The 144,179-nt window shown below is 34.2% G+C and overlaps 1 protein-coding gene across 5 annotated transcripts; it reads left to right on the top strand.

Moving 5' to 3' along the window:
* The first annotated feature begins 24,876 nt into the window (after positions 1 to 24,876).
* Positions 24,877 to 131,305, top strand: LOC118682617 (GTPase-activating Rap/Ran-GAP domain-like protein 3). Of its 5 annotated transcripts, XM_070109549.1 has the most exons (17): positions 25,361 to 25,778; positions 26,455 to 27,135; positions 67,037 to 67,106; positions 99,255 to 99,341; positions 102,263 to 102,344; positions 104,966 to 105,084; positions 110,861 to 111,095; positions 113,699 to 113,797; positions 122,348 to 122,451; positions 122,539 to 122,707; positions 122,841 to 122,950; positions 124,424 to 124,576; positions 127,285 to 127,597; positions 127,908 to 128,391; positions 128,513 to 128,658; positions 128,937 to 129,968; positions 130,041 to 131,305. In XM_070109549.1, exons 2-17 carry the CDS (start codon positions 26,726 to 26,728, stop codon positions 130,319 to 130,321), a joined length of 3,894 nt encoding a protein of 1,297 aa, XP_069965650.1. In that variant the 5' UTR covers positions 25,361 to 25,778; positions 26,455 to 26,725; the 3' UTR covers positions 130,322 to 131,305. The 5 variants fall into 5 exon arrangements, with proteins under 5 accessions (XP_036227762.1, XP_069965648.1, XP_069965650.1 ...); XM_036371869.2 differs by lacking the exon at positions 25,361 to 25,778 and adding an exon at positions 24,877 to 24,963 and having other exon boundaries at positions 128,937 to 130,117; XM_070109547.1 differs by lacking the exons at positions 25,361 to 25,778; positions 113,699 to 113,797 and adding an exon at positions 24,877 to 24,963 and having other exon boundaries at positions 128,937 to 130,117.
* The last annotated feature ends 12,874 nt before the right edge of the window (positions 131,306 to 144,179 follow it).

Raw genomic sequence — 144,179 nt, 5'->3', positions numbered from 1 at the left:
ATCGATGGTTTACAATAAATTTTAACTTACTCTCATAAAAAAAATTGTACAGTAAGCTGAAATAATTAGATTTCAAATGTGATCTGTCATTACAACATAACAGCGCTTTAGAGTAAATCACGAAAAGAGTTTCCAATTTTTCCTTGAACTCAACTTAAGCTGTTCTTCCATACGACTACATGCACGCAAATGTGTATGCGTTAAACATACACACACTAAAAGGAAATCGGCTGTTGATATTCCCTTTACAAATTCAAATGCTATTAATATAGGAACGAGTCAAGCTAAGTGAGACCCTAGTACATCGAATAAATATATGTTACGCAATGCGATAGGCATTTAACAGTCATCTACGGTAGCCAATGGAACAAGTATGCTGCATAGTAAGGACATAAAGCAAATGACAGCGTGCTCGGCAGGAAAGCCAAAGAAATCTTGGGGAAGCAAGCACAATTTAGTCCAGACGAAATATTATGAATTTTAAATGAGTGTGCAGTTAATTGTAGGTGAAAGTGATATTATTGACTATAATCTATCTCGATATTTTTCTCCTATTCTGATCTTTTCAATACATACAGCTGCGAGCAAATAAATATTGTAGTATTAGGTAACAAAATTATAAATATTTTTAAATTGTTTTCAATTTTAAATAGTTTTATGTTTATAAATAAAAATAATTTAGAATACGTTTTATTACATAAAACTGTATTTTACATGGAAGTTTAGTGAAACGATAAAATAGTAGTACATAAAATAAGTAATATTAAATGAACTTTGAAAGATATTTTTATACTCTTGCAACATGTTGCTACAGAGTATGTATAATAGTTTAGTCCACCTAACAATTGTTTGTATGACTTAAAACTAATCGAGATAGATATAGGGTTATGTTTATATAAATGATCATGATGACGAGTCGATTTGAAATAAGGTGACTATCTGTCTGTCCGCCCGTGCAAGCGATTACTTGAGTAAAAATTAAGATATTTTGATGGAACTTCTTTCTTTTTCTGTTCTTTTGCACCCAAAGAAAGTATTGCAAATGGGGCGGTAGGTACGGGAGTGGGCGTGGTTTATTTATTACTATATTTTATTTCCTATCCTGAGCGCCGGACCGTAGGCGGCCGCACTTAGGCCATCATAAGACTCATTGTGTTCACGGGTGGTAACCATTTTAAGCCTTATTCCGGAACTCCGTGGATTTGGTAAAAATAAAACCTGATTCTTTTCCACTCCAGCTGTTATTTTATATTGGTGCAAACTTTTATTCTAAAAAAGTAAACTAAAAGAATCAGAGGGACTTTAAATTTTTGTTATATGGGAATAAGGCGTAGTTGTCATCCGATTTCGCCCATTTTTGCGGTGTCTAATAGTAGTGTTTGGGTAACTGCACATTCTAATACATAACACCAAATTTGAAATTGGTCGAGTAGTTCCTGAGATATAGGATTTTACCTAAAGGTGAAGGGTGTCAAGCTCCTTGTGCAATTTTCACACCAGATCCTAAAAAGCCCTTCTCTACCATCCTGTTTATGAAATCTAATGCTTGTGACTCATTTATTCTGTGAATTATAATACTTTTACTACTATTGCACCTTTTTTCACAGAGGTTTAAGAAGTGATAAAATCACTTCTACTCATCAAGTTAGGTTGATATATCTTAAGCAGTTTGGGGGCGGAGGTACGCCTATTTTTAAATAATTTTTAGCCCACAGGTGTCTTTGGCTACATCTTAATTTGCTTGAATATTAATTTGCGGCTTACTTATGGTACTTTAAAAGTTTGCCTTTACTGGCGCTTTTTGGACGTGGCAATGGTCCGATTCCATTTGCATTACCAACCTCCCTGGGTTGCTAAGGAATATGTGCACCAATCAATATATCTTAATTTTTACTCAAGTTATCGCTTGCACGGACAGACGGCCGGAAGGACAGATAATCACCCGGATTTTAACTCATCTCGTCATCCTGATAATTTATATATATAATATATAACCCTTTATCTACCTCGATTAGTTTTGGGTGATAAAAACAATCGTTAGGTGAATAAAACTAGAGTCTAGAGGACTAGCGAGAGTATAAAAATGTTGCGAAAGAAATAAACATCCATTATTCGATGAAATCGTGAATAATGTACAACTAAATTTGGCATCTTCTTGATTTATATTGAAGCTCATTACCTTAGACTTAGTTCTATTGTTATATTTTCGTTCGTGTCGTAACATTTTTACACTGTGCTTAAACTATTTCTTTTGAGCGAATTTGGTTATTTAAGTTTGAATGGTGATACATATGTACATTAAACTTTTTAGAGAGCGTCCTCGCCCATGTTTTAACCCACAGGTGTCCCTTTTGATCACGATATCTCAATTTTTACTCAAGTTACTGCTTGCACAGACAGACAGACATCCTAATTTCAACTCATTTCGTCATCCTGATCATTTATATATACATAACCATATACCTATCTACCTCGATTAGTTTTAGGTGATACAAACAACCGTTAGGTGAGCAAAATTACAATACTCTGTAGCAACATGTTGCAGAAGTATTAAAATGAAGCGCTATTTCGTTAAGTACTCGCAGAACGTCCGAACTACAGCACGGACTCACGTGAAAATTTACACAGTTATTCGTTTATTCCTGCAGAAGTTCCTAACGGAGGCCGTTCGATTTTGCAAAATATGTATTCAGTACATACATACATACATACATACATACATACATAATAGAAAGTTGTGCTATTAAGAACTCAAGAATGGTTTAACAGATTTTGCTGAAAACTTGAAGGTGGTAGCTTGGAACCAGGGTATGGACATAGGATAATTTTTATCTTTTTATGTTAAAAGTCAAAACATTTCATATATATAAAAAGTAAGGAAGGGCTAAGTTCGGATGTAACCAAACATTTTATACTCTCGCAAAGTCAAATGGTATACTCGCTTGTAGAAACTGTTGTCTCAGTTATTTACATTCACAGTGAAATGAATTAGAACAATTTGTAAACTAAATTTACTCAAGTTATGAGAAATCGTTCTTGTGTTTTGTTGTACAATATATGCTTATTGTTTAAATGACTATAAACTCCTCCTTCCAAGCACACCGCTCCATCAGGGTAAATAATGGCACGCCCTAATACAACACACCACATCTTGGAACACAACTCACACTCACAACATACACGACCACACTGCACAGGATGTCACCACACAAGTTACCACCTAACACGATGACACCCCATACAATCAAAAAACAAACAAAAAAGGACTTGGATCAGCATTCGCTTTCGTCAACAGGCCTCAGCGCCAAGTCAACGTTCGATTACGACTGATCTCGGGCGCTGCTACACTACGCCACGTCAATTCTTTTCGTCATCGATCATTCGCGCTATAATTAATCTATTTGGCTTGAATTCGGTTCCTGATTCCACTGGGCCCGGTATAGGTAAACAATTAGCGAATCGTTTTCCAAATATAATTTATAGTACAAACTTGGAAGAAAAGCATTCAACAATAAGTAATAAATTATATAAATAAATTAATCGCGCGTTTCAATTTTAAACACTCGTGCAAGTGGTGAGTGTGGTATTAAAGCTTAGGTACCGCGATATCCATTTAAGCTTCAATATCAGTGGTGTGCTACCCAATAAATTGCGCACCCTTATAATCACTTATAATTGATTTTATATAGAATGCATTATAACTAGAAGTATATTGAGGAGTATGAAAAGAAATCGTTTTTTGACAATGCATACAATTTTTTGTTTAATTTATCGATATTATTATAGATGTTTAGTTTAATAATGATAAATATTAACGACTTAAAAAATTATATTATTATATTAATTTGAATATGATATTTACAATAATAAAATATATAACATTTTTAAAGAGATTCTTATACATATATCCAAATAATATTTCTTTCCTTCTTATACAATTTAATTTCTATCGTATATCTATACAATAATGTCTTATATAATAACAAATTATACATGCCATTTTAATTCCTAATTAGATTATTTACAAATTTTTCTAAAAATTGCCTTAAAAACTATTGTCAAAATTTCTATTCCATTATAATTCCATTATATTTGCAAAAAAAAAATTAAGAACTATTGCACTAAGTCTGAAAACTTTAGTTCGAAATATAGACACAAATACTGTCATGATAGCTGTGTACTGTCTCAAAAGTAACTGCATTAACATGGGAAGGATCCATGTTTGAAAATGCCCAATCAATTTGTGTACCGGCAGGTGTAGTTGAATATTCTACACCAAGCAGGCAACTAACGTTTTTCTCTTGGAGCAGTTTTCCTATTGCATTCCCTGTAGACATTAAACAAATGTTGGAATCTCCAAAATTAGCACATTTTGATTGCATAACTCAGAAGTAAGGACTTCCTGAAGTTCTACAATTAAATATCTGACAGAGTAAGCTGATTTTCTGTAGAACAGAATACTAATATTGAAACATTTAAACAAAACCGCTTCTAAAACTTTGCGGCCTGAATAAATTTTCTTTAAAGCCTTTGGTTCTATAGAGTTAGCAATAAAGTTTATTTCTGTTGCTTGTTTCCGTGCTATCTTTCCTCAGCTCGTTAATTGGAGTAAATTCTGGTATATCAAAATTTTCGCAAGGATAACTTCAAGTTTCTACAAAACATAAAATATCAGAAGATAGCATCAAAAAGTCGCTTTTTATATCATTAATGTGAGCATGAAGACTCTGAACAATATGGAATAAAATTTGATGCCCAGATGTTCGGGAAATCATAAAATTGAAACTTGTTGTCAGAGCTTAAATACAGGTACCGATTCAGAAAATTTGTTAGGAGGAATAAAATTTCCTATGATGAATAGACTTTCTGCAGTAGTAGTAAAATTTGATGCCCAGATGTTCGGGAAATCATAAAATTGAAACTTGTTGTCAGAGCTTTATTTGTGTTCAATTCCCTCAGTTCCTTAAATACAGGTACCGATTCAGAAAATTTGTTAGGAGGAATAAAATTTCCTATGATGAATAGACTTTCTGCAGTAGTAGCTCGCCTGCAAGCGACATATATTGAAGCTCTAGGCATTCTGGGTCGAGTATGTACTACAACTTTATTATATGTGGCACCCTGACTTTTATGAATAGTTATTCCCTCAGCCGGAACAACTGGAAACTGATTTCTTCCAATTGAAATTTGTTTATTTCTTTTATATTGAAAAGATTTTAGAACATTTTCAATTGGTGTCCAAGAACTTTCTACAGGATGAGACTTTTTTGATCGTGCTATCAAACCAATAGAAGGTTCCAAAAATTTAACCCACAGAATTGTTTGAAAAGAACAATGGAAATTAATTTGCATAAGTTGTCCAGCTGCCCCATTAACCAAGCCATCACACGTGTTAATGTTCACTGTACTCATATATTTGGCCGAGGTTTTTAGTGCCAATTCATAGGACAGTCCCTGCGTTTCAGAAGTTTTGAAAAGTTTAACTCTTTCCAAAATATTATCATTTTCATTTATACCAATTCCTTTAACTGAGTCTTTTGCAGTTTAAAGGAAAGCTTAAGGGCATTGAAATTATGTGTCTCTTCATTGGACCAAAATAAATGTATGGCATCATCGGGAACTTCTTCGAAATTAACTACTCGAGTTTCAATGAGTGATATGTCCTCATTTGTCATAGTACCAGATGCCATATGGTTTAATGCAATTGCAAAGGCCTGATCCTCCCGTTGTCTCATTATTTCTGTTAATTCAAAGTATTTAAATAACTCCCACAAAGGGGAACCAACTAAAGTGCTGTATGCATCATTGGGATTAGGAGAGAATATCCACATATCTCCAACAGGTGAGAGTTGCTTCAAATCACCAAACAAGAAGATCGGTATACCACCGAAGGGGCTGTCTGTTTTGAAAATTTGTTTTACCATCGATATTTCATCAATTATGATTAATTTTAAATAGATAAGTCTGGAATACAATGAATTAACTGTGTCATATCTAAGTGGCCTCAACTCTCTATTCAACTGATTAACAGGTAAAGAGAATATTGAATGAAGGGTCATTCCACCTATTCCGAATGCTGCTTTACCCGTAGGTGCGCAAAGAAGAACTTTTAAGGAACTTCTATTGGATCCAGGTGTAGAATTGTAACGATGGTTAAGAGCTTGATATATTGCAGATATCAAACGACTCTTTCCTATACCTGCACCGCCGCCAATGAACTCATAAAATGGGAGATTTGTTTTTAGGTGGTGCGTCAAATGTGTCAAATAGGTTCTTTGCTTAGTATTTAGCCTTTGAACTAAAGAAAATAATTCCTCAACTAGAATTAAAGGGGATAGTTTAATAAGTCTAATATTGCAATCAGATTCAGTGCCATTATCTGTTGAATCTTCACCATGCAAGTCCAGCAAATTTATATTTGGGTTTATTTCTGGAAGTGCCAACACTCTGAACTCATTTTCCACGATAGGTAGTACATTTTAAGCACCTTCCTCTAAATCTATTTCATTATGAAGACTTTCTAGAACATTTTCAAATTCTTTTTGCTCAAGAACATTATATTTTCTTTGATTTTCCTCGATTAGAATACGATGTGTTATGCAAGTCTGCTCATTATCGTTTACAATGAGATCTTGCTGTTCATTCTGCCATGGATGGTAAAGCATTACCATTTCGCGGAAATACTCAACTCTCAATAATACAAGGTTTGGTACGTTTCTTAGCAAACTCGCTACCGTCTTTAAGAGGCATGACAACCCCGCTTTCTGGTAAATTATCATTTTCTCTCTCTTCTTCTTTATGATTACTGTCTTGTGCTCTTCTACTAGATTTAACATATTTATACATAGATGCAAAATCAGCTAAGCAAAGGTTTTCTGACTAATCGGATCTTTGAACATAACGGTCTAAAATACCGGATAGGAACATTTCAGTCGAACCTGAAGGAAGGTTTTGAAGTTTCGCTCCAGGTTTTACCATTCGAACACGTTCCTCAGGTCGAGAGGTATTTATAAATATTTCTGCATTACTTGCTTCCGAAAGATGGAGCCCAATGCAGCAATATACTGCTTATTGTGCAGATATTTCTGTGCCTGATATAAATTTATGACCTATATGTTTAAGTTTTTGCTTAACAGTATAATTTCCAGCATTTACCTCTGATATAGCTTCATTTAAGAGCCTAGAAACTCCCCTGTTAGACTTGTTAATATAATTAATTATATATGAACAGTAAGCATATGCATCCAGTATATATTGGATATCCATATTTGCTCTATGGAGTTCCAAAATCAGAGGATTATAAGCGTTTATAAAACGATCCTGTAATTTTCTTGTTAGAAAAATGTTGGGTTTTGTTAAACTTGATCTAAGGGCTAACAAATAGTCATCAAAAGACATATTTTTTTTCTACTATCAGACAGGAAATGTTCAAAATGTCTTAAACTAGAAATGTCTTTTGTAGTCATATTTGAATTTAAAAGGTTTTGAATTTTGAAAAAGTTTTCCTTGTGTCTTTCTGAGTTTTGACTTGTTTCTGTAAGCTTTTGTATAGTATTAAAATTCTGAAATCCAGTTCTCATTAATATGTATATTGTGCTCACGATACAGAGGGGTATTCACTAAGAATTGCAAAGCTACTATAATATTTTCGGGGCGTATGGTATCGATCATGTAATCGTGATTGTATTGCAAATGCTTTCTTAAGTGAATTTGTATCACATGAACTCATCAAAGGACCTTGGTAGAGATGTCACAATATTGTTAACAGAAATTGTTATATTAATAACAGCACCTATAATAATGACGGATTGTCAAAAAAGGCAATCTAGGCATGATGAGACGTTCTTCATTTGGGGTTAAATCTTTCAAACAATCAGGAATTTCAGGAAAGTCTAGACCGTTAGCTAAACATATTTTTGGATCGTTCTTTTTAACATTTTAACAAACGCATTTTTGCAACTAGCACAAAAAATGTAATTTCCATTTTCCGAAGTTAATTTTTGTATTAAAGAGAAGGCGGATGCAGCATTCGGATGATCTTGCGCAATAGTTTCGAAATTTAATTTGGTGTTCAAACCATAATCCTCCGCAGAAAATACATATTTCATACCCCTCCTACTAAGCTGTCGACGTTATGTTTCTCTATCACGCTCCTCTCTCCTTATTTCAGGATTTCTTCTTGCATGTTCTCTTTGCACTTGATAACGAATAAACTCTAAATTCCTATGCTCAGGATAATCCCTAGTGTTCCAAATTTGCTCATCATAACGTACCTCGGGATTTTCTCGACGAGATCTATGACCTCGAGTATCTCTTATTTGCTCTTCAGAGCGAATTTAGGGATGTAAACGTCTTGCCCTATGTTAAACAGTATTTACAACTTGCTAAACAGACCGTACCTCGGCGTCTTCGCACCGAGACCTATGACCTCGAGTATTTCTGCTTTGCTCCTCAGAGCGGATTTGGGGTTGTAGACGTCTTGCCCTATGTACATCGGAATCTAATCTACGACTAGCGTGACTGACAGTATCTCTATATAAAGAGTTTGCACGAATAACTCTTATATGTCTCCTATTCTGAAGACGTCTTAGTAATACAGACCTTCTACACTATATAAGTAATACACTGAAATTTGTTTGAAGAAAGCATTTTGCTGGTCAAGAAATCTAGTGTAACTGAAACTACAAACACAGTGTACTGATATTTATTATACTCTTTCAACATGTTGCTACAGAGTATAATAGTTTTATTATGGTATATTTTTGTACACACAGCTTACGTACTGTTGTATACCTATATATTTCATAGATATTCACTAACATAGTAATACATAATATTTAGTTATATTTATATTTTAGAAATTAGTAGTTTATTTCATTGTATTGAAATTAAGTGCTCGGAAAACCCCTCCGTACATTGCTTTTGTCTAACGATTTTTAAAACAGGGATCTATGGTACCTATTTTGAAAGGTCTGCTCATGAAGGCTAAATTAACAATAACTTACATATAGTTAAGTATAATACACACATATGTAGAGCAGGTATGTAGATTTTCTTCTTTCTGTCTTAATATCTAAACCTTTTATAAGCTGCCAACGGCGCTGGGTAAATCCCAAAAAGTACTTAAATGTAATTTTGTTGAGTTTACAGTTCAACTCATGACCTTCATATTAAATAAAATGTGTCGCAAAACTGAGATATTAGAGAGTAGCATTTAAGCCGATTTGGTCGCAGCTTATCTATTACCACATGAAAAGGATTTTTAGCCCTTTTGATACTACACTCTCTACAAAGTCCATATTATACATATATTATATTTTGTTATAAGTTCAATATGATGGCTGAGAAAATTTACCTATCCACTGATTATCAACAAATATTAGAAGAAATATATGTATATAGAAATCTATATCTATCTCGATTAGTTTTAGGTGATGAATAAAACTGTACTCTGTTGCAACATTTTGCGGAAGTATAAAAATGTTACGGAAGAATTGAACATTCATTATTCGATTATTATTTGGTATCTTATTAACTTATGTTATTGATCATAGATTTAGTGTCAATATTATTATTTTCTCCGAAATGTTAACTTTAATAAAAAGAAGCTATTTAACTCAAACATAATATATGTGATATAAACTAATTTCATTAAATTATAAAATTAACGAAATAAATTATACCATAAGATTATACCATAAGTAGTACATGTATGCTGGGGAAATTTCTGGATCGATTACACACATTTTCGGCATTAAACTGTTGTATATCTAATATTTTACGTTTATGTAAAGCCAAACGGAAGTTTGAATTTTTTACATAAAGTATGTTGGAGCTAGGGTCAATATATACCCGATAATGGGTTCTAGGGCGGAACCAAGAATTTTATACTCTTGTAATTCGCAAGAATCAAAGGCCAGGAAATTCCTTCCTTATATTAAAAAATGTTGAGAAGGAATTAAACATCCATTATTGAATGAAATCGTCATTAAATTACAATCAAATTTGGTATCTTCTTGACATGTATTAAAGGTCATAAACTTAGTCTCAGTTTTATTGCTATATTTTAATTCGCGTTAGCGAAAATTATATTAAAGAATAACAAAAAACATCTTGAAGTGAGATATACATAATTATGAATGTGTTATTAACTCGACCAAAGTGGCTAAATTTTATATTTTAATCTTATGTGGAAAACTTCAACCAGAAAATCGGAATTCATTATATGAAGGTGTAAGGTTTACATTAAAATATCACATATTTATAAGCCAGAACGGTTTAAAGTCAGGTGGAAAGACGGAAATAATATATATATTGGGGATAGAGAAGGATATTAATTTTGACATTGCTCAGCCATACTCGAGCATAGAGAACATATTTTGAATCAATTTTATATATAAGAAGTAAGTAAGGGCTAAGTTCGGATGTAACCGAACATTTTATAATCTCGCAAAATCAAATGGTATACTCGTTTAAGATTTCTTTGTGGTGTGACCAATATTTTCGGTAAAAGGTCAACTATGGGCAGTGGGGTCCACATATTCAGTACCAAGGGGTTTGAACTGTTTTGGTTCCATTTAGACTATTTTTGGTCAGCAGGTGGCATACTTTAAAATTATTATTCACGCAAAGTTTTACCCCGATATAATCATTGTTGCTTGATTTGCATAGTGGAGAATCAGATGGAATTTAAAATGTTATATGGAAAATAGGCGTGGTTGTAATCCGATTTCGCCATTTTTGCACTATAACATAAAAATATGAAAAGAATGAATAAATGAAATATGTAATAAAGTCATATTATACCATCCCAGAGATAAAATTTAATGTCTTTGGCTTGTTTAGTGCTTGATTTATCGCGCTTTTAGTAGTTTTTAACAGTACCGTTATATGGGGAGTGGCCGGGGTTGTCACCCGATTTTACCCATTTTCACACCGTCGATAGAGAAAAAATTTGTTCCCAGTGAATTTTGTTTTTATAGCTTCAGTGTTATAGGAGATATGCACATTAAACATGTTAGGCGGCGGGACCACGCCCATTTTTTAATAAAATTTTAAACTGCAGATGCCCCTCCCTAATGTGATCCTGTATACGAAATAAGAGTCTTGTATCTTATTGCGGAGCTTAGTTATGGCAATTTATTTGTTTTTGAATAATGGCAATTTGTGGGCGTGGCAGTGGTCCGATTACGCCCATCTGCAATACCAACCGTCTCACGGTACCAAAAAACATGTCTACCAAGTTTCATAAAGATATCTCAATTTTTACTCAAGTTAGAACTTGCACGGACGGACAGACAGTCACCCGGATTTCAACTCGTCTCTTCATCCTGATCATTTATATATATATAATCCTATATCTAACTCGATTAGTTTTAGGTGATACAAACAACCGTTAGGTGAACAAAACTATTATACTCTGTAGCAACAAGTTGCAAGAGTATACAAAAAAAAATAAATATACTCACTGACCGACATATTCGGCATAAAACTGGTTAGAATAACGAAAGTCATTATAAGTAGTATATGGAAGGGTAGTATTAACCCGTTTTGATCAATTTTTGCCAATACCACATACTACTAACATGCCACAGACTAATAAAATGCTCCCTGGATTTCATTAAAGTACCTTACATATCATCACCAATCATATGGAGTAAAGTCAGCCGGATGTTCGAAAATCTTTATATAATTATATTAGGTATATGGAGTCTACGGGAAGTATTGGTCGGATTCAACAGTAGCGAGGGACACCTGGGAGCCATTTTCTTTTTAAGTAGGCGTGCCCCAGCCCTTTAAATGGCAAAATGAAAATATCTTCCAAGCTACCTAAGCTAACTTAACCAACTCGCTGGGAGGAAGTCCTTTTAGCACTTCTTAATACGCTTTGAAAGTCGATAACGCCTATGTTGAAAACTACTAAAAGTGCGATAACTCAGTGAATAAATGCACCAGGAGCATTAAACTTCACAACTAGGTTGCTAAGGAAGGGTTTTTATCGGAGCAGGTATAAAAACTTGAATATTTTCAAGTTTTGGTGTGTGAGTTAACCAAGCATTCTTATCATAACATACACGGTGTAAATGAGTGAAATCGGATGACAACTACGCTTACTTTTTATATAATAATATTTTAAATTCCATATGATTCTTTCACTTTCCAGTATACAACTAAAACATCGGTGTAATTATCAGATTGCACAAATAGTAACTTTAAGGTATTTCATCTTACGCTCAAAAGTTGTCGAAATCGGACTACAACTTTTCAGGGACCGAGACACCAATTATGTGAACCCCAGTGCATATGGCTAATTTTTTACCGCACGTATCGGCCAAACTGTGAGATGGGGAAAAAGGATGAAAATGGGTTGAATCGGATCGGGATTTATTAATTTAGGACTCATATACATAATAAAAAGATATTCAAACTTCCGGCTGCCTTTATACCGCATATATCGGCAAAAATGTGAGTTATCTTATTAAAAATTTAAGAGTGTTTTTTTATAATAACAGTGCGACCTTTTGCCTTAAATTGACAAAATCGGATGAAACTTGCCCAAGGCCCCATACAACTAATATCAGGATTTGTAAACAAGTAGTTGACTTTACTCCTTATATATTGAAGAAGGTGAATCATATCTTATTGAAACTCAGAGAGCACCCTTTTCTGTTAATAACATACAGTAAGGCCAAAAATAGATAAAATAAGGTCAATACTACCCCTATCTTCCATACATGGTTGGCTACCGTATATATCAGTCGATATGTAAGATCTTTTAGCAAAATTAAGTGAACCATAGTTTAATGCCGAAAATATGTGAAATTGATCTACGTATTACCTAAACTCCCATATATTACATATAATAGGGGTTTTCACACGCAGCGTAGTTATCTGTTATTCGGTAAACTTTTACATTTTTTTGTTTTTGTGAAATTAGCAAAATGCAAGGTTAACAAATAACACTTTATCGTGCCAATTCTGACAAATTACTCGTTTTTATGGTGAAACAGCAATCAGGTGTTTTATGTATTGTGCTTTGTCAGTTGTGTTTGAAATAATTGATTGAAAGTAAGTATTGACTATAATTTGAGTTTTCTTTACTTCCTCTTAATTAATAAAAACTTCTGTTTTAAGTGGAGAACATTAAGAAGAAGCCGGTTGTCCCAAATAAGCATAAAAATAGACGATAGAAAATAATAACATTTAAATGATTTTTTTTTTGGATAACGTTGATATTGAGATATGTTGGTGATTGATTATTGTCAATTTATTTGTCTATCGTAATATAAATTTCGCTCAGCTGTAACTGAAGGAAGCCAACAAGTACAATTTACTACAACAAGCGTTTAAGAGAAACGAAACTAGAGCAAATGAAATGTTGAGATGCAAAGTACAGTATTGGAGGACAATTTTCTACAAAGCCGAAAAATGGCGGAAATCAACAGGCGCAGGACTCGACTTTGGCGAAACATGTTCCACAGTAAAAAGTAATTTAATAAGGTGAATTATAATTAAGCTAGTTGAAATAGTATATCATTAAAATTATTTTAGAAAGTTTACACAAACTGTGTCCACATTATCTGCCAATCGGTCACATTATCTGCCAATCGCTTTTCTTAATTCGAATATTGTCGCTGAATCTTCATTATTTAACGTGGATTCAGAAATTGTGCAATATATTCAACCTTACCTTCAAAAGAATTAACTCCACTTCCTATTATTAATTTTACCTCATCTGAGTCAGTGCAACCTCAGAGGCTTTCATCGAGTCATCTAAGGCAGCAAATTTTACCGGCTTCTTCTTAATGTTCTCTACTTAACACAGAAGTTTTTAATAATTAAGAGGAAGTAAAGAAAACACAAATTACAGTCAATACATACTTTCAATCAATTATTTAAAATACAACTGACAAAGCATAATACATAAAACACCTGATTGCTGTTTCCCCACTTGGACAAAAATTTTAAACTCGCACGCCAAGAAGCAGTCTAAGTGAATTTGCTGATATCCAAAAAAGAAAAGAGATTTTTATTATAAAGTGCGCCTTAGCATTGAACAAAAAAAAGTTGATAATGAGAAAAAACGTCTGTCACATGACCAACAAAAGTTAGATCTAGAAAACCAAAAGTTTTGCGCAGGACCCCGAAATAAAAACGCTTGAATTAGAGCAAAGAGAACGTCTTGCTGTCATAGCTTAAATATAAATATAACAAAGACTAAATTCAAATATATTATTTATTACAAGAATTCATGAGTAAATGTTAATTATTCTGAAGCATATGGTTGTACAGCATCTGCCTTTTCATTCGAATACTAGTTGTGCCTAATTCTTCAAATAAGCCTGCAGTTTCAGATATATTCAAAGGGGGTTCCACAAATTCCTCAATGTCCGTGCCATCAATTAAAATATTATGGAGAATACAACACACTAAATCCATTTATTACAGAATTTCTAGCTTTCTTCACTGTGGATATGCATTCTCAACTCCTTTAAGCTACTGTTAGGTGAACAAAACTATTATACTTTATGACAACATGTTGCAAGAGTATAGAAATTTAGGGTGTTTTGTACTAAAAATCTTGAAGGGGTACTAACCGTATTGCGTTTATACAGTTGATGAAATGTTTGCATACTCTACATATATATTTTTCTAGGTCTAATTATGTGTTCACATGCGTGGAACGCGCAACAAGTTTTTGCCATTATAATTGTAAACAAATTTGAGTAAATAAAAAATGGCTATGCAAATACGCGTACCAGTGCGTGCCAGCGTGTTTTAGTGTGGTCGCCTACTATAAAAGCCCTTGACTCTAAGTTGTTCCGCAGTAGACGTTCATTTCTACGAGTTGAATCGTTAAATTCTTGCAAAATGAAACATTACCTTATATTATTCCTTGCCTTAGCAGCATGCCTAGCATATGTACAGGCGCAGAACGCAACTGCTACAAATACCACTGCAACCGCTGCTCCTAGTAATGCAACCACGGTACCCGCAGCTGGTAACACCACCACTACAACAACAGCGGCGAGCACTTCAACTACAAGGAGCAGAACTACTAGAAGAAGAAGAAGAAGAACCACACGAAGAAGAAGAAGAACCACACGAAGGAGAAGAAGAACCACCCGAAGAATCAGAATACGTAGAACAACAAGACGTAGAAATGGCGGTAATGGAGTTAACGGCGGCAATGGCGGCGGACGTGTTGTCAGAAGACGTGTAGTTGTAGGCTAAATATATTATATTATGTAAACCACATCCTAAGCAAAGTACAATTTAAAATGCAAATATACCATAAATAATCGGGTAAAATATTAATTTAATTAAAATCTAGGGAGTCCCGTTATCGAAAGTTTTAGCAAATTATACTTTGTACAAATATGTATAGGTATATTAAGAATGAGATATGCACTGCGACCTTTGTATTGTGCCTTACCCTGTTATCACATCACTTTATCAAGCCCAGTGACGTTAAGGAAGCTTAACCACGCGCCTGGGTTGATGGAAGTGGCGTTAACTCCGCCGCAGCAAGATCATAGGACCGATAGTATTCTGAGGAATGATGATATGTTTGAACATTTTCAAAATTATTTACCTATTTCTGGACTATTCTCTCTAAGATAAAATCAGTTCTCTGTGATATTTTCTCTATTCACTTCCTGAGGGTGATCTTACTTCTTCTGCACCAATTCATCTTGGTGTTTTTGAGTCGTCGGTATTCGACTGAAAGGTGCAATTTCTCAGGTACTAGTTTAGAGCGAAGTCCTCCCAATTTCATTTAATGCCTATTCTGAAGTAGCCGTCCCCGTTAGTCCTCAGTTTCTGAGCATATACTTGTATTACCCTGTTACTTTCATGTCAGCAGAAAGTAACAACGAAGACGAGGACTATTTCTCGAAAGGGTCTTGACAACAGCTTGATGGAATTCAAAAGCTGTAGTCTACATCAGATTTCTGCAGAAAAGTCAAACGATCACAGGATTATACTATGCCGAGTAATAACTGGGGCGACTTGACCCCGGATTGCAGAGAAAACGGTCCCATTTAGTGAAGAAAAAAGTACTCTTCTATCATGACAATGCATTGGCTCACATCATTGTTATTGCCATTGCCAAACTGTTCTCGAGATCAGTCCTTGTGCGATGTTTTTTGTTTCCAAACTCATCATGCTAAAATTTGAATGCAATAAGGAGGTTATCTCCGCCACGCAGGTCGACTTTACATTCCAAAACACATAAAAAAATGATTTTTCTGATATATTGAGAAATATTCTTAAACTCAGCTGTTGAAGGGTTTTTTGTTTCTGTCGCTGTAGAGTAAGACGATTGCTCTATATTGTTGATTATTTTACACTTATTTCATTCCATATGTGTAATGTTTTTAACAACGGTGCTTCTGTGTGCCTAAAATGGATTAATTTGGGTATTAACTTGTCCTAGACTCCATATATTTATTACCAGAATTTTTAAATATCCGGTTGACTTTACTCCTTATATGTTGGTGATAGTATCTTAATAAAACGCAGAAAAAGTCTTTTTATGTATATAATAAGTATTAATGCAAAAAATATATAAAATCGAGTCAATACTACCCCTATCTCCAATGGCTTTATACCGTATATATTGGTCCATAAGTAAGATATCTTTGCAAAATTAACTGAACGTATAATATGGGATATATATATTACAGCTTAATGACGAAAATATGTGAAATTGGTCCACGAACTACCCAAACTCCCATATACTACATAAATACAAAGAAATCTTAAAGGAGTATACCATTTGGCTTTGCGAGAATATAAAATGTTCGGTTACATCCGAAGCCCTTCCTTACTTGTTCTAATAACAGTTTATCATTGTGGAAAAAATCAGGCGAAAATTTGCCATAGCCCCTATACAAGTATAACTGATATTCAGGATTTTGAAACATTGGCTGACTCTACTCCATATATATATTTATATTTATCCATATATGAAAAGGAGTCGTCGACTATTTATAACTCAAGAACGGGCATGTGTTCAAAATTCAAGTAAGAATCATTTGATTAGTTTATTACTTAAAAAAAAAATAATAACAACACATAGCAAGAGTATAATAATTTTTGTATACATACAATGTACATATAGGGATTAAGCTGATTGTTACTACTGAACAAGGCGGTGTTATTTTAGGCACATCATGTGGAACCGGTAAGAAATTTTTAATATTACAATAGAAAATCGCAATGATAGGCACTGCGGTACTTTGCTAGATTATGGCCGAACCACGCACAGGCATTCATAACAAACCAAACGCAACATCAAAGATAACAAGTACGGAAGGGCTAAGTTCGGATGTAACCGAACATTTTATACTCTCGCAAAGTCAAATGGTATACTCGTTTTAGATTTCTTTGTATATCTTGCCGCCTTGTTCTATGTTGACCGATATTTTCGGTAAAAAGTCAGCTTTAGGCACTGGGGTCCACATATTCATTATCTAGGCGCTTGAACAGTTTTGACTCGATTTAGACAATTTTTGCTCACAAGGTGGCATACTTCAAACGCATTATTCACGCAAAGTTTTACCCCCAAGTTACAGTACCGTTATATGGGTCCCTCCCTATTTTGATCCTGTAAACCGAATAACAGTCTTGTATCTTACTGTGGAGCTTAGTTATGGCAATTTATTTGGTTTTGATTAATGAAGTTTTGTGGCGTGGCAGTTATCCCATTACTCCCATCTGCAATACCAACCATCTTACGGCACCAAGAAACATGTGTACCAAGTTTCATAGAGATATCTCAATTGTTACTCAAGTTAGAGCATGCACGGACGGACGGACGGACGGACAGACAGTTACCCGGATTTCAACTCGACTCTTCATCCTGATCATTTATATATACATAACCCTATATCTAACTCGATTAGTTTTAGGTGATACAAACAACCGTTAGGTGAACAAAACTATTATACTCTGTAGCAACAGGTTGCGAGAGTATAAAAATAGCGGAATAGCGGCAGTATTGATAAAAACTTTAATTATAATTTGAGATAAGGGCATAATGGTTCACAAATATTCTCGAAGCATTGCACAGAACAATGTAAGATTTAAACGGCAACGATGAAGCTTTCAGTGAAACTGCCTTGCTGTTGCCTGGAATTGGAAGGCAATGAGATTAACGGTAGTTTAAGTAATCGCTCTTACGGTGAAATGTTGAAACTCTTCAATTGACCATAAATATGTGCGAGCAATTGTAAACTGATCCAATCACAGAAATTATACAATTTCTAGATATTGGGAATGGTAGAATAGAGCTGTAACCAAATACGCAGTGCATCACGAAAAACCTTGATTCATGGAGAATATATTCCTGAAAATAAAAATTTATTGTTTGGATCACAACTGGCTCAGTAAACGTGCTACATTAGCGTCCAAACAGTTGTCAGGTTATCAGATTAATTTTAAATCATTCGCTACTTTGTTGATGAAAATGAAAACGTATATTATCTATATAGATATACTCGGAATGACATCACATAATCTTCGCTTGAAAATTATTCAACTGTTATTATTCAGCGTAATTTCAATTCACCTCAACTATGCAACTGTTCACGTTTGGTAATCAAACAAATTAAAGGAAATTTTATTGTAGCAGCCATTTTGATTGAAAACTTAAATGAAGAAATGGTCCTCTTGCCAAAGTTTTAATTAAATTTAATTTGAAAATGTATATAACTAGAAACTATAAATATTATTGTTAAAAATTAAGAATGATCAACATCAACTAACAACCTTAAAAATTACTCATTTGTAATAAGTTTGAATATAAAATTCATAATAAAAAATAAATCAATACATTTAATATATTTTATGTTTATTTGTGCTTAACAACAAATCGAAAAAAATTAGTATCAATCGTTTTCAAATTTAGAAATGATCCGCGTTATAACGTTTTCGTTTTTATTCATATATACAATTTTGTTGCATTGAATAGTTTCTAATTATTGTATACCTTAGCCACAGCAACGCATGGACAGGGTAAGTTCTCAAGTATACTTGAATAATGTCAAAAATAATGCAACCATTTCTTGATCCTTAATATAACCTTTATAATGATTTCCGACTTTCTATCTGACTTTAAACTCTTTAGGTTGGTCAAAATGTGTGATATTTTGATGAAATTAAGTGGACACGTTTTCTGAAAACTTATAAAATTATAATAACGGCTTGGCGCTCAATATAAATGAAATTCGTTTTCGTCTAAATCTCATATCCCTCATATGACGTTCTTCACACCAAATCAATATATTAAATTTGGTCTCTTCGGTTGCGTTTATATCACGTATATCTCATTTGAGGCTGATAATTTTCACTGACGGGAAGTAAATTTGGTAATAATAATGTAAATATCAATCATCATCCAATATAGGTACATTTGTATCCTACACATAAATCTTTTGTCATCCTCATTAAATTTTTAAACGGTTACGCTGTATCATTTCGAGAATGAATAATTCATGATAGGAAATGCTCACGCAAGAACATTGCCAACCTCAAAGGTAATGTATTTGACGGACGGTTAGCAATGTAAATTGCCTGTGGAGATGTGGCGTTATCACCTGCAAACGGTAGCACAACATTTTACAGTATATTCACTCTTTTGATCTTTTCAGTCCAAAGCATGTTCCTTTATTTTTTTACTGGCCAGGTCAGATGTTTGTTTTTGCAAATTTAATACTATTTAAGAAGCTATACATTTTTGTTTAATAACATAAAGTAAGGTTAAGAGAGATGTGAGCATACAAGTTATATTCTCGTAAACTTCTTCTCGCAGTATGAACACAACATACTAAACTTATTCCGTCGCGGAACTCTGCTAATACTTCGTTCGTCAACCTTTGTAAGAATTCGGCTGCGATCTTTGTTTTCCTGTTGTTTTTTATAAGTTATTGCTTTGCTGATAATTATAGCTGAACACCTGAACAAATTTTTCCACTTCGTTGTAGGTTTGGCAGCTTTGTATAAGATTTCTATTCAATGCTCTCTTTTCCTCATTGCAATGTTTCGCGCGACAATGAGGGATAGAAACGAAAAAATTTTGTATTCTCCATATAAAAAATGGTAACTGCGAAAAGTACTATTCATGCGTATTAACAACTACCTTTTATCTTAACGTGAAATAAAATTTTTTACCAAGTTTATTGCTCACTACTATTGCACTGCTCGCTGAGAACTGCAAACGTTGCAATGTTATCTGTTCTACGGTATAACGGAATACACTTGACATTTTTGACATTGGCATGATTGCAAGTAATGGGTATTAATAGTGCCAAATATGTAGCAAAATTTATTTAATGAATACATACTACCATTTCATTGCACGCTACTGTATGATATTTATTCCTTTTACTAAAAATGTGTAACCGTGAAAAAAGGGTATTTTATTGATAAGCAAATAAGGTAAAACCAATAATGACAGGGCACAAAATATTTCAGGAATGTCCCACATAAGAAAAGTAGTAGTCGTCTTAGCTTTTCTCAAACATGTCTAGGGGAGAAAAGGCAAAGAGTACAACCTTTTTTAAAAGAGCTAAAGTTTGATAGTTTTTACTGGTAAAATGAAGTTTTAAATTTTTTTCAAACATTATAAAATATACTCTTCACATATGGCATGATTCACACACAATTTTAGACTATTTCCAAAGTAAAGTCCTGTTTATATTTTCCTGCGCATTATTTTATCATCAATACTGAAAATTCTTTAAATGTCATACAAGACACATTAGAATACAAATTATATGTACACACAAAATAATATAAAATTTTAAATGTGGGTATCGTTGGTATTATTGCGTCAGTTGACTCTATCGCAATTCCACAGGGGAATATGAATTTTTATTTTAATAAGATTTGGAATGATTTTAAACGGAAGTGTGTTTATATGGTCATGCAAACACGATACGTTTCTGTTGTAAATACCGCGAACATTTAGGCCACGTTTGTCGTTTTCGAGACTATCTTTTGTTGCCTCTAAGCAAAGCGTTTATTACTGACTTGGATATATATATATTTATACATATATTTACAAATATATATTATATACAACTGAATTTATCGTACTATTGAGTGTTTAGAAACACCAATTACCTTCAGGGAAATAAATGAGATGATTTTTCATTTATGAAAGGCTGAACATACTATTTAACGATATAAGTCCCTCAGTATTTAGATTTAAATATGTGTCATGGCTGGAGACAGCGCTGATGCACAAGAAATTTGCAGTGGGCACCTTTCTCGACATCGAGGGGGCCTTCAATAACGTGCGGCCAGAGGCAGTGGTTAAAGCCCTCGAAAAGTTTGAGGTGGAATCGAACCTCAAACACCTCATTTTCAGTCTTCTTTGCGACAGAACTGTGGTAGCGGAGTGGGGTAGTGCCGAAATGGTTTTATTCACTAGGAGGTATAAGATCCCAAATGTGCCTCTCCCTTCCTTCGGGGGTTCAGGTCTTCAACCTGTTGATAAGGTGAAATACCTAGGGCTCATCCTTGATAGAAAGCTTTCTTGGAGGCCGAACATCGAGGAGAGAGTCAAGAAGGCATCGGTCGCCTTATACTGCTGCAGGGGAGCTATAGGGAAAAGGTGGGACTCTCACCAAAGGTGGTGTTCTGGCTCTACGAAACCGGAGTCAAGCCAAAACTGTTCTATGGTGTGTTCGTCTGGTGGAAGGCGCTCGAAAAGACTACCCTGGCTAAAAAGCTTGAGCGAGTCCAAAGAGCGGCGCTCATCGGAATCTCCGGTGCACTGCGAACCACACCAACGATAGCTCTCAACGCTATATTAAATATAGCACCTGTGGACATTGCCGGTAGGTGCATTGCTGCGAGGTGTGCTATTAGGCTCAGAGAAGCTGGGCTTGGGGGGGGTACCCTTTCCCCGCTCACATCGGAATGGGATCGAGTTGGTTCTCCACTAACGTCTTGCATTCTGGCTCTGGACCAATGGACCGCGCATGCGCTCAGCAGACGCTGGTCGACGACCAGCTCCTGCGCGACTGCGCGATCCTTCTGGCCGAGAGTGAATCGCAGGAGGTCGAGGGATCTTCTCGCCTTGAACAAAGTTCACCTCGCCGCCATGGTAGGAGTTCTTACTGGGCACTGTCCAATGGGAACTCATGCGGTGCGGCTTAGAATACTACCCGATGGCAGTTGTCAAAGCTGTATGGAGGAGGGTGAAGTGGAACACTTTTGGCGGACCAGAAGATCTGGCCGAAACAGATATTGGCCGTCTCAACAAGTTTGTCATAGGCACAAAGCGCTTTGTCGACATGTAAGGGTCTATTGATCCGGCTCATAGGAGTTTTGGGTACCACAACGGACCGGCGTTTAAGCTGTCCAAGTGTGATCCTTCTTAGGATCGACCCTCTAACCTAACCTAACCTAACCTAGATTTAAATATTGGAAAGAGATTTTAAATTACACTGTCTTATAAACTATACAGTTCCTCCTTACTCCCCAACGAGTCGATATCGTAAAGATGAATGCCGGTCCGAATTTATTCGGGCAAAATGTTTAATTTGTAAAAAGAATATCCTGCACTGTGCTTTTTGGATTGTTTCTTGCATACTTTGGCTCTAATAAAGAGCAAAAAATAACGATGTTTATTTTAAGCGCCTTTCCAGTTTGTTTGTTGTGATTCGCTTAAGTCAAAAGATGTATTGTAAAAATATATGCCTTATGTACATTTGATGTATGTATTTGAACAGCAAATACGAAAATCAAATAGAGCTGAAACATTCACTTTGGCATACACGATGGTTTCGCGTTGCATTTTACAAAAGTCCTAAAACACACACGTGTCTTTAATTACTTACCACGTCGTCTTAACTATTCATCACACTCCTGAAGATAATAATAAAGTCAGCCGAAACCAACTGAATAACCCCAAGCCAGCAGCAGGACAGAGGCAGAGTGGTACACTATTTCTTGTCAGTAAGAGCACCATACGCTGTTTACTTCGCGTTTTCTTTAGGAACAAAATATACTTTAAATAAAGGTTTTATGATCGCTACTTTTAAGCAGCTATGCCCGCTTTTTGATCTCGCGAGCGAAGCTAACTCGCCTCTTTCAGCTGTCGTTCATCAGATATATATAATATAATTAATTATTTTTAAAACCAAGAAAAAACGTTAACTTCGATTGCACCGAAGCTATAATACCCTTCACAAATACATTGTTGCCTTAGACAATAATCCATGTCAAATCCTGAATATACCTCGTCAAATGAAAGAGTATTCCATACAAGTACTTGATTCCGCTTGTCAGTTTGTGCAGCTATATGCTATAGTGGTCCGATATCGGACAAATGAGCAGCTTTTTAAGCTCGATATCTTAAAAACGACGGGACTAGTTCGCGTATATATTTATAATTATGGAAATTACCTCCATTCAAGCTACGTATATACTACACCTAATTAGTCAGGTCTGGTCAGGTCAGGTGACCTTGGGACCAGCGGAAAGTGGACTTTCTTGATATTAATTTGTTTTAAAATTTTCATTGGAGCTTCGCAATAACCGGTCTGGCTAAGAGTGCAGTTGCTCCATCTTGCTGGAACCAAACGATATTGAAAGATATACGTCTTCGACGCAGTTCTAGGTAAAAAAGCTCATTCAATATCTTTAAATAACATTATCCATTGATAGTTACTGTTACATCGTTTTCTTAAAAGAAGTCTTGCCCGACAATACACCTTGATGAAACTGCGCACCACACACTGACTTGCTCTGGGTGAGGTTCCGTCTCGTGGATTATTTCTGGATTCGATTCACTCCATATACGACAATTTTGCTTGTTTACATTTCCGTTTAACCGTGCTAACTCCAAGTTGCGGCGATTAGTTGCGAGTCGAAACTTTTGGATTTGCCTGAATTGACGATGCAACAGCCGCTATTGTTTCTTGAACGCGAACATACGGATCTCGATGCTACGGTCTTCTTGCGAAACTTCCAGATTCGGCAAATATGTTTACCAACCTCATAATAGTTCATCTACTTGGGGGAGTGCCGCCCAAGTCCCTTCTGAATTCCCTTTAGATGAAAATGACGAACTGAAAGCATACCGCTACACTATAAAAACCTTTTCGGTATCCCAAGTAATTTAAAAAACTTAAATAACAATCTGCCAAATATATAAAAGGTGGTCGATAACTCACACAGAAAAAAATTATTTCGGTTGTTTTTGTTGCTGTATACGCTTAAAATTTTACCAGTGATGGAAAAGTACGCACAATTTTGCATTTTGCCGCCCTTTCTACTCTAGTAGCACTTTACGCTCAATCGACTACTTTTTTTGTACTATTTGACGGAACACGAAAATATATACATACATATACGGTACTCGTATCTGAAATCTCTTCGTAGTAAAAAGGGCTAAAGCAATTAATTAGGAATATAGAGCATGATTTACGAGTACATATCCAGAGACAAAAGAATTTTAACAATAATAAATTGAACGAATATTTATTTGCAAATGTTTTTCGTATCTTCGGCTTGTATTGAGCGAATACTTTCTATATAAAATTTAATCAAAACAAAATATAGAACCAACTAGCTATCAAGACATGTGGCACTGTGATTCAGACTAAAAACTTTATTCGCTTCTGTTAATAAATAGTTAAAAAAAAAATTCTCTTTGTATAGAAAATTTATTCGAATTTGATTAATTTCGGCACTCTCCACCACATTTTCGAAAGTTTTGTGCAATAGATTCAGTACAATTGAACTTATCGAATACCATCCCTGCCTTTTACTCAAAATATGCTCTTTATCGAAAAAATATTTCTTTTTGAACCACCACATAGTCAGATAAGCGATTTAGAGACCTTAAGTGGAGAGTAATTAATATGTTCGCAAAAATCCAGAACCAGTAACACTTTAGTTTTGAGACTGCACGCTGTAAAAAAACATATTGAAACTCATATTTACGTAAGCATATCTTTTCCACTTATTTGTAGACTGCAGATATACAATTGTATCTATATACCGTGTATTGTTGTATTGAAACTAAAATTTAATAAATATCACGAAAGGTTTTTACTAAATATTAGTAAGCACATCCAGGCAACACAATAAAAAAGAAAAAACTTATATGTATTCGAAGTTCGCTCTTTCTCTATTTACATTATACGAGCTTTTTCGAAATTCGAGCATATCACGTTACTCAAATGCCAGAGAACACGCCACTATACATACAGTGCGTATACGCGGTAAATAGTATACTTGTACTTTAACTTAATATATAATATTAAACGCGCTTACACAGTGTAGTTAAAATAATAGCAGGGATTTAAGTGTATGACCAAACTTTTTGAAAGTGGCTTTATGAAATTGTTTAATATCAGTTACAATCAACAACGTTGTATAATATTATATATGTATATTCATTAACCGGCGAAATTGTGAGTCGATCACCATCCTATTTGTATTTTGTTGATTAGTATAAGTTAGTAGGATATTCATCATATTAGTGCATGAATTACATGAACATTTTTACTACCCGATGATTCTTCACTTCAAGATCAACCAAAGCTTTGTAGGTATGAGCATTAAAGGAGTCAATGAGAGTTTGAAGATGTTTCCAGGCGCTATAGAGTATTACATGTAATTTTGGAAATTAAATTCGGTAACTGTGCTGTTAAAAAGAGTACATACCCAACCTTACTATAATGTGGCTCTTTACAATAACAAAAGGGATTTATATACCGCAAATAATGTCACATAAGTAAGATTTGACAATGTAGGTAAGTCAATAAGCCCGGCAATTATAAGTCAATAAATTGAATACTTCGTTAGAATACCATACTTGTATATTATTTTATTATTAACAGTTTAACAAATGCGAATTTTGTGAAAACTTAGCTTTAAGGATTCGTTTGTATTAACAATAATATTTGCACACCATTCTGTTACTTATTTAACTGTATATATTTAGAAAGTTTAGAACCTTTACTCGTTAATCACAAAATTTATTTGTTGCTGAAACCATTAACAAAGTAAGAAACTAAAGGCTTCTGGAAGTTTGCAAACATTTTGCGCGTGTCAAACTAAGAACATAAAAAATATGAAAATAATGAAATTTCCTTAACTGCATTAACAGGGCACAAAAAAAGTTTTCCTGAACTTTGATTGATGAAAAGGCAAAAAGTTTGCGCAACGGTATTTTTGGGGGGTCATTTGCCTTGGCATATGTAGAAATTTTGCTGGAAGTACTGGCAGGCCTTGCTATGGACTTTTAGATAATAACAAATTGTTTGGGTGAAATCCAGTGAGGTTCACTGAGTCACATTAGTGTTTACTTACATATGGTACATACAAGTTTTCTGACTACTACTAATTGGCTTTCAACATATGTACATACATATTTTCCTACTGCTTCATTGGTTTTGTTTGAACGCTCGTTTCTGTTTTCCCTTTCAGCACATTAAGTACCTGCACCAATACAAAGCTTCATATTTGAAGCTATAGCCCTAATAGCGCGAAGGATATAAGACTTTACCCATTAGTCGTACAGTTTGCAATTGGCGAAAGTCACTTTTATAGCCAGCTTGGACAACTGTACACGTATATAAAATAAATACAAATCGCAAATGTATGTCTAAACTAAGTACTTTCTAAATAATTAGAAAAATGTAATTTATAAAGCAATAAAGAAGTGGATAAGTACAGGGAACAAAAAAGATTAAGAATAATGGAACGTGACGAAAAAATATCACCCTCAATAACTGCAGTGTTGGATATTAGCACGATGCTTCCCGTTCAAGCAGCTACACACAGCAAACATAGGGCAACAAGTCCACATACTCCATCGCCATTACAAACGCTAGCACCAGCGCCACCTTTGCAGCCATTGGTGCAAACATTTGTCACACCGTTGCATCGAAAAAAAGGTCGCTTAGAACGCTCCGAGCGCTTGCAAACTGTTGACAACAGTACTTCTAACAGCGGGGCCAGTTTGAATAACACAGCGACAACGCCAACGCCAACATCCTATTCAGCTTGGGAGGCTTTGGTTAAAGAAAGTTTCGGACAAATATCATGGCCCATTAAAATCACTTCATGGGAACTGGTTGACGACCGCGTGAAAATTGTGCCAAACAGGTGAGTGTTAGCAAGTAAACGACGGAAGAATAACAAAATCGAAAAGATATTTTTCATACATGTTTTCACATGTTTTTTCGCTTTAAAGTGTTTTTCAAATAGGCATGCAAGTTGACGTTCCTTAGAACAAAGCGATGAAATTACAACCTAATCTATAATCAAAGGATCCTATTATAATTTTTAGATAAAGTGTGTTAAAGAAACGAGTTAATTTTTCGGTTATTCAATAAAATGCTAATCAGACGGACGAAAATCACTTGACAAATAAATTATAAAACCCTAATGAAAAACGAGCCTTTGATTGATAGATGCGTATGTATAACTACCGTACGTACAGCTTGGATTGGCTGAACTACACAGTGAGCTCTTAAGGCGTGATATATTTAATGGCGCTTGAATGTTCTTAGATCTGGATATGAGTAGTCTCACGGGTAAATTGATTTGCCACCGGTGGGCTTTTTTTCTTTTTACAGGTAGTCAGATTTTATAAAATCTCTGGTTAATATTTTTCTTTATCAGTTTTTTTCTTTAACGTATTTTGACATATCGTTTACACCTGAAAAAAATATTTTTTTCCTAATTCAATGAATTACAATTTTCCAACATATGGCATTATAAAAGGCCTAAAAATCTCACGGGCCTAAGGCTTCTATAGTGTAATATTTTGATTAATATCATTACTAGGTGCCAACCATTTCCAAAAAAAAATTTCCACCTAAAAAATTTCAAAAATCTTTCTAGGTATAGCATTTTTTCATATGCAATTATTTGTTATACTATTGCAACATGTTGCTACAGAGTATAATATTTTTGTTCACCTGACGGTTGTTTGTATCACCTTAAACTAATCGAGAGAGATATGGAGTTATGTATATATATAAATGATCTGTCAGTCCGTCTATCGGTGCAAGCTGTAACTTGAGGACGATTTTGTAGACGGGCGTGATCGGACCACTGCCACGCCTCAAAGCGCCATTAACCGAAAACATATAAATTGCCATAACTAAGCTGCAAGTTAAGATACAAAACTGTACCTTGGTACAACGAATAGCAATAATAAGGGACACCTCGCCCCTAATAGGGTATATTCCAAACCAATAAAGCTATATCATCCAAATTTGCACCGGACAAGTATTTTCGATATTAATTGCGCCAGCGTGAAAATGATGAAATCGGATGATAATCCCGCCCACTCCCAATATACCGGTTTTATTGAAAACTACTAAATATGCGATAAATCAATAACTAAATACTTCAGATACATAAAATTTTACAATCGAGTTGGTATGAGAGGGCTTGATAGGAGCCGGTGTCAAATTTGGGCGACGGGCGTTGCACCGACCAATTATAATATGCCATCTCAGGTTTAAAAATTGTCAAAATCGGGCCAAAACTATTCAAGCTCCCTGTATGTCAAAATTTGGTTGAATCGAGTTAATATTTCCCTTAGCCCCCCTATACCTAATAGAAAGATTTTCGAACTTCCGGCTTACTTTATATGTCATAGGTATATCGGCTAATATGTGAGTTATCTGAATTAAATAGAGTCAGCGTGTTTTTCTTCTAACAGTGCATTTCTGTACCTAAAACGAATAAAAACGGGTGAAAACTTGCCCTAGACCCCATTATTTTATATCATGATGTACCTTAATAAAACTCAGGAAGCATTATATTCTGTTAATAATAAAAATTAACTGAATGTATAATATTGGATTTACATTATTTTAATACCAAAAATAAGTGAAAATATATTATTCTACATATAATAATATTCATTATTCTTACAAACCACTGAACATTAATAGAGTTGTGCTAGACTTTAGTCTCAATCTCATATCCCTAATATAATATAATCCCTAATATCGATATTCTGGTTAACGTTTTGCACATCAACTCATTATATAACATCTCATTTGAGGATGCTTTTAATATAATTTTCGATGACTGCAAGAAAAATTCTGTTTTTGGTTGGAAATATATTTTTTTATTCAATATAATCTCCCTTAACTTCAATACACTTATTCTAATGATCCTGCAATAATTTTATGTCATCCCCATAATGACTATCCGGAAGCTCTGCAAAATACCCGTCTTCGGCTGTAATAGCTTCTTTATTCGACGAAAAACGCATTCCACGAAAGAATTATTGTATTTCAGGTTTCTGAAGAGGTAGTAGTCGCTGGAAGGTAAATCTGATGAATACGGTGGATGCTCAAGCAATTCGTAATTTAAGTCGTTGACTTTTGTCATTATTAACACACCTTTGAGAGCAGATGCATTGTCTTTATGAAAAATAATTTTTTTTTTTCTCTCACGAATTTTTTCATCCAGCTCCAAAAGGCTGCAATAATATTCAGAGTTGATTGTTTTACCTTTCTGCAGATAATCAATTAACGAAATTCCATTTGCATCCCAAAAAACTGATGCCATAACCTTCTTTGGTGATCGTTGTGATTTCACCCGCTTCAGTCCACTTTAAACGTTCTTGTTTCAATTTAGGATTATGGTGGTAGATCCAAGTCTCATTCATAGTTATAAAACGACGCAAGAAATCGGTTTTATTCTGCTGAAAAGGCACCAAATTATACTGAGAAATTTGTGTTGATCCAGTTTTTGATGAATTTTAAACGTCTGCGGCACTAAGTTTTCAAACAGCTTTTTCATATGTAATTCTCCATGTACAATATGAAGTACTCGTTCGTCTGAGATGCCTATGGCATAGCAGTTTTACGCTTAGTCAAACTTGGATCTTCATTAATAATATAATGAACTTGGTCAATAATTTCTGGTGTGGTTGCGGCTTTTGATCTTCCTTCGCGTAGATACTATTCAAGCTTAGTACGACCACGTTTATATTCCCAGCCCAAAATTCAACGATGCGTTTTGAAGGTGAGTACACTTCTAACAATTGTTTATAAATTTCATTTGCTTTTAAACCTTTTAAAACAAAGAATCTTATTACTGCGCGATATTTTCCATATAAAAAAATACTTTGACACGTCAACTTCAAAAGAAAATAATTAAAGAAAAATAAACTTCAGATCGATAGCTTAAAAACTTAAGGACTAGTTTGTATAGCGATATATTGCGAGAGTTTAACAAAGCTATTATAATCTGTGACACTCTGTAAATGCAATATTGTGGTAGTATAATTAACAGCGTTGGGCTCATTTACTAAACAACAGTTTTTATGAATTTTTCTGAACAATTCGTAGCCTGTATATTTTGATTTGCGTTGAGTGAACCGACTACATTTTTGTTAACTAATTTGATACCCCCATTTGTAATATAATAAACTCAGGAACACAATAACTACAAGTATTCATTATATCTGTCTATTTGGGTTTAAAATACTTAGTTGCACATCTAGCACTTCATATTATATATGAGTCATAATTCGAGATTGGTGTGAGTGTGTTAGAAATATCCCCAGGCTAAGCTTATTACAAAAAATCTCTCATTCAAAAACAATCAACTCATTCTATAGATCTTCTGAACTTAAAGTTAAATTTTTTTTGAAAATGTGGTACAATACTAAATTATATACCCATTTAAAACGCTACCGGTAAGTTTATTGGATGAAATTCAAGCGCTAACGGAGTAATTACCTCACTTAATATGCTAATTGGAGTGAATGGTTACAAAATAATTTGCATTAATGCAATTTTCATTCGTTCAAGCAATAACAGCTCTGTAACAAATGGGGATGTGAGGCTGAGGGTGAAGAAAGAAAATCGCTACTTGCACGTTAATACATATACATAAGTTGCTTTTTTAATGACGTGAAGAGAGTGACATGCAGAGAAAAAGGCATTGCTGCAGGACTGACCATTGATGGTTGTTCAGCTATGTTGCAGGGTTTACGGCAAATATTTTGTTAGTATGTTTTTTATCTATGTGATACCGAGTAAAAAGACGATATGGCAATGTATGCAAATTGGTTGCAATAGTGACCAGAAGGGAGTGTGATTAAATATAGTTGATTAAGTTTGTTATGGTTGGGCGATGGTTGAGTGAGTGTTCCATTTGTGAAGAAGTGACATTTAAAAATAAATCTCATACATTGGGAGAAATGTGTAGGGAAATGCTGTTTTGATATATTGTAAACAGGTCATTAGTTGATAACAAATAGTAAAGGCACAATAAGAATGCACTTCAAAACGTGATGGGTTTCTTACTAATCTGCTGGATAATATTATGCTAAAGTACAATATGTTGTCGAAAAATTACATCTGAGAATAAGGTAAATAGAAAAAAAAGAATAAAATACTAAATAATGTAATATACTAAATAATGTAATAGCTCTAATAGTAGTTAATGATATTAAAACAAAAAAATTTGAATGTACATTTATATTCATATCTTAAGATTTATGATAAAAAGTTTTCAAACATAAAATCTTGCAACTGGTTTTAAGGTATTGATGTGAGTATACATCTCAAAATATATTTTCTTTTGCGTTGCATTTGGATATACAACAATATTAAAATTTTTATTGCCACTGATTCCATAATTATCTAAGAAACTATCTATGCAAACAACCTCGACTTTATTGAAACTTAGTGCGAGTCTAGAATTTTTGAGTTCTCATAAAAGATTTTTTACACATATGTAAAAATATAAAAGATACGTTTAATGTAAATACATATTAAACTTTAAGTCATAAATTATTTATTTTGCAAATTTTATTAAGTAAATTATAAGGTTTGTAAATTTTTGAAGTGTACGTCTACCTTTCCCACGCGTATAATATTTTTTATATCTTAATGAACTCGTATATATTATAAGTATGTAAGTGTGTAGAGTGCATAGTGATTGTGGTCCCTTTTGTGGACTGTTTTCTACTGCGGCTTTTGCAAAAATATGCAAATCAGTTCTCTATTGGTGGTCTAACTGACGTTATCAAATAAAATACTTGTATTTTATTCAAAGGAACAAATTGATTTTGATTAGAATTCGAAAATTCTTTGCTGAGTTGTTACAGTGCGTGTACTCCTGCAAATTAAATCAAATTATTTATTTATGGAATGGTGAGATATAATTCTGCAGAAAGAAAAGAAAGTGGAAAACATACACGTTATTTAAATAAAAATTATAACCAATACTTCAGTTTTTATAAGTTCCAACATGGGGTCATAGCTCAGTGTACAAGTTCTTTGGGATTTGCACGGGACAGCACTGCATGTTGCCAAATTATTTGACGAATTTATTAGTCTCATTAAATTTATAATCAACAACGTGAAAATTTATTTTCTCCGCGTGCGTACTCACAAAACGAGTCGAAACATGTCAAAGTGGTCATTAATGCGCAGCGAACTTTTTTCGGGAAAAAAATCAAGCAACCATTTTTGTAACAGTACATCTGCTCCCGAAGGAAAAACGTCGCATACTACACACTCACTACCGTCATCCCCACTGTGTTCACAACTGCGTCCGAAACAAAGTCATAGGCAATCACCAAAAGCAGTCAAGAAAGAATATAACAATTTAAATCAATGCAGTCACAAAAGCACATGCGCCCATTGCCGGGTTTCTTGCTCCAAACCCAATGCTAAAATATTTATTCACAATAAAACACAAGTGACAGGTGTCGAAATTGCGGCTGCAGCTGCTCATGCGACCGTAACGCAAGCTACACATACTGCTGCAGTTATAGCAGTTACATCGGCAGACAACAGTAATAGTGCCGTTACGATTGGCCGCAAATTTATGAAAAATGTTCACGACCAAAACTCGCCCTCCCCTAGTGGCTTTAGTCGCCCACGTATGCATTCCTCGACTAGCAGCACTGTGTCACAGAAAATTTACGAGGAAGACGAAGAGGCAAAGGCTGAGTTGGAGTCCAGCTCCAGAGACCAACCCATAACGACAGCGAATTACTTACAGTACCGTCGTCGCCGCTTCAGTTCACAGCCGAAGATATTTCAACAATGCATTAAGGCAGAACAATATTTTCAGGAGAGAAGGTAATATTATTATGAACTTTTCCACATTAAGCAAACGTTTTTATTATCGTATAAAAATGTTTAAATTTTACTACACCCTGGTAACACAGAGTATAATAGGTTCGTTCACCAAGCCGTCGTCTGTTACCCGAATATATTTCCAGCAAGCTACCTGCTTGCGTGTGCCATAACATAATCGTCAATTCAGCAAAACAATTGGGTCACAATAAGGATGTTTTTGAATTTTTTTTGTTAAACAAACTCGATTTCCTTTACGTAGGCAGGTACCAAGTTCCCCTCAATCTACTGGCTTCTCTCTAAAGCACCCCGTACTTCTGATGAACTACGTCAGTAAAAAAATAAGGTTTATCCGTGAAACCTCCGAGACGTCGTAAGGAAACCGTCGACAAATTGCTGAAATTATTTCATGCTGAAAATTGCAAATATTTAAACATGGTTTATGATTACGAAGGTTTTTCATATAGGGCTCTTTACGCAACAACACTCTAGATTCGGCTAGAAAGGTAACACTTAAATTTATATGAAAATCAGTTTAACAAGTAAGGAAGGGCTAAGTTCGGATGTAACCGAACATTTTATACTCTCGCATAGTCAAATGGTATACTCGTTTGAGATTTCCTTTATATATTTTAATAATTAGATCAATCGTTCTTGTGTTTTGTTGTATACGCTTATAATTTATTTTAAATCGTTTTTTGACAATCAATAATATTTTTTTTTTATTATTATACATGTTTAGTTTAAAAATAATAAATATTAACAACTTTAAAAATTATATTATTTTATTAATTTGTATATAATATTTATTAAACATACATTTTTATATAGATTCTTATACATACCTATATCCAAATTATATTTCTTTTCTCATGATAGCTGAGAACTGTCTCAAAAGTAACTGCATTAACATGGGAAGGATCCATGTTTGAAAATGCCCAATCAATTTGTGTACCGGCAGGTGTAGTTGAATATTCTACACCAAGCAGGCAACTAACGTTTTTTTCTTGGAGCAGTTTTCCTATTGCATTCCCTGTAGACATTAAACAAATGTTGGAATCTCCAAAATTAGCACATTTTGATAGCATAACTCAGAAGTAAGGACTTCCTGAAGTTCTACAATTAAATATCTGACAGAGTAAGCTGATTTTCTGTAGAACAGAATACTAATATTGAAACATTTAAACAAAACCGCTTCTAAAACTTTGCGGCCTGAATAAATTTCCTTTAAAGCCTTTGGTTCTATAGAGTTAGCAATACTATGCTTTGCATATATTATAATGCCCCGTTTATTTCTGTTGCTTGTTTCCGTGCTATCTTTCCTCAGCTCGTTAATTGGAGTAAATTCTGGTATATCAAAATTTTCGCAAGGATAACTTCAAGTTTCTACAAAACATAAAATATCTGAAGATAGCATCAAAAAGTCGCTTTTTATATCATTAATGTGAGCATGAAGACTCTGAACAATATGGAATAAAATTTGATGTCCAGATGTTCGGGAAATCATAAAATTGAAACTTGTTGTCAGAGCTTTATTTGTGTTCAATTCCCTCAGTTCCTTAAATACAGGTACCGATTCAGAAAATTTGTTAGGAGGAATAAAATTTCCTATAATGAATAGACCTTCTGCAGAAGTAGCTCGACTACAAGCGACATATATTGAAGCTCTAGGCATTCTGGGTCGAGTATGAACTACAACTTTATTATATGTGGCACCCTGACTTTTATGAATAGTTATTCCCTCAGCCGGAACAACTGGAAACTGATTTCTTCCAATTGAAATTTGTTTATTTCTTTTATATTGAAAAGATTTTAGAACATTTTCAATTGGTGTCCAAGAACTTTCTAGAGGATGAGACTTTTTTGATCGTGCTATCAAACCAATAGAAGGTTCCAAAAATTTAACCCACAGAATTGTTTGAAAAGAACAATGGAAATTAATTTGCATAAGTTGTCCAGCTGCCCCATTAACCAAGCCATCACACGTGTTAATGTTCACTGTACTCATATATTTGGCCGAGGTTTTTAGTGCCAATTCATAGGGCAGTCCCTGCGTTTCAGAAGTTTTGAAAAGTTTAACTCTTTCCAAAATATTGTCATTTTCATTTATACCAATTCCTTTAACTGAGTCTTTTGCAGTTGAAAGGAAAGCTTAAGGGCATTGAAATTATGTGTCTCTTCATTGGACCAAAATAAATGTATGGCATCATCGGGAACTTCTTCGAAATTAACTACTCGAGTTTCAATGAGTGATATGTCCTCATTTGTCATAGTACCAGATGCCATATGGTTTAATGCAATTGCAAAGGCCTGATCCTCCCGTTGTCTCATTATTTCTGTTAATTCAAAGTATTTAAATAACTCCCACAAAGGGTAACCAACTAAAGTGCTGTATGCATCATTGGGATTAGGAGGGAATATCCACATATCTCCAACAGGTGAGAGTTGCTTCAAATCACCAAACAAGAAGATCGGTATACCACCGAAGGGGCTGTCTGTTTTGAAAATTTGTTTTACCATCGATATTTCATCAATTATGATTAATTTTAAATAGATAAGTCTGGAATACAATGAATTAACTGTGTCATTGCTAAGCGGCCTCAACTCTCTATTCAACTGATTAACAGGTAAAAAGAATATTGAATGAAGGGTCATTCCATCTATTCCGAATGCTGCTTTACCCGTAGGTGCGCAAAGAAGAACTTTTAAGGAACTTCTATTGGATCCAGGTGTAGAATTGTAACGATGGTTAAGAGCTTGATATATTGCAGATATCAAACGACTCTTTCCTACATCTGCACCGCCTCCAATGAACTCATAAAATGGGAAATTTGTTTTTAGGTAGTGCATCAAATGTGTCAAATAGGTTCTTTGCTTAGGATGTAGACTTTGAACTAAAGAAAATAATTCCTCAACTGGAATTAAAGGGGGTAGTTTAATAAGTCTAATATTGCAATCAGATTCAGTGCCATTATCTGTTGAATCTTCGCCATGCAAGTCCAGCAAACTTATATTTGGGTTTATTTCTGGAAGTGCCAACACTCTGAACTCATTTTCCACAATAGTCTGCTCATTATCGTTAACAATGAGATCTTGCTGTTCATTCTGCCATGGATGGTAAAGCATTACCATTTCGCGGAAATACTCAACTCTGGCCAAATCTGGGTAAAACCTTCTATACCGAATAATACAAGGTTTGGTACGTTTCTTAACTTTCTGGTAAATTATCCTTTTCTCTCTCTTCTTCTTTATGATTACTGTCTTGTGCTCTTCTACTAGATTTAACATATTTATACATAGATGCAAAATCAGCTAAGCAAAGGTTTTCTGACTAATCGGATCTTTGAACATAACGGTCTAAAATACCGGATAGGAACATTTCAGTCGAACCTGAAGGAAGGTTTTGAAGTTCCGCTCCAGGTTTTACCATTCGAACACGTTCCTCAGGTCGAGAGGTATTTATAAATATTTCTGCATTACTTGCTTCCGAAAGATGGAGCCCAATGCAGCAATATACTGCTTATTGTGCAGATATTTCTGTGCCTGATATAAATTTATGACCTATATGTTTAAGTTTTTGCTTAACAGTATAATTTCCAGCATTTACCTCTGATATAGCTTCATTTAAGAGCCTAGAAACTCCCCTGTTAGACTTGTTAATATAATTAATTACATATGAACAGTAAGCATATGCATCCAGTATATATTGGATATCCATATTTGCTCTATGGAGTTCCAAAATCAGAGGATTATAAGCGTTTATAAAACGATCCTGTAATTTTCTTGTTAGAAAAATGTTGGGTTTTGTTAAACTTGATCTAAGGGCTAACAAATAGTCATCAAAAGACATATTTTTTTTCTACTATCAGACAGGAAATGTTCAAAATGTCTTAAACTAAAAATGTCTTTTGTAGTCATATTTGAATTTAAAAGGTTTTGAATTTTGAAAAAGTTTTCCTTGTGTCTTTCTGAGTTTTAACTTGTTTCTGTAAGATTTTGTATAGTATTTGCGTTGAACTCTTAAACTTACCATTGGTTATAAAATTCTGAAATCCAGTTCTCATTAATATGTATATTGTGCTCACGATACAGAGGGGTATTCACTAAGAATTGCAAAGCTACTATAATATTTTCGGGGCGTATGGTATCGATCATGTAATCGCGATTGTATTGCAAATGCTTTCTTAAGTGAATTTGTATCACATGAACTCATCAAAGGACCTTGGTAGAGATGTCACAATATTGTTAACAGAAATTATTATATTAATAACAGCACCTATAATAATGACGGATTGTCAAAAAAGGCAATCTAGGCATGATGAGACGTTCTTCATTTGGGGTTAAATCTTTCAAACAATCAGGAATTTCAGGAAAGTCTAGACCGTTAGCTAAACATATTTTTGGATCGTTCTTTTTAACATTTTAACAAACGCATTTTTGCAACTAGCACAAAAAATGTAATTTCCATTTTCCGAAGTTAATTTTTGTATTAAAGAGAAGGCGGATGCAGCATTCGGATGATCTTGCGCAATAGTTTCGAAATTTAATTTGGTGTTCAAACCATAATCCTCCGCAGAAAATACATATTTCATACCCCTCCTACTAAGCTGTCGACGTTGTGTTTCTCTATCACGCTCCTCTCTCCTTATTTCAGGATTTCTTCTTGCATGTTCTCTTTGCACTTGATAACGAATAAACTCTAAATTCCTATGCTCAGGATAATCCCTAGTGTTCCAAATTTGCTCATCATAACGTACCTCGGGATTTCACCGCCTGGTTCCATGTTGCTTTGTACTGATAATTTGTCCGGACAGACGTACATCGGAATCTAATCTACGACTAGCGTGACTGACAGTATCTGTATATAAAGAGTTTGCACGAATAACTCTTATATGTCTCCTATTCTGAAGACGTCTTAGTAATACAGACCTTCTACACTATATAAGTAATACACTGAAATTTGTTTGAAGAAAGCATTTTGCTGGTCAAGAAATCTAGTGTAACTGAAACTACAAACACAGTGTACTAATATTTATTATACTCTTGCAACATGTTGCTACAGAGTAATAATAATAGTTTTATTATGGTATATTTTTGTACACACAGCTTACGTACTGTTGTATACCTATATATTTCATAGATATTCACTAACATAATAATACATAATATTTAGTTATATTTATATTTTAGAAATTAGTAGTTTATTTCATTGTATTGAAATTAAGTGCTCGGAAAACCCCTCCGTACATTGCTTTTGTCTAACGATTTTTAAAACAGGGATCTATGGTACCTATTTTGAAAGGTCTGCTCATGAAGGCTAAATTAACAATAACTTACATATAATTAAGTATGGTACACACATATGTAGAGCAGGTATGTAGATTTTCTTCTTTCTGTCTTAATATCTAAACCTTTTATAAGCTGCCAACGGCGCTGGGTAAATCCCAAAAAGTACTTAAATGTAATTTTCTTGAGTTTACAGTTCAACTCATGACCTTCATATTAAATAAAATGTGTTGCAAAACTGAGATATTAGAGAGTAGCATTTAAGCCGATTTGGTCGCAGCTTATCTATTACCACATGAAAAGGATTTTTAGCCCTTTTGATACTACACTCTCTACAAAGTCCATATTATACATATATTATATTTTGTTATAAGTTCAATATGATGGCTGAGAAAATTTACCTATCCACTGATTATCAACAAATATTAGAAGAAATATATGTATATAGAAATCTATATCTATCTCGATTAGTTTTAGGTGATGAATAAAACTGAACTCTGTTGCAACATTTTGCGGAAGTATAAAAATGTTACGGAAGAATTGAACATTCATTATTCGATTATTATTTGGTATCTTATTAACTTATGTTATTGATCATAGATTTATTTAGTGTCAATATTATTATTTTCTCCGAAATGTTAACTTTAATAAAAAGAAGCTATTTAACTCAAACATAATATATGTGATATAAACTGAACCAAAGGGGTTAAATTTAATATGGGGGGTATACGAGGTTGCTGTTGTACGAAAGGAGCGGAAATCAGTATATTAGAGTTATAAAGTTTAAACAAAGGGCTAGACAAATTTCGTTTATATGCAGCTATGAACTACATTATTTTTAAGAAAAACTGTCCATTTAATTTCATTAAATTATAAAATTAACGAAATAAATTATACCATAAGTAGTACATGTATGCTGGGGAAATTTCTGGATCGATTACACACATTTTCGGCATTAAACTGTTGTATATCTAATATTTTACGTTTATGTAAAGCCAAACGGAAGTTTGAATTTTTTACGGAAAGTATGTTGGAGCTAGGGTCAATATATACCCGATAATGGGTTCTAGGGCGGAACCAAGAATTTTATACTCTTGTAATTCGCAAGAATCAAAGGCCAGGAAATTCCTTCAGGTGTGGCAAAACCTTATATTAAAAAATGTTGAGAAGGAATTAAACATCCATTATTGAATGAAATCGTGATTAAATTACAATCAAATTTGGTATCTTCTTGACATATATTAAAGGTCATAAACTTAGTCTCAGTTTTATTGCTATATTTTAATTCGCGTTAGCGAAAATTATATTAAAGAATAACAAAAAACATCTTGAAGTGAGATATACATAATTATGAATGTGTTATTAACTCGACCAAAGTGGCTAAATTTTATATTATAAGCTTGTGTGGAAAACGTCAACCAGAGAATCGGAATTCATTATATGAAGGTGTGAGGTTTAGATCAAGGTATATACTATTTTCATTCTAATTCAGCGTCAAACCACATAATTTTTAAGAAAACTTATTCACTTAAGTACATTAAAATATTACATTTTGATCAATCAGAACGGTTTAAAGCCAAGAGGAAAGACGGAAATCATATATATGTATATACATTGGGGATAGAGAAAGTTATTAATTTTTACATTGTTTAGCTATACTCGAGCATAGAGAAGATATTTTGAAGCAATTTTATATATAAAAAAAATTTTATTACTCACTGACCGACATACGAGAAGTATTATAAGTAGTATATAAAAATAGAAGGTAGCATTAACTCGATTTTATTAACTTTTGCCGATACTACATACTACTTACATGCCACAGACTAATAAAATACTCCCACTGTTTCATTAAGGTACCTCACATACCATCACCAATCGTATGGAGTAAAGCCAGACGAATGTTTAAAAATCCTGATATTAGTTACATGGGGGCCAGGTAAAATTTTCACTCGATTTCATACATTTTCGGCACAGAAATACCTTGTTATAAGTAAAATACGCTCTCTCATTTTCATTGAGATAACTCACATATTGGCCGATATATGCGGTATAAAGTCACCCGGAAGTTCAAAAATCTTTATATTAGGTATATGAGGGTTATAGGAAGTATTGATTCGATCGAACCCATTTTTGGACACAAACATACTATTATTGAGAGTTTTATTTATTTAATTTATTACATGAATTTCAATTAAATGTCTTACACATTGACCGATATTTTCGGTAAAAAGGCAAGTATAGGCACTGGGGTCTACAAATTCAGTACTCGAATATTTTTGGTTCGATTTAGACAATTTTTGGTCACAAGGTGGCATACTTCAAACGCATTATTCACCCAAAGTTTTACCTCGATACAATCATTTTTGTTTGATTTGCATATTGGAAAGTGAAAAAATTAGATGGAATTTAAAATGGTGTTATATGGGAAATAGGCGTGGTTGTAATCCGATTTCGCCCATTTTCGTACTATAATATAGAAATATGAGAATAATATTATGTACCGAATTTGGTTGAAATCGGTTAAGCAGATCCTAAGATATGGGTTTTCACCTAAAAGTGGGCGGTGCCATGCCATTTTGAACATGGTTTCTAAAATTATCTCATACTATCCCAGAGATAAAAATTTAATGTCTCTGGCTTGTTTAGTGCTTGATTTATCGCGCTTTTAGTAGTTTTTAACATTACCGTTATATGGGAGTGAGCGGGGTTGCCACCCGATTACACCCATTTTCACACCGTCAATAGAAATGCTAAAAACATTTGTTCTCAGTGAATTTTGGTTTAGCAGTTTAGGAGATATGCACATTAAACCAATTAGGGGCGGAGCCATGCCCACTTTAAAAAAAAAATTTAACCACAGATGCCCCTCCCTAATGTGATCCTGTGTGCCAAATACCAGCCTTTTATCTTATTGTGGGGCTTAGTTATGACAATTTACTTGTTTTTGATTAATTCCGTTTTGTGGGCGTGGCAGTGATCCGATTACAACCGTCTTACGGTATCAAAAAACATGTGTACCAAGTTTCATAAGATATCTCAATTTTTACTCAAGTTACAGCTGGCAAAGACGGTCGGACGGACGGACGGACGGACAGACAGTCACCCGGATTTCAACTCGTCTCTTCATCCTGATCATTTATATATATCTAACCCTATATCTAACTCAATTATTGTAGTTTTACCCGTTAGTTGAATGAAACTATTATACTCCGTAGCAACATGTTGCGAGAGTATAAAAATGGATGATAAACGTAGCGCAGCGTCTTAAGCCCTGCCATGAGATGGAAAAGTATGGTCAGTATGGATATGGTAGTATAGAAATCTCGATATCACACGATTTTAAATAACTGTTGATCGTTCGCGGTATTTGCCGAAACTAATGCGCATTGGTGCATCATAACCACCTCAATACGTCCCTACCGGACTTTGGTTAGGATTGTACTACTTTACCTCCGTTCCATACAAAACTGTTTGTGGGCTACGAATATCCAAAAAATGGTCTAACAATGTCTAATTTATGAATTTAGTTTCCTTTTTTTCATAAAATGACACTGATTTTCAATAAATACTTTTAGCAGTGTGATATACCTATTTGTTCTAAAATGAGCATTAAGTAATTTCGCGATTTTTGTCCGACATTTTCGACCGATGTATGAAAAAGGTGCAACATAACATGGCACTAAATGTTATATATCTTTCTAACAATATAAGGACTTTAGCAGTATTTCTAATTTCAGTTAATTATATCTCACTCAAATGTTTTCTAAAATAAGAAAATATCTCGATAAGTGCCAAAAAGTAACAGTTATTAAATATGAAAGCAAAACTCAGCACAACCGTTATAACAAGAAAGGAAGACCTGCGTTCAAGTGTAACCGAACATTTTATAGTCTTGCAACTTCCAAGAATCAAAGCCTGTTAATTCCTACAGCTCCTGGCAAATTTCGTATTAAAAAATGTTGCAAAAGAATTAAACATCCATTGCGCGATGAAATAGTGAATAAATTACAATCAAATTTGGTATATTTTTGACCTTTATTGAAGGCCATAAAGTAAGAATTAATTTTACTGGTATATTTGAGTTCGATTCAGCTAAAATTATATTAAAAACACCTTCAAATGAGATATATTTATTTAATTTATATTGAGTTGATGTGGAAAACGTTAACCAGAGGATCAGGATTCCTTATATTAGGGAATAATGGTTTTATCACCTTACACAATATGTACATATCATTACCACATAAAGTATAATTTATATACTTTCATGCACTTCCAAGATACCACACGAGAAATGGAAAATTTTTAAGATAGATTCTACTTTGTTTTTAAACTGTTTAAATTATAGATAGTAACTTCACAAATGAATGGAGGAAATTAAAATTATACTTGATTTATTTTCTTGCATTTGGATAGCTTTTGAAATCGGAAAACAAAACTAATTTTTATTTTTAAGTACGCCTTATCATTTTTCCACACCAGAGCTTTGTATATTATTATCTATAATTATCCAAGTTATTCAATCACCTTATCATTTTTCCACACCAGAGCTTTGAATTTACTGAGCTTTTCCTTTAGCCACGAAGCTTTAAGCCCTTTCAACTTTTTGAAGAATAAATTAACTTAAATATTTTCCCGCCATTTAGCTGGTTTATGCATACTCACCAATATATATTTTATCTAATAAAGACTGTACATGCGCAATATGGGATACAATCCACCATGCGACAGTTTCGTATATGTATACATAGGTACACCATACTTAGGTAAACACGAATTTGTGTCAAAAGGCAATTGTTATATACTTCATAACTATGACGTCACAATACAGTCCAAACATTCTGTGGATTGTTGACTAAGGTATTACGACGACGCCACTTTAACACTCACATGACCAGACGAACGCGAGCAGTTGACAAGATTATATGTTGGTGAATGGTGAGGAGTACGCTTTTAGGCGCTAAGGCATTCGACTGTACAGAAAGTACAATAAATAAAAAAATGTTGACAGCGGATGCAAAAAAATATTTGCCAAGCGTTATTAATCATGTTGAAAGAGCCCAAATGTGCCAGCTCCTAAACGGTTAACTTAAGCGCAGTGTAACAAAATGCCTAACAATGGGTAACGCGTAGCAGAATTAAGTAAACAAATGTTGAAGTGAATATATGCAAATGTGATAAGCGATTGCTTTGCAACAAAATTAAAAAGAAACAATATACACACTTATTCGTTCGAATATGAACGTTTTGTGTAGAAATGTATATGCAAATGCTTGAAGTGCTACAGTTAGAGCGATTTTGAAAGCTGCTATTATTTCGAAATACGACCAATGAAAATAATCGAGTAATCAACATATTGTTGTTTATGGTCAATTACAAAGTTGAATTGATATCCTCATACTTATGTGTTTGTTTTAGTTTAAATTGAGCTATTGGTGAAACTACAATACTCGTACGAAGGTCCTTGGTATATGTATATAGGTATTGCTATACCTGCCAACCACCACTTAACGGGTGTACACACAAATCATCTAGAAATATTATTAATAATTAGTGTAAACTCTCTCCAAGCAACTGAATCAAGAATGTAGTAAACTGATGGCTAACAATTTCTCTTCAAAACTGTGTAGTGTTGTCTGTAAATTCATATAAATAGTGTGGAACGAGCCACAAGTCTCAGGTTTAGACAAAGTTAAAAAGTCAAAAGTGTTTCCATAAAAGGTTTTAAGGTTTTCTCACACAAAATCATAACTGCTGTCAGTTATTATAGTATTTAACGAGTATATAATACTTAAACGTCCGTTCTCTTCACATAAACTCTCATCTAAGTATTTTGCATATCTTGCGAAGAAATTAATTTAAATTTCACTAAATATACTTATATATGATAATAAACATACGAGTATATGGGTATATATTAATATTTGCTGTATACTAGTTTAATAAAAGTAATCAAATATTAGTTTCTTATCCCTTATTGAAGGAAATTCAAATTTATGAACTTTAAGAAATTACTTAACAAGAAAAAACTATAACTTCGGTTGCACCGAAGCTCTAATAATACCTTTCACAAATAGAAAAGTTTCCATACCAATTTCATGAAAATTTTTTCGAACGAAAAACTTTTTTTACAAGAACTTGATTCTGATCGTTTAGTTTGTACGGCAGATATATGCTATGGTCGCCCGTACAAGAACTTGATTCCTTGACAGCTTTATGCTATACTGGTCTGATATCGGGGGTTCAGACAAATGAGCAGCTTCTTGGAGAGAGTGGGATGTGTGCGAAATTTCCGAGCGATGTCTTAAAACTGAGGGACTACTTCGCGTATGTACAGATAGACGGACAGAGCTACAGACCGATAAATATGGCTAAATCGACTCAGCTCTTCAGGGGTCTCCGACGATACTGTCTGGGTGTTACAAACTTCGGTACAAACTTAGTATACTTAAGGGTATAAAAATTTATGTAGAAAATGCCATTACTTATCATATAAAATGTATCATACATTTAAAATGTCGCCAATTCAGTAGACCATGATTCGCTCACTTTATTGCCACTACTCTGTCTGTCTGTCTTGTCGGCTATATTAAAAACCAATAACCAAATTGAAGATAAAATAATTTTGCTTTGGGTGTGTACTCAATTAAATTGAATTATGCTGCCTAAATATCAGTAAAGTGCCTGCCAACAAATCAACCTACGGGTATGTTTTATAGCATTTATATGTAAATACAGGCGGACAAAGAACCAACACAAAAAAGTGAAAGCGAATAAATTGAAAAATACACAAAAGCTTCAATAACTTTGCTGCAAAAGCTGTCTAAACCAAATTTGAATTGTATTCATACAAATCTTCATTAAAAAAAATAACACACCAATAAATTGCCTTCTATTTATACTCGCGCAACATGTTGCACAGTGTATAATACTTTTGTTCACCTAACTATTGTTTGCAACACCGGAAACTAATCAAGATGGATATATAATATAATTATCTACTCGTGTATATATAATTAATTGGGATGTCAAGACCAGTTGAATACCGGTTGACTGCATGTCCATCTGTCCATGCAAGGGATGACTTGAGGTAGCTTTGATAAATTTGATACACCTTGATATTCCTTGGTACTCTAACGTGGTTGGAATTGCAGATGGGTGGAATTGAATTTTTGCCACGCCCACAAAATGTCGTTTAGCGAAAAATTATAAAATACTAAGCCACAGAATAAATCACAAAACTGTAATTTGGCACATTTTTTTAAACATAGGTGGTCCCACCGCCTAATATCTAAGTTTAATTTACAAAACAACTAGAGCTATATCAATCAAACATTTTGAGGACAAGTAATTCTAGCACGTCCGCATACAGTGTGATTGTGTAAATCTTACAGTAAAGACGAAACAAAGCGTTGCACAGGAATTCGTGTATTACCCACTTGTAGATGAAATCATATACTTGTAGTACCTCAGGAACTATGTAGTCCACCAATTTCAAGTTTGGTACATCATATAATCAGGATATTTTTATGTCGTAGTGTGAAAATGAGCGAAATCGGATTTCAAATACATATAGTTCTTGATCCTTTCGCTTTACAGTAAATAAATCCAGAACCAATCAAGAAATCGTAACAATACGCTGCACGAATAGTGTCTAAGCCATATCGTTCATATATAGTTGACAACCGTCTATTTCAAGGCTACTGATACTAACTATGGAAACCTTAGAGTCTATGGCTGATTTTTTTCTCGAAAATAGCTGTTACTCTGGGAGTCTGTCCGTCATTTTCTCTCCTGGAAGGTTCTCATATAACCGCCATACAAACTGCACGATCAAAATCATGTCCTTGTATGGAAAACTTTTTTATTTAACAAGATATCTTCACGAAATTTGGTATAGATTATTGTCGAAAGCAACGGTACAATAGTTCTTGTATGGAAACCATTGTATTTGTGAAGAGTAATATATGTTTGCTTGTTTAAGTAATATAAAGTTTTGCCAACACCCAGTTTTGATTCTTTCAAATTGTGAGAGTATAAAATGTTAAGTTACAACCGAACTTAGCCCTTCCTTACTTATTTTTATTGTAATAGGCAAATACCAGTACATATGTTATACTTTCGCACACATTTGTGCACACGGACATGTGCACTAAACTAGATCGACCATGCTATTCAAGTATAAACAAAGTGCCAAACACGCTGTGCGAGTAATATAGTGCAAGAAAAATACAATAGAAATTCTCCAATGAATGGCACCGAAATTGATAAGGGAAACCTACACGCACAACGCGCACACATGTGTACTAGTTGCCTACGTATGTAAACGTGGGTACTTGTTCTGACACACTTTTAAGTTCATCAAGTCAGTATGCAAACACTGCAAAGCACACTTGTATTATCGCACTCCTCAAGTATGCTGTCGACATTCAGTTCTAAGATAGTTTAGGCATTGCAACGAAAGTCATGAGAAGCAATATACATGTTTAAAAGTGGTTTCCTATATTACTTCACATATTGCAATATAAAAATGTGCATATAATAATTAATTTCATACATTTTCGCAAGCTGCCCACTTATATCTTACTAAGTTTACATTATTGCGTCCAAGATAAATATATAGTTTTGAATCAGTCAAAAATTAACAGCAACAGTTGAGTCAAATAGTTTAAGATATCATCTGTTCTTCATTGAATAGCTTGCTAAACTTCTTTGCTTCCCCTGTTTCTTAGATGTGTGTTTTTAGCCGTCGTTGCTTTTCGGATCCCCTCATTGGATCACGTTAGAGGTGAATTTATGTAATTCATAAATTACTCATCTAGTGCGAATAATTTCCATTCTTTTGGCACCAGAAAATTTTTTAGATAATTTGCTTATTTTAATCGGTTGATACTACAGAATATTTATTTAACTAGAGCGCGTCAGCGTTTTGGGGTCAAAAAGTCAATAGTTTAAGGTCGCCGTGTGAGTTGGTGACACAGTTAAGAAGTCAATAAATATTAAACTACAAAAGAAATTTAAATGGAGCAATAAAATTAAAGAAATTTACTCTTCTTCCAGCGAAAATAACGGCTTTCTTAAGGATTAGGGTAATTAAGCATTTTGGAAAATTTTTAAATCATATTATTGGGTAGAATGGGTAATACTTAAGTATTTTTTAAAAACATATTTGTACATAATTTAATAATAGTAAGTCAATTTAAACAACGAACTCTACAACTCACATCTTATATCAGTAAAAAAAAAACACAAAAGAAGAAGCATAAAAGCAACTATCGCATATTGTTCATATGTTTCTTTATAAAAATCAAACAGCAGAGCAAGATTCCGATATCAAAAAAGGACCGTACAACGTCCTGTAACTATTAGAAGATACTTGAATAACAAAACAATAAACTAGGCTTCTCTGCAGGCAATCATGTTGTGCTTCAATTTGAAACTAGCCACCATCTTTCAATCATATCGCCAGGAGAACGTACGTGACCGCAGTCAAAGTTTATGTGCGCCACCGACCTCACATCGAGTCCCTCCACACAGGGACATCGGAGCTTTACGTGTGCTTCAGCGGCGGGCATCGAGCGTTATGTAAGTGCTTTGCATAAGTATGTATGTAGCATATATAAGCGTCATATGTAAGTTTATTTAAAATATGTGTTCGTTCGTCCTCTTAAGTGAAGCTGGTTAAAGTGCACTTCTCTCTCAACTACAACCGCAATATTGAAAACATTGAACTATAAAGCAAAGTAATTTACCAGTTGCCACTTGGTCGTTTTGACATCAGTTACCAACATATCATAACAGCATAGTATTTGTGTGTACATAGTATATTAGTTTTAATGAAAATGCAATGGGCGCACGAATCCACATCAATCCAAAATGCATTTTTCTTGAACATTTCTACAAATTGTACATAAATCAATGATATATAGTTAAATATATGTATTTAATAATAATATATTAAAATAATAGTTAAATATCAGCAATGTCAACTGAATATAGCATAATATAGCTAATGCTTTAATTAGCAGATGAATGGAAGAGTCTGGAACTATCATACAACGAATAACTGAAACTTTATAGCCCAGTTTATTGATTTCAACTAAGTTGATCCCAAACAAATAAGAAAGAACTAAGTTCGGGTCTAACCGAACATTTTAAGCTCTAGCAAGGTTCAAAGCCTGTTAAATACCTTCAGTTGGTGGCAATATTAGAAAAGGGAGGGGACTGAGTTTGGGTGTAACCGAACATTTCATTATATTAGGTACATGAGGCTTAGACCAAGGTATAGACCAATTCCATTCTAATTCAGCGCTAAACCACATAATTTTGTAGAATACTTTTCCATTTAATTTCATAAAAATACCATATTTTGACTGACCTGAACGACGAAAGAAAATGGATTGGGTATTTTAAAAATAACTTTTGGGTATTTTGCATTTCGATATTATTTTTACGTGCTCGGTTCCTGAGCATATACATCCCTAAATAAGTGTATTCACATTATAAAATTTTTAAAACATCATATGCAAGTAACATAAAAAAATATCTGATTAAATTAACAAAAAAAAACTTTTGTTGCACGTTATTCAAAAGTTTTTGCGTCGTTCCTTGAAATTGTGTTTCGCACTGCTTTTGTTAGCTATTTCTAGCGGGTTTATTTCTGGCATCCCGCCTTTTTTATATCAGCTGTTCAAAATTCCCTAATATTAATGATCAGGGAAAGAGAATGACACAAAAATTTTCGAAAATGAGAGAGTATGTCATCCTTGGCCTCGACTCAACTGTTCGTCTTTCGTTTTTTGTGTTCGTCCGTCTTTTCAATCTGTGTCCTCGTTAAGTTTGGTCAAAGATCTAATAAAAAGGCATAGCCGCAACGTGAGAATCTTTTACCCAAACGTTCCACTTGCACTTGTATACTGGAATATAAAAGAATCAGATGGAATAAAAAATTGTGTTATATGAAACTAGGCGTGGTTGTAGTCCGATATCCTATATTTTCACACTTTAATATAGGAATAATTAAACAATGTTATATACCGAATTTGGTTAAAATCGGTCGAGCAGGTCCCGAGATATATGTTTTAACCCAAAATTGGGTGGTGCCACGCCCATTGTCACATTTTGATACCAGCTCCTATAAAGCTCTATTGTGCCATTCTGGATGCAAAATTTTATGTCTCTCACGCATTTAGTTATTGATTTAAAGCACTTTTAGTAGTTTTTAACAAAACTGCTATATAGGAAGTAGGCGGGGTTATCATCCAATTTCACCTATTTTTACACTATCGTAAGAAGGTATTTGTCCTGTGCTAATTTGGGTGATATAGCTATATACATTAACATGTTGCTGCAGAGTATAATAGTTTTGCATCACCTCAAACGAATCTAAATATAGGGTTATCTATACATAAATAATCAGGATGACTAGACGAGTTGAATTCCGAGTGACTGTATGTCTGTCCAGGAACTTTCTAGAGGATGAGGCTTTTTCGAACGTGCTATTAAACCAACAGAAGGTTCTAAGAGTTTAATCCATCTAGTTAATGGAAAAGAACAATGGAAATCAATTTCATAAGTTGTTCAGTTGACCCATTGACCAAGCCATCACACGTGTTTATATTATATTTACTGTAATCATATATTTGGCGGTGGATTTCAGTGTTAATTCATAGGGTAGTCCTTGCCTTTCAGAGGTTTTGAAATTTTTAACTCTTTCCAAAATATTCTCATTATCACCTATACTAATTCCTCTCACTGAGTCTTTAGCAGTTGAATGGATAACCCCGGTTGGGATTCGACTGAATCTTCGTGAACTTCTTCGTTAGTAACAACGCGAGTTTAAATTACTGATATATCATCGTTTGTCATAGTACCGGAAGCCATACAGTTTTATGCTATAGCAAAAATCTAAAAATATTTGAATACCTCCCACAAAGGGGAACCAACTAAAATGCTGTAGGAATCTTTGGGATTAGAAGAAAATATCCACCTACCTAATCGGTATGCCACCGAAGGGGTGTCTATTTTGAACATTTATTTTAATCTGGCATCAACAGAGCCTGATAAACGGCCTCATAAAGTCCAAAATTAATTTCTGAAAAATTTGCCATATAATTGGAAGTTGTTTACATTATGTTTGCTAAATAAAATCCTGAAAGAAGAGACTCCACCGGCTGACTGGTTCTCCACTCTACTAGCATTAATTCACAAGAAAGGAGACAAACTTGATCATCAGAACTATCTCTGTTGCTCTCGTGTACCACCTGTCAAAATTACTCTCTGGCCTGATCAATAACCGCCTTACTAAAAGGATAGAAGATAACAAGATCCTGAGTCTCAATCGGAATTCAGAGCATTTCGGGGATGTCTGCATAATTTATTTACGTTACAAGCTGCTCTTAACTGTCGTAACGCTTTAGTATCTGCTTTTCGTGGACTTTAGGAGAGCGTTTGAATCAATGAATCATCGGCTACTCTGGGAAAAATTATTCATGGCTGGAAGCAGCGCTAAACTTATCCGGCTTCAGAGGAATATTTACAACTCTGCATATTTTAAACTAAGAATAAATTCAAACTTATCAGAATTTTAATATCAACGAAGGAGTGCTTCAGGGAGAACTAATCAGCCCATTACTATTCCTGATCTTCATTGCCGTCTTGGAGCCGTTCCTGACAGAAAATAAGTGTGAAGGTACGAACATCGACGGGTTGATGGATATTCCTCTGCTGTTATACGCCGATGATTTTGCTGGCCTCGTCAGCTGTTGACCAAATTGAGGATCTTAAACAGTATTGTGCCAAAAATCAGTTACAAGTCAACATCACAAAAGCCAAGGTTCTCGTCTGTAGACGTGGTGGTAAACTACCTGGTAACTCGCACTTTTTTTCGGTGGAAAGGAACTGGAAATCCCTAATACATATGATTACCTAGGTCTTAAAATTTCCTCGGCACGATTCAGTCGGACGACACGGACTGACCCGGCAATACAAAAAACAAAAATGGCAATTAATGCTGCTCAATTCACTCTTATAAGGTCAAAATCTGATTCATTCGAATGTATCGCTAAGCTATTCGACAGCACTATTGCAGCCATTTTACTTTATGCTGCTCCAATCGAGGCATTGAAATACTTGGAGCTGGTAGAGCAAGTCTAGACTGACTTTTTTAAGAGGATATTTGGACTACCAAGAAACACAGAAGGTGTTCTAATCAGGATTGAACTCGGTAAATTACCATTCGCGCTGCAAATTGTTAAGGCAACTTGGCAGTGGATTATAAATATTCTAGAAATGGATAATAGTCGATATCCGTTAATTGCGCTCAAAAGAGCTGATCACCCCAGAACTCATCACAGCACTGGAAAGTCCCGACCTGGAAATATGGAAAACCTTTATGCACTATTTCTTGAAGAAATACGAAGAGATGCAACAAGACCTGGATAGAGTTTCAAACGCTTATTGCATTCAACTAAGAGTCCAAAGACCTCTATAAGGATCAAGATCTAAGTTTCTGATTAGAAGAATTCATTTCATGTGGTCGTGCTGGTAATTAATCCTCAAACGGAAATATCAAATAGATATGACATTCATTCAATTAAATACTTTTTTTATTTTATACGATACTGCTGCCGACTCAGAGCCTTTTGCCTGTGCGAATAATTGTATATTTGATTTTACTGTCTCACTATTTATTATTTATTTTAAATTTTAAAATTAAAATTGTTTTATACTTTTTCTAACCTATTGTACGAACATTATATATTTATATATTCTAGAAAAATAAATAAATTATTATTATTAAAAAACCGAGCATTTACCATCGATATTTCATCAATTATGATTAATTTTGAATCGATAAATCTGAAAAAACCTATGTCATTGCTAAGTGGCCTCAATTCTCTATTCAACTGATTAACAGGTAAAGAAAATATTGAGTGAAGTGTCAGTCTACCTACTCCGAATGCTGCCTTACCTGTAGGAGCGCAATGAAGAACTTTCAAGGAACTTAAATTCAATCCAGGTGTATAATTTAAATGATGGTTAAGTGCTTGATATATTACAGATAGCAAACGACCCCGAAAAGACTTTCTAGAACATTTTTAAGGTCTCTTTGCTAAAAAACACATATTTGATTTGATTTTCCTCAATTAGAATACGATGTGTTATGCAAGTCTGCTCAATATCGTTTTCAATGATATCTTGCTGTTTATTCCGCCATGGATAGTAAAGCATTACCATTTCACCAAATCTGAGTTAAACCTTCAATATCAAATTATACAAGGTTTTGTACGATTTTTAACAAAACCGCGTTCTTTAAGAGGCATGACAACCCCGCTTTCTGGTGAATTATCGTCTTCCCCCTCTTCTTCTCCATAATCACTGTCTTGTGTTCTTCTACTTGATTTATAATATTTATACTTAGATGCAAAATCAGCTAAACAAAAAATTTGTAACTAATCGGATCGCTGGACATAACGGCCTAAAATACCGGCTACAAACATTTCAATCGAATCTGAAGGAAAGTTCTAAAGTTCCGCTCTAGGTTTTACCATTCGAACACGTTCCTCAGGTCGAGAGGTATTTATAAATATATCTGCGTTACCTGCTTCTGAAAGATGTAGCCCAATGTAGCAATATGCTTCTTATGCAGATATTTCTGTTTCAGATATAAATTTTAGAACTATAAGTTTTAGTTTTTGTTTAGCCAGCCAAGAAATTTCTGTGTTTTTGTTTGATAATCTAATTAATACATAGACATCCAGTTTATATTGGATATCCATATATGCTCTATGGAGTTCCAAAATCGCAGGGTTATAAGCATTTATAAAACGATCGTGTAATTTTCTTTTTAGAAAAATTTTGAGTTGAAGTTTTGATAAGCTTGATCTAAGAGCTAAATTATTTTATTATTATACAGGAATTATTTAAAATCATTTAAATTCAAAATGTCTTCTGTAGTAAGATATTAATTTAAAACGTTTGAATTTAGGAATATGTTTTCCTTAAGTCTTTCTAAATTTTGAATTGTTTCTGTAAGAGATAACAGTATTTGCGTTGAAAGCATTGGTGAATATGGTGTACCTAAACGACAAAACTGTTATCCTCTTATTTCCCTTAGTACAAGACCGACTGTGGTTATGCTTTTGGTAACCTTAATAATAACCTTAGCGGCTGACCGAACCATATGTAGAAATGTAATTGTCAATAAAATTAATGGAATCATTCAATGTCTGAGGGTACAGAAAGTTGATCTTGATCTTAAGGATTTGTCGATAGCGGTAGTCAAACCATCTTACACAAATAACCGCTTCTGACGGAATTAGGCGATACATTACGAATTAGGTTGTTAAACTGTTGACTTCTTCTTTCGATATATATTTAGAATTAACAGTTTTAGAGAGAATGATCAAAAGCTCAACCCACTGAGGTTAAGCAGTCGATAAAGTAAGTTAGCCCAAATTAGCGAATCATTTCGATTGCCCTTTTCTTCTCAGTTTCCCAGTGCGCAGGAAAGGAGTTAACGCCTTTCAAAACCTTGTAACCATCATCGTGTTGAATCCAGTTTTGAACAAAGTTTTCGTTTAATAGATTTTGGGCCGTAACACGGTTGCGACCTGAAAACTTTCTAAGGCAAATGGATGTACTAGTCTTAATTTGTAGCAGTTCTAATTTTTTGTAATCATAGAAAAACTTTGGAATGGTACACGCTCTTCTGTCAAAACGGCGAATTTCAGAACGTATTATCTTGCTATATGTTTCAGAGCATGTACGTTTCTGCCCAACGTATATTGTTCCAAATGACAATTCTTCTGAATTATTATCTTGAATTATGTCAATTGGTCTTTGCCCTTTATCTGACACTATAACTAAACGAAGAAGTCGCTCTTGACCTCTAGTCGCTCTTTAGCTCTGCAGGTACAGGTGCTATGGGAATACGATTACCTGAAAGATAAATGTCGAAGTCTGTTCCGTATGAAGGGATTGAACCAATCTGTTATCCTAGGCAGAAGCAACAAAAGGAACTAATTATTGGTTATTGAATTCTGAAATCCAGTTCTCGTTAATATGTATGCATATGGTACAACTTTCGTTGTTGATTTACGTGAGTACCTGCCGGCGACGGCCTTATCTCACGGTGTTCCAAAACACAGCGTATCAATACAATGCGTTGATAAGCGCCCCAAACAATACGAGCTATTTGCAAGTATTTATTTGGATACCAGTGGCAGTGTGTCTGGGTCCACACTACCATCTTGGTATGATTCGAGGCCGACCTAAAACCTCTTCCCTTTTCGGGTACGGAACCCAGTTGCTTTTTGCAACTTTATTTTAGAACTGAAAAAACAGTTATGCTGAATTTTCAGTTCTTCCTGCATTTAGGTTTCAACCACAGCCACCAGGAATCTTCCCAAAGGGGCCATAATCCAATGATCAGATTGGATCGAAGTCCAAGGGCTTTCTGCTCCCCGTGGTACCAGAAAGTCTCCGGTAAGACTGTGCAGCCGACACTACTGCCAGTTGAGCAACCCATTACTCAATGACTGGTGACATTTGTCGCTTGAACTTCAAATTTCTTTTTATTTGCTTTTTCATTAAAAGTCTATAATATCAGTTCAAGCTGAGTATTATAGCACTATTTCTGACATACTGTGCTGATATTACTGAGCAAGGTACGTAATAACAGTCATAGTGCATATTGGCTTTTAGTCGCCTCTTACGACAGGCATGCCTTACCGCGGATAAATTCTTACCCCTACCCGCAGGGAGATGTATATGGTACAGAGGGGCATTCACTAAGAACTGCAAAGCTACCATAATCTTTGCGGGACGTATGGTGTCAGTCATATCATGATTGTATTCCAAACGCCTTCTAAAGCACATGAGCCTCATCAAAGGAGCTCAGTAGATATCTCACAATATCGTTAACAGGAGTATGTGTATTAACAACAGCACCTTTCAGAAAACTCTTACCTTGATATCCTAAAGGACGGATTGTCATAAAAGGAAATCTAGGCAATATTAGCCGTTCTTCGAGCAATCGTTTCGAAATTTAACTTCAGTGGGACCCTTTTTTCTATTTTGAAAATAAATGCTTTTCAAACCTGTTGAATTGTTAGTATAATCTATTTCTATAACATTATTTTCTCTCGTTATTCTTATTCGTTGAGAGTGCCTTTCGTTTTCAATTTGCCTATTGCCCGGGTTATCTCTACGAAAGTGAACTTGACTTTCTCTAAGATGTCTCTGAATTAAAATTTCTTCTCTTACACGCCTCCTGCTAAGCTGTCGGCGTTGTGTTTTTCTGTAACGTCTTTTTCTTCTTATTTTATAATTTCTTTTTGCATGTTCTTTTTTTAATTGATCACGCGCGCTTAGTATTTTAATACTCAGGATGTCTTGCGCAAAGTTCTCTACTTGTATGTCTTCGAGTATCTTTACTTTGATCTTCTGAGCAAATTCCTGGGGTTTGACGCCTAGTCCTATGCTGAACAGTATTCATAGTTTGTTCAGCAGACCGCACGTCGATGTTTTGTTACCGAGACCTATGTAACAGCGTTTCCCTATTTTGCTCTTCCGAGCGAATTTCTGTATTTTGACGCAGCATTTACATGCGTCTTCTTTTTTCTAGACGGCTTAGTGCAATAGATCTTATATTCAGTCAATGCATAATTATTTAATAATAAACGGCTTACCAAATTGAAAAATTAGTTATTTTTCCGATTTATAATTTTAAGGATTCATTCTTCTCGAAAGTATGCTCCTAAGTTCTACTCCACTTTCTGATTAATTTAATCCTTCTTATGGTTATTTTCCTGTCCGGTGTACAGCTGGTATATGTATGTATTTGTGATGATATATTAAACACAATATGTCTTATAGTACTTAGATATATGAAATTCTAAGAAAATAAATTAAATTTGATTCAATAAAATTCCTTCACTCCTCAAGTTATCTAGCAGAGATTATCCCTTATATCTAGTGAAACTGGAGTTGAATACTGTGCTCATATTACTGTTAGCATAATATTACACAATATTATATTTCTCAGATGTATTATGTACATACAGTGCATCACAAAAATAAGTATGCAGTGTGTTTATCTGTTTTGTCATGCGAAAAAAAAGCCTTAAAACTAATATTTTTAACCAATTTTTTTATATTTTCAATTATTTCATATTTGTATTAATCCAATAACGAAAAACCCAAACCTAAAGTAATAATTTTTAAACTATAGATTATTCCAATACCTTAAAATTAAGTCACTAAATTATATATGCACTAAAAATAAATTGCGAAAAAAAAGTTCTAACGAGTTTATTTTTGAGCTTTGATGGACGGTTAATATTCCATTGGATAGCCTTTGGATTTTTTATATATATTTAGGTAGAAAATTGGTGTCAATGAATTTATGGTTACCTACCTTTGTTTTAAGAAGCATTCACTTAAATTCGTAAAGCGGATTTTTCGGGTGAATACTTTGAAGGCAATTTAACAAATTACTAGTTTCTATTAATATAATATATATGTCAATGTTTATGAATATTTTATAATGTAAATAGGTTTTATAATCTAAATCGATTTTTCATGAAAATCGAAAAACAACTTAACAACAACCGTTAACTTACTAACTAACTACTTGTATTTACATGTATTGACACGTACGTATTGTATCTGTTTTTGTTAAAGAAGTTGCCGTTTATTTCACTACCTTCAGCTTAAAACCTGTTGGAAAACTGGGGGGGGAAAACATATTATATTATTCGAAGAAACAGAATGGTTTACAATCATATTTGGCATCTTATTAACTTTGTATATTATGAGTCGTAGACGAACTTAGTTTTATTACCATATTTTGCATATCCAAAATATTAATACTAAGATCAACTTAATTAATTGAAATGAGATATGTTATAGGTATAAACTCAATCAAGGGGCTACATTTAGTACATGAGGTATTTGAGGAAAACATTAACCAACAAAGGATGGGAAATCTAAAATTCATATTGGACTAATGAAAATCATTATACTTGTATGTAGTAAGTGAGAGATGGGGTAATTCGTTAATCAAAATTTTTGACATTAAAATATAGTATCATACTTATTGACCGATAAAGACAGTATAAAACAAACAGGAAGTTTGAAATTCTTATATAAGTATTTTTGTTATATAAGATACGTAAGTAAGAGCCATGGAATATTTTGTTCCGATTTTATACAGACCTCACAAATTGACCAATCTGTTCGGTAGAAAAAAGCCATATGCACTAGGGTCCATAAAAAGTTTCAGTCCGATTTCGACAATTTTTGGGCCTCAGATGAAATAACAAATAGTGCCTTTACTATTTGTGAAATGTTTTAATCTCATAACTTAACATCATAATTGATGTTTAATTTATACACTGTAAAGAGAAAAAATCTGATTCAGTTTAAAAGTTTGTTAAATGGAAAGATGCGTGGTTGTTGTCCGATGTGTTTGGATAACCTCTTATATCAAATTTGGTTGAAATTGATTAAGTAGTGCCTCAGGTCTCTTCAAATCTGATTATTTATGTATATGTATATATAACTCCATATCTATCTCGATTAGTTTTAAGAGATACAAACAACCGTTAACTGAACAAAATTACTATACTCACTGTTGCAACATGTTGCGAAGGTATAAAAACACTATTTTTCCAATAGATGTCTTTAGTAATATGTATATCCCGTTTAATGAGTGCGAATGGGCTAACTTTCATAAAAACACTAAAACGATTTCTTGGACAGTTTTGTGATTGCTTTTCATGTCATTGCTTAAGCACGCGTCAAAGAAAATACGAAATATTTAATTTTTTATTTTCGATAAAGACGAAAACACAAGGCAGTGGACTAAAAAGTGCTTATGGACCTATTACTGTAACAGGCATTCCTGCGCAGTTTTGATTTTGTCGATTCGGTTATGGTAATTTTGATGTCAAATATGCACTGCTCTTTTAAAGAATTGTCAAAAATATTAACAAAATAATGGTTATCGTCGAGTCCGACTTTTGCCTCGATTGTGTGTGAAGAAACCTCATGGACCAAACTTTCAATTGCGAATCGTTTACGACAAAGTCAAGCGAAAACGGTCTTGGTCGAATTGCGGCGAAACAGTGCAAACAGTGGGTAAGTCTGGATTGGTCAGGAAGGTTTCACCACGTGTTTGGGGGGATATGCAGGGAATCATCTACTATGAGCTGCTGCCCTTTGGCCAAACTCTTGATTCGGACCTGTGCTGTCACCAACTAGAACGTCTGAAGTATGAAACCGCCCAAAAGCGGACAGTTCTGTCCAATAAGAGAGGAATTGCAGATTTCGTTTTACTATACCTTGTATAATTATTCGATCATTCTGGTAAAATCTAATGAAATTTACAATAGTGTCATATAGTAAATAGGCATTTTTTTAGTTCACTTTCGAGAATTTTCAAACTGTTATACTATGTTCGCAACGACACAAAATTCGTGTTTTCATAGACAAAAGAGGTTTTTACGCGAAAACTTGTGTTTTCATCCATACAAAATCTGTCAAACGAAAACACAGTTTTCGCTGAAAACCCCTTGAAAACTTATATTCCACTCATTATAATCGGTGCCTGCTCTAGTTTAATCGATATTATTAGAAGACATATTTTGCCAGCCCTAAAAGTCAGTTGACAATTTGTTTACATTCCATACGCCTAAACGTACCTTACAAGAAACTGCTGACTACATTTGCATTTTTAAATTCAGAACTATTCACTGATTGGAGAAAGACGTAGACACATTTTGATAAAAATTTTGAATTTTATTAAAGAAATAAAAATTATATAATCTACTCCGCAAAATAATTTTTCACTTCTGATAGCGTTTCAGTCATAACTGACAATTTTCAGCTATGACGAATTGCGGACCATGACTCAGAAAAAACAAAACAAACAAACAACAAGTAAGGAAAGACTAAGTTCGGATGTAACCGAACATTTTATACTCTCGCAAAGTTAAATGGTATATTCGTTTGAGACTTCTTTATATATTTTAATAATGAGAAGTAGGAACTGTTGCCTTAGTTATTTAATTTTCACTCACAGTGAAAATAATTAGAGCAATTTTTAAACTAAATTTACTCAAATTATGAGCAATCGTTCTTGTGCTTTTTGTATATGCTTATAATTGATTTTATATAGAATGCATTACAACTGTACCGAAAAGTATGAAAAGAAATCGTTTTTGGACAATGAATAACATTTTTTATTTATTATATCGATATTATTATACATGTTTAGCTTAAAAATAATACATATTAACAACTTTAAAAATTATATAATATTATTATATTAATTTGTATATAATATTTACAATATTAAACATAAATTTTTGTAGAGATTCTTATACATATATCCAAATTATATTTCTTTTTTCCTTATACTATTTAATTTCTATCATATATTTATACAATAATGTCATATATAATAACAAATTATATATATAATTTAAATTTTTTTAATTAGATTATTTACATATTCATATATAGGGACTTCCTGAAGTTCTACAATTAAATGTCTGACAGAGTAAGCTGATTTTCTGTAGAACAGAATACTAATATTGAAACATTTAAACAAAACCGCTTCTAAAACTTTGCGGCCTGAATAAATTTTCTTTACAGCCTTTGATTCTATAGAGCAAGCAATACTATGCTTTGCATATATTATAATGCCCCGTTTATTTCTGTTGCTTGTTTCCGTGCTATCTATCCTCAGCTCGTTAATTGGAGTAAATCCTGGTATATCAAAACTTTCGCAAGGATAACTCCAAGTTTCTACAAAACATAAAATATCTGAAGATAGAAACAGTGGCTTTATATCATTAATGTGAGCGTGAAGACTTTGAACATTATGGAATAAAATTTGATGTCCTGATGTTCGGGAAATCATAAAACTGAAACTTGTTGTCAAATCTTTATTTGTGTTCAATTCCCTCAGTTCCCTAAATACGGGATCCGATTCAGAAAATTTTTTAGGAGGAATAAAATTTCCTATAATGAATAGACCTTCTGCAGAAGTAGCTCGACTACAAGCGACATATATTGAAGCTCTAGGCATTTTGGGTCGAGTATGAACTACAACTTTATTATATGTGGCACCCTGACTTTTATGAATAGTTATTCCCTCAGCCGGAACAACTGGAAACTGATTTTTTCCAATTGAAATTTGTTCATTTCTTTTATATTGAAAATGAACTCATAAAATGGGAGATTTGTTTTTAGGTGGTGCATCAAATGTGTCAAATAGGTTCTTTGCTTAGGATGTAGACTTTGAACTAAAGAAAATAATTCCTCAACTGGAATTAAAGGGGGTAGTTTAATAAGTCTAATATTGCAATCAGATTCAGTGCCATTATCTGTTGAATCTTCGCCATGCAAGTCCAGCAAATTTATATTTGGGTTTATTTCTGGAAGTGCCAACACTCTGAACTCATTTTCCACAATAGTCTGCTCATTATGGCTTACAATGAGATCTTGCTGTTCATTCCGCCAAGGATAGTAAAGCATTAACATTTCGCGGAAATACTGAACTCTGGCCAAATCTGGGTAAAACCTTCTATACCGAATAATACAAGGTTTGGTACGTTTTTTCACAAAGCCCCTACCGTCTTTAAGAGGCATGACAACCCCGCTTTCTGGTAAATTATCGTCTTCCCTCTCTTCTTCTTCATGATCACTATCTTGTGCTCTTCTACTAGATTTAAAATATTTATACCTAGATGCAAAATCAGCTAATCAAAAAGTTTCTAACTGATCGGATCTTTGAACATAACGGTCTAAAATACCGGCTAGGTACTATCTTTACGATTAAATTAATTGTCTCTGGGCTGAGCTCGTAAGAGCGTAATTGCACTTTTAGTAGTTTTGAAGAGGATCTTTGGAAAGCTTAACTAGTTTGCAAAATACAATAGGTATGTGCTTCAAACTCTTTAGGGGGTGTGGCCTACATTTACAAACATTTTTAAACCATTCCTTACTATGATCCTCTATACCTAGGTTAAATTATCCTAACCTAATACCTTATCATCTGATATCAAAATATATGTATATAAATATATATTTATTATATTTATTATATAGTATATATATTATAAATATTTATCTCAATCGAACAATCGCTAGGTGCACAATACTATTATTCACAGTGCAACGTGTTGCGAATTTTATAAAAATACGGCCACGCAATACAAATCTATGTTCATCACTTGCATATTTAAAGCTCTTCATAGCACCCCAATAAAGCACAAAAATTAAAAGAAATATCAACAAATTGGAAAGACTCAAGTATAAGTTGAGGTAGAGGTGCGGGAAAATTGAAACAATGCCAAGTTGTAGTGAGAAATACATTTCCATAGAGAAGGAAGCAAAGTCAAGGTTGAGAAATTCACTTCAAATATCCACTTGCAGCAGCATGGTGAATAAAATATGTATTTCCGCTTTTTAAATCATTTTCCATTGGGGAAATGAGACCAAAAATGAAAGCCTCAAACTAGCTGATTGTTGAGGCAAATGCAACTGGGCTTATGGTGCATTCGTATAACTGGTATCTTTTGTACGAAGAAAATTGTTTAAATTTGCCTGCTTCAAACATAGAGAACCTCAAATATTTTCAACAGCAAATTAATTTACGGGAATTATGTTTGTATTAGTATCTATTTGGAGTATCTATGTTAAATTTTTTAAGATTTATATTCACTAATCCAATAATTGGCAGAGATAGTTGGGCAATTTCTTAACTTTCACAGTAAATCAAATTATCCTAAGTGAAACATTCTCAAAACTTTTGAAATTTCAAATTTTGTGTACACTAGATCCCAAGTGGAAGTTACAATATATAATAATTTTTATTACTGAGATAATTAGTATATATAATAATATATAATATAAATATAATAATTACCACATAAAATTATGTCTATCTTGACTTAAGCTGTCCCAAGAAAGTGTGGGGTTAACTAAACTTTAATATTTGTACAACATGCTGCTCAGATGAAGCGTATTCATTTATACTATAATAAAGTTTGTCTAATTTAAAAAAGATTTTTTCATGGTTTTAACAAAACCATAAACCATATGCGGTACTATCCACAAATGGTGGTATCGATTCGTTTTCACCAAATAGAGCTGCAAACATCATGACGAAAAATTCTAATTTGTACAATACCAACTTCGAAATATAGGATTTCCTCAAAATATAAAAGTTTCAACTTGAAAATGGGCGAAATGGAACTTCAACTTCAACTACACCTACTTCACGTGTAATACAATACTGACATACTAATAAATATATAAAGCACCAAAAAATATCGGTATACAATTTTTTAAAGATATGACATCTCTCATCTATATCGTCGAAATCACACAATAACCAACCGCTATTAATGTATGAAAACCTCAGTGTCTGTAGCAAACATTATATAGAAAATATCGGTCAATGGGAATACTTTCCTGATACTAATGTAGCCTGGCGCTAAGGATAGACGAAATCGATTCAGTACTATTTTTATTCCCTATATACATAATATAATGATTTTAAAACTTCATATTATATAAGATATATCAACAAAATTAAGGGAACATGTTTTCTTAAGTAGGTATAATGGTCACGAAATGTTTTGAAATCCTTAGATGAGTTACAGAGCCCCCATATAAAACACAAAAACGCTTTCGTAATTATACTCTGTCTACAAGTTTTTACAGAGTAAACTAGTTTGTTGTTTGTATCACGAATCGCATAAGGGAAGGTCAACTGTAATTTTGATTAATTTTAAAGGTGGGTTTGGTCCCGCCTATTATAGGTTTAATGGACATATCCCACAAACAATTAAAGCTATATCAATCAAATTTGCTCGAGACAAATCTTTTCGAAACCTCCTCCGACAGTGTGAAAACCGATGCTAACTTCGTCCTTCCACAATATAACGGTTACGCTGAAAACTACTAAAAGTGCGATAAATCACTAACCAAATATCTATTCTCGAATATGATTGTAATGAATTTTATAATCGTTTAACTCTAATGTGAGTACTAAAGTGATAAAAATTGTGGAAAGATAATTTTAGATGGAAAGAGGATAGGAATATATAAAAAAATATTCCTATTGAAACTTATCTAATAATAAACTGTTATAAAAAATGTTCTGTTGGAAACCTGGTTCATAGGCTCAGAACTAATACTAAATCGATTGCGCTTAGGTACTATTTTCATACAGTCCTCTGCACTTTATTGCACACAAAGGCGATTTGGCAATAAAACACACTAAACGAGCGTACCTTAAAAACTTTTCCATGATGTTACGTTATCCTCTATTCACTTAAATATACATATATTTTATGATCTTATGTCATACAATAACTCTCAAAGTATTCCATAAATAGATTTTATATTAATGCATTCATCATATAAGTAATTAGAGTTGAAGGAAATTTTGTTATAGCTAACCATTCTGATTTCTGCGTTGACGTCTTTGCCTCCTTCGTTGTCTTCTTCTACGCGCACGTCGGAGGGCTTGACGCTGCCTTCTTCTTGCCACACGTCTTCTTCTAGCAGCTTGTCTTCTTCGTCTTCTCCTTCTCGCAGCAGCATTATTGCTACTAGGACTTGTTGGTGAAGAAGCTGTTGCTGGGGCGGTGACAGATGGTGTTGTTGGGGCTGTTGGGGCTGTAACCGGTGTATTAGATCCTAACGTTCCTGTGGGGGATGTTGCGGGTTGAGCGTTACCCGAAAATCTGGTAGTGATGGTTACAACAAATACACCCACCAATAGGGATGGTAACACTTTCATATTTTATTCGCCTTTGGTTCAGCAGGTTGCGTTTTTGTTAGGCAGATTTCGACTGTGCCGTTAGTAACGTTTAGTATACCTTAAATAGTTAAGCTGATCTTACTTTCTTAAATTGCCTTAATATTTATTTTAAATGTTGGAAACATTGTAGCTAGAACTCATTTTTTTTTTAGTTTTAGCTTATTATGATTAGTGGTTCTTCCTAAAACTTGGCAAATATTTGAGCAATAACATTCCATGTTATGCAAACAAATGAGTTAAACTACTAAATAAACGAATGTTTTTAGTAATATATTATATTACACATATGAAAAAAGTACCAATTGTTTAAATACGCACTTACTTGATCTTCAAAACATACGATTCACATAAAATACAGACTGGGTAGTTATATAACATGTACAATAGTACTTTGTTCTAATGGGATGTAGTTACTATATACTAATTGAGTGAGAATATTTACCCGTCTATTGCCATATATTTCAATGTAATCAAATTTTATATCCGACTATGAAGTTTTAAGTCCCAGATATCGCATGTGTTAATCTCGGTGCTTATGACTGACTTTATACCGAAAATATCCAGTTATTATAATTAATATGAAAAAAAAAATGTATCTACTAAGAAAGAATTATAACACTATTGCGCATGCATCAGAAGATATGTTAGCGCAGGGTTGCATCACAAGTGCCACCCGTTTGTTTGAGCATCTAGTATGGTTTGTTCGATTCGCTGGAGGGTAACGCTTGGAGATCTTAAAAAAAGTAAGGTCAATATTGAATATACTATAGTTTAACACAAAAATGTGTAAAATTTGTTCACAAAAGTGTGTGGAAACATGTTCTCGAGTACAACCGAGTAATATCAAACGTGGATGTAAACACTCCAGTTCCTCTAGCCTTAATATGCCTGATACCGTGGTTTCAGACTTTCCACCTTATTTTTATCCATTTATATCGGGGAATATGAATAATAGCGCAGCGAAATTAAGTCGACAAGGTGTCTTAAACATAATGCGGTTAAGCGCTAAATATGTATGAAATTGGTCTAGACTCTGGTAGGTTGATTTTATATATGCTAAATATCTCGCAAATGCTGCAAAACCTAGTAAGGAAACTAAGTGAGTCTATGGCCTATAATATAAGTTAGTAATATACACCAAAGCTGTATGTAACCGAACATTTTATACTCTCGCAACTTACAAAGATCAAAGCCGGGAAAAATTGTTTTCGAAATTCAATAATATATCTGATAGGTTATCAGAAATTTTCAGTATAAAGTTCGCAATAGGAACAGGCGTCCACATATACGGTATCTGTGAGCTTGAATAGTTTTGTCCTACTTGTACAATTTTTGGTCAAAATGTGGCATACAAATACATTGATTGGTTCGTGATTTGTTCACTGGAAAGAACAAGATGAAATTGAAAATTCTGTTGTATGGAAAGTAGGCGTGGTTCTTGTATGATTTAATATAGGAATATCAAGAAAATATTATCAAATTTTATGTCTCAGGCGTATTTATGTATTAATTTATCGCAGTAGTAGTTTTTAACAAAGCTGTTAAATGGGAATGCCAAAAGAAATTGCCTTGTGCGAATTTGATAATTATAGCTTGAGTGGTTCTGGAGATATGTTTATTGAGCTTATTAGGGAGCAGGGCCACATCCACTTTTTAAAGGGTTTTATCCCAGACATGCCCCTGGTTTCATTAAGATATATCAATTTTTAATCAAGCTAGCGCTTGTACAGACGGTGACTTGGAATACAACTCGCCTCGTCATCCTGATCATTTTTGTATACACTCGCCAGAAAAATTATCCGTACACCTCGACATGAAAACAATAAACTGAGAAATTTGTGATCAAATAACTTATAATGTATAAAAATAGTATCCAAAAGTTGTATTCATTATTTTTACTACACTTTCCATAAGTTTGTTTTTTAGACATACACTTTAAAAAAAATTCGCAGAAATAAAACTAAACAAATTTACTTAAATTCAATAAATAACTCAATATCTATCTCGATTAGGTTAAGGTGATACAAACAACCATTAAGTGAACAAAACTATTATAAGCATTCCGAAAAAAAATATAAGAGTATAACAAGGGTTTTATAAGAGCAAGTATTAATGTCTGTTTTATTAAATCAGATATGTATGGTATATAATGTTGCAGTTTTCGACATTTTCTTTTAAGGATACATAAAATATTTAAAATAATATAAATAACTGAATATTCATTCAGTTTATATTTTTAGTATTAGGTGTGATGAGCATGATTTTAATCCATTAACTGTTTCGTCAAATAACAAATATTGAATTCTTGTAAACATAAAATATTTTCCACTCCTCTCTTTACTTACACATAAATAAAACTAAAGATTTTTTTATAATGTTTTGATTTTATGCCGCATATATCAATCATCCTGATATTACTATTATCTCGCCTATTTCACATACAACACAATTTTAAATAACATCAGCTTATTTTTCTTTATAAAAAATAAATCAAGCACCAATAGTGACACCCCTCGTGTAATAACGATCGAAATCGGACTATAACTTTTCAAGTCCACATGTAAGGAACTAGAAACTCAGTATCTACTTCTGACCTTGTATCGACAATATCAGTCAACCATAATTAAATTAAGTGGGTCTCTTCTAATAATAATAAAGTGCCCGAGTGTTAAAACTTGATAACATGGCTTCAGTACTCCTAACTCCCATATACCTAATCATGATGATTCTAGTATATTGCGGTTATTAGCAGCATTACACTTAAACGTGAAGTATTCTCATTGTAATATTTCTTTCATTTCAGCTCTTCGGCTACGGAATTAATATCAAGACGTGGGGTTTTTTCACGCCACCATTACGGTTCAGTTGACCAAGTAAGTTCTTATATTATACTTACGTATTTTTAAAAGTGTTATATATTACTCAGGGTGCTATTTATTAAAATCAATAAATAGGTAGCTACATATAGTTTTAATTTACCTTTGATTATAGGACTTAAAATTTTGTGCCATAAGAATATTACAATTAAGTTCTTAAGTCAAATTCAACCTTCGGTTCGAGCTTTAGGCGTTTCGAAATTTGATAAAGCTGAAAACTACGGGTAAGGCTTGAAATCCCCAATTTCAAAATCTCCAAAATCAAAATCCACACATAGCAGTAATAATATCCAATAGAGAAAATTTATGTTAAAGAGGCAGTTATACCCCCTATGACAATATTAGTTTTTCGCTTCGACTTCCTTTTAATTTTATATTGGAGATTTTTTGTTTGAGGATTGAATTTTTGGGAGTCCCTAAAAAAATTATGAACAAAAATGCTTAATAGGTGCTTAGTATTAGCGAACAAAACTACGAAAACATTAACTAATTGAAACATCTGTTCCCTCTGGATTATATACACGTATATTGAAGATGTCATTGTACACTAGTTGTGTATATGTGGTTTTAAATGTGTATACAAATCGATTTATATACCATATACATATATTGAGTCGATAACAACACTTTTATCCTTCTGTTTTGAAGAAATAACACATAAATAAAAACTTTATTACGTTAGGTTGAGGTTCTGAGATCTTTTAGAGTCAAAATCGTGCACTCTTTAATTATTTAGTAAACTTTTTCCGACTACGTTAAAAAAGAAAAGAAAAATAATAAACAACGTTTACTTCGGTTGCACTGAAGCTAACACTCACAAATACAAAGGATTTCTTACAAGAACTTGATTTCGATAGGTCAGTTTGAATAACAGTTATATGTTATGGTGCTCCGGTCTGAACTATGGCCTGAGTTATCCAAACAAGCACTTGATTCTGATCGTTCAGTTTGTATGCCAGCTATTTACCATAGTGGTCCGATACAGGTGGTCCCGACAAATGAGCAAGAGAGAAAAAGACGTGCGCAAAATTTCAGATCGATATCACAAAATCTGAAGGACTAGTTCGCGTATTTACAGACAGACGGACATGGCTGAATCGACTCAGCTTGTCTTGCTGATCATTTATATAAATATTTTATAAGATCTCCAATGTTTCCTTCTGGGTGTTAAAAACTTCGTGGCAAACTAAATATGCCCTGTTCAGGTTATAACAACAAATGTAGGTTTGATGCGCCTTTATTACAGTCAATTCGATATTAAAATTAATAAAATAAAAAATGTTAGTGTAATTTAGAACCTCAAGCGATTTAAATTTTCAACCGATGATCCTTCTAGCTATATTCCCCCTATTGTTTCTTCGATTTCCTCGGGATCCATTCCTACGATTTAGGTTGTTTCCTCTATTTACACTTCCACCCGCGATACTGGCTGCGATAGCGCCTGCGATGCCACCGATATTGCCTCCGCCATTACCTCCGCCATTGCCTCCGATATTGCCTCCGTTATTGCCATTATTTCTTCTTCTAATAACACGAACTCTACGACCATTGTTGGTGTTGTTATTACCTCCGTTAGCGCCCCGTCGTATAATTATTCTCCTTGGGCCGCGATTAGGACGTACAGGAGCGGCAATTGGATTCGTTAGGGTTGGGCTAGTAAGACTTATCGATTGAGAATCAACCACTATTAGTACAGCGGCTAGCAATACGGCTAATCGTAGAAGGAATTTCGCCATTATACGTCTTAACTAGTGGGCTTAACTTTTTGTAACAATGTTACTATACTTAATATAAAAGCAACAGTGCTATATATATCCGAATCACTTTAGTTGACCTTGAATTTGTTATTTACATGCAAATGGATTGTTACTGTGAAACAATTTTTATTTTTATTTCCACAACTGTTTTATATATAGTATACTAAATTCGCATATGTATGTCTAATTATCTTTTTTGGTGATTTAAATTAAGATAAATAATCCATTTAAAGTTAAGCAATTGTTTAAGTTAAATAATGTCTAAATTAGAGGTGCGAGACTTATTTATTACATACATGGTAGCACTTTGAAGCATTACAGTGTGTTTAAAAAAATAACAGTTTTTCTTTGCGCGATCAATTCGCGGGAAACTATTTTATCATTTCATACTCTTACAACTTGCAAGAATCAAAGCTGGGGAAATATTTTCAGATGTTGGCAAAACTTAATATTAAGAAAGCGAAAATTATGTTAAAATCATCGTCAAATAAGATATAGTTGACATAAACTAAATTAAAGGGGCTAAATTCAACATATTGAGTTGATGTGGAAAACGTCCAACAGAAGATCGCAATTGATGATATTAAGGTTATGAGATTAAACCCAAGGTGTAAACCAACTCCAATTATTTTCAGCGGTTTGTTAAGATATATAACGTAGTGTAATATTATTTCACATTTTATTTATTATATAAAGTATATTCAATATTATACTATCAGTTAATTTTGCTAGGATATCTTACATATTGGAACTGGAAGACTAAAATTCTTTTATAATTCTTATAGAATTAATTATATAAGGTACATGTGGGTTAAGGAATATTTTGACCAGATTTTATTCAGTTTTGGTTTTACGACATATCATAACCAGAAATACAGGCTCTCAGAATTTAATTAAGAGGCTTCACAGATTGACCAATATATAAGGTACAAAGTCAAGCGGATGTTTAAAAATCCGTATATTTAGTACCATATATGGGGACTAGAGGAAGTATTGCCCTGATTTTATAAATTTTAGGCAAGAGTATACATTGTTATTAGAAAAATATTTTTTCCGAGTTTCTTTAAGATTTCTTATGTATTGATGTATCGAATTCACCTATTTCCACTCAAGGGCATACTGTCATTACAAAAATGTTCTCTCCGAATTCCAATACTATCATATGAAATTTAAAAAAATGTTATGTGGGAAGTAATTGTAGTTGCCATCCGATTTTACGCATTTTCGCAGCATTTAATAAGCAAAAAAGTTTGGCCAATAGTTGCCCTGGCTACTACAATCTGCTGCACCAAATTACTGTTTTGTCTCTTACTTTAGTCCTAGTTATGGCACTTTATATGTTTTCAGTGAATAGCGTATTTTTGTGAGCGTGACAATGTTACAATTCCGCCCATCCGCAATACCAACTTCCCTTGCGCATCAGCAAACATGTGGATTGGTTTGTGCCATATTTTTAGTATATCGAGCATGTCGCATTTTTCTCGAAATAATACAAGTGTTTTCTAGTCAATATTACTGTCATTTTATATTAAGAATTATTTATCACTTTTTAGTTTGAAATGCTCTAAAAGCCCGTTTTTTAGTTTTTTAACTGTATTTATTTAAATTGACAAAATTTCGGCGTTGTGAAGAAACAAAGTTGAATTTTACTCATAGTTTGTTAAATGTAAAATTATATACAGAACAGGCAGAAAATAATTTTATGATGATCGAATCATTTGTCTTCGAGTTATCACTTCAGCTAATGCGAAAAATGTTGTGCTGATGAACACACTGAGGATAAACTAAAAGGAAATGGAGAACATTGAAAGTGGAATTGTTAGACTACCGTTTTAAAATTTAGAGAATTTGGTGCAATGTACACATAAATATCTTGTAATGAACAACTTAGTTCAGGTGCAGCGACGGGCTTAGGCTTGCTGCCGCCCTAGGACCCATTCGATGCGCCGCCCTTTTAGATACATGAATTTCATTAATTTCGATCCAATATTTTTATATTAAAATATCTTTATTTATCGAAATATAATTTTTTAAATTAAACTTATAAACGTGACTGATAAATAAATTATAAACTTTAAACAGATAAATAATAAATATTTTTTTTTAAATTTTTCAATTTGAAAATTTCCGTTTTCGATAACATCGTCATAATTAATTTCTTGGACTAGTTGAACTTCAATAGATAGTAATGCCAGAGCATTAAGTCTATCTTGGATCATGCTGGCTCGTCAAGAGGTTTTTACCCTTTTTAGAGTGGAGAAAGATCTTTCTCCTGAACAATTTGTCGTCGGAACACTTAAATAAATACGGAAAGCAATGTCCACATTTGGATAAACATCTCGAAGACTCCGTGAATGCAGTACATTGCATATTTTTTGTGCATAGCGTACATCTTCCGTATTTGCTAAGGAATCTTTGTTGGAATTCAAGTTTATTGGAAAAATTTTTCAATTTGTTTAAATCCTTTCTAAGATAAATCATCAAAAAAAACAAAAAAATTTCGTATGCACTTTTATGCCCGGCCAATTGTAAACTCGAAGTTCCTAGAATAGGGTAATAAACATTTGTGCGAACATTTTATTGTCCAGAAAAAGGTGTTCTTTCAACACCAAACAATGACACATTATGGATGCATGTGCTACATTGCTTAAGATGATTTTGGCCAAAAAATCAGCATCCATTTGTTGATGCTCAATAATCCATTCAACAAACTTTCTTTGCTGTGCATTGTCATTAGGCTTCATTTGTTATGATAATTGAATTTTGTAAACATGGAGACGCAGATCTTTAGTAAGTATATGCTGTAGAGAGAATCGAGGTTCCTGGATTGCCACTGACACTCTCACGCACTGTGTGTTTGGCGTCTCCAAGTTATCCTGTCTCCCTAAATTTTGCAATTAATCTCTTCACAGTTGACAAAGTTAAGCTTTCATTATTTTTGATACATTCTTTAATAATAGGTGGTAACACTTCAAGCTCTAAAGCTGTAATTTTTTGACTGCACACTTTTGTGTTTTTATTTTACAAAATTCTTCAAGTTTAATTGATTTTTTTTACTGATTTAGTTGCAATATAAGTATTAAATGTTCTTAGGTTTTGTGCATTATTAAAAAGTTGAAACTTTCGAATTTTTGGTGCCGAGTCTGCTTTTAGTTTCATTTTGTTTTGTTTTATTCTATTTTCTTTCTTTATTTATCTCATTTACTTATTTATTCACAGCTGTGTTGCGTGTAGCTTTTTATTTGTTACAGTGCTTCTAAAACTGCTCGCTATATTCCTTTTTCAAACTGTCTTGGTTTTAAACTTTAATAAAAAAAAATTGCTATTATTTTTGCGTTTGTTCTTAATTGAATTTATTATTATTAATATTTTATTAACACACTAATTTATTATATATCTATTAAATTTTGTTCTACTTACTCTTTTATTTGATTTTCATTCTTGTTGTTTATTATGTCTTGTAACTTCCCCAATTGTAACATTATAGGCGAGTCAGATCGCTACGTTTCATGCTGGCTTTGTGATGGGCTTGTCCATATTAAATGTGCTCGACTGACAGGTCGAATCTTAGATTCTATTCTCGACTGTAAGGGATTGCGTTGGTCCTGTTTAATTGTAGATCTATTAAAATCGATCTATTTAAAGTTTAGAGGGAGACACGCAATGGCTTTAACGAAATCGGTCGAGATCTTGTAACCCTCACTGAAAAATTTAGGCACTATGAAAAATTGTTCAAATCTTTTAAGTGCCTGAATGATTCTCACTCTAAACCTGCTCCTAAGCGTAAACGTCCTTGCGATGAACTAACACTTAGTTCTTCTGTACAGAAAAGAACGTCTCCTCCCAATGACCTAATAAATCTCTCTTCTCCTTGCCCTCAAGGTGATAAGCCGTGCTCCGGTCTGAACTATGGCCTGAGTTATCCATACAAGCACTTGATTCTGTTCGTTCAGTTTGTATGCCAGCTATTTACCATAGTGGTCCGATACAGGTGGTCCCGACAAATGAGCAAGAGAGAAAAAGACGTGCGCAAAATTTCAGATCGATATCACAAAATCTGAAGGACTAGTTCACGTATTTACAGACAGACGGACATGGCTGAATCGACTCAGCTTGTCTTGCTGATCATTTATATAAATATTTTATAAGATCTCCAATGTTTCCTTCTGGGTGTTAAAAACTTCGTGGCAAACTAAATATGCCCTGTTCAGGTTATAACAACAAATGTAGGTTTGATGCGCCTTTATTACAGTCAATTCGATATTAAAATTAATAAAATAAAAAATGTTAGTGTAATTTAGAACCTCAAGCGATTTAAATTTTCAACCGATGATCCTTCTAGCTATATTCCCCCTATTGTTTCTTCGATTTCCTCGGGATCCATTCCTACGATTTAGGTTGTTTCCTCTATTTACACTTCCACCCGCGATACTGGCTGCGATAGCGCCTGCGATGCCACCGATATTGCCTCCGCCATTACCTCCGCCATTGCCTCCGATATTGCCTCCGTTATTGCCATTATTTCTTCTTCTAATAACACGAACTCTACGACCATTGTTGGTGTTGTTATTACCTCCGTTAGCGCCCCGTCGTATAATTATTCTCCTTGGGCCGCGATTAGGACGTACAGGAGCGGCAATTGGATTCGTTAGGGTTGGGCTAGTAAGACTTATCGATTGAGAATCAACCACTATTAGTACAGCGGCTAGCAATACGGCTAATCGTAGAAGGAATTTCGCCATTATACGTCTTAACTAGTGGGCTTAACTTTTTGTAACAATGTTACTATACTTAATATAAAAGCAACAGTGCTATATATATCCGAATCACTTTAGTTGACCTTGAATTTGTTATTTACATGCAAATGGATTGTTACTGTGAAACAATTTTTATTTTTATTTCCACAACTGTTTTATATATAGTATACTAAATTCGCATATGTATGTCTAATTATCTTTTTTGGTGATTTAAATTAAGATAAATAATCCATTTAAAGTTAAGCAATTGTTTAAGTTAAATAATGTCTAAATTAGAGGTGCGAGACTTATTTATTACATACATGGTAGCACTTTGAAGCATTACAGTGTGTTTAAAAAAATAACAGTTTTTCTTTGCGCGATCAATTCGCGGGAAACTATTTTATCATTTCATACTCTTACAACTTGCAAGAATCAAAGCTGGGGAAATATTTTCAGATGTTGGCAAAACTTAATATTAAGAAAGCGAAAATTATGTTAAAATCATCGTCAAATAAGATATAGTTGACATAAACTAAATTAAAGGGGCTAAATTCAACATATTGAGTTGATGTGGAAAACGTCCAACAGAAGATCGCAATTGATGATATTAAGGTTATGAGATTAAACCCAAGGTGTAAACCAACTCCAATTATTTTCAGCGGTTTGTTAAGATATATAACGTAGTGTAATATTATTTCACATTTTATTTATTATATAAAGTATATTCAATATTATACTATCAGTTAATTTTGCTAGGATATCTTACATATTGGAACTGGAAGACTAAAATTCTTTTATAATTCTTATAGAATTAATTATATAAGGTACATGTGGGTTAAGGAATATTTTGACCCGATTTTATTCAGTTTTGGTTTTACGACATATCATAACCAGAAATACAGGCTCTCAGAATTTAATTAAGAGGCTTCACAGATTGACCAATATATAAGGTACAAAGTCAAGCGGATGTTTAAAAATCCGTATATTTAGTACCATATATGGGGACTAGAGGAAGTATTGCCCTGATTTTATAAATTTTAGGCAAGAGTATACATTGTTATTAGAAAAATATTTTTTCCGAGTTTCTTTAAGATTTCTTATGTATTGATGTATCGAATTCACCTATTTCCACTCAAGGGCATACTGTCATTACAAAAATGTTCTCTCCGAATTCCAATACTATCATATGAAATTTAAAAAAATGTTATGTGGGAAGTAATTGTAGTTGCCATCCGATTTTACGCATTTTCGCAGCATTTAATAAGCAAAAAAGTTTGGCCAATAGTTGCCCTGGCTACTACAATCTGCTGCACCAAATTACTGTTTTGTCTCTTACTTTAGTCCTAGTTATGGCACTTTATATGTTTTCAGTGAATAGCGTATTTTTGTGAGCGTGACAATGTTACAATTCCGCCCATCCGCAATACCAACTTCCCTTGCGCATCAGCAAACATGTGGATTGGTTTGTGCCATATTTTTAGTATATCGAGCATGTCGCATTTTTCTCGAAATAATACAAGTGTTTTCTAGTCAATATTACTGTCATTTTATATTAAGAATTATTTATCACTTTTTAGTTTGAAATGCTCTAAAAGCCCGTTTTTTAGTTTTTTAACTGTATTTATTTAAATTGACAAAATGTCGGCGTTGTGAAGAAACAAAGTTGAATTTTACTCATAGTTTGTTAAATGTAAAATTATATACAGAACAGGCAGAAAATAATTTTATGATGATCGAATCATTTGTCTTCGAGTTATCACTGCAGCTAATGCGAAAAATGTTGTGCTGATGAACACACTGAGGATAAACTAAAAGGAAATGGAGAACATTGAAAGTGGAATTGTTAGACTACCGTTTTAAAATTTAGAGAATTTGGTGCAATGTACACATAAATATCTTGTAATGAACAACTTAGTTCAGGTGCAGCCAGCGACGGGCTTAGGCTTGCTGCCGCCCTAGGACCCATTCGATGCGCCGCCCTTTTAGATACATGAATTTCATTAATTTCGATCCAATATTTTTATATTAAAATATCTTTATTTATCGAAATATAATTTTTTAAATTAAACTTATAAACGTGACTGATAAATAAATTATAAACTTTAAACAGATAAATAATAAATATTTTTTTTTAAATTATTCAATTTGAAAATTTCCGTTTTCGATAACATCGTCATAATTAATTTCTTGGACTAGTTGAACTTCAATAGATAGTAATGCCAGAGCATTAAGTCTATCTTGGATCATGCTGGCTCGTCAAGAGGTTTTTACCCTTTTTAGAGTGGAGAAAGATCTTTCTCCTGAACAATTTGTCGTCGGAACACTTAAATAAATACGGAAAGCAATGTCCACATTTGGATAAACATCTCGAAGACTCCGTGAATGCAGTACATTGCATATTTTTTGTGCATAGCGTACATCTTCCGTATTTGCTAAGGAATCTTTGTTGGAATTCAAGTTTATTGGAAAAATTTTTCAATTTGTTTAAATCCTTTCTAAGATAAATCATCAAAAAAAACAAAAAAATTTCGTATGCACTTTTATGCCCGGCCAATTGTAAACTCGAAGTTCCTAGAATAGGGTAATAAACATTTGTGCGAACATTTTATTGTCCAGAAAAAGGTGTTCTTTCAACACCAAACAATGACACATTATGGATGCATGTGCTACATTGCTTAAGATGATTTTGGCCAAAAAATCAGCATCCATTTGTTGATGCTCAATAATCCATTCAACAAACTTTCTTTGCTGTGCATTGTCATTAGGCTTCATTTGTTATGATAATTGAATTTTGTAAACATGGAGACGCAGATCTTTAGTAAGTATATGCTGTAGAGAGAATCGAGGTTCCTGGATTGCCACTGACACTCTCACGCACTGTGTGTTTGGCGTCTCCAAGTTATCCTGTCTCCCTAAATTTTGCAATTAATCTCTTCACAGTTGACAAAGTTAAGCTTTCATTATTTTTGATACATTCTTTAATAATAGGTGGTAACACTTCAAGCTCTAAAGCTGTAATTTTTTGACTGCACACTTTTGTGTTTTTATTTTACAAAATTCTTCAAGTTTAATTGATTTTTTTTACTGATTTAGTTGCAATATAAGTATTAAATGTTCTTAGGTTTTGTGCATTATTAAAAAGTTGAAACTTTCGAATTTTTGGTGCCGAGTCTGCTTTTAGTTTCATTTTGTTTTGTTTTATTCTATTTTCTTTCTTTATTTATCTCATTTACTTATTTATTCACAGCTGTGTTGCGTGTAGCTTTTTATTTGTTACAGTGCTTCTAAAACTGTTCGCTATATTCCTTTTTCAAACTGTCTTGGTTTTAAACTTTGATAAAAAAATTGCTATTATTTTTGCGTTTGTTCTTAATTGAATTTATTATTATTAATATTTTATTAACACACTAATTTATTATATATCTATTAAATTTTGTTCTACTTACTCTTTTATTTGATTTTCATTCTTGTTGTTTATTATGTCTTGTAACTTCCCCAATTGTAACATTATAGGCGAGTCAGATCGCTACGTTTCATGCTGGCTTTGTGATGGGCTTGTCCATATTAAATGTGCTGGACTGACAGGTCGAATCTTAGATTCTATTCTCGACTGTAAGGGATTGCGTTGGTCCTGTTTAAATCTATTTAAAGTTTATTGGGAGACTCGGAATGGCTTTAACGAAATCGGTCGCGATCTTGTAACCCTCACTGAAAAATTTAGGCACTATGAAAAATTGTTCAAATCTTTTAAGTGCCTGAATGATTCTCACTCTAAACCTGCTCCTAAGCGTAAACGTCCTTGCGATGAACTAACACTTAGTTCTTCTGTACAGAAAAGAACGTCTCCTCCCAATGACCTAATAAATCTCTCTTCTCCTTGCCCTCAAGGTGATAAGCCGTCAACTTCCAAAAAGCTCAATTCCCCAAAATCTCTATCTAATAGTAATAAGTGTCTCTCAATTCTAAAGGCTCTCGGTAATAACTTAGTAGCATCAGTTAATAATTTGATAGTTATTCCACCTAAAAGTCTTTATTTATTTCTAGACTTGCCAAAGATACCTTGGTGGAGGACATTAAGTCTTACATTTCGTCACGTTTAAAAATCGATGATATCAATATCCGTAAATTTAACTTCAATTATGATAGAAGTATATCATCGCTTAAAATGGACGTATCTCTTGAAGTCATACGGAAAATATTGTTAAATTACCAAAAGCAACCACCGATATAAAAAAACTGATTGGTAGAAATTCGCTAAGCATTTATTATCAAAATGTTAGAGGTCTTAATACAATATTAACCGACTTGTATTTAAACAGTTCCAATTTTAATTTCCATATAATTGGATTTACAGAAACATGGTTTACACCTCTTATTTTTGATAATGAGATTTTAAACAGCGAATTTCAAATATTTAGATGTGATCGACTTAACAGAATCGGTGGAGGTGTTCTATTTGCCGTGCATTCCTCTATCCCATCTGAAAATGTTCTTGATTCAGGGACCGACTCATTTGAATTTAAATGTATTAGAGTATACGTTAATAGTTGCTTTATTTATTTAACCCTATCTTATATACCACCCCATTCGGACTTATCTGTATATATGCAGCATGTTTCTTTAATAAATAGTGCTAGCTCGATGGCAAATAATGCAGATTCAATAATCGTTTTAGGAGATTTCAATTTACCGTGTGCTTCGTGGAAAGCTTTCGATGACTATATCGTGTCGATTTGCAATCAGTCATGTTTTAATGAGTTTTTCGAAAAAAATTCCGAGTTAGGTCTGAACCAAATTAATTTGATTCCGAATAAATTTGGTAAATGCTTAGATTTAGTATACGTTGATACCTCTTCACAATGTTCCATTATTCAGAGTAATCCTCTTGTTCTACCAGAGGATTCATATCATCCTGCGTTGGAAATACCTGTCGAAATCTCAGGCAATGTACGGGATAATAATCATCAAACTTCGTGCTTTTGTACTCGGTTTAACTTTGAAAAAGCTAATTTTAAAAAGCTAAATACAGAACTTTCTACAATAACATGGCCTAATTATAATGGTGACATTGAATTGAGTGTGTCTCATTTTAATAACATTATTACGAAATGATTTGAAAAATATGTTCCTATAGTAATTGTTGATAAAAGTAAAAGTATAAGTCCGTGGTTTTCGAAAGAGTTATATAAATTGAAAAGAAGAACTCGAGCCTTTAAACATTTTAAAAAAACCGGTTCACTTGTCGACTATTCTAAATATTCTCTATTGCGCCGACAATATTTTGACCTAAACAAAAAATGTTATAATAATTATTTAAATAAAGTAAAAAAGAATATTGTACCTAAACTTTTTGAAGCTATTATCACTGACCATATAACCTTTTCGATTTATCCGTTAATTTCCTTATCTCAGCATGGATTCCGTAAAGGGAATATACTATACTATAACAAACTTACTTGAATTTGTAAACCATGTATCATTGGGTTTTAGGAAACATAAGCATACGGATGTTATATACACAGACTTTAGAAAAAATTTCGATAAAGTAAATCTCTCGATTCTCATACATAAACTTGATCTGCTGGGCTTTTAGCCACGATTCCTTCAATGGGTATCTTCCTATCTTTATAATAGAACACAACGAGTGATATTTGAGGATACACCTTCAGATGCAATTAATGTTTCTTCAGGTGTTCCGCAAGGTAGTCATCTTGGCCCGATTCTGTTCTTGTTGTTTATTAACGATATCTCTTCAGTAATAGAATTCTCAAAAATTTTATTATACGCTGACGACGTAAAGCTTTTTAAATCATACACTTCAACTGAAGAAACGTGTCTGTTGCAAACAGACTTAAACAATTTGGTTGCATGGTGTGATAGAAATGATTTGCCATTGAATCTCAATATATGTAAGATGATGTGCTTTTCCCGTAGATCTGTGCACCCCTCTTCTTATGTAATAAAACACCATATTCTAGAGCAAGTTTTTACCTATGTTGATTTGGGAGTTAACATTCTGACAAGTTAGAGTTGGTTCAAAAACAATTTTTACTTTTCGCCTTAGCGCATTTCCGATGGGATTCTGTGGAAAGTCTACCTCCATACACTAGTCGTTTAAAACTTATTAATCTACCTACACTTTCTAGTCGTAGGGAAATGCTTGGCATAATATTCTTAGTGAAAATCTTGAATGGAACAGTTATGCGGATTGCGCCCCTTGCGTCGGTTGGGCGGGAAGAGGGTAATCGTTGGGTTATTATTATAGTGAAGACACGTTGTTATATACAAATATTTTCTCAATATGTGTAAACTAATCGTTAAAAAAATTTTCGGGCTCGTGATATTCCCCCATAAAAAGGTTATGTTAAAAAATATTAGAAGTGCTATAACTGTTTAACGTAACACATGTAACAGTAAGGATAACAGAGCAATCTTGCATTTGAATCTTTTCAAACACTTAATAAAAGGCGTAGCACGGATATGAGTATGGGGACTTTCGGCTTACGGCTGAGTTTATGCCGAAAATATCAGACGACGAATTAGAATTATCTAACAAACTAAGTGGACTTTGTTTTCTGAAAGCGATGTGGTCAGGTCTAACAATAGCTAAAGATATTCAGTAATTCCTCCAGTTGTCACAAAATGCTGTAGAATGTAATATCTTTAAACACCGATCACTTATTTACACAGTAATATAACTAAACCAGGTAGATATAGAGTTATATATACATATCAAAATTTCAGATGTCATTGTGTCCACCCGCATGCTCCGAGAAGTTGTTTTGCAGACTTGCGAGCTTCTATACGCTCACAGAATGCCGTTAATCGAAAATTTATAAAGGCTATAACTAAGTCAGAATTCATTTACTTAAAGCGGGCGTTAATTTCAGTTTAATGGTAGAAGTAAATGCAATCAATTCAAGCTCGGTATTTTATTCAAACTAAATGCAATGATTTCTGCCCCCCGGTTAATGTTCTCAAAATATACCCTATATAAAAAAATGTTGTACCTTTAGTAGAAATTATAATGAATATATCTTAATAAAAGATATCTCACTAAAATGAATCAAGAATATTGCGATTCGGTTGCGCCTAATTTTTGATATATAATATTATTCTACTCAAAGGCCATTGGCGAAAAATGAGATTAAACGAGCGTATTTATAAAACTTTTTTAGGACGGTTTGTTACCTCAAAGATATTCAAATATATCCTTTTATTACCTTTCTTATGTCATGCAATAGGACTTTCAATGAATTTCAAAGTATTGTAATAAAATTGTAATATTTATTTATTCATAATATATATAAGTAATTACAATTCATGAACATTTTGTTATAGTTAGCCACCCTGATTTGTTTGCTGTCTTCTGCGTTGACGTCTTTGCATACTTTGTGTACGCTGGGAGACCAATAGGGATGGTAGCACTTTCATATTTTATTCGCCTTTGGTAAAAGCTCGGCAGGTTGCCTTGTTGTTGAGCAGATTTCAACTGTGTTGTTAGTAAGGTTCAGTGCTTCAGCCTTAAATAGTTAAGCTGATCATACTTTCCTAAATGATTTTAATATTTGTTTCAATTCTTGTAAAATATTTTAGTTAGGATTATTGTGTTTATTTATTGTAAATTATTATAATGTAAATTATTAAGAACCTCTACTTCCTAAAACTTGACAAATATTTGAAAAATATCATTTTATTTTATGCAAGCAATTGAAGTAAATAGACTAAGTAAAAGCATGGTTTTAGTAATTTTTTACACATATAAAAAAAGGAACCAATTGTTTAAACACGCACTTACTTAGTATTCATGTGATTCACAATAAATGCAGACTGGGTTGTTATATAACATGTTCTAATGGAATGTATTTATACAGATGCAAATTACCTCAGTATATTTACACCTCTATATTTGTTAAATGTAAATAGTTTTATATCAGACTATGATTTTTTAATCCCCAAATATCGAATATAGCTGACTTCTGACAAAAAATTTCGGCATCAGAGACTTCTGCTTTTGATAATTGGTGGGCATCTGAATAGTTTCCAGAGAACATCCTTCAGTTCCTTTGTAGTACGATTCAGTAGTGTAAATCACGTAAATATCAACCTTAGCTCCCATATACCTAATATTAGACCTAACATAAAAATATTAAACTTTCGGTTAGCTTTATACCATATATGTATGAACTATTTATCGGTCAATGTGTAAGATATATGTATTACCAGAATTAAGTTTAATATTGGATATGATATAGTCTATCACACAAACTGAGTAAAATCGGTCCGAAAATTACTCCCACTCCCAAACACATATATAGCTTACTAATTCTATACTGAATATGCCTATCAATGTGCGAGTTATCTTCAGAAAATTGCGTGCAAATATCAGGATTTCCCATAGGGATGATATGATTTCTAAGTGTCGTTTCGGCCATTTTTAATATGTCATCATTTTCAATTTTTGTTCATTGTATTCAGTATTGTTCACGATTTCATCAAGAAAAGATATACGCAAGAACAACGTTTACAAATTATTCAATTTTACAATATTATCAAAATAATCGATCTCCAATTGCAACTTTTCGTGTGCTTTTGTCATTTTATGGTCGTAATAATCGTCCACCTGTGCTCACTATTCGTCGAATTGTTGATAATGTTAAAGTAGGACTATTTCAAACCACAACCTGGATCCTTTTGAGAAAGGATTTGACACCATTAGACTACCTCTTTCGGGGTAATTTAAAGTTATTGATCTTTAGCAAGACTCTCTTCAAGCTTTAGAATTCAATATTGAACGTTCATGACATATGACTTGATTTAGTGGAAAAAGGACTCGAATATTGGGATAATAGAATTCGTTCCTGCAAAAGAAGTCGTGAAGGCTATTTGAATGATGTATTTAAAATAATCGCGCCTGGAGTAGTGAAATGTGAGGACAATGCTGATTTGTTTTTATGATTCCAAGGGTATTGTCCACAAAGAATTTGCTCCACCCGGCCAAAACGTTAATGAGGTATTCTACTTGTACCTTGGAGTTTTGAAGCGTTTGGTGCGCCATATTCGACGTGTTCGTCCCGAATATCGCGAAGAAAGAAGTTGACGTTTGTTACACGATAATGCGCCGTCTCATCGATCGACGCTTGTGGCCGATTATTTGACCAAAAATCACATTTTAACAATCAACCACTCCCCGTGTTCACCTGATATGGCACCATGCGACTTCTACCTTTTCGGAAAAATGCATTTGCCGATAAAAGGAAACTGTTATGCAGACGTGGAGGCCATTCAAAAGACTTGCACCGTCATACTGGCGGACTATTTTGAATAAAATTAATTGATTTTGCCGATAAAACGATTTGTTCTGTCTTTCTTTTTTTAAGGTCCTGTTTACTTTGGAATCGTATGCTTTGAAGAGCAAGTAAATGTGGGTTTAAAAAATTTGTAATTTTTTTCATATGTGTAATATTTGGCCAAATATTTGTAACATGTTGCTAATATAATATGTGTAAAATAAGAGTTTTGTTCACCTAACGTTTGTTTGTATCACCTAAAAATAATCAAGATAGATAAAGCGTTATGTATATATAAATTATCAGAGTGACGAGACGAGTTGAAATCCTGGTGACTACCTGTCTGTCCGTCCGACCGTGCGAGCTGTAACATGAGCACAAATTAAGATATAATATATTGATGAAGTTTGGTACATACATATGTCCCTTGGTACCATAAGAAGTTTGGTACGGTAAATGGGCGTCATCGGACTGGCGAAACACCCACCAAACGCCATTAATTGAAAACCTATAAAATGCTATAACTATTATAATCACTAAATTAAGATATAAACCTGTAAATTGGTACAAACAAATGAATTGGGGAGAGCATCTATGGTTGAAATTTATTTTAAAAAGTGGGCGTGGCCTCGCCTCCTAAAAAGTTTAATGTATATTCTCCTAAGCCAATTAACCTATATGACCCAAATTTGCACAGAATAAATACTTCTTCTTCCCATATATAATATAACCCATATAACGGTTTTGTTAAAAACTATTTAAAGTGCGATAAATCTATAACTAAAAGCTACAAAGACATTCGATTTTACACCCGAGATGGTATGAGAGTGCTTTATAGGAATCGGTGTCATACTTTGCATGGCACCGCCCATATGGAGTTGAACCCCCATATATCGGTACTTACTCTACCGATTTTAACCAAATGTAGTATGTAATATTATTTTGATATTTCTACATTACAGTACCATAATGGGCGAAATCAGCCAAAGCCACGCCTACTTTTGTTATACACAATTTTAAATTCCATCTGATTCTTTAACAATCAATGAATACAGATAAAACTTGGCACGAATAGTGCCTTTGAAATGTGCCACCTTATGAACAACAAGAAAAAGCGTTAACTTCGGTGCACCAAAGCTATAATACCCCTCACAAATACAAAGGTTCCTTACAAGAACATGATTCCGTTAGCAGCACTTGACAAGGCAACTAATTTTCCATCTTGTAATGAATTTCATCGCATTACGAAATGCCAAAGGTTTCGTAATCTTCAACTTGATGAACGCTGGAATCTAGTGAAGCAGGCATCATTATGTTTCAATTGCCTCAAGGCGGACGGTTAAGGTATCGGCATCGCAACCGTACGCGTACGTGGGTCAGTGATATTTTGGAAGTTATCGCTGACGTCTTCTGGGCAGCCGCAGAATGGGACAGCATCCTTCATAGCTTTTATGTTGGTGATTATTTAGAAAGTGTGCACACGACAGAACTGGCCACATACCATGCACGTGACGTTGACATCATTTTTTAACAAGATAAAGTTTAGTTAGATCAGTGAAACTCCAACTGCATCCAGACCCTGGAAGAAATCAGTGTAATAAGGCGTCTACATTGGAGATAAATTTTAGCGTTCCAGCACAACGGTACTGATACCTTATTTTTAAAGTTAAGGTATGTAACTTTGACACAAATCCTACTAAACGGATTATTTTGAGTCACTAGGGATGTTGGCACCAGTTGTCGTGACGGCAAAGATGATTGTTCAAAATCTATGGTTGGCAAAACTGAGTTGAGATACGCCTCTACTATCTAATCTTCGCGAGACAGGAATGAAATACTGGAACAGTCTAAAAGCTTACGCAGCAGCTAGTTACTTGCGGATCCCATACATCCTTAAAACAAGAGTTCCCCATGGAAGAAAATTACGATCCCTCACCTAGAGCTTTCTGAGCGACTCAACAATTCATCTCCATTGGATTCGGAGGCAACATTCAAATTCGGATATAAACGCGTGGCGACACATTCGCTCAGAATACAAGTACAACCCCACCGACTGCGCGAGCTGCGAAACTACACCAGTCGCTATCCAAGGGAGCGAACTTTGGTGAAAGCGACCTCCTCTCATCCACACGGTTAATAAATCATCATTACCTTTACCAAGTCTCACAACTAAAGAAATTCGATTTGAAGAGGCCGGCGGTTAAGGGTGCATCTTGACGTTGGGAAGGGTTTACTGATGACATCCTTTCGAACAGAGCAAATACCTTTGTTAGCCGTTTGAATGCCTTACTGAATATAACAGCGCGAATTCGTCGTATCATGACGACACTCAGGAGTCAGAGATCAAATGAGCTGATTACTGCTGAAGGGAAAGAGTGGGCCCTGATCACTCATATTTGTCAAAGTCAAGGTAAAATGTATGCGATCCACTACATTCTGAAATCTCGTTCCAGCACTCGACTCGACAAGTAAATTGCTTCCAGTGAAGTCGATTTCGGATGAAGAAGGCATACTTCGCGTAGGAGGTCGGTTGACAAATTCGAAATTACCATATGTGCAAAAACATCCAATCATTCTTGCTAATACCTGTCCATTGTCCAAATTTCTCGTAGTTCATGCTCATAAGTGCTGTCTTCATGGTGGATACAGAAAATGTTGAAGTACTTACGCATGCGATTTTGGTTTCTGCATGCACGTCGGATTGTAAAATCATATATTCATCAGTGTGTATTTACCCATACCGGCCTTTTTTTTTACTATTGTGGCCCTTTTACCATTCGTCATGGAAGATAACGATCCACTACAACGACTAGAACTTACGGCGCCATTTTCATTTGTACGGCTACAAAGACCGTACACATCGAACATGCAGAAAATGTGTCAGCTCAGGAGTTTATCGGTGTATTTGATCGCTTCATAAGTCAACGCGACATATGTTCGGCTCTTTATAGCGGCAACGGAACGCAACTTGTAGGTGCTAGTCGAGTTATGAATTAACACCTACAGGTAACTGGCAACTTTCTCATTGGCCGACCGCCCAATTTGAGAACAGAACCATCTATTGTCGATATTCCAGGAAATCGTCTGTTATCTCCTCATAAATTCCCGAAAATATTCGAGCATTTTAAAAGCGTTGTAAAACTGTTGAATATAATACTGGCAAATATAATTTTCGTAAAGTTCACAGACTTGTTGTAAAACATCCTTTCCAACGCCCAGTGTAAAATATTTGCTGTTTTATTGATCCAAACCAATAAGTTCAGCACCCAGAAGGTTCAGCCGGCGAGGACTGTCAACGATTAATAATAAGTTTACTTAACTTGATGGATTTATGATGTGTTATTGGGCAGCACCATTTTCCAGGTACACACTGCCAAATCTGGCATCATCATTATCAGGTGACGCAATTTAGCTTCGTCATTTCTATCGTTGTGCAGTACACAAGAACAACAAGAATCACCATTATCAGGTGATGCGTTTTAGTTTTAGCATATCATACCATTCTATTGTTGTTTCGTCAGGCCATTGTGCCATATGCAATAAAAACTTTGCGACTTTCATCGGTTCGCTTAAATACTATTTTTCTATATAAGGTTAGGTTAAGCATAAGTTTATGGTTAGTTGGCTGTCAAGAGAATTGGATGGTAATTGGAGCGGACCAATGATACAGTAAAAACAAAAACTAATAATTTAAATCGTGGTGTTATTGTAGTGCAGTACGTCATTTATAGCAGGCTTATTTTGTGTGTTTGTACTAAACCATATTCTAAACGTAAACATATATATTTATTATAATTTCTACTAAAGGTACGACATTTTTATATAGGGTATATTACGAAAACGGCAACCGAGGGGTAATTAAAAAGATAATAAATACGCTTAATCAACCGATAGGGGCTATTTGTGAATTTAAAAAATATTAAATAATTTAATAATTTTAGTTTGACATAATTATATTATTTTTTAACTTTTTTTCATTACAAGTAAGTGCTAATTTACTATAAGATGGTTTAAGAGACCAATACTTGCTTTCAGTCATTGATTAAACTACCGAGCATGAATTGATTGCTTTTACTTCTACCATTAAACTAAAAAAAGATTGAGGATATGTCGCCAATCAAGTTCATTAAGATATCTCAGCTATTGATCATTATATTCAGAAGAATTATATTAAAACAGGACATGTTGTATCTTCAAGATTTTGGTATACATACATATATTAGAGTGGACCAAAAAATACGAATGTTTTCTTTTCGCGCGGTACTCCAAAAAATTGGTTGGTAGACACTAACCGGGAAGGTTCTCCGCTTCACCGTTATCTATTTTTTTCTTATGATCGGATAAAAAGATTCATATATATATTTCGTTTTATGGGTTTTGCAGGAAGTTTAATGCAAAACAAAATGATCTCTTACCTTTTATCGACTATTTGAAAGCAAATTTCTTTGTTTGTTTTGAATGAAAAAAAAAAACATTTTAAATTGTAAAGCTCATAGTCTTGTAGAAAATTTTCTGCTCTACAAAAATTTTTGATTAAGTTATGTGTTTACGAGATATTCATCTTCAAGCATCATTGCCTAATAAAGGGAAACACAATAAAACAAGAAAAAAGATGCGCGTTGCACTCGGGGACCGCCGCGGTAAAGCTATTGCATAGTATTTTTTATAAACTTTTGCAATTATAATTATTGATTTATTTCTAATGCAGTATTTTTTTTTCTTTGATATTAATTCAAGTTACACTTTTTGAGCGTGGTGACCGATAAAAACATACATTTTTTTCGTTTATTGAATAAATGCGATTTTATATTGTTTAAAATATTTTCATTATCTTACAATACATGTAGTCAGGAATTTTTAACATTGAAACTATTGGTTTATGGTAACTGAAATAAGAAACACAGGTTTGAGACTTGATATCCTCTAAATATCTGGAAAATGATGTACTCATACTTTATTGTGGATTCTTGTGGATCATTATTCATTTTCAAATGAAATTTTTCCGAAAGAAAAGTTGTCAAACGCTCTGATATTTTATCAAGGAAGTTGATATTGAAATCTCCAGCCAAGATAAGTGGAAATTTATTACCATTGATAAACCGATTGAAATACCTAATTTCAATTGTATTGTTCAGGTCAAACGAGAAACTATTCCAAAAGGTGGGGTAGATATTTCTCAAAATAATAATAATGTTGCTAATATTAAAGCTCCGAATATTGAATAATTTATTTGTTATTAATTAAATTTTTAGTAAAATCCAAATTTTTATTTGCCATTAAAAAAGTTTTAATTGTGTATTATTTTCTAATCACCCTGCTCTTTAATTTGTAAAACCGAAAATATGCCTAAAAGTATACAAACATTTTGCTAATACTTTGTGATCGTGTTAGGTTTATATCCGCCGCGCTCAAAGCCCGCGATAGAAGCTATGCAATAGCTTAAAAGCGTTAAACGTTCGGCTGCACCGAAGCTATTTAGTTACCCTTCACAAATACCAAAACTTCCTCAAAGGAATTTGATTCCGATCGCCCAGCTTGTATAACAGCAATATGCAATAGCGATCCGATCATAGCAATTTCTACGGAGATTCCATTATTGCTTTAGATAATGGTCCGTTCCGAATTTCGTAAAGATATCTCGTCAAATGAAAAAGTTTTCCATACAAGCACTTGAATTCCATTGTTCAATTTGTATGGCAGGTATATACTTTAGTGGTCCAATATCGGCCATTCCAACAAATGAACAGCTTCATGGCATGATCAAAGCTGGGGAAATACCTTATGCACAACGATACATTGTTATTAGGATACACGTTATTTGAATTTCATTAAGGTAACTAACATATTGAACGATATATGCGATATAAAGTCAATCGGAAGTTCGAAAATCCTTCTATTAGGTATATGGGGGTAAAAAATTATTGATCCGATTCAAACTATTCTTACCGTACATATATACTATTATCAGAAAAGGATTCTTTCCGAATTTCAATTATATCTTACAGATTGATCGATATTTTCAATAAAAAGTTCGTAAAAAGAATTGGATTCCATATATTTGGTATCTGGGGGCTTAAACGGTTTTACTCCGAGTGTGCAATTTTTGTTCGTAAGGCGGTACACTTCAAAAGCATTATTCGTGCAAAGTTTTATCTGGAGCCATTGATTGGTTCTTGATTTGTATACTGGAAAGTGAAAGAACCAGATTTTATCACTGTAATAGAGAAATATCAAATCAATATTAAATCGGTAAAGTAGGTAAATATGTATAGGCAGTGCCACGTCCATCGTCCAAATTTGATACCAGCTCCTACAAAGCTCTCTCATACCATCGGGTGTATATTATGGCACTTTTAGTAGCTTTAAACAAAACCGTTATATAGGGAATGTGATTCGTTGTGCCTCATTCGAGTTCTGTAGCTTAATTTACGGCTTAGTTATGGGACTTTATACGTTTTAGATTAATGCGGTGCGATTACGCATCTAAGAACTCGTGCTTCCTTTTTTACCAAGGAACATGTGTACAAAGTTTCATTAAGATATCTTAATTTTTACTAAAGTTACAGCTTACACGGACTGACGGACTGACAAACGAACGGGCGGACAGACAGTCACCCGGATTTCAACTCGTCTTGTCATCCTTATCATATATATATGTATACATAACTCTATATCTATCTCGATTACTTATGTGAAAAAACTATTATACTCTGTAGTAACATATTGCAAGAGTTGTAAAATTCAAAAGAAACAAGAACAAGTAAGGAAGGGCTAAGTTCGGATGTAACCGAACATTTTATACTCTCGCAAAGTCAAATGGTATACTCGTTTGAGATTTCTTTGTGGATCGACTGATATTTTCGGTAGAAGGTCAACTATAGGCACTGGGGTCCACATATTTAGTACTTAGGGGTTTGAACAGTTTTAGTTCGATTTAGACAATTTTTGGCCGCAAGGTGGCATACTTTAATTGCATTATTCACGCAAAGTTTTACCCCGATATAATCATTGTTACCTGATTCGCATAGTGGAAAGCGAAACAATCAGATGGAATTGAAAATGGTGTTACATGGGAAGTAAGCGTGGTTGTAGTCCTATTTCGCCCATTTTCGCACTATGACATAGAAACATGAATAGAACGTTATGCACCGAATTTGGTTGAAATCGGTTGAGCAGATCTCAAGATATGGGTTTTCACCTAAAAGTGGGCTGTGCCACGCCCACTGTCAAATTTTGAACGCGGTTCCTATAAAGTCATCTTATACCATCTCAGAGATAAAATTTAATCTCTGGCGTGTTTAGTGCTTGATTTATCGCGCTTTTAGTTGTTTTTAACAGTACCGTTATATGGGAAGTGGGCGGAGTTGCCATCCGATTTCAATAGAAGTGCTAAAAACATTTGCTTCTAGTGAATTTTGTTATTATAGCATTAGCGGTTTAGGAGATATGCACATTAAACCTATTAGAGGCGGGACCACGCCCACTTTTAAAAAAAAAGTTTTAACTGCAGATGCCCCTCCCTAATGTGATCCTGTGTACCAAACAACAGTCTTGTATCTTATTGCGGAGCTTAGTTATGGCAAGTTATTTGTTTTTGATTAATGGCGTTTTGTGGGCGTGGCAGTGGTCCGATTACGCCCATCTGCAATACCAACCGTCTCACGATACCAAGAAACATGTCTACCAAGTTTCATAAAGATATCTCAATTTTTACTCAAGTTAGAGCTTGCACGGGCGGACGGACGGACGGACAGACAGTCACCCGGATTTCAACTCGTCTCTTCATTCTGATCATTTATATATATATAACCCTATATCTAACTCGATTAGTTTTAGGTGATACAAACAACCGTTAGGTGAACAAAACTATTATACTCTGTAGCAACAGGTTGCGAGAGTATAAAAATTGTTAACTTCGGGTGCACCGAAGCTTTAATACCCACATACAAAGACTCTTAAACTTGATTCCCATCGTTCAATTTGTATGGCAACTATATGCTATAGTGATCTGATCTGAACAATTTCTGCGATGAATACATTGTTGCCTTAAATAATAACTCGTGCCTAATTTCATGAAGATACCTCGTCAAATAAAAAAGTTTTCCATCCAAATATTACTTTATTCCGATTGTTCAGTTCGTATGGCAGCTATATGCTATAGTCGTCCAATATCGGCCGTGCCATCAAATGGGCAGGTTCTTAGTGAGAAAAAGCCAGGTGCAAAATTTCAGATCGATAGACCGACAGACGGACAGACAGACGGACATGGCTAAATCAGCTCAGCTCATAATGCTGATCAATTATGTATATATTCGGTAAAGTAAAAAGTTCGTTCGGTTTTTATCTAAGAGATGGCGTTATTGTCCATAGTACTAGTGTTACGTGTCGCACCATGTCATACTATATGGCGCTGAAAACGTGTTTATTCCCGCTAAAAGTTTGTCTTTGACAGTTTTTCGATTAATTGACTCAGTACGTTGTGAGCGCTCGTCAAAGATGGACACCAGCAAAGAGAAAAGTCGCTATATTTTACAATTTTTCCTCGATCAGGGCGAAAAAGCAGCCAAAGCGGCTGAAAAAATTAATTTAATTTATGAGCCCGATACTGTAAACGAACGTGTAGCACAAAAGTGGCTTGCTAGGTTCCGTTCCAGTAATTTCGATGTCAAAGATGCACCACACGTGGGGAGGCCTGTTGTCGAAAATTGCGATAAAATCATGAAAATAGTGGAAATAGACCGTCACGTGAGCACTTATTTAATTGCTGAGGAACTACAGATAAGACAGAAAACCGTTTGAAACCATTTGCATAACCTTGGATTCAAAAAGAAGCTCGATGTTTAGTTCGTGTGGCACTAACGCAAAAAACATGATGGATCGAATTTCCACCCTGCGAATCGCTGCTGAATCGCAACAAAATCGAACCGTTTCTGAAGCGGATTTTGACTGGCGATGAAAAATGGGTCACTTACGACAACATCGAGCGAAAACGGTCGTGGTTAAAGCTCGGGGAAGCGGCCCAGACCGGATTGACGACCAGGGAGATTTTGCTGTGTGTTTGGTGGGATTGACAAGGAATCATCTACTACGATCTGCTCCCCTATGGCCAAACGCTCAATTCGGCCTTCTACTGCCAACAACTAGACCGCTTGAATACAGCACTCATCCAGAAGAGGCCATCTTTGATCAACAGAGGCAGAATTGTGTTCCATCAGGACAACGCCAGGACACACACGTCTTCGGTGACGCGCCAGAAGCTTCGGGAGCTCGGATGGTAGGTCCTAATGCACCCACCTTATAGTCCGGACCTGGCACCAAGTGATTACCATCTTTTCCTGTCCATGGCGAACGCGCTTAATGGTGAGAAGTTAGCCTCAAGAGAGGCCTGTGAAAATTGGCTTTTCGAGTTTTTTGCCAATAGGGACGCAGCCTTCTACGAGAGGAGTATAATGAAGTTGGCATCTCGTTGGCAACAAATTTAGCGAATAAAACGGCGCATATTTGACTTAAATCGGACAAATATACACAAAGTTATCACTTTTTGAAAAATCAATAAAAAACTGAACGAACTTTTTACTTTACCTAATATTTTATAGGGTCTCAGACGTTTTCCTATTATATATTATATGTTTGTATTGTATACTGTCAAGCATCAAAATGTGATGGAACGGACGCGTTGAGTAATTTTGTGTAATTTTATTTCTGGGTGGACGCGCACATTACTTAGGTAGCACTCGATCTGATCTTTCGTCGTTCGTAACGTTTTACTATTACCTGTAAGAAAAGAAACATTGTAAATACAATATAACTTTATAAAATAATAAAATTTTATTTGCCTTCGTTCGCCATTATGGATGAATACCAAAATGATACGTCCTGACTAACAGAGTCACTAATTCACAAATGTGTGAATTAGATACATGAGACATTCGTGACAAGCTGAATACCGGCATTAAATATATGGTGGTTGTATGGTGGTGAGTAACCGACTTTCACACTATATAAAAATTAACGGAAGGAAATGCTTCCACATAGTTTAGTTAATAAATATTAAGTAGTTTTGAGATACATATCACATTAAACATATTAGAGAACATGAAAATGTCCCCTTAAAAAAGTTCGAGTGTTGTAGATGATTTCTAACCTAGTTATAGCACTTTATAATTTTTCGGTTAACGGCGTTTTGTAGGCGTAATAAAAGTTCGCAAGTCTGCACAACAACTTTTCGGAGCATGCGGGTGGACACAATGACATTAAGAATTATGATATGTATATATAGGGTGATCCCTTTTGAGACTTTCTACTTTTTTATAAAAAAAAAACATAAAATGAAAATTTAATGGGGAATGTTTAATATCATTCGAAAGAACATTCTTTGTTATTTATTTTTTGAAGATTACCTCTTTCAAATGGTGGCCGCGGCTACATCTCAGATGGTGAATCCATTGAGTCCAATTTTCGATAACTCCTTCAAACATTTCCACCTGAATGGCCGGTATGATATCACATGATCTTGGCCACCAAGACCGTCCCAAAACGTGAAATTATCCACTCACCGAAGTGTCTTCTCAATAAATCCATTGATTGATGCGATGTGTGGGAAGTGGCGCCGTCTTGTTGAAATCGAATGTCGCCGAGATCCCGAGTTTTAAGCATCAAATGGTCGGTTTTCATGGCGCGATAACAGTCGCCATTGTCAGTCACTTTCTCACCGGCATCATTGTTTATTCCGATGAAATGACAGCTCTTGAATTTCTTCAGGTTGCTCTTTGTCTTAAATGCGGCTAATTTGCTTGTTTACATAAGTATGTTGGCTCGAAAACGTCGGATCTTCTTGGAAGAGCGAAGCGATGTCGCTTGGGAAGGTCGAGCGGCTTCAGTTCTTGCACAAGCTGTATTTTATACGCTTTCAATTTAAGATCTTGACGTAAAATGCACCAAGTCGTTCCATACGTCAGTCCGAGTTGCTGCAAACGGCCCCGAATCGACTCTCCACTTCGTGTCTTCGTGTACACTCTCAGCTACGGCCGCTATATTTTTTTCACTGCGTGCTGGACGTGTTCTATTCGGTCGATTATTATTCAATAATGAATGCTGGGTCTCAAGATGAGTGATGAAGTTGCGAATATTACGCTCAGTAGGCCGATTATATAAACGTGCGAAACACATTCTTTACAGAACATTTGTAATAAAGCTGAACGATTCATAAATTTTGTTCAGGCATAAATCTTTCCAAGATGACCTGGATAAGTTATATTACTGTGTAAACAGAGAACGTAAAGGAACGAGAAGGTGCAAATCGAATTTTGTATGATGCTCGATTGGGCGGCTAACAGAGCTGAAAAACACCAAGTAAGGAATTCACAATTTTCTTACTATTCGCTACTATTTGGCAGAAACATGTAAAATACGCTGTTCGCCAACAAAATAAATGAAAATTTTGCATTTTACATAAATATGATTTTTATTGCATTCATATTTTACATGATAAATATTAATGTCAAATATTTTTTTAAATTATGTCATTTAAAAATAATTTTTAAGCAACAAGTAAAGAAGGTCTAAGTTCGGGCGTAATCATAACATTTTATACTCTCCCAAGGTAAAGTGATATACGGAATTTTCATATATATTTTAATTAAAAATAGGAAGTAATATAATCACACACAAGAATATACACTATTATTAGAAAGAAATTTTTTCGGAATTTCATAAAGATTTCAAACATATTGACCATAAGATGTGGTATAAAGTCAACCGGAAGTTCGAAAACATTTGTATTAGGTATTTGGGTTGAGGGAAGTATTGTCCCGATTTTATCCATTTTTGGCACAAAAATATTTTCTCCGAATTTCAGTACTAGAAGTCAATGTGTCCGGGTCCTTGCAGTTATAGTCCGCTTTCGACACTAGATGTGCAAAGTTGCATTGATGTTTGATTTGTATACTGTAAAGTGAAAGAATCAGATAGAATTTTAATGTTTGTTATATGGGAAGGAGGCGAGCTTGTCAAACGACTGCGCCCATTCACAGCGTATGTATGCCCATTCACGTGGCAAATGATTAGGTAACCTTACACAGTATATTTTGCTGAAAATTATCTAGAAGTTCCTGAGATTTAGGCGGTGCCACGCCCATTGCCCGAGTTTTACACCGGCTCCCTTCCCTGTTATACTGGCTGCGAAATTTAATGTTTGAGGCTCTTTTATTCAGTGAGTTATCGCACTTTTAGCAATTTTCACATAACCGTTAAATGGGGAGTGGGTGTGATTGTTATTTGATTTTCCCTATTTTCACAGTGTATAAAGAAATTATTGCTATTTATAACAGTTAAAAATTTTCGTTTAATGGCGTTTTGTGGGCGTGGCAGTGGTTCGATTAGTGGCTATCTACGAACTCGTCCTCACCTTTTTGCCAAGGAGCACGTGTACTAAGTTTCATTAAGATATCACAATTTTTACTCAAGTTATTGCTTGCACGGACAGACAGTCACTCAGATTTCAACACGTCTCATCACCCTGATCATTTATATGTATATGTATACGATTAGTTTTAGATGATGCAAACAACCGTTAGGTGAACAAAACTATTATACTCTGTGCAACATGCTAACATTCTCTGCTCCTACAACGGGTATAGCAGCTGACTCAACAACAACTCCATCCGCCACCTAGCCAAAAACAGCTTCTTCATCAACAAATTCAAGTAATAGTAATGCTGCTGCGAGAAAGAGAAGACGAAGAAGACATGCTGCTAGAAGAAGACGTACGGCAAGCCGGCAAATGAGCGGCTAGCTGTTAGAAATTTCAGTTAGTCAATTCAGGGGCAACTTTGAAATTCACTGAAAATCTTATTGCATGGCATAATGAAGATCGTAAATAGATATATAATATTTAAATGAACAACATGGAAATTTAGAAAGGGTTATTGTTAGTTAAGTTTCAACAGAAATACTTTTTTCTAGATTTCAATCCTATTGCCATCTCTGATCATTTTTCTATAATTTTTACCACTTGAATACTTAGAGTGAAACGATAAAAAAATGGATTACAATCATATTTGGCATTTTATTAACATACTATATGTATGCAGTCAATCCCGGTTAAGTATCTCAACCGACGATGCAGATGTTTTGTTATACTTAAGAGGGAATAGCACAAGAATCCCGCTAAAGTACCATATGGTACTTACGTTCCATTTGTTAAAAATATCCATTAGAAATATAAAGATGTAACTTTTTTATACTCTCGCAACCTGTTCCTACAGAGTATTATAGTTTTGTTCACCTAACTGATGTTTATATCACCTAAAACTAATCGGGTTGGATATAGGGTTATATATATATACAAGGTGCAATTCAAAAGTTTCAGGACTTTTATTAAAAAATGAATATTATTATTATTTTTTTTTTTTTTGAAAAATGTATTGGTCGCCTTCAAAATAGTCTCTTTTCGCCTGAATACAACGTTTTGCACGTTCAAGACGGTTATCGAATGACTTTTTTAGGTCATTTGTCGGTATAGCTTGTAAATGATCAGGATGAAGAGACGAGTTCAAATCCGGGTGACTGTCAGTCCGTCTGTCCGTCTGTGCAAGCTGTAACTTGAGTAAAAATTGAGATGTCTTTATGAAACTTGCTACACATGTTTCTTGGTACCGTAAGACGGTTGGTATTACAGATGGGCGCAATCGGACCATTAATCAAAGACAAATAAATTGCCATAACTAAGCTCCACAATAAGATACAAGACTTTTATATGGTATACAGGATCATAATAAGGACGGGCGTCTGCAGTTTAAAATTTTTTTAAAAAGTGGACGTGGTCTAGCCCCCAATAGGTTTAATGTGCATATCTCCTAAGCCGCTAAAGCTACAATAACAAAATTTCCCTACAAACAAATATTTTTAGTACCTATATCGATAGTGTAAAAATGGGTGAAATTAGGTGACAACCCCGAACTCCCAAGTACTTAACACGCCAGAGACATTACATTTTATTTCTGGGATGGTATGAGATGACTTTATAGGAACCGACTTCAAAATTAGACAATGGGCATGGCACCGCCTACTTTTAGGGAAAAACCAATATCTACAAGTACATAACATTCTTCTCATATTTTCATGTTATAGTGCGAAAATGGGCGAAATCGGATTACAACCACGCCTATTTCCCATATAACACCATTTTAAATTCCATCTGATTCTCTCACTTTCCACTTTGAAAATCAAGCAAAAATGATTGCATCGGAGTAACACTTTGCATGAATAATGCCTTTTAAGTATGCCACCTTGTGACCAAAAATTGTCGACATCGAACTAAAACTCGTCAAGCCCCTGTGTACGAATATATGGATCCCAGTGCCTATAGTTGACTTTTTACCGAAAATATCGGTTCATGTGTAAGATATATAATTGAAATTCATATTATATAATAAAATAAATAAATGAAACTCTCGATAATAGTATGTTTTTGTGTCAAAGATGGCTTAAATCGGGATCATATTATTTACAAATTTAATTTGGTTAACACAGGGACATATTGCATGCGTTTCAATAAAAAATAACATAAATATTTTTGAAGTTGACATTTGTATTATATTTGGGGCCGCCGAGAGAAAAACCGGGCCCAGCGGTAAAGAAGTGGGGGAATGTATGTAATACTTTATAAATTTGATTAACTATCTTCCCGCTTACTAGTCAATGTTTTTAAAGAATAAGTCAAATACGATGTAATGTATCTTCTCTTATCTATGATGGGGAGTGGATAATTTTGAAATCTGTTGACTATCTTGATTAAGTTTTTGAACATGCAGTTTCAAATCCACCAATCTTCAATTACTTTGAACTTAAAAGTGAGCTTTTAGAGCTTTCGCGGCAGCGAATGTGTTGATAATAGTTTGGAAATCCAACTTCTTGGCTAACTTTGCCTCTAGGCACAGTGTAGTTAGTCCCGGAATCATGCCCTGACGAGCATCGATGAAAATTTTTGATCCATGCTGAAGCACTAAACGAACGTGCACCACTTGAAACAGAAACGGTTAAAGTGAAAAATATTCTCAAAGCGGTGCAAATTGTTGGGAAAAGTCTTCACAACTTTCGAGCATTAAAGGTATTCCATAAGTTTTATGGAGTAAGACGGGTTTCAAAATTTCTGCAAACTTCATTGGAGAACTTATCAAATACATCAACGGAATATATTTTGCAAATCTTTTGACAGCTACGTTGAGTTTATCTTCTTTCATGTCATGGAACTGCCATAGAAATGAGAACGATTCGCTTATGTCACTCACTGCGGCGAATATTGTATGACGTAGTAAGTGTTTCTTTTGAATTCAATTTCTTCTTTACTGCAATTTTCATCAAGTTCTTTATGTAGGTCGTTTCCGTGTTTGGTGACATCGTCTCGATATGCTTTCAATTCTCTGCAACAATTATGAGCTTATTAAAAATTGCTTTCCACTGGTCGTGCAGAAATTGAAAATCCTAAAGAATGCTATATTTCTAACTTCACCATCAAAAAACACTCAAATTTGCTTATATATCAAGTTATTAATTGCAGGGACAGTCGGATGGGCAGGTAGTCACTCGGAGTTCAACTCGTTTTGTCATCCTGACCATTTATATATAATAACTTTCTATCTATCTCTACTGGTTTTAGGTATTGCAAAGAACCGTTAAAGCAAGGTAACTATGCTTCTCTTCTATAATGTAGGAGATTAATTAGAATTTGATGGTAGAAGTATTGTCTACCTTATGTAAAAGAACTTGCTTAGCCTGTAATTTACATATTTTAAATTAGAATAGGGATTACTAAAAGGGTGCCAAAAAATCAACATAATATACACAATTTTTTATTTTTATGTATGTATATAAATAGTAGAATTTGTTAAATTATGTAGAATTGGACTCGAAAAACATAAATATTTTTGTTTTAAAGAGAATTATTAAATTTTTTTCGAAATTTCTTTTTTTATCTTAAATAAATGCAAAATATCTCAAGAACTTTGTATCTACATTTCCAGTCGACTGGAACAATTGAAATAGTAGTGAATGAAAAGTTACTAATATCTTTATACCGGCAACCACAGTTAAACTTTTTTCCGAAACGCTCCAAAGTAACGGCTGCCATTACCGCATTTTTAAACATTCCTCCATGAATGTTCTTCAAGACTATTATTTACCATTTGTTTAAAATAGATTAAATAGGTTTTAACTGCTTACAAAAAACTCCAAAAAAATGGGCCTTGTTTTACACGAGTTAAATTACCTCAACTGAACCCTTAATTTCTTTTACTTAATTAAGTATTTATGTATGTATATAATCATGTTTAGTTATTAAAAGTTTTATTTTATTTGCAGTTACCACAATCTGATTTAGATGGCCTGGATCCGAACTTTAAACGTTTTCGAATTGAAAATGGTGATTCGCTGGCAGAAAAAGACGAGGTGCGTAAATCAACATAAATTTAAAGAAGTAACAAAGGGCTAAGTTCGAGTGTAACCGAACATTTCATACTTTTGCAACTTGCAAGGATCAAAGCCGGGGTAATGCCTTCAGATGTTGGCAAAACTTTACCATATATAAAAAAATGTTGCGTTTGACGAAATGGTGTATGGACTTATTTAATTTTGGTATCATATTAACTTATTTTGAAGGTCATATACTCACTTAGTATTATTTCTATATACATATAGAAATGGAAAGACTGATTGCATTAATTTTTGACATTGCCCGAGTATATTATTGAGAGCTTATTTTCGTACGCATGAAATTTAATGCTTTAATTCTTACTTTTTCTATCCAGCCTTATTTAAATGGTTCCAAACGGTTTTTGTGCAATGTTTAGGTTCTGGACAATAGTAATCGCTGTTTGTACTCGGCGATTTCCATTATTTGGTCGATAATTAGTCTTCCAGAGCGTGGTGCATCTTTGATATGGAAATTACCGGAACGGAATCGACGAAACCAGAATTGCGCATGATTGGCTGTTATACTATCAGGACCATAAACACTATTCCCACCGCCGCCCGGATTGCGTTATCGAAGAAAAACTGTAAAATATATCTATTTGCTAATGTCCATCTTTGACGCGCGCTCAAACAAAACTAAATCAACCAATTAAGTACGCAATGTCATTTAACGCAATCTAATCGAACTCGATCGGACTTGTACAACGCGAGATAGAGATAAATAACGCCATCTATAGGATAAATAAATAATAATTTCTTTTTACTACACCTTATATATGGAGTAAAGAAGTTTCAAACCCATGAATATCAGGTATATGGCGGCTAAGGCAACTTTACGCCCGATTTTATCCAGTTTAGGCACAAAGATGCACTGTTATTTGGAAAACACGATATATGTGGTATAAAGTCAACTAGAAGTTCGAATATCTTTATATTAGGTATATGGGGGCTAAGGAAAGTATTAATCCGATTCAACCTATTTTTGACAAAAGGGTATATTATTATCATAAAAATATTGTCTCCGAATTTCAATTATATATCTCACAGATTGACGGATATTTTCGGCAAAAAGTTAGCCATAGGCTCTGGGGTCCACATTTCCGGTATCTAGGGCCTAGAATAGTTATGGTCCGACTTAGAAAATTTTTAGACCTGAGATGGCACACCTCATAAGAAATATTCATGTAAATTTGTGTATTAATTAGTTTGCACTGGTAAGTGAAACATTCAGATGAAATTTAAAGTTGTGATATGGGAAGTAGGCGTCATTACTGTTCAATTTCGCTCATTATTGCACTGTTTCATGGAAGTGTCAAAGTAATTTTATATACCAAATTTAGTTGAGACTGCTGCATTGGGTTCGAAGATATGAGCCCATTGTCCAATTTTGACACCTGCTCCTATAAAGCCCATTTCGGATGTAAAATTTATTGTTCATCTGATTTCACCTATTTTCATGCTGTCGCAAGAAGTGTCGAAATGGTATGTCCTGTGCACGTTTAGGTAATATAGCTTAAATAAATTGGAAGATATTTACATTAAACTTATTAGGAGGCGAGGCCACGCCCAATTTTAAAATGTAGTCAAACAACAGATGCCCCTCATTACTGCGTTTCGTTGTTAAAAAATAACTTTACTTTACTCTTTTGTAACTTCATTTACGGCTTAATTATGGCAATTTATAGGATTTCGATTAATGGCGTTTTTTCGATTACGCCCATCTTTTTAACTCGTCCTCACTTTTTTTCAAGGAACACGTGTACCAAGTTTCATTTAGATAGTCAGTCACGCGGAATTCAACTCGCCTCTTAATCCTAATCATTTATATATATAATACATAACTCCATATCTATCTCGGTTAGTTTTAGGTGATACAAACAACCGTTAGGTGATCAAAACTATTTTACTCTGTAGAAACATTTTGAAAGAGTGTAAATAAAAATTTCCACCACATAAGTAGCTCTTTGACTTACAAAAATTGTTGAAACTGATTCAAACCATATTGGTTTTTGTCGCTTGGTGTTAAAAAATGGAAAATTTCGATTCAATAAAAATACGCACAAGTTTTAGATATGTATAAATACATTATGAAGAGATACCGATCATACATTTAGAATTATTTCTTACAACAGACATTTTTAAATAGACTCTAAATGTTGAAAAACTAACAGTTTTACTTTTCGTGTCATGTTTCGTAGAAGTTTCACTTATTAAACCCCAAATATAGTCCAAAATAGTGTATACTAGCCTTGATAAACTCCCATATTATCTATAAATTTATCTATATAAGAGAGTAATATGGGCATCTTTAGAGACAATCTACTTCCGATTATGAAGAAATTCGTAATCATGTCAGTGGTCAGCTCGTCATAATTTTCAGCTCTAAATTTTTTTTCTCCTTTTTGACGACAACAACCCGCAAAGGCCGACATTATACTTGTATAGGCGTGAAAGCCAAAAATTGTGAAATCGCTATAATTACTTAAATAGCGAATATTTTCGATTTGAAATCGTCCTTTCCCATATGTATTTGCATATATGTATAACCAGAATTTATTAAGTAAATCCCAAGTTCAAAAAAAAAAAAAAGTTTGTTGACCTGCGTTATTGTTGTACAAGTATATACATTTCAGAATTATATCATTTAGAGCTAAATAGCCCACTAAATTTAGGTGAGACTTTCTCGTTTAGTATGTTAAAAGTGTGTACCTGAAATATATAAAACAGATACATCTTCCCATGGAAAATTGGAAAAACCTCGTCAACCTAAACCCGCTACACTACCGGAACACTACCACAACTCATCATCTTTATGTGGGTATATATAATGTTTAATAGTTTATTCGAATATAATACGTACATATGCAAATGAATCAATTTTAGTTTTACTTTTGCAGGTTTTCGGATCTCCGAGCACCCCTATCTTAGAGAATCCTGAGCATCAAACACGATGGTATTTCAAATACTTTTTGGGCAAATGTAAGTGAAGTAAAATGTTAGTACCGCAGCTATAGTACCTTGACAGCTATATGTACCTTCACAGGTACATTCTTATAGCATAAAAGGGTATAAAATGATCTTTTGATAGGTCAGTTTGAATGACAGCTATAAGATATAGTAATCCATTCTAAACAATATGTTCAGAGATGGTAGCGATGCTTTAGATAATAACTTTTGCCAAATTTTATGAAGATACTCTGACATATACAAGAGTTTTCCATGCAAAGAGAAAAGGATTGATCGGCCAATTGTATAGCAGCTACATGCTATAGTAATCCGATCCAAACAATTCTTGCGGAGATTGTAGCGCTATCTTGAATAATACTCTCTGCCAAATTCCGTGAAGATACCTTGTCAAATAAAAAATATTTCCTTACATGGAATTGAGTTTGATCATTCTGTTTGTATGGCAGCTATTCATATGTAATTGTATGTATGTGCGATATGCGCAGTTCTATCAAATAAAAAGCTTCTTTGTAAAAAAAGGACGAGTGCAAAATTTCTGAATCCGATTCGCGTAAATACAGACGGAGGGACAGACGGACAAACGGACATGACTAAATCGACTCGGCTTGTCACGCGGATGTATATACTTTATAGAGCCTCAAGTATATACAAACTGAATACCTTGTTCAGGGTATAAAAAGAATCAGAAATAATTAAGATTGAAATTAAAGACATCTTAAATATACGGGGTTATCAAAATAGCCACGCGGATTAAAACATATGTATTAACATAAGACCAATGCATGAGTTTATAATTAGATATATTTAAAATTATACAAATATAATCAAGTAAGGAAGGGCTAAGTTCGGGTGTAACTGAACATTTCATAGTCTTGCCATTTGCATGGATCAAAGCCGGAGTAATACCTTCAGTTGTTGGCAAAACTTTATATTAAGAAATGTAGCGAAAAGGTGAGAACTTATTTTCAAACAATTTTATAAATATATACATAAGTAAAAACATATACTACATATGTATATAAAGTAAAGTTTCAAAATAGTGAATATCAGTTATGTATGGTATGAGATGACTTTAAAGTAATCTTGTTATAAATTAAACAGCGGGCATTGCACCGCCCACTGTTAGGTGAAAACCCATATCTTCGGATCTGCTTAACCCATTTCAACCAAATTCCGTTCATGACATTCTTCTCAAATTTCTATATCATAATGCCAAAATGGATAAAATCGGATTACAACTACGCCTATTTCCCATGTAACACCATTTTCAAATCTATCTGATTCTTGCACTTTCCACTATGCGCAACAATAATTGTACCAGGTAAAACTTTGCGTGAATAATTCGTTTAAAGTATGCCACCTTGTGACCAAAATTTGTCTAAATCGAACCAAAACTGTTCAAGCCCCTAGGTACTGAATGTGTAGACCCCAGTGCCTAAAGACTTTTTACCTAAAATATCGGACAATGTGTAAGATATATATAATAGTTGAAATTCATATAATAAAATAAATAAATGAAACTCTCGATAATAGTATGTTTTTGGGTTAAAAATGGGTTGAATCGGATCAATACTTCCTCTAATATAAAATATTGCCAACGCCTGAAGTAATTTCCCAGGCTTTGATCCTTGCAAGTTGCGAGAGTATAAAATGTTCGGTTAGACCCGAACTTAGAACTTCCTTACTTGTTTTTCTTTGATATTAATTCAAGTTACACTTTTTGAGCGTCATGATCGATAAGTAAACAAATTTTGTTCTTTTATTGAATAAATGAGAAGTTAATACAGGAATTTTTAACATTGAAACTATAGGTTTATGGTAACTGAAATAAGAAACATGCGTTTGAGACTTGATATCCTCTAAATATCTGGAAAATAGCACGTCAATGCTGATCCCATATTTTGTTGTGGATGCTTGATATTTTATCAACGAAGTTGATGTTGAAATCTCCAGCCAAGATAAGCAGAAATTTATTACGATTGATAAACCGATTGAATTACGTAATTTCAATTGTATTGTTCAGGTCGAGAAAGTATTCCAAAAGGTGGCGTAGATATTTCACAAAATAATAATAATGCTACTAATATCATACTTTGTGATCGTATTAGGTTTATTTTCGTTACGGAAGTTCTTGATTCGGTCGCCGCGATAAAAGCTATTCAATAGCTTAAAAATTATTCGGCTGACTAGTTCGGCTTGCGGTCCGTATTAGTAGTACCACAAATATGTAAGGAAGCTCTAGGTTCGGGTGTAATCGAACATTATATATTCTCGCAAGGTAAAGTGATATACTGGAATTTCGTATATATTTTAATAATATAAATTAAAAGTAGGGGCAGACGGACCTACAGACAGTCACTCGGATTTAAACGCGTCTCGTCACCCTTATCATTTATATACATACATATAAGTATATATATATTATGTTCAGGTCATACAAACAACCGTTAGGTGAACAAAACTATTATAATCTGTGCAACATGTTGCGGGAGCATAAAAATTGGTATAATTAATTTAATGGGTAGTTACAAAATATACAGACTTTTGTATGAACGTTATTTGAAATATTTAATTTTCTGCTTTTGTCATATATGTACATAGCATAGTTATTTATTATTTTTTTTTTGTTATAGTGCACCAAAATTATGTCGGTGTGGATACGGAGAAGAATCCTTACTTTCTTTCGGTTGTGTCGCAAGATTCGGGTCATCAGGGTGCACCAATGTTTCGGGCAATATTATTTCGGAAGCAGGTAAGCTGTACTGCTGGAAATAGTTTTAAATTTAAACCCTTAATAGTATTAATTATTGCAAAGTATCTATGTAGATATGACTACACAATTCTAAGAAACTCAATATACTAATATACCATATCGAAAATTTTTTGACTAAAATTAAATATTATAACAAATTTCACTTAAATCTTTAAAATACATCTAATAATATTGTTGACTTAAATCTTTAAGATACATCTAATAATATTTAACTTTTTACTTGACCTAATATATTTATAGACATAATTACTCTAACAAAAAATGATCATATGAGTCAGAAAGTTGACATCTCCAATAACCGCGTGCGGCATTAACTACATGAATAAGTAGGGAAAGGCTAGGTTCGGGTGTAACCGAAAATTGAAACTTGCAATGATCAAAACCGGGGAAATATCTTCAGGTGTTGGACAAACTTTATATTAGAAATGGTTCAACTTCATTGTTAGACGAAATGTTTAATGGATTACAATCAAATTAGAGATCATATTAACTTATTTTGAAGGTCAAAAACCCACTTAGTTTTATTACTATATTTTACTTCCCGTCAGGGAAATTATACTAAAGTCATTGAAGGCATAGAATATAAGGGCTGATTGCATTAATTTTTGACATTGCTCAAGTGTACTTGAGAACTTATGTTAAAGCAATTTTATAAATATATCAATGTAAACATACTAGAGAATGTAAACATACTCGATGCTGTGAATAAGGTATACATTAATTATAAACTATTCAATATAGTAAACTTGTATTTGTGAATAAAAACGATAACGTTATTTCCGGTGCAAGCGTAACCCTACGTATCACTTCCAAATTTAACAAGTAAGGAAGTTCTAAGTTCGGGTGCAACCGAACATTTTATACTTTCGCAACTTGCAAGGGAAATTATTTTAAGTGTTGGCAAAATTGTATATTAAAAGAAGTATTGATCCAATTCAACCCATTTTTGACACAAAAACATACTATTATCGAGTTTTTCATTTATTTATTTTTATACTCTTGCAACCTGTTGCTACAGAGTATAATAGTTTTGTTCACCTAACGGTTGTTTGTATCACCTAAAACTAATCGAGTTAGATATATGGTTATATATATATAAATGATCCGGATGAAGAGACGAGTTGAAATCCGGATGACTGTCTGTCCGTCCGTCTGTCCGTCCGTCCGTTTGTGCAAGCTGTAACTTGAGTAAAAATTGAGATATCTTTATGAAACTTGGTACACATGTTTCTTGATACCGTAAGACGGTTGATATTGCAGATGGGCGTAATCGGACCACTGCCACGCCCACTAAATGCCATTAATCAAAAACAAATAAATTGTCATAACTAAGCTCCACAATAAGATACAAGGCTGGTATTTGGCACACACGATCGCATTAGGGAGGGGCATCTGCGGTTAAATAGATTTGATGTGCAAATGTCCTAAAAGCTAAAGCTATAATAACGAAATTCACTGAGAACAAACGTTTTTAGGCACGGTGTGAAAATGGGTGAAATCGGGTGACAGCTCCTCCCACTCCCCATATAACGGTACTGTTAAAAACTATTAAAAGCGCCAGAGTCATTAAATTTTAGCACAGGGATCGCATAAGCTGATTTTATAGGAGCCGCGTTCGAAATTAGACAATGGGCGTGGCACCGCCCACATTTAGGTGAAAACCCATATCTTGAGATCTACTCAACCGATTTCAACCAAATTCGGTACATAATATTCTTCTCATATTTCTATGCTATAGGCGAAAGTGGGCGAAATCGTATTACAACCACGCCTATTTCCCATATAACTACATTTCAAATTCCATCTGATGTTTTCACTTTCCTGTATGCAAATCAAGCAACAATGATTATATCGGCGTAAAAAGTCAACTCTAGGCACTGAGGTTCATATATTCAGTACTTAAGGGCTTGAACAGTTTTGGTTCGATTTGGACAATTTTTGGTCACAAGGTGGCATAATTTAAACGCATTACTCACGCAAAGTTTTACTATAACATAGAAATAAAAAACAAATACTTTGCACCGAATTTGGTTGAAATCGGTTAAGCAGATCCCAAGAGTTTTATAAAGATATTAAGGGGCAAGACCACGCCCATTAAAAAATAAATTTAACTGAAAATACCCCTTTCTAATGTGATCCTGTATACCAAATAACAGTCTTGTATCTTATTCCGGAGCTTAGTTATTGCAATTTATTTGTTTTTGATTAATGGCGTTTTGTGGGCGTAGTAGTGGTGCCGTGGCATCGTAGTCCGATTACGTCTATATGCAATACCAACCGTTTACGGTACAAAGAAACATGTGTACCAAGTTTCATAAAGATATCTCAATTTTTACTTAAGTTACAGCTTGTACAGACGGACAGACAGTCATCCGGATTTCAACGCGTCTCGTCATCCTGATTATTTATACATGTTGCGTTCCAAAGTAAACAGGACCTTTAAAAAAGAGAGAACAAATGGTTTTTCGGTAAACTCAATTAATTTTATTCAAGATAGTCTCCTTCTGCTATAATACAGCTTTTTGCATAGTCCGAAAGCATGTCGAACGAGTGTTTTAGCTCGTTGCCCGGTATGGCCGCCAGTATGCCGGTGCAAGCCTTTTGAATGGCCTCCACGTCTGCATAACGCTTTCCCTTCATCGTCAAATGCATTTTTCCGAAAAGGTAGAAGTCGCATGGTGCCATATCAGGTTAAAATGTGATTTTTGGTCAAATAATCGGCCACAAGCGTCGATCGCTCCAGGCGCGATTTTATGTGTTTCGGCTCGTCCGGCCCCTTCCATTCAGCACTCTGGCTTTTCGTTTCGGGATCATATTGAAAACACCACGTTTCGTCACCAGTCACAATCTTGTAAAGGAAGTTCGAGTATTTTTTTGCCTCTTTAATGATGTTTTTTGAATGTTGAATTCTGAGCAATTTTGGGTCGTCAGTCAATTTGTGCGGAACAAACCGTGCACACTCCTTTTGTAAGCCCAAATGTTCGGTCAAAATGCGATAAATCGATGTTTTGGAGATATTCAATTCTATTTCCATGAATTTTAATGATGGTTTCGGCTGATTTTTTATGAATTCACGCACAGTTTCGATGGAATTTTCGGTGATCACGGATTTTGGTTGGCCTACATGTTCAACGTCATTTATGTTCTCACGACCACTTTGAAAACGTTGAAACCACTCGTGCACTCTGCTACGGGATAGGCAATCATTGCCATAAACTTGTTTCATCAATTGAAACGTTTCGGTTCAGCTGTTTTCGAGATTTGAGCTTAGCAACATATTTAGTGATTAATTTATTTTTAATAGATAACAAGTATATTCGGTAACGCGGTGCTTTGGCTATGGTATACCTACATTAAATACTTTAACATATACAATAAACTTTAATACAGTGAAAATATTATTATATTTACGAATAAAGGTGAAAACGTAATTGCCAGTATAGATATAGAAAACGATTCATACAAATATTTGTCAATGGAAAAAATTATGAATTTCACTGCAAATATAATTTTATTTTTTTTTTGTGAATTTTGAAAACTTGCTTATGTTTAGAAATATATTTTTTTATGAATTGTTTTTAATTTAAAAAATTTGAGATTTAAACTATCCTACCATTTTTGTTGGGTCAACGTGGATGTAGAGTGCTAAATTTGACCAAATTCGGTTCAGTAGTTTAGGAGGTAAACCCATTTTATATATTGTACATATAAATATACAAGTATGTAGATATATGGAGTGAAGTCAGCTGGACATTTCAAAATTGTGAATATCAGTTATATGGGGACTAAGGCAAGTTTTCTAACGATTTTATTCATTCACAAAGATACACTGTTATTAGAAAAACATGCTTTCTCAATGTCATTAAAATATCTAGAACATTAGCCGGTATATGTGGTATAAAGTCAACTGGAAGTTCGAAAATCTTTATATTAGATATATGGGGGTTAAGGAAAGTATTGAACCGGTTCAATTATATGTATATCTCACAGATTGTCCAATATTTTTGGCAAAAGACCAGCTAAAGGCTTTAGGCTCTACATTTCCGGTATCTGGGGGCTTAAATAGTTATAGTCCGATTTAAACAATTTTTAGGCCTGAGATGGCATACCTTAAAGGAAATATTCGTTCAAATTTTTTTTCGATATGTTAATCTTTTCTACCCCACTTTTTACCTGTAGAATTAACATTAAATTTTCTTGTCTTTCTATTCTTTTTGTATTGGTCTAAGAAGTATTTGATATATTTATTTCTATTCAAAATTTAAGCGTGGTAAGATATAAAACAGTTTTTATTGTTGTTACAGCATAAGTGGACTTTACATTTAATGCACTTAGACATTGGAGTTCCTGTCTTACACAACCTATATCGTCTTTTTTCAGCAAATACCACCCAATGTTCCACTTTATCATAACGCAGAGAATTAGTAGGATCTGGTTGAAACTTTCTGTATTGATTCAAAGTCACACTGCTTGATGGAGAGCCCAAGGATATTATTAAGCTATGTCTTTGTGCGTTTAATGGCCGGCCTCTCTTTTTTTCGAAGGAAGTTGAGTCAGTACATTGTAGCAGCTCATGGGCAACTTCCATTTGAAATTTTATAAGCGGTGTATCTTTTGGTTTGGGTATAATAAATGCAAATGATTTCTGTATAGAAGCCATGCATTTGTCATTGATGTTCCCAAGCACCAATAAAAAATTCTGATGTACCATTTCCTGGAACGGTGGATGACTTTGTATGGCTCCTTTTTTTCAGTTCATATTTTGTATCGAAAGATCCTCCTACACGTTTTTTCAATTCTGTATCTAAAAGAAGTTTACAATTACTTATGCGATTTTTGCGGATAGTTCCAGTTGCAAATATGCCCATTTCCTTTTTTGCGACTTGGAGTTTATTTGTAGGCATAGCAGTGGTTGGATTACGCCCATCTGCGAACTCGTCCTTTTTTGCCAAGGAACACGTGCACTAAGTTTCATTAAGATATCTCAATTTTCACTCAAGTTACAGCTTGTACAGACGGACAAACAGTCATCCGAATTTTAACTCGTCTTTTCATCCTGATCATTTATATAAACATATATAACCCTATATCTAACTTGATTATTTTTAGGTGATAGAAACAACGGTTAAGTGAACAAAACTATAGCTTCTGTAGCAACATGTTGCAAGAGTATATATATTAGGTACTGGTAAGCTGCCTGTGGGTGCAGAAAAAACGTACCATTTAGTGAAGAAAAAAGCACTATTCACCACGGGAACGCCCCGGCTCAGACGTGCCGCATTGGTCGAACTAGGCTGCGAAATGGTAACCCATTTACCGTATTTTTCAGATTTTGTTCCGTCCGGCAAATTTTTTCTTCCGAACTTGAAAAAGTCACTCGGCGGACAAAAGTATGAGTGTTTTAAGGAGGTTATTGCCTCAAAGGTCTACTTTGAAGACATCCAGAAAACGTATTTTTCAAACGGCTTAAATAAGTTGGAAATTCGCTGGGTCAAGTGTATCGAGCTAAAACAACAAATTCCACTTTTCTAAAATTTTGGATTTTTTTTTGGAGGCTAAATAATTAGTTTACCATCCTCGAAAGTATGTTGTCCAAATTAGGGCATTACAAAACATTTGTTCTTTTTTTTTCAAGTTACAAATTCTATTTAACAATGACCTTTATTGTAGTTGTATTTTATATAACAGTATAAACTCTATTTATCTATCCCACTATAACTACAAATGCATCAAATTCGATTGTTTTACCTTTTAGGGTACACAGAAAATTGCACTACCTTTTCAATCTAATCAAAAGCTGACTGTGAAACAAATATTGGCACATTTTACTGGTATGGACGCATCAGCTAAAAATCCCAAAGAGATATATACAGCCGACATACAAAAGGACTTGCTACTACTTGAAGAGCAAGAGGGTTCGGTGAACTTCAAATTCGGTGTGATATATATGAAACCTGGTCAAGTTTGTGATGACGAAATGCTGAGCAATCGTAAGTAACAACAAGTAAGAAAAGACTTAGTTCGGGTCTAACCGAACAATTTTTACTCTAGCAATTTACATAGACCTAGTGATTGCAAATCATTAAATTAAAAAAATTTTCATTGCATAAGAACTCAAAGTTCGATTTTCCAAAAAACCGTGAATATATTACACCTCCGTTTATACGTTGTATCCTAGGGTTCCTAGGGGGGAGCATAGGACCACATCTGAGGCTTCTTTATTGTGGTTTCGGTTATAAAGTGAGTTTAAGATTCACAAGTTATCAGCCTGGTATCGAGGTGTCGATATACGCTTTGTCATCCCTGGTCTATCTTACAGAAATTGGATGACGCCCCCAACTCGCTATATTAACTCGCTTAGCTTCATTACTTAGTTTTGCTTCATGTCAGGGATATTTAATAGATAAAATAATATTAATCTTACTTACACAAATCGCTATATTATTCATATTAGTGTTGGGGAAAGGTAGATAGTAAAAAATTTTACTACCGAATGACATAATACTAAGCGAAACATTTTTGCTTAATTTTATTTAATCTTCTATTAAAATATACGCGATATAAATTCAACTATTAGAATAACATTTTATATATTGGGTATATAAGAGAATAGTCAGTCGAAAAGATGGAATTAATTATTTATATAGGTTATATGAGATATGACAAAAGTCTCGACGGAATTCAATAATTTTTAACGCTAGTCATATTATGATTAGGAAAAAATGTCCACTTAATGTCATTTTAATACCACACATATTGACCAATAAAAACGGTATATAGTCAACTAAGAAAGTGAAAATCACTATATCTGGTAAATTGGGCCTAGGTCTGATTGGCTTTCATTTTCCTCTGACATTAAACTCAAGTATGCTCGAACAGAAGTTTCCACGCAACTTTATTAAGATAAGTCACAATTTGACCCATATTTTCTGTGTAAAATCGACTAGATCGATTAAAAGCATTGTTTGTAGTATATGGGGTAGGGTTATTCGTGGACCAGTGTTATTCATATTGACCTATATAATCATTATAATAGAAGTGTGGGAGCTAGAGGAAGCATTGACACCATTTTATCCATTTTGGGCGCCATGGTACAGGAAACAATTACTTCTAAATTTTATTCAGACATCCCACATACTGGCCAATATTTTCGGTACAAAGTCAGCTAAATACACTGAGGCTATCATATTCCGTATCTGTGGGTCATGTGAAAGTATGGTACGATTTCAACCATTTTTACATGAAAAGTATTTTGAAAGCACATACGAAGTTTTGTGCCGCTATCTTCGTTTGTTCTTGAGTTCTGTACTGTAAAGTGAAGTAATTCGATGTAATTCAATATTGTGATATATGAGAAGTAAACTTGGTTGTAATCAGATTTTGGAAAATGCTTTCAATAATTTGAATATGTATATTTAGCCCATTAGGTGGAGGAGCCGAGCCCACTTTTTAAAAAAATCTAGCTACAGATGACTGTCCGCACTGATATCCCTTTTATCAGCTTTTGTTATCATATCTTAATTTGTGATTTAGTAATATCACTTTATCCTATTTTGAATTAAAGACACTTTGTGGGCGTAGCTATGCCTCCTCCATAGTTATCGCTTGCATATCCAGTACTCGTTTCGTCTCGTCATATTTCGTAATGTTGATATGCTCGTATATAACGGGTGATCCAAGTAGAGGTACTTTTTTCAATAATGTTTTTTGGCAGATCACGCGTGAGTCGTGTAAAGCTGTTATGTTATTTTTGTTCTGTATTGTTTGGCATTTCATGGAAAGACTTACGCCTGAACAACGTTTACAAATCGTTCAATTTCACTCAATGAATGGATTTATTGAGAGAACACTTCGGGGAGCATTTAATTTCACGTTTTGGGCTGGTCGATTATAAAGTCTATGCGGACAATTCCGCTTCGATTCAGGCAAAACATCACGCGTGTCATTCGCCAGTTGCTAGTCGGAATGCTCGAACGAGTCATTGAAAATTGGACTCTTATTTAAAAGAGATAATCTTCAAAAAATTAATGGCAAAGAATATTCTTTCGAATAATAATAAACATTCCCCATTAAATTTAAATGTGTTTTTTCCTTTAAACAAGTAGGAAATCTCGAAATGGATCACCCTTTGTAGATGATACAAGCAACAACAATATGAAAAAAACTATTATACTGTGTACAATATATTGAGAGCATAATAAAAATATACATATGTATATGGTGTATATATTATATATTATTCTGACTTCATAGAAAATAAAGATGTGGTTACAAGTTAAAAATTCAATATTTTAAATTAAATAATTTAAAAATTATTGAAAAGATAGTATGTTAAATTGTCTAAGTCTAATTGACTAAATGTATTGTTTACTTTGGTATATGTACAATATACATATGTATGTATAAGTAAGAGGTACATGCCTTATTTATGCAGACAGTATACATATGTACATAAACCGAGCGCAAGATTTCAGTCAATTTATTGAACATCTCACAGTTGTATATGAATATATTTCTAACTATGTATATACATACATATTAATAATTTGCATATATTGAACTTCTACTGTTATGTTTCACATTTTTTAAACAGAAGATGCAAGTAAAGACTTCGAGAATTTTCTGCACATACTCGGGGAACGCATACGCCTTAAAAGTTGGGATCGCTTCCGCGGCGGATTAGATGTAAAAGGTATTTTATATGAATAAATTACATGACTCATATAATAGTGAAATATTATAGTATATTCTGTGATCATGCATTCGAAATTTTAGAATACAATGAAGAATAGTTTATAAAATGTTAGAAAATATTAAGATAATGAAATTATTTACAGTAGTATAGTATATTTGTCCGATCTGGCCGATTCCGATAAATGATCAATAGAATGTCAAAATGCATCTATGTATTAAATTTCATTCGAAAATGACGAAGAAATTTTTTTAGTCCCGAAAAATTAAACTTTACCTAAAAAATCGCTGGATCGAAACCGGGTTTCTCTCTTATGCAAAGTTGTTCAGAATGATACGTAGAACATTTCCTTCATACGCGATTTTTTAGAAAAAAAATCGACCCACTAATCACACGTCTTGGCCGTCAAAGGTTAATGAATGGTCAAAGCGGCAAATAAAGCATTTGGCAGTGAATAAAAGTATTTCCCCAAACATTAAGCACCAACTAAATTTTGAAGTGTCCACCCTGTCCCGGGTGCGGCAAATTTTAAAAGAAAATACTAACATCCAGTATGCTAGGAGGCAATATGCTCAAAGGAACTTGTTGTGGGAAAATGGGAAAAGTGGTTTTTAGTGACAAAAAATTTTAATCTAGATGGCCCCGATGGTAACGACAAAGATTGGAGAGATATTCGACGACCGCTGAAATCAAGCCATTCAAGAAAATTTCAGGGAGGATCCTTCATGGTATGGGAGACTTTTGGCTACAATAGGGCTCCAATTTGTTTTATAACACATAAAATGAATGCAATGAGTTACATTGATCTCTTAGACAATGTTTTAATAGACTTTTCGGAACGGTTTTGTGGATTTTTCAACAAGATAACGCTACTATACACAATGCAGCTGCAACAAAGCGTTTCTTTTCAGATAGAAATACATATACCATTAATGAATTGGTTGGCCATAAGCCCCGACTAAAGCCCAATGAAAAATCTATGGAAGATACTTTCGCAACAAGTTTACTCCAGTGGTCGTTAATTTGATTCCTTGAGGGAACTCAGAAAGTGCATTGAAGACGAATGGAAAAAAATACCGCTATCCACCCTTCGCTCCCTGATTTAATACATGCCAAGACGTGTAAATGCTATTATGTTAGCTAACAATAAACATATAAATTTTAAAAATTTTAATTAAGTTTGATTTAAAAGAAAAAATTTGTTTCTATGCTATACTTTTTTCGTACGAAGAGAATAGTTTTTCTGTATTTTTTTCTTAACGAGATATTATTTTTCTTTCTTGATTTTGTATTAATAAATCTCTAGGTTTACTATATTTAAAAAAATTCAAAAAAATTTCGTATGAAATATAAAGATTTAAAACAAGATTCTTAGTTTATACACTATACTTATTTCGTGAACTGTATTATTGTAACGTACACATTGGTGTAGTAAAAAGATTCATTATTTTTCCAATAGATGGCGTTATTTATCTGTAACTCGCGTTGTATAAGTCCGATCGGCTGAAAATGTGAATAGCGTTTATGGTCCTCATACTGTATTGTGAATCAAGCTGAATACGAAAAGAAGTTCGATTTATGGGTGCCACACGAGTTAACGCAAAAAAACCTTATGCTCCGAATTTCCATCTGCGAATCGCTGCTGAATCGCAACAAAAACCTATTTCTGAAGCGGTTGGTCACTGGCGATGAAAAGTGGATCACTTACGACAACATCAAGTGAAAACGGTCGTGGTCGTAACGCGGTAAGCCCACGGAAACTGTGGCCAAGCCAGGAATGACGGTCAAGAAGGTTTTGATGTGTGTTTGGTGGGGTTAGCCGAGAATTATCTACTATGAGCTGCTCCCATACGGCAAAACTCTAAACACTTGGACCGGCTGAAGGAAGCAATCGCCCAGAAGCGGCCAGCTTTGGCCAATAGGAGACGAATTGTGTTCCATCAGGACAACGCCAGGTCACGCACATTGATAGTGACTCGGCAGAAGCTGTGGGAGCTTTGTTGGGAGGTGCTTATGCATCAACCTTATAGCCCGGACCTGGCACCAAGTGATTATCATCTGTTTCTGTCCATGGCGAACAATTTTGCAGGTGAAGAATTCGCTTCAAGAGAGGCTTGTGAAAATCGACTGTCTCAATTTTTTACCTATAGAAACGAATGCTTCTATGAGAAAGGCATAATAAAATTACCCTTAAAATGGCAACAAGTTATCAAACAAAACTGCGCATATTTGACCCAAATCGGACCATTCTAGCTATGGTAATTTAACCCTTCAATTTCATTCAAAAATAATGGATTTATTTTTACTACACCTATATTATACGTTTCCTGGTATGGATTTTAGAATGACGGAAATTCCGATATGAATGCAAATAATGATAGAAACTCAGGATAAAAAACGAATCATTCGGCACAGGTTTCCTCAAATACTCTACTATTAAACCGGCCAAATACCTCAACAAGGCAAGGATCTTGTATAATGTTTTGGGATAGTATGCTACAAAATTCAAAACTTTAGGCTATTAAAATTCATAAAGTTTCAATTTACCTATTTTTCTTCCAAATTTTATTTATTGGCTTTAAACTTTATTAAATTCCAAATTTATCAAAAATATTTGTAGAAAATAACGTTTTTCGTTAGTGCGGTCAATTCGCAGAAATCGTTTTTATTTGTTTGCATGTTCAATTGCAATCATTAATGCGTACAATTCAGATGGTTTTTTCGATCTTATTAGGGGCGTCCAAAAATTACGTGAGGTGTTTTTTTAAATTTTCTATACCTTACTTCCTCACATGGTGCGATGCCGTGAGATTTTATTCAACCCCCTCCCCCATCCCTCAATCTCACGTGAGATTTTTCAAAACGTGGGTTTCTTACGTAAATGCGTTAGATTGTTATTGCAAAAACAAACAAAAAATTGGCTTCGTACTTTTATTTACGACTAGTTAAGACTAGTAATCATCATCGCTAAGAGTTTAATTATAAGTGTAATAAAATGTATCAATATAATACTTAAATCGTAACTACTGTGATTAAAAAACGAATATCTACATCAATTCAGTCCATGGAGAATCATGCGCGGTTTCAAGAGAGACTATTGGAACCAACATGTCCATATGATTTTCAGTAAAATCATTTGCTCCTTCAACTTCGTTCTGATTTAGCCGCTCTAAGCCGTTGGAGCTTGTGCACAGTAAGTCATTAGCTGGTCTTGTAACAATCCGTGAGAGTCGCACTTTGTGGAACACACGTAATGTGGGCTGCTCGCCTGTGCTCTGCAGCTCTTGTGATAGATGCAAAGTAAATACTGCATGTACTATAGCATCTCTTCTCTAAATCATCGCGTACACTTGGGCAATAGAGATTATAAGGCGTGCTGATGAAGACATTCAGCGGTTGAATCAGTAGGCAGTGGCGCGAAAACAAAGGACGGGATACACTGTACCGTAAATTCAGATTAAATTGAGCTATTTTTTATAAAACAAATATGGTGGTTTGACAGTCAGTAGATGTATAACGTCGAAGTATGAATGAATTTATTATTTTTCGAACGAATTAGTAAATGATCTTAATCTTATAACGATTACGCTAAGGATTAAACATTAAGCATTCACAATCTGGATTAAGTGGACCAAAATAGTATAATATTTTTTGCTGCAATCAGAAAAATAATTGTGTGATATTTGCCGAGACCCCCCGTCTCTCCCCAATGTAAGATTATATGAGACTCTGTGCTCACTGAAAAAAAGAAAACCGTATTGGTACTTTAGCTTGCCAATCATAGTCGACAGACGCCAATCCCATATAGAAGTTCGGACTTTAGTGAAAGGCAAAATATCAGGAAAACATTTAACGTCAACAAAATATTTCATTCGACTACTCCAAGATACCTGGAAGTCGCGGAAAATATGCGAAATATGCGGAAAATTGAGTTGCAAGATGCCATGATAGATATCAGACTATAATAGACAATGTGGGCAATTGGAGGCAGTGTTGAATAAACGTCAGCTATGTATAACCAAACAATGTATTTTCTATAATTACAAAATTTTTTTAAATAAACGCTACCTACAGAATACGTAATTTTTTTAACGCACTGTATGAGCGTAACAGTGATATAGAAAATTACTTAAACGGACATTTTTTTAAGTAAACATGTTTTTCGAATATATTATCTATAGGGGAACCGAACACCCTAAAAAGATCGGTAACGTATTACACAGAGCGAAATAACGAAAACTTAATAAAACGGAAAACAAGCAGAAATTATCAAGGCAACATTTAAAAGTTGCTATTAATAATCACATTATAACAGCTATGCCAAATGAAAAGTAAAATTTTGACAGTTGAAGTTCAAAACAAACGCCACTGCATCGTTTGAATGTTTGCCTTATTATTTAAATTTTTAAATATATTCGTAAAATGAATCGAATTAGAAGCAAATAATTTGTTTGCCAATAACTGATAACTAGAACAATTTCATTAATTTGAAGATTTGATCTTAGTTGCAAACTTTAGGCACTAGTACATTGTTACGCTGCTTTCATTGGGTACACATGTGCACATACCATACATAATTATATCTTCATATATACATGAATACAATTACATTAAGATCTTTTAATTATCGACAAAAATATTATTCTTACTTAATTATTTAATCTTATTTATTTTACAATATCTTTTCTAAATAATACAAATTCAAAAGGAGTCAACAACTTTCCTTATTTAGAGTATCATTTCTGTTTTGAATGGAATAAATAATAACATAAACAAATGAATAACTACGAACTTATAATATACAGTGAATCAAAAAAAAAACTTGTACAGCGAGATGGTTTGTCTTTGAAGTGAATTATCTCCTAAACTATTAAAACTTGTGAGTGTCATTAAAAAGTGAGAAAAAAACCGATTTATTCATTTTCATAATGTAATGAAAATTAATTTTTTAAAATCCAGTTCTTCAAAAAAATAAAAATTCCAAATAACTCCTTTTTCGAAGACCAAAATAAAACTTGTACAGTTTGCATAAATTGACATTTTAAGACTCTTTAAGGAATATTAAAATAATACGTTGTGTGTGCATCTTTGATCTCTATGATGGTTTATAGAATTCACCAAATTTTGTGTAAGTTCAGGAGCCATATTTGCCCATATATCCTGAAAAGTAGCCTTAACTTAATTTTTGCTATTAACTTTGCGCTCTCGTAACTTCGTCTCCACATAGGCCCACAGGTCTTCAATGGGATTGAGGTCTGGACTCTGGGGAGGATGTGGCCGAACTGTTTTCATGTTATACAACAAACATTCCTTAACCACTAAAGCAGAATGCTTCGGGTTTTTATCCTGAATAAAGCAGTAGCCACCATTTAAATTGAATTTAGCTGCTGACGGAGCCAATTATAATATTACCTCGTAGTCCGTAATTCCTTCGAAGAAAACAAGGTTACCGACGCCATTTGCAAACACTGCACCCCTTTTGGTTTCATTGTACCACACACCACACAATACAGCCTCCACCATGCTTGACAGTATTATTTAAACTTTAATCCCAAAATTCGTTATAGAGAGGGATTTACTCTTTGGAATATAGTAAACGTTTATTCGTTAATTGTGGCTTGTTTTGTAACGCTCTAAAATCAGGCAAGAAGTTCCGTCAGGGGCACCTTTGCTTTCAGCCTGAAGCGTGTAAATTTTTTGGGGCCATCTGCCTCTGCAAACTGGTCTTCCAACTCCACCAGTCTTTTTGAATTTAGCAATAATGTACTGAACAATAATACGTTCTTCTTTTTTAAACATTGACTATTTCGCGAGTCCTTTTGTTCTCTTGCCAATATTTGGCTACCAGAGCCTGTACGCAAAAAAATACCAGACAAAAATAACGGTACCTACTTGGTAACTGTTTTTAAAGTGTTGTCAACGTAAGTGTACAAGTTTTTTTTTTGGCTTCTGAAAGGGGTATTTTAATTTTTTGCAATGGTTAAGATCAAAATGACTTATTGTTAAAATTTTTATTAAAATACGAAAAATACATAAGATTTTCATATTGTTACTCTTGGTTGCAGCTTAAAAGCTAAGGTAACATAGTTTAAAAAAAAAGTCGCTTCAAAGTCAAACAATTTTTCTCTACTTGTGTTTGGTTTTGGTTCGCCGTCCATATTTTATAACATACTTGTTACGCATTTTTTTAAATTTTTTTATTCCTGAATGCATATTTGTATTGATATTTATAAGTTGTCAAAATTTTCCTCTAACATTCATCACGAAAAACGTCAAAACTCCATTTTCATCTGTCAGCATTTTCATTTTTCTACCGTTTGGCACACAGCCTCGGTATCTACTGAGGTGCTCGGCGGGCAATGAGCTGCCGACCACTAAGGTAGTGAATTCTTTAGTCTAGTGTCACAATTTCACCCAATCGAACTCTTAGTTTTGTTAGAGCTAAAGAGATGTCAAACTCTCATGTCATTGGAAGTAAGTGAGAGCGTAAGTAACCTCCTGAACTTTTACAGTTGAGTTGAGCTCAGGAAGTTTTGACGTTTTGCAATTGGAATAAAAGGGACGGCCAGATTGAGATCTTACCATAAAAATATGTGAAAGGAGAGATTTTTTGCCGCTGTTCAAGATCACTAACAAAAATTGTAAAACAATGAAAATAAAGAAAAGGCGAAATTGAAATGTATGTGATGAAATATTTTGTGATGTCATGCTTCGTAGTAATAATTTTCCATTGAAAAACATATATTAATTGAGAGCTAATACGTTTAAATCCCCTTATTTCTCATATTGAAAGTTCAAAAATCAGTTGTTTTAATATATCACAAAATGACAAAAAAGGATATATGTATATAATAATTTTTTAATTTAAATGCCCAAAAATTTTTATTTTGTCTAATCTGGCTATAATGGAAAATATTATAAACAAGTAAGGAAGAGCTAAGTTCGGTTAAATGGTTCGTTTGAGATTTCTTTGTGGATTGACCGATATTTTCGGTAGAAGGTCAACTATAGGCACTGGGGTCTACATATTCAGTACCTATGGGCTTGAACAGTTTTGGTTCGATTTAGACAAATTTTGGTCACAAGGTGGCGTACTTTAAACTTATTATTCACGCAAAGTTTTACCCCGATATAATCATTGTTGCTTGATTTGCATAATGGAAAGTGCAAAAATTAGATGAAATTTAAAATGGTTTTATATGGGAAATAGGCGCGGTTGTACTCCTATTTCGCCCATTTTCGTACTGTAACATAGAAATCTGAAAAGAATATTATGCACCGAATTTGGTTGAAATCGGTTAAGCAGATAACAAGATATGGGTTTTCCCATGGGCTCACTGTCTAATTTTAAACGCGCTTCCTATAAAGTCATCTCATACCATCCTAGAGATAAAATTTAATATCTCTCGCGTGTTTAGTGCTTGGCTTATCGTGCTTTCAGTATTTTTTAGCGGTTTAGGAGACATACACATTAAACCTATTAGGGGGCGGGGCCACGACCACTTTAAAAAAAATTTTAATTGCAGATGATTCTCCCTAATGTTATCCTGTATACTAAATAAGAGTTTTGTATCTTGTTGTGGAGCTTAGTTATGGCAATTTATTTGTTTTTGATTAATGGCGTTTTGTGGGCATGGCAGTGGTCCGATTACACCCATCTGCATTACCAACCGTCTTACGGAATCAAGAAATATGTGTATCAAGTTTCATAAAGATATCTCAATTGTTATTCAAGTTACAGCTTGCACCGACGGACGGACAGACGGTCACCCGGATTTCAACTCGTCTCTTCATCCTGATCATTTATATATACATAACCCTATATCAAACTCGATTAGTTTTAGGTGATACAAACAACCGTTAGATGAACACCTCTGTAGCACCAAGTTGCGAGAGTATAAAAACGCTAATTTTGAGACGATCTCACACTGGAATAAGTTTGGCATCCCTTTATGTTATCCCTGGTGTTGTTTTAGTAGCATATGGGAACGTGTGTGGGGGTGTCTGCGGATTTTAGAAAAAGTGAAAAAAGAGCAATCTCGGACGGCGGTTCGCGAACCTACTCTGAAGAAGGCCAAGAATTTCTTGTTGTCCACATTGGTCGAACTAGGCTACAAACTGTTCCCCATACAGACATGCCTCCGAAAAAGTCACTCGTCGTGCATAAATTATAGTCCAATGCGGTGGTTATCTCCACCTTGGCGCCTATTTTCAAGATCTACAGAATGTGTATTTTTCAGACGTGTTATAAAAGTTGGAGAATCGCTTGGTGGAGAAAAATAGAACTTTCAACCAAAAAATGTAAACATTTAGGTAACTATATATTATATATATATAGAGCTCTGTTTCTTATTATCCTATCTGAACGTGATTCGAGATGGGGAAATAAGTACCAAAAATTTATACTCCCAATATAATCTTTTTTTTTTATGAGAAATACACAAAATCAGAAAATAGTAAAAAAGATTATGTAATATTAGTATAATACGAGTAATATTTTCAATTTTTTAATGCTCACCATATTTGTATGTTGCCATGTAAACATAACAGGCGATATGACCGGCAAATATTCTATATATACGCTATATGAAGGACACGAAATAATGTTTCACGTATCGACGCTTCTACCATATTCCCAGGATAATCGGCAACAGGTACATATGAAATGATTGAAAGAAGTTTTTTTTGTCACTTTTTGAACAGCCAAAAAATCATAACAATTTAATTATGTTTACCCACAGGTGGAACGGAAACGGCATATTGGCAATGACATTGTTAACATCATTTTCATTGACCAGCCAACCGCAGTCCAAATCAACATGCGGCAAACGGACGCAAACGATAAAGATAACATCGAATTTATACTGCCGACAGCATTTGATCCCACGTGGATCAAGAGCCAATTTACACGTAAGCATAAGACATAAAAGACATAAAATTACATGTAATTCAAATTGTTTCTCAAAAAATAATCCAATGGAGTAAATAAAGCAGATTTTTTTTTGAATACTAATTCTGGAATTAATTATAACCACTTTCACAGATATATTTGCGGTGGTTACAAAACTCAACAATGCCTACCGTTTGGCAGTATTTTGCGATGAAAATGTGCCGCCCTTTGGACCGACTCTTCCAAATCCACCTGAATTTACGGTTAGTGTTCTAAAAATAATGTTGTTAATATTGTCATGTCAACTAGTTTACTGTAATTATATTATATTTTATAAGAGAGTTAATGTGTCAGATAAAATCTATAGGCAAAAATGAATTAGAAATACAATGTACATTGCACATTCGCCAGCTACAACTAATGAACACTTTGAATTGTAGCAGTATTTTATTTATTTTGAAATAAAAATGCCATATTTATTAGTTACGTTACTGTTTTTCTTTTTAGCGTTTTTAAAAAATTAATCATAACACACATAATGTGTCTATTCGGTGATCCAATTTGAAAATACATATAATTTTAAAAATACTAGGTTGGGCCAAAAAATAAGTGTATCTTTCTAAAAATCTATTTAAAGTTTATAATTTGTCTATAGAACCTGCTAAAACGAAATAACTTGTTTAGTCAAATAAACAACAGATATGATACCGAGAGTTATTGGGAAATTTTTTTTATCCATATTGTTATAGTACATCATTTTCTCCGTCTTTTTTAAGTTTGACTACGTTATGTATAATTTTAAGTTTTAATTTTTTGCTAATAAATACATATTCATTCACGAACTTTGTTAAAATTTTGCTCACAACTACCCACTGCACACTATATTACCTAACATCAAGCGTTAGATTAGCTACATATACACATTTTTGGCGAAAAATTAACATTTTATTCAAAACTGAGATGTATTTTAAGCCTAAAAAGAAAATTTGAGTTGAAAAACATTATAATTAATTGCCTAAAACACATGATTAGCCTAAAGCTTTTTATAATTAATATTTTAAGCTGTTTCAAAATTTAAAAACTATCGCAGTGAACCGTTTTGAACCAATGGCGTAATGATTTTAAGTTTTTTTATTAAGCTACAGTTATGACACATAAAATAAGTAAGAAATTAATAAATAAACTTATAAGAAGCAGATTCGATAACAGTTGAATTATTTATCAGTTTATTTATCGTCATCCTAACAACTAATATAATAATATATTATCAAAAATTTGAGGCGGCGTTGTTATTTGATAAAAGCTGTTAAAAAGTCGATGAGTATGCATTGAAAATATATATCCTTTCAAGCGTTTTATGTGATTCATCGCGAGCAAATATAGGGTGACTGTCGATTGAACTCCGGAGTGAAATGGTGGATCCATGTGTCATCCATTGGCAAAGAATGGATTAACTACAAATGAACGCCTCCAAACAGTTAACCGAAATATCAATCCATTTTGTTTTTAGTAACTTGTAGCACCCATTTTACACACATTTTTCGGAGGTACCAAAATATTCCCAATCGTTCAAAATTCACATCTCTTTAATTTCGTAGTTAAGTTTGAATAAAAATGTTAACTCTCTATTTGCTTTTTTTATTTCCGCTAGTAGTATACATTTGCACACTTTGCATCAATTCGAATTTCCCTTAAAAATGTAATAATATCTTGTTCATTGTTTTTCTTTCAAACAGGATATTTTCATGTTTCGCGAGTTTCTGCTTGTAAAAATGATAAACGCGGAAAAAGCCACTTTTCAAACACCAATATTTTCAAAAAAACGAGAAAGAACTTTGGATATGTTAATAAAAGACTTATACGACGACTATATGGGTGATAGTAAACTGGTAAGTTGTATTTATATAATACTTACAAAATCAAAATTTATTGACCGTAAAACAATGTCTAAAGAATTAACCTGCAGAGCATCATATAAATATATGGTATTTATGATAATTTTATCATTATTTACTGGTTCAATATAAAATGTTGTAGCTGCGTTTATCAACAGCACACTAGCTGCTGAAAAGCGTTCGGAGAATTTATGACTTCAATTATCTTATATATCCAGGTTTCAGTTTGTCAGATTTGAGCATATGGAACTAGAGGACTACTAATTAGAAATCAAATGAAATTCGTTTGTGTTTGGTTTGAAGTCTAGAAATATATCGTATTGTCCTGGTCGAAGCTGAGGAGATAATAATGAAATAAAACCACACGATGAGGTAATGTTGTTAGGCACATAAGTGGGCAATGTAAACCTTTTATGTTACATAGATTAACATTTTTGATTAAAAGTCTCAGAAGTTCGCTGGACAAGTTCCTTAAGCTGCCAACAGACATGATTATTTTTTATACCGAATATTTCTATATAGACTAGTGCTAAAGGCTTTGAAAATGATACAAAACCAAATATAACAAGTAAGGAAGGGCTAAGTTCGGATGTAACCGAACATTTTATACTCTCGCAAAGTCAAATAGTATACTCGTTTGAGATTTCTTTGTGGATTGGCTGATATTTTCGGTAGAAGGTCAACTATAGGCACTGGGGTCCACATATTTAGTACTTAGGTGCTTGAACAGTTTTGGTTCGATTTAGACAATTTTTGGCCACAAGGTGGCATACTTTAATCGCATTATTCACGCAAAGTTTTATCCCGATACAGTCATTGTTGCCTGATTTGCATAGTGGAAAGTGAAATAATCAGATGGAATTTAAAATGGTGTTATATGGAAAGTAGGCGTGGTTGTAGTCCGATTTCGCCCATTTTTGCACTGTGACATAGAAACATGAAAAGAACGTTATGCACCGAATTTGGTTGAAATCGGTTAAGCAGATCTCAAGATATGGGTTTTCACCTAAAAGTGGGCTGTGCCACGCCCACTGTCTAATTTTGAACGCGGTTCCTATAAAGTCATCTCATACCATCCCAGAGATAAAATTTAATGACTCTGGCGAGTTTAGTGCTTGATTTATCGCGCTTTTAGTAGTTTTTAACAGTACCGTTATATGGGGAGTGGGCGGAGTTGCCACCCGATTTCAACTATTTTCACACCGTCAATAGAAGTGCTAAAAATATTTGCTTCCAGTGAATTTTGTTATTATAGCATTAGCGGTTTAGGAGATATGCACATTAAACCTATTAGAGGCGGGACCACGCCCACTTTTTTAAAAAAAATTTTAACTGCAGATGCCCCTCCCTAATGTGATCCTGTGTATTAAATAACAGTCTTGTATCTTATTGCGGAGCTTAGTTATGGCAAGTTATTTGTTTTTGATTAATGGCGTTTTGTGGGCGTGGCAGTGGTCCGATTACGCCCATCTGCAATACCAACCGTCTCACGGTACCATGAAACATGTCTACCAAGTTTCATAAAGATATCTCAATTTTTACTCAAGTTAGAGCTTGCACGGACGGACGGACAGACGGACGGACAGACGGACGGACGGACAGACAGTCACCCGGATTTCAACTCGTCTCTTCATCCTGATCATTTATATATATATAACCCTATATCTAACTCGATAAGTTTTAGGTGATACAAACAACCGTTAGGTGAACAAAACTATTATACTCTGTAGCAACAGGTTGGGAGAGTATAAAAATTATAGTAGAACACACATCCGAAACGAAAGACAAAATGACAAACATCAAGGGAAAAATAATTTACGGGCGAAATAAGGTCTGGAAAAGGAAGGGGAGGAGCTAAATTTTTAAGGGCAATAATCTCTTATCCCGGCAAAACTATGAGTCCTATAGAAATGGTTATATGTCAATATTGTTTATATTATTCTCTCCTCAAAATTTATGTGAAAAAGTATTTGGATTTTTATTTTTATCTTGTACAAACATTTTTTTTCTTACACGAAATTTGGTGTAAATTTAACTTCGTATGTCTCCAACACACTGTGTTTTTATTTATTTAAAATATTTATTGTTTTCTTCTGTATTTTGCCCTAATATCGAATAATTTAATTTTAAGATTATTTGAAAAAAGTCTATACACAAGAGTTATAGACCTTTTCATTACCTACAACATTGAAATATACGTTTTTTCAATAGGACTCGTAATTTTGCCGGAAATCGAGATAAGCCCTTCTTAGCCCTTGATGTTTGTCATTTTGTCTTTCGTTTACGATGTGTTTTAATCTACTATGATTTTTTTTGTTTCTTCAAATTATCTACCCTGGTCTAATATTAATTAAGGTAGTTTTATTACTTAGCAAAATTAAGATATTATTCGTTTATGTCGAATTCTCTAGATTTAGTGATTTATAGAGTATTATTAAAAAAAAAACAAGTCTTGTGAGCGTGAGTTCAACATTCCACTTGTTGTTTCACGAGTGTAAAGGGATATCTGTAATAGCACCAGCATGTATTTCGTAGTATTAACATGGAAGGTCTATATACTTGTAATATGACAATAAAGTGAATACTCCGTTACAACAACAATAGACGGTCAGATATTCCAGTACTTACCCTACCCTTGTGTACTAATATCCACTACAAATTGTCTCAATACAAGTATATTTAACTTCTAATTTTTATTACAGAATATGCTAAATAGACGCGCATTCTCTGAAGTTCTCTACGATGTGCCCCGAACATCAAAATTAAAAGAGGACGCGCGACAGATTGAGTTCGTGCGCATCGGTCAGGCACTGAAATTAGAGGCTATCGTGCGAGGCGATGCGCCGACCAGTATTGCCTCCGCTAGCCCCTGCACAATATTTCGCAATCCACCGTGGGAACCACATTGTTTTTATCCAACATTTTTGCATCGTGGAACACTGGTAGGCGACTCATTCGGTTCCAACGACGAAAACTTATTTATTGCCACTGATGATGGAACATATCTGATGAAAGGTAAAATAAATGATCTTAAATTAGTACATTAGAGGGCGTAGTAGTAGAACGTAGTAATTTGCATTAATTGGAGATTGACTGCTGGGTGTTCTGGTTTTTGTGATAAAACCTTATCGTGCGTAGTCCAGAAGCATAATGAATATTACGCATACTTCCGACCTATTGTATAACCTAAGTGATTAATAGTATTCATATCCTTTTCGAAAACAAATTTATTATACATATGTATATTCCAATTTATTTATTATGTATGTACACATGGGAGGATTGTTAAATCAATCGCAATTTGAGCATTTGCAACCTTTTGCAGAGGATCAATCGCATCAGTTAATCTTTGACAAGACATTTCAAGTGCGACAACTAAGCGTGCTGGAAGACCATGGAATTGTGCTCATACGCGGCGGCTCACTAACTAATCGTGACGCTCATCGCATTCACGTCTTTCGTTTGCGTGAATTTCAGCTCAATAATGGCGAGGAAACTTTGCGTTGCCGCAGTCGCGCCGAGGTGAAGGAACGCCGTATCGAACGCACACGCGGATGTCATTTGTTTGCAAGCTCACGTAGTAGTGGCGGCCATTTGAGGCTGATGGTGGCAGTCAACCGCAAATTACAGTTATTTCAATGGAAGCATTCAGCCGCCTGGGCGTCGTGGTGTCCGAAAAACGACACAGAAACAGTGGAAGGATTCATCTATCAAAAGGAAATCACGCTGTGTGAGTCGCCAAGCTTAATAACGCCACTGGAGGGACCGACGAACACAAACGCGGGTGGACTGATTTGCGTAGGCTACAAGTGAGTATCTGATGAACACAGGATGGTTAATTCTATAACCAGTAAATTTTTTTGTAAAAACAATTTACAATTTGTTTTACTATAATCTAATGAGAATTTGTTAACTAATTGCTGCATTTAGATACCATTACGAAATTGTCTGTGATCAAACGGGAACAGCCAATAGACTCTATGATTTGGAATCGGCAAAAAGAAATCAAGCACAATTGACGGCGGCCATTGAACTCTGTGATGGCATGGAAACAGAATTACTGTTGTGTTATAATCGTAAGTTGTCTATTCCGTTTTTAGTCCTTATTCGGAAACGATATACCGTATCATATCAGCAGTATATAGTCTTCGCCTCGACATACCATATAATCTGAAGTTTCTACTTCCCTAGAAGTTTCGAATGTTTTAATGATTTCATACCAATTAGCAGAGCTGATATTCCTTATTTCAGTAGATCATGTACTCGTATACGTATTTTATCTCACATTTACACTATAAAATTACCGCAATTTTTGACCTTATTTGATCATTCGCAAATTTCTTTTGCCCCACAGATACTTGCCATTTTCAGAAGTTGAGCAGTCGATCTGACACAAAAAACAACTTCGACTTCCACTGGAACACATCACCGACCGCTGTTGTTTGTGCCTTTCCCTATATACTTGGTTTCACATCAGACTCAATGGAAATTCGACTATTGGTGAACGGTAACTTAGTGCATACAGCAATAATGCCGGAATTACAGCTGATAACCTCTAAGCGAGACATATTTTTTGTTACAACGGCCCCAGAATTTATGTCTAAAGATCTTCACATTAAAGGTTTGCATATACATGAGTTTTCAGCATCGGAACGTCGGTTAGGCACCACCCCGAGCGAAGCATCTTCTAATGAGGAACTCTCTCGAGGTGAACAGCTTTGCTTAACTCCCAAAGACATACCAATAAATCCAGAACATGAACTAACGAATTTGCTAGAGATACCGAACGCTAGCGGATCATTGCCACACATACATCGAGCCCGTTCGCTCCAGAAAACCCACAATGTGTACGAAGATAAGCCGGTAATAGCTAAAAGTAATTCTTGTGGCGACACAGACAACCGTTTTAGTGGATTACGCAACACTTCAAAAGTTGGCGAACACTTACAGCAACAACAGCTAACACAACATGGTGTACCGCCGAATTCGCCGCGAAACAATAATAGCGGCAGCAGTAATAGTAATAGCAGTAAGAGCAGCCAACTGTCGCCCATGTCGCCCACCAGGCGAACTTCTAAGTATCGAAATCTCTTCAATAGTGTCACAAGCAGTGGTAGTGGTGGTGGTAATTCACCTAACCTCACTGATAGCTGCTCTCGTTCCCCAGATCGTATGAAGCCATTGCGAGTCTATCGCATTCCACTCGTCAAGTTGACTGGTGTTCATTCACACTTTCATATGCATGCATTCAATGCAACAGCTGTCGCAGGCGTTGCGTCTCAGACACATCCAACACAGCATCTAAATGCTTTATCGATGACGAAGCGTCAAAAGTCTGTGGATACGCAGCTGTCATTATCGATGAGCAGCTATACCGATTGTTTGTATCATGAATGACAAAAACGCGAAATTAAAACGAATAATGAGATTACATCCACAACCATCAACACAAAGCAACTTCAACAGCGCCAGGCACAAGAAGCGTTGATGGCAACACCCTTAATGCGGGAACACAATTCCATGGATCTTCATTTTGGTGAGCGCGATTGTTATGACGACAATAAGTTTCGTGAGGACGATGAAGCCTATGCCGACGAAGTTCCCCTGCTGTTAAATGGAAGATCCAATGCATTCAGAACGCACAAAAGCAAACCAACGTCATTACCATCGAATGAGGTACAAATGTGGCTGACAAAGGAGCTACGCAGGTTTCAGAAAAATCTATCGCAAGAAAATTAGTGAGAAAGTTGTAGTGAAAAAAAGTGAATGGGGAATAAAAATTTAACGCAGACGAATGACGTACATATAAGTGCAACTGATTCTTAGCTTAAAGTTAAATAACTAAAATTTCTTATTCATCACAATAAGTCAGGGTAAAATGTACGACATTCATCTTAATATTTGCGTGTTTTTCTTCTTCAACATTTCAGAATCACTTTCCTATATTTTTGTATAATCTCCGTCAACGCCTTCTTCAAGTAAACCGACCACTCATTTACTCATGTTACTGTTACCACAAAAGTATATAAATCATGCTTTTTAGAGTTATCGAACAATTATTGCAAATAAAAAACAGAATATTGAATGGAATGGCAAATATGTACATAGGTACATATGTTTGCTTCATTGGTATGAGCTTATTGCTTGAACCAGCGTCTCGCCAAGATCATAGCAATTGTCACATTTGATTGGTCAGCTATATTTGGTTTATCAACATAGTCCTCTTACTTGGCGCACTCTTAAAACAATAGTGGAATATCAACACGTATATCGATATTTCGTACTAAAATGAAGTAAATCACAAAATTTTTTTTTAAAAAGCTCACATATGGAGAAGAGTAAACTCGAAATATGAAAGGCACTATGTTTAGTATAAGTGTGATATCAGATTTAAAAATTAGATAATGAGTTATGTACGAGTATACTCCTCCTTTCTTTAACTATCAATATTTAAGAGAGTTTTCTTTCATTTAGCTGGTTAGTTTTAAAAGTTTCTTGTAAAGTAATTTTTAGTGTAGTTACATTCTAAGGCTTATTAAAAAAAATTATATAACATACAGAATTGCGGTTGAATATACCTCAAATGTTATAAAGTGCAAAAAATATATATATATTTGTATAAAAAAATCTCTATGAAAATGTTACAAACATACCATATATATAAATATATATACGTAATATATGTATATAATATAGGTTGATTTATGCATTACACCCTATAAATATTAGTCAATTACAATTGTGTTTCTCTTGAACTTTTCTATTCTACGTTTATCCAAACCTTCAAATTAAAAGCACAGAACTCCTGAGCAACTGAATCAACATATTAATAATTTAATATACTTTCACAGGGAAATTACAATAGCTGTCTTCGATTCGCCAAGCGACGGAGAGTAGCAAAGCTCAATGAAGAAATGTTTTTTTCGCGTTAAAAAGCGTTCCCGTTACTCCTTTGGTTTTGTTAGCTATACATTATTTTAATTGATTTGAAGTTTTAGAAATACAAGGAGAAACTTTTTTTTTTGATTTGTCATTTGAACCATTCACAATAGTAATACTGATCTAAAATACGCAAAACCAAACGTGGTAGCATTTGGAAAATAGCGGCTAAACCACTTTAATGAGGCATCCGCAAACTCTCTTGTACGAATTCTACTCGATATCTTTATTATTGCTTTTACTTATAATTTATTTTTTCAAAAAAAAAAACAGAAACGAACAAGGAATTGGCAAATCGACGACAGCTAAGATTGACGAGCAATGCAAATTTCTTTAGATCCATGTTGTGAACGAGAATAAATCCGAATTATATGTAGTCGGTCTCTCGAATGAAACATTTTAGGCCTGGTTACACATAGTTCGAATTGAGTGATTGATTTAAATAATGATGATAATATTACATACATTACTTATACATGTAGACATGTGTAAAGGCTTTAAATTAGTATGTTACTGAAAATATATTGGGTCTACCATACAACTATATTCGTGCGGTTTGCGAAGACATGGTGTAACAATAAAAAATAAGTTCAAAACTTGCTTTTAAGTATAAACAATGGAGTAGTTCGATTCAATAAAAATACACAAAAGTTTTACAAATAAATAATTTATTAAGAGATACCTATCATTTATTATACTCTCGCAACCTGTTGCTACAGAGTATAATAGTTTTGTTCACCTAACGGTTGTTTGTATCACCTAAAACTAATCGAGTTAGATATAGGGTTATATATATATAAATGATCAGGATGAAGAGACGAGTTGAAATCCGGGTGACTGTCTGTCCGTCCGTCCGTCCGTGCAAGCTCTAACTTGAGTAAAAATTGAGATATCTTTCTTGGTAGACATGTTTCTTGGTACCGTGAGACGGTTGGTATTGCAGATGGGCGTAATCGGACCACTGCCACGCCCACAAAACGCCATTAATCAAAAACAAATAAATTGACATAACTATGCTCCGCAGTAAGATACAAGACTGTTATTTGGTACATAGGATCACATTAGGGAGAGGCATCTGCAGTTAAAATTTTGTTTTTAAAGTGGGCGTGGTCCCGCCTCTAATAGGCTTAATGTGCATATCTCCTACACCGCTATTGCTATAATAACAAAATCGTCACTGGACGCAAATGTTTTTAGCACTTCTATTGACGGTGTAAAAATAGTTGAAATCGGGTGGCAACTTCGCCCACTCCCCATATAACGGTACTGTTAAGAACTACTAAAAGCGTGATAAATCAAGCACTAAACACGCCAGAGACATTACATTTTATCTCTGGGATGGTATGAGATGACTTTATAGGAATCGCGTTCAAAATTAGTCATCGGGCGTGGCACCGCCCACTTTTAGGTGAAAACCCATATCTTGGGATTTGCTTAACCAATTTCAACAAAATTCGGTACATAACGATATTTTCATATTTCCATGTTATAGTGCGAAAATAGGCGAAATCGGACTAGAACCACGCCTATTTCCCATATAACACCATTTTCAATTCCATCTGATTCTTTCACTTTCCACTATGCATATCAAGCAACAACGACTATATTACCCCTATATAATATGCATGAATAATACGTTTAAAGTATGCCACCTTGTGACCAAAAATTGTTTAAATCGAACCAAAACTGTTCAAGCCCCTAAGTACTAAATATGTGCACCCCAGTGCCTATAGTTGACCTTCTACCGAAAATATCAGCCAATCCACAAAGAAATCTCAAACGAGTATACCATTTGACTTTGCGAGAGTATAAAATGTTCGGTTACATCCGAACTTAGCCCTTCCTTACTTGTTGAATATGAAATTTTTTTATTTTTGCTGTCATGTTCCGTAGAAGTTTCTTTTATTAACAGTCAAATATACTGTATACTGGCTTTGATAACGTCTCTCAAATTCCATTATATCTTGATGGTACTATTCTTATTATTCTTCTGAATAAGTTCTGATATTATATTTAAATTTATCTAAATGAGAATGTAACATGAGCATCGTTAGGGACTTAAAACTGTTCAAGGCTTTTTTCTCCTAATTGCTAAACTTCGGGAAAATATCACAATCCATACCATTTTTTGAGCATTTTTAAATAAAGATTCCAGCTTTTCTTTTCGCCTTTGGAAAAATTCTTTAAATATTTGAAAGATGATGACCTTGTTCCCTCCAAATTCTCGGCACTGCAAACTTTATTGCTCATTTTTCACCTCGGTTCCAGCCTACAATAAAACGTAGGTTATAATACCTAATTAATGTTATCAAAATTGAAAATATTTATTATAAAAAAAGAGAAAATAAATATTAATTTTGTTATTATAACTTTAGCGGCTTGCGAGATATGCACATTAAACCTATTAGGGGCGGTATCACAAAAAAATTTTAACCGCAGATGCCCTTCCGAATATTATCCTGTAAACCAAATAACAGTATTTTATCTTATTGTGGAGCTTAGTTATGGTAATTTATTTGTCTTACTTCTTACGGTACCAAGAAACATGTGAACCAAGATAACAGAGATATCTCAATTTTCAATCCAAAAACAGTTTTTTAACAGAAATTCATTCATGATGAAAAACATTTTTTCGAAAAATTGTTATTGGTGTCAGCAACTTGTTTGGGCTCTTCATAACCCTTTTTAACAGCACCCAATATCTTTCGATCGGACAGTTAGGTGGATTTGCATATCTTGACACAAAAGCTATATTGTTCTTCTCATACCATTCAATTACCGATTTGCTAAAAAAATGTGGACATCTTATGCCGTCTTATGAAAGAAAAAAGCTGTTTTGCAAGCACTCCAAGATTTATAATATAAATCAGTGTTGATAATTAAAGCTGTAACAAAAGGGCTGCTTCTTTTACCACAGTTACAAATTGCTTGCCAAGACAAAAATTTCTTTGGAAACTTTGTTCTTTTTAAACTCTTCTTGGACATTCCCTTTATGATCTGCAACATAAAAGTCCACACCTGGAAGCTGAAAAAAGTCCCCAAGCACATGCGTCTCATCCATAATGTAGCAGAAATTTTGTTTAAAGAAATCAAGGTGAAGCCGTTTGGTTAGATATTTTACTGTGCCGTTATTTTTGGAATTTCTGTCTGGAACTTTCCGATCTTAGTCAAACTTAAATCCTTCCTCCTTTTCAACTTTTCTGACAAAAGTTTGAGAACACTGTAGTTTTTTCGCTACTTTTTTCCCCGATATATTAAGATCTTTCGTAAAAACGCTATTACCTTCTTAGCTACGTCAGGATCCTTAAAACCTTTCGTTCTACCACTTCCTTGCTTCCTACTGAAATTTAGGTATTTGCTGAACATTTTAACATAACGCGACACGGTATTCCTGGAAACATTTGTTTCTCTAGCAATTGTTTTCATTGTCCAATTTGGATTTTCGTTATAAAATCAAATAATTTTTCGCGCACTTCTAGTTGACTACTCATCACAGATAAAGAGATGACCAAGTCATCTCTCACTGGAAATGAGAAAGCAATTGCTAAACGTCAAAACCTCCTGAAGTTAGGAAACTGTGAAAGTTCAGTAGGTCTGACGTTTAGCAATTGGAAAAGGGGGACGGCCAGATTGAAATCCTACCAAAAAAATTTGTCAACAGAGAGATTTGTTACTGCTGTTAAAGATCACTAACAAAAATTGGAAAACAATTAAGATGAAAGCAACGCGAAATTGAAATGTATGTGATGAAATCTTTTGTGATGCCATGCTTCGTAGTAATTATTTTCAATTGAAAATGATAAAAAAATATTTATTAATTGAGAACTAATACATTTATACTTTTGACTAAGTATTGAATATTCAAAAATCATTTATTTTAAATTATCACAAAATCACAAAGAATTTAAACAGTTTGTCCATGACTTCAACGGATATATATTTAATAATATTTAATCTTAATAAATGTTGGGTGTTTTATTTTAATGCTCAAAAATTATTACTTTGTCCGATCTGGATACAATGGAAAATGTTTAAAACCCGCTCATTTTGAGGCGCTCTCATACTGGAATAAGTTGGGCATCCCTTTGTCCCTGCTACTCAGTTTAAAAGCTACACGTATCGAATTCTATTGAAATGTGAATATTTTGCTAAGCAAATTTCATGTAAAAAAATATTAAATTTGAAATTTTAAAAATTTGACAGATTACAATATAGTCGTATGCACCAATTTCAGCGTGCGTGTTCGAGTTGATGTGCGCCAACCATTAATATAATTTTATAACTTTTAAGAAAACGTGTCCAATTAATTTCATTAAAATATCACACTTTGACCACCCTAAACGGTTTAAAGTCAGGTGGATAGTCGGAAATCATTATATAGGATATATTGAGGGCAGAGTAATGGAATGGCTGATTGATTTTTGACAAAGTATATGGGGTAGAGTTATACGGAGGGGCTAAGGTAAGTTTTTGTCCGATTTTATTCATTTTGGACACGAAGATACACTGTTAGTAGAAAAATACGCTCTCTTAATTTCATTAAAATAACTTGCACATTCGCCGATGTACGTGGTATAAAGTCAACTAGAAGTTCGAAAATCTTTATATTAGTTATTCAACCCTTTGACACAAGGATATACTATTATCAAAAAAGCATTTTCCCCAAATTTCAAAATTATATCGCACAGTTTGTCGAATATTCTCGGCAAAAAATCAGCAATACGCACTGGAGTCCACATACTCGCTATGTGGGTGCTTGAACAGCTATTGTCCGATATTGACAATCTCGAGATAGCATATCTCATAGGCACTATTTGTACAAGGTTTCAGGGTTTTCCGAATTTGATTGAAATTTTTCGAGTAGGTTCGGAGATCCATCGTCCAATTTTGACTCCGGCTTCTATGGAGTTCTCATGTATTATCCTATGCGTAAAAGTTAATACCTGTGGCGCATTTAGTTATTGATTTATTGCGATTTAAGTAGTTTTTAAAAACACCATTATATGGGAGAAGGCGGAGTTATAATCCAATATCATCCACTTTTATACTGTCGGTAGGAGTTTTTATAGGAATTAGCTTTGGAGATATGTACACTAAACTTATTAGGGGGCGGAGCCAAGCACATTCTTTCAAAACTTTTAGCCCACAGATGCCCCTTGCTACTGCTATCAGCTGTACCAAATTACAGGTTTATATCTTAATTAAAAGTGCTTAGATATAACATTTTAAAAGCTTTCTATTAATAGCGTTTTGTGGGCGTGGCAGTGGTCCGATTACCTTCAGTTACGAACTCGTCCGTTTTTGAGAAGGAACACGTGTACCAAATTTCATGAAGATATCTTAATTTATACTCAAGTTATAGCTGCACGGACAGGCGGACGGACGGACTCGGATTTCAACTCGCCTCGTCATCATGATCATTTATCATGATCATGGTGAACTAAACCATTACACTCTGTTGGAACATGTTGCAAGAGTATATTCAATTATTTAAGCTGAATAGAATATATTCCTTACGTTTAAAGGGAATTGGCCACGCATGCCGTATTACGCTGTAAATCTTTTTTAAGAGTCTTAATTAAAAGTAGCAGTGTATATATGTTCTTCTAAACAAAATCTTATATATTTATATTTTTATAAAAATCCCCTATAAAAACATATGCAGGTATACTGATACTGATGATACTACAATAAAATAAATTTATTTTATAAGTATGTACATGTGTACGAGTTTCTATAAGAACAAATACATATATACAAGTATGTTCGCATTCATGTTGCACTATGCATGGCTTAGATTATTGTGACAATTGCTCACTCCCACATACATCAATATACAAATACAGTATATTTTTGATCATCACGCCTGTTAAGCTCTGTGTATTTTGTACTTAACAAAAATTCTCAACCCCAGTATATAAAATTATTGTTTATATGAATTTTAATTAACACATTTTTGGGAGTATATCTGTTGCTAATCTACAGTTTTTGACTACTTATATGTATATATAAATATATACCATATATAAATACGTGTATATATAAAAAATAATTTTGTAATATATACATATGTATGTTCACTTCGGCTGTTGATATTTATTATACTATATAATTAGGTCACACCTGTTTTTTATCTTCTTGGAAATAATTGCGACTGTGTCATAAAATGTTGATTATGAATAAAGTTTATCTAATTATGGCATTTTTTTGAAGTGTTTTTCTCTGTCAATGAATAAATAATGTAATAGGCTTAGATGCCTTATACGAAAGTTGATAGACAGACAGTCAGACATCATTTGGATGCATAAGGTATAGTAAAAATAATCCATTATACTTGCATTAATTTGAAAGTTTTATTTAGCATAGTTATAATTATCCTATCCAAGCACCCGGGGTACTTGGCGAATCACCATCGATGTGTGTGACCTGATAGAACACATCCTATTGACCAAAGCTAGTCGCTTCTGACCTAAAACCTTTCGGACTGATCATTATATTTTTATACTCTCGCAACCTGTTGCGACAGAGTATAATAATTTTGTTCACCTAACGGTTGTTTGTATCACCAAAAACAAATCGAGTTAGATATAGGGTTATTTATATATTATATAAATGATCAGTATGAAGAGACGAGTTGAAATCCGGGTGACTATCTGTCCGTCCGTCTGTGAAAGCTGTAACTTGAGTAAAAATTGAGATATCTTTATGAAACTTGGTACACATGTTTCTTGGTACCGTAAACGGTTGGTATTGCATATAGGCGTAATCGGACTACGATGCCACGGCACCACTACCACGCCCACAAACCGCCATTAATCAAAAACAAAATAATTGGATCACATTAGGGAGGCGTATCTGCAGTTAAATTTTTTTTAAAGTGGGCGTGGTCCCGCCCCTAATATGTTTAATGTGCATATCTCCTAAACCGCTAATGCTATAATAACAAAATTCACTGGAAGCAAATGGTTTTAGAACCTCTACCTACAGTGCGAAAAAAATTTAAATCGGGTGGCAACTTCGCCCACTCCCCATATAACGATACTGTTAAAAACTACTAAAAGCGCGATAAATCAAGCACTAAACACGCCAAAGACAATAAATTTTATCTCTGGGATGGTATGAGACGACTTAAAACTTAGACAGTGGACGTGGCACCGCCCACTTTTAGGTGAAAACCCATATCTTGAGATGTGATCTGATCAACCAAATTCGGTACATAACATTCTTCTCATATCTCTATGCTATAGTGCGAAAATGGGCGAAATCGGATTACAACCATGCCTATTTCCTATGTAACACCATTTTAAATTCTATTTGATTCTTTCACTTTCCATTATACAAATCAAGCAACTATGATTGTATCGGGGTAAAACGGGGCGTGAATAATGCGCTTAAAGTATGCCACCTTGTGAGCAAAAATTGTCTGAATCGAACTAAAACTGTTCAAGCCCCTAAGTACTAACTATGTGGACCCGAAAATATCAGTCAATCCACAAAAAAATCTCAAACGAGTATACCATTTGACTTTGCGAGAGTATATAATGTTCGGTTACATCCGAACTTAGTCCTTCCTTACTTGTTTTTGTTTAGTATTGTTTGGCATTTCACGTTTTCGAGCCAAATTTTGTTGAGCGAAGAGGTCCATATTTGGCTCAATGGGTATGTAAATAAGTAAAATAACCGCTTTTGGCGCGAAGAGAAGCCCGAAGAGATTAAAGAGCTGCCATTTCATCCAGAGCAACCAACGGTTTGATGTAGTTTGTGGGCCGGTGAAATGATGCCCGTGAGTACGTAACCGTCAATGGCGTCCGTTATCGCGCCATGATAACCCACTATTTGATGCCTTAGATTGAAGCTCGTGATCTCGGAGACATTAGGTTTCAACAAGACGGCGCCACTTCCCACACATCGCATCAATCAATAGATTTATAGAAACAACACTTCGGTGAGAAGATAATTTCACGTTTTGGGCTGAGCGATTAGCCTCCGTTAAACTTTTTTCTGTGAGGATATGTAAAATCTAAAGTCTATGCGGACAATCCCGCTTCGATTCAGGTCTTGGAGCCAAACATCACGCGTTTCATTCGCCAGTTACTAGTTGAAATGCTCGAGCGAGTCATCGAAAATTGGACTCAATCGATGGACCATCTGAGACCTAGCCGTGCCAATAGTTGAAAGTGATAATCTTCAAAAAATAAATGCCATGGTTTTTGGTTCGAATGACAATTAACATTCCCCATTAAATTTGAAATTTCTTTAAAAAAGTAGGAAATCTCAAAGTGGATCATCCTTTATATTAGGGTGAAGTACTACACTTTGAAAAAGTGGTTGATAGACACCTCTCAGAAAGGCTCTTCAAGTATGAACTCTTCATGGTTTCTATTTGTTCTTTTTATCACTTGAAAACATATGGTGTCTTCCGGTTTTTTCATAAATCTAACCGTTTAAAAGATATGAACGGTTAAAGTTTGACTATTTTAAGACAAATTTATTTTATTTTCTTTTGAATTTTACAACTCAATGGAAAAACGTCATTTTAAATTATTAAGCCATGCACTTGTATGAAATTTACTGGTCCACAAAATTTATTTGCCAGAGTACAGTAGTTTTGTTCACCTAACGGTTGTTTTAATAGACTACAACCAATCGAGATGTATGTAGTGATATATTTATATATACATAATTTAGAAAAGTTGAAAACTTAATGAAACTTGGTACATGTATGCCTTGGTAAAAAAGGTCGTAGATGGGCGAAATAGAACTACTGCCATGCCCACAAAGCGCCAATAATCAAAAACGTATAAAGTGTCACAACTAAGCCAGAAATTAAGATATAGAACTCAAATTTGGCACAATCACATTAAGAGGGGCACCTGTGGTTTCAAAATCTTTAAAAAGTGGACGTGGTGCTGCCCCATAATAAGTATTCTAAACCAATAAATATCAACCAAATTTCCAATAGGGCAAATTATTTTAACCCTTCTTACGACAGTGTGAAAATAGGTGAAATCGGATGATAATTCCGCCCACTCCCCAGATAACGGTTTTGTTAAAAACTACTAATAGTGTGATAAATCAATTACTAAATTTGTCACAGGCATTAAATTTTACATCCAGGATGTATGAAGAGGGATTTAAAGAAGCCGGTATTAAAACTAGACGATGGGCGGGGCACCATCCACTTTAAGGTGAAATCACATATCTCGGGACCTACAGTGAAAAATGGAAATCGGACTACTATCACACCTTCCCATATAACAAAATTTTAAATTCCATCTGATCCTTTCACTTTCCAGTATACAAATCAAGCACCAATTAATATAACGGGATAAAACTTTGCATAATAGTGCCTTGAAATGTGCCACGATATCACCAAAAGTTGTTCAAATCGAACCAAAACTGTTCAAGCCCCTAGGTAAAGAATATGTGGACCCCAGTGTCCATGGTTGAGTTTTTGCCGAAATTAGCCTTCAATGCTTGTGATATATAATTGGAATTCGGAGAGAAGCCTTTCCTGATAATATTATATACCTATGTATGTCAAAAATAAATTCAATCAAATGACCGCATATATCGGTGAATTATCTTATTAAAATTAAAAGGCGTGTTTCCAATATCGGTGTATCTGTGTGCCTTAAATGGATTTAATCGGGTGAAAACTTGCCAATGCCTCCATATAACAGATATCAGGACTTTCAAACTTTCGGTTAACTTTATTACTTGTATATTGGTGATGGTATGTGAGGTACTTAAATGAATCTCAGAGCACATTTTTATACTCTCGCAACCTGCTGCTACAGAGTATAATAGTTTTGTTCACTTAACGGTTGTTTGTATATAACGGTACTGATAAAATCTACTAAACGCGCAATAAATCAAGCACTAAACACGCCAGAGATATTCAATTTTATCTCTGGGATGGTATGAGATGACTTTAAAGGAACCGCGTTTAAAATTCGACAGTGGGTGTGGCACCGCCCACTTTTAGGTGAAAACCCATATCTTGGGATCTGCTAAACCGATTTCGGTACATAGCATTCTTCTTATATTTCTATGTTAAAGTGCTAAATCGGATTACAACCACGCCTATTTCTCATATAACACCATTTTAAATTCCATCTGATTCTTTAATTTTTTACTATGCATATCAAGCAACAATAATTATATCGGGGTAAAGCTTTGCATGAATAATGCCTGTAAAGTCTGCCATCTTGTGACCACTAAGCCTTCAAGCCCCTTGGTACTGAATATGTGGACCCCAGTGACTATAGTTCGCTTTTCACTGAAAATATCGGTCATATAAAAAAATTAATAAATGAAACTCTCGATAATAGTATGTTTTTGTGTCAAAAATGGGTTGAATTGGGTCAATACTTCCTTTAATATTATATAACATTTTGCCAACACCTGAAGTAATTTCCCTGGCTTTGATCCTTGCAAGTTGCGAGAGTGTAAAATGTTTGGTTACAACCGAACTTAGAACTTCTTTACTTTTTTCAGTTAGCAATATGTAGGAATATGTTCTCCAGTATACCTTAACAATGTCATAGGTTAATGCAATAAGCCCAGACCTATCTCTGCCCCTAATGATTAGTGAATTCCAATTTTCCAGCTTACTATAAACCATTTAGGTTGGTCAAAATGTGTAATATTTCAATGAAATTTATTGAACAAGTTTTCTTAAAAATTGATTAATGATTTCGCGCTGAATATGTAAGGACTTGGTGTAAACCTTGGTATAAACCTCATATGCCTAATATAATGAATTCTTATTCTCTGATTGACGTTTTCCACATCATTTCAAAATATTCCGGTTGAATTTATATCTCAATTTTAATAATCTTGGTTTTTTGAACCAACCTAATATATATGTATATGTGCATATATATTACGTAATACAAAAAAATCCGTTGAGTGTACCAAGCTGTTATACTCTGTAGAAACAACTTATATTGTTGGAAACTGAAAGATAAAATCGGTACATAACCTTTAACTTCCAAATAATAAACTATATTAATTCTTATATATTCAAAGTAGCTATTTTGCAAGTTAAATAAAATATCTTAAAGAAATTAGGTAGGCCTTTATTTTGAATTGATTGCTTCGTGATTCGTTTTCGCCCGGTCTCAGTTCATCCTTACTTGTGTTAAATACTGCACATTTGTATAAATACAAGATAATTGGACTGAGTTGGGAACTTTAAGTATGCTTCGAAAAAAGAAAATAACAGTGTTTATACAATTGCCATTGCTCGACATACCTATTAAAAAATGTTGTTGTTTATAATGAATTTATGCGTAGTTTTTGGCCAACTGTGCTAGATTGCGTCACACGTGGATCTACGGTACGCTACGTATCGGTTATTCGCTGTCCAAACATCAACGATATTTTGAAAGTAAAGAGTAAGAAAATACTTGATTAACAAAGAATAATCATAATAAATTACCGAATTTTTGTTTACTTCTACGGTGTGCACGACCTTCGGATGTGTACGTGCACTACCCACCCGCCATGACAGTTCTGTCACAAAGAAGATAATAGTTCAGCTGTTTGAGATGTGATTCGACTACCGCGTATTTCTTGTGCTTGTATGTTACAATAACCAAAGGTCGTAGGTATGTTAGCCCTTTAAAAACTTATTACTTAGAATTCTGCGCTTCTACAGGGCTTCCATGGGCCTTTCCAAGATTTTCAATAAAAGCGGGAGGAGGCTATTGGGTGTGAAATCTTTAGTAATGAAGTGCCAGCTCCGGCTTCCGCCTCTTGTGGCATACCTCTCAACAAGTATATAGTCTAATCCAACATAGTTCATGTAGATGGGACCCAGTGAAATGATTTCTGGGAAGCGTCGATGAGTATCTTTAGCGACCTCCTACAGTTAAATTTCCAAGCTCAACTACATATACTCCAAGAAAGAAGGCTTACTTGCAAGAATCTGGTTAACTTTTGAAGTTGCTTCTATGCCTTTGCATGATTTCCACTGGTTTTTCAAGAAGACATCTGTCCTTATTTCAAAAAAAACGTTTCAAATCAGGTCCCACCCTATTCAGCGCAAAGTCAGACTATCGACAAACCGCCCTCAATACTACCTACGTTTACTAGTGGATATGCATCAACTGGATGTTTGAAAATTAGTTATATGGGGCTAGGGCCAGTTTTCACCCAATTTTACTCATTTTGCACGCAAAGATGCACCTTTATTATAAAAACACACGAACTTTATTTGACTAAGATTTATTTATTTATTGGTTTGGGTTCAAAGGCGTTTTGTTGGCGTGGCATACGTCCGATTGCGCTCATCTACAATACTAAACTTTTTATGGTGCCAAGGAACATGTGACCCAAATCTCATCAAGATAAGCCTATATCTATCTCGATTAGTTGTAGGTGATACATACATCGGTTAGGTGAAGAAAACTATGATACTCTGAAGCAACAAGTTGCAAGAGAATAAAAATATTCGAGAGCAAAATTAACAAAATAATTCATAGTGCTATGAATTGGGACCACAAATATATCTAAAATCAGTCTTTTATCTGAGGCAAATAAACCACTGTAAACCAGTGTAATAAATCTGGCTAGAACATCTATATCACGTAGTACTGCTGCTAGGAGTTACTGATGAAGCAGCTTGTGTTGTGGTGGCACTAGGTGCTGA

The sequence above is a fragment of the Bactrocera oleae genome, chromosome 5 (genome assembly GCF_042242935.1).
Source record: "Bactrocera oleae isolate idBacOlea1 chromosome 5, idBacOlea1, whole genome shotgun sequence".
NCBI lineage: Eukaryota > Metazoa > Arthropoda > Insecta > Diptera > Tephritidae > Bactrocera > Bactrocera oleae.
This window is presented reverse-complemented; position numbering and strand designations above follow the sequence as displayed.

Coding starts and splice junctions, on each gene's coding strand:
- LOC118682617 (XM_070109549.1), top strand. CDS start 26,726: ATGGAACGTGACGAAAAAATATCACCCTCAATAACTGCAGTGTTGGAT. Junction 113,798..122,347: donor CGGCGGATTAGATGTAAAAG/GTATTTTATATG, acceptor TAAACATAACAG/GCGATATGACCGGCAAATAT. Junction 122,452..122,538: donor CCCAGGATAATCGGCAACAG/GTACATATGAAA, acceptor GTTTACCCACAG/GTGGAACGGAAACGGCATAT.